The 144,179-nt window shown below is 40.0% G+C and overlaps 5 protein-coding genes across 9 annotated transcripts; 2 read left to right on the top strand and 3 right to left on the bottom strand.

Annotated features, from left to right (window-relative positions):
• Nucleotides 1-32,744: 32,744 nt before the first annotated feature.
• Nucleotides 32,745-44,267, bottom strand: etnk1 (ethanolamine kinase 1). The gene is made up of 8 exons (XM_079582789.1): nucleotides 43,964-44,267; nucleotides 42,804-43,063; nucleotides 42,558-42,698; nucleotides 41,928-42,070; nucleotides 39,199-39,282; nucleotides 38,948-39,108; nucleotides 34,242-34,315; nucleotides 32,745-33,056 (listed from the first exon to the last, which is right to left on the bottom strand). Exons 1-8 carry the CDS (start codon nucleotides 44,108-44,110, stop codon nucleotides 32,984-32,986), a joined length of 1,083 nt encoding a protein of 360 aa, XP_079438915.1. The 5' UTR covers nucleotides 44,111-44,267; the 3' UTR covers nucleotides 32,745-32,983.
• A 2,694-nt stretch (nucleotides 44,268-46,961) lies between these two features.
• Nucleotides 46,962-55,539, bottom strand: pyroxd1 (pyridine nucleotide-disulphide oxidoreductase domain 1). Its single transcript, XM_079582781.1, has 13 exons — nucleotides 55,237-55,539; nucleotides 55,088-55,168; nucleotides 54,898-55,017; nucleotides 54,605-54,733; nucleotides 54,381-54,454; nucleotides 53,588-53,784; nucleotides 53,414-53,508; nucleotides 51,968-52,067; nucleotides 51,779-51,894; nucleotides 50,052-50,174; nucleotides 48,662-48,799; nucleotides 48,495-48,584; nucleotides 46,962-47,280 (listed from the first exon to the last, which is right to left on the bottom strand). The coding sequence occupies exons 1-13, from the start codon at nucleotides 55,312-55,314 to the stop codon at nucleotides 47,122-47,124; spliced, it is 1,500 nt and encodes a 499-aa protein (XP_079438907.1). The 5' UTR covers nucleotides 55,315-55,539; the 3' UTR covers nucleotides 46,962-47,121.
• A 74-nt stretch (nucleotides 55,540-55,613) lies between these two features.
• usp15 (ubiquitin specific peptidase 15) lies at nucleotides 55,614-77,788 on the top strand. Of its 5 annotated transcripts, XM_079582753.1 has the most exons (22): nucleotides 55,614-55,737; nucleotides 56,409-56,536; nucleotides 56,849-56,979; nucleotides 58,458-58,584; nucleotides 60,213-60,358; nucleotides 62,003-62,064; nucleotides 62,438-62,527; nucleotides 67,852-67,999; nucleotides 68,103-68,276; nucleotides 68,391-68,549; nucleotides 68,628-68,852; nucleotides 68,925-69,008; nucleotides 69,130-69,224; nucleotides 69,580-69,768; nucleotides 69,879-69,997; nucleotides 71,286-71,567; nucleotides 72,903-72,973; nucleotides 73,179-73,294; nucleotides 73,373-73,522; nucleotides 73,610-73,713; nucleotides 75,543-75,631; nucleotides 76,283-77,788. In XM_079582753.1, the coding sequence occupies exons 1-22, from the start codon at nucleotides 55,649-55,651 to the stop codon at nucleotides 76,718-76,720; spliced, it is 3,216 nt and encodes a 1,071-aa protein (XP_079438879.1). In that variant the 5' UTR covers nucleotides 55,614-55,648; the 3' UTR covers nucleotides 76,721-77,788. The 5 variants fall into 5 exon arrangements, with proteins under 5 accessions (XP_079438879.1, XP_079438880.1, XP_079438883.1 ...); XM_079582754.1 differs by lacking the exon at nucleotides 62,438-62,527; XM_079582755.1 differs by lacking the exons at nucleotides 55,614-55,737; nucleotides 56,409-56,536; nucleotides 56,849-56,979; ... (2 more) ...; nucleotides 62,003-62,064; nucleotides 62,438-62,527 and adding an exon at nucleotides 66,165-67,725.
• A 9,411-nt stretch (nucleotides 77,789-87,199) lies between these two features.
• On the bottom strand, nucleotides 87,200-106,115 carry LOC306983071 (protein phosphatase 1H-like). Its single transcript, XM_079582780.1, has 10 exons — nucleotides 105,589-106,115; nucleotides 99,257-99,440; nucleotides 97,996-98,367; nucleotides 96,984-97,096; nucleotides 96,118-96,202; nucleotides 94,809-94,927; nucleotides 91,566-91,629; nucleotides 89,788-89,895; nucleotides 88,711-88,862; nucleotides 87,200-87,452 (listed from the first exon to the last, which is right to left on the bottom strand). The coding sequence occupies exons 1-10, from the start codon at nucleotides 105,819-105,821 to the stop codon at nucleotides 87,305-87,307; spliced, it is 1,578 nt and encodes a 525-aa protein (XP_079438906.1). The 5' UTR covers nucleotides 105,822-106,115; the 3' UTR covers nucleotides 87,200-87,304.
• Nucleotides 106,116-114,462: 8,347 nt separating this feature from the next.
• On the top strand, nucleotides 114,463-129,138 carry il17rel (interleukin 17 receptor E-like; the record flags this gene model as incomplete). Its single annotated transcript, XM_079552185.1, has 18 exons — nucleotides 114,463-114,552; nucleotides 117,079-117,106; nucleotides 117,626-117,775; nucleotides 119,707-119,813; nucleotides 119,898-120,012; nucleotides 120,178-120,222; nucleotides 120,309-120,451; nucleotides 122,101-122,172; nucleotides 122,248-122,302; nucleotides 122,376-122,539; nucleotides 124,345-124,389; nucleotides 126,344-126,401; nucleotides 126,633-126,778; nucleotides 127,192-127,257; nucleotides 127,338-127,392; nucleotides 128,303-128,407; nucleotides 128,678-128,737; nucleotides 128,890-129,138. The coding sequence occupies 18 exons, from the start codon at nucleotides 114,463-114,465 to the stop codon at nucleotides 129,000-129,002; spliced, it is 1,617 nt and encodes a 538-aa protein (XP_079408311.1). The 3' UTR covers nucleotides 129,003-129,138.
• Between the last annotated feature and the right edge of the window lie 15,041 nt (nucleotides 129,139-144,179).

The raw sequence follows: 144,179 nt of genomic DNA, 5'->3' as shown, positions 1-144,179 counted from the left end.
CAACAGTGAGCTGTGCCTCATCAGAAGAATATTCAACAGGTTCTGAATGCTTTCATTACAAAATGCATGCTTCTAGCCCATACATGTGAAACGCAAGGCCCGCGGGCCAAATCCTGCCTGCAAGATGAATTTTGTCAGCCCCAGTGTGATTAGTGACTATATAATCGGCCCACCGATTGATTGAAATACATTTACCATCAGCTAATGAAATACCCAGTCTGATTGCTTTTTACTGTAATTAATTAATTTTCATGTTGATGTTTTTTGGATTGATTTTATCTTGTGTATGAATTGTGCTCTACAAATAATTGCCATTATTCACTTATGAACTCCAGGGACCTTCATAGGTTAGGGATGGCTGTTTAAAAGCATATTAGGTCAAATAATAAAACAAAAAGGTCAAACAAATATTTATTCTATCACAACAGACTTTCCATTTCAGCCCCCGACCAACACTATGATTACATTGTTGGCCCCCATTACAAATAAGGCTTGACACCCCTGGTCCCTCCTTCACTCAAAAAAGATTCATAGAACTAAATGAAGGTTGGCCCATGGGGTCATCATCAGTCTTCACTCCGAGACCAACCTTCAGGAAGCAATACTGTCACGGGGTGGCAACAACAAGAAGCCATCCATCCATCCATCAATCCATCCATCTTCTTCTTCCAGCCGTCCGAGCTGCCCAAATCACACTGCGCCAGCCCCTATGGCTCCTCCTGCAGGTGGTGGGTCCGCGGGATGATGGCCTCACGATTAACCGGGCCTGTTGGTCTCTCATAAGGGGCTTCTGAACCGCTCTTTGTCTGACCCGTCACCTCGGACCTGTTTGCCCTGGGAGACCCTAACAGGAGCACGAAGCCCCTGACAATATAGCTCTCAGGATCATACCCCTCCACCATGTTAAGGTGCCGGTTCCAGGAGGGGACAACAAGAAGCCTGCGAGAGAGTTGATTTAAAAAAAGAAGAAGAAAAAAACGTCTTTAAAAGTATGCACAGCACTTACAGGTCTTTTCCCACAAATAACTGCTTGTACAATTCCCCCGAAGGACAGAACTAATTCTCTTCCACAAATGGAAAAAGCCAGGTAGAGGCCCTTCAATACACATCGTTTTCAAAAAGTTCAGGGCCCCTTCGCTCGCACTTCTTCAGGTCTGTTCAAAACCGCGTCATCTATTTCCTTTTTTCCTCCCGCTTCTCGGGCCGGCTTCACAATAGACCCCCGGCTCTGCCCTGCCCCTCTCTCTCTCTCTCTCTGTCTCCCCTTATCCGAACACCACCACAACACGATCCACCGGGGCCATCTGCACTGTCTCGCAACGCTGGTGGTGCCAACAAAGTCAACTCTTTTTTCTTTTTTTTTCCTTACACCACAACTTTTCTTGCACAACCTTTTACACATCTCTTCTTAGCAATAAGCAACAATGTGCGGAGCGGTAGCAGCCTGTAGTGGTGCTATGAGTGCGTGGGCGTCAATGTGTTTTTGTAGTTACAAGAAAGGCCAACGTGCATCCAGCTTGTCTATTGAACTGGTGTAATTGGGAGCAAGACCGTTAGCGTAGCCACCACTATATGTCAGACCAGCTGCTTTTAGCTTCTTTTAGCTTGTTTTGCGCCGTTTTCCTTTACATTGCCTCTCCTCACCTCCTACCCCGCTCGCTTCCCTGTGTTCCCGCCCGTGAATAAAATCGTTAGCTTATTCTTTCCCTCCGCCGCGTCTAGACTCCGAACTAAGGGTTTTGTAATAAATGTACCGTAAGGTGTTTTGGCGACCCCCGCGCCTCTCACCGTGACATGACCTGACCCTAAATGATGAGGTGTGGGGGGGGGGGTAAAAAAAAAAAAAAGAAGCAAGTCTTTGTAGCAGTGGCGTGTGTGTGTGTAAACAAGATCTCAAGTTTTTTTTTTCTTTCTCCGCTCCCAACAGCCTTGACTCCTGACTCGCCGCTGTGTGCGCTGGTGCCAAATGGAGGCAGCAAATGCAGAAAGGAAGATTCAGTTGAAAAGAAACGCACAGCGAAATCTGGGATGTTGATTGGAAAACAGGCCGAATTGTCCGCACCACCTCTTGTCCCCACCTTCTTTACTATATTTTTGTGTGTGTGTGTGTGTGTGTGTGTGTGTGTGTGTGTGCTTTGTATAAACACTCAAACCACACGCCTTGGATTTTGCATCCTTTTCATGTGTTTTCATTATTTAGGTGTCTTTACCTATCCCCTTCTATTTCAGATACTGGATACATGGAAATGTTACGACTAAACAGTTGATAATTGTCCACATCATCATCATATAGTTCCTGCTGTAAAGGGACATTTGGAGCTAATTCATCTGATTTCCTTCAGTCATTATTTTCTATTTTTCTGTAGATACAATCTGTCAGTGAACACATATATCATTCAAGGTCAACTTTTGTAACTTTCCCCCCCCAAGCACCATTTTGCAAACCACAATGTACAAGTTGAAGAAATACCAAATAAAATGCAGACAACAGACATTTCAGTTGCAGAACTTTTAACTGTCAACAAGGACATCTAAACTGAGCGACCACAATACAGGTGAAACTCTGAGAATATCGTTCAAAAGTTCATTTATTTCTGTAATTCAACTTCAAATGTGAGTTTAGTTCATTTGAGCAGTTGAAATTCTGCTCAAAGGGAGTGGGCCGAAGCAGAAGCTTATGAGCGCCCACCCCCGAAATCATATGTCATCATATCAATAAAAAATGATTAGGGCCCGGACTTTTATCGATTAATTACGATTAATTAATTACATATGGTTTAGTGCGATTAAAAATATGAATCGAAATTAATCGCACTTCACCGTCAACATTTCAGTTTCTTTATTTTCCTGCAGGCGTTGCTTAGGCCCAAACAACGTAAAGCTAAAAACAATTTGACTGTCAAACCTATTTAAAAAGATCATTCTCCAAAAAGTGTTTTAAAATGTCTCACATCTCCACTTCAGATGAGCTCAGATGCAGGAAACTACAAAGAAGCATCTAAAATATACCTCTAAAAAATAAATACAACCCCTAAATAAATTATGCTTAAATGCGATTAATTGCGATTAATTAAAAAGTCCATAATTAACTCGATTACATTTTTTTAATTGGGTCCCACCACTAAAAATGATATCAACATAGTACAAAAGAACATATTACAAAGTACAAGAGCGTGAGAACACAGCATGCACACGTACACACAATGTATCCGTTTGCGATTTAACTTTACACATTATCAGTCGTACATTTAGCAACATCATATTTTGATTTGGCAAAAGAGAACCTGTTACACTTCAGAGCGGCTGTTTTAACACGCACTGACAAAGCACTGTTGGAAATGATCTATAGTTAACAGAAATGAACAGAAAGCACGACTACAACAATGGTGGATGTCTGGAACAAAGCAAGTGACAAAAGGCGATTATTAAAATATCATTTCCATCCTCAATATAGTGATATAGTAGCATAGTATTCTTCTTCTTCTTTTGTTTTTAATGTCCAATGAATTATGTAATATGTAAACCCCTACATAGAATAGATGTAAGGCCAGTTAAAGAATATATGATATAGACTCATTACATGCAAAGTGACATACGCCAAAAGCCTTTGTTTTAACTTTGATGATAATGGCTTTACAGTCAGTGCTTAATTTGATCTCCCTCCAATTTCCAGTTTTTCAAGATGAAGGATCCAGGAAGTATTTAGGAGGATCGAGCAAAGATTTGATCTGATATAATGGTGTTTAATGAGAATGTTCCGGGCAAATGTTTTGGCCTGTTCCCCTCGAATCCATCACATCATTCAGTGTTTCCTGAAAATACTAATTTACAAATCAAGCACTGCTTACAGTCCATTTTCAAAATATTCAAAATTTGATGAGATATGAGGGTTCAAATAATGGCTTGACATATATCTCATTTTGCATGTAATGAGTCGATCATACAGTATATTAGTTTCGCAGTTTAAGTTGATTTACAGAAATGAATACGCTTTATAACCATATTCTGATTTTCCGAGTTTCGCCTGTAGATTTTAAATGTTTTAAATGCATTGTTACACTAGATAAGGTGACGCCATGACCCAGAAGGACAATAAAAAAGTCGGGTTACTTCGCAAACATTTGTGTATTCAGTCTATTTAATCAGACATTGAAGCTGAAAAGTACACATTCAACATCTTTAAGCCTTTAATGTGTTGAAGAGACAAAAATGGACTGATCTAACTTTCAGCACACGACTGTAAATGATGTCCCGAAAGCGCTAATTCTCCCGATTCTCCGATTATTTAGCACCTCATAAATTTACCGTTAAGTTTTTTACGCTATTTAACTTTTCACTTTTCTCATTTATTTCCAACATCTCGCGCTAAATCCATCCTTGTTTTAGCTTCTTCCCGACACCCGTCTCCCTCGCATTCTGTTTCTGCATCTCAAGATTCACGACGATGTAGACGGAGGACTGCGGGGCCACGGAGCGAAGGCTGTGAAAATCGCGCCACACTTTTAATGACTTATAATGAGATTCATAAAACATGCACAAACTTAACAGCGACAGGGGAAAAAAAAAAAAAAAAAAGAAAAAAAAAAAACACACACACACACAGACACGCACGCACGCAGCACCGCCCGCTACCAAGCTGACAGCTAGCAGGCTTGACATTTGGCCTCTCGTAATTAGGCAAGTGCCAGATCTCATCCCACTAAATCTCTACAAAAAAAATAAAAAATGAAATGAAATACCCAAAAAAAAAATCATTATTCTCTATGGTGTTGACTCCGCAATGTCCGACCCTTTTAAGTTTTCCCTCTCTGCGAAAACCGCGACCACTTCTAGAACCCTGTCGACGCCAAAATTACATTACAGTTTTGAGCGTGTCACCCCCCCCCCCCCCCTTAATTGCTTGCCCTCCAAACACAATCTGCTTTGGCAATACATAAGATGGTATGCAAGTTAACAGCAGCGACAGTGAGTTGGCAGCTGGCGTGTTGGCGTGTTGGAGAAAAAAAAAAAGGAGGCAATGAGGAGGCAAGGATGGAGGAGGTGAGGAGAGGAGATAGGAGATGATCACAAGGAGAGAGTTCCAGACAGATGCCACAGGAGCAGCGGCTGTCGGGACACACACACCATGGACGAGGTGGAGAGAGAGGGGCGGGGGGCGGGGGGGGAGGAAAGAGGATTATGTCAGACACTCCTGAACAAGAGCGGAGAACAAAGTCTTACAGGTGTGGGGTGTTTGATGTTTTCAATGCTAAGCCACTGCTTAAAAGGGCTCTGGTTTTTCTATAGCGCGGATGAATATATGCGCTCTTAGAGTTTATCAGCAAATAGGCCAATGTGTTTTCAATTGATGAAAGGTATGCATGTAACAATAGCCACATTTATTCCATTCCCTATCTTATTTCAACAAAGGATATATTGCACCGGAGGGGGCCGACGCACAGTCAAGATAATTATGTCAGTGGGAAATGCCCCAGAATGATTTCCCTCGACAATATCAATAAAAGAAAGAACAATACAGGCGGGGGGGAAAAGTCTAGATCATTGTATTTGTCTATGATGTAATGTTTGTCTAAGCTCGAAGTCACACAGGCGTTTTCCACCGTAACCAAACGTTTTTAAGCCGTCGTCTGCAGGGGAGAGCGGGGTGGGTTGGGTCATGCAGGGCTGGGTCTTGCAGCTTTTTAGAGGCCAGGCTAAACTGAGAGGTCATGGGCAAAGAGTGTGACGTCACTGTTTATTGATGTGAGACGGCAGCTGCCTGAGAGGTGAGCAAACCAGAGCAAACCAAACATACTGACTTTTGTACATTTTTGGTAGGGTCAGCTTTTACACCGAGGAACTTGACTTTCAGTTATCATAATTTTGAATATGGCTGACTGGGGAGCGTTGGGTCAAATGTTGTGGGGAGGGTTGGGTCATACAGAAGACACTGATGTCCAAAGCCTTTCATCCTTGACACCTTGTATTGCTGGGTTTCAGGTGACATCACAGCGTTCTAAAGACCTATAATATTAAATAAATTAAATTCAAATTAAATTATTAATAAATTATTTTGTTTTGAGGACATTTTTGGTCATGTACAGGGAAATCATGGACCCAGTGACTGATATTATTGATCATTTTTGTAATTCATACATTTTCTTTTTAGATACAACTTGTGAAAGTGTAATGCAGCTAATTCTAGAACCTGCAAACCAGCAATAGATACAGACGGCATCTCTGGAATCACCCATATATGGTCATTTTTTTATCATATATGGGTCAAAAGCTGAATTATGAATATAGTTTTCTACTAAATAAAGATACAAAGACATGGAGAGGAGCAAAGTGGTTCAACAGCCCATAAATACATAAATAATGGAGAATGCTAACATGTTGCTACATGCTAGCTAGCGCTCGATACGACTACAGTTTTTTCCGCTTCTACTGAAAAATCTGCTATGAGTAAACACCCATTTGGACCCGATTTAGACTTGACTTATTTATATGTGATAAGTAACTTTGTATTTCGAAAATGGCAAAAAGTGTGAAAAATTGTGCTTCCCTGAAGATTCCGTTTTCCCCCGCGGCGAGGCCACGCCCCCTTCTGACGCGATAGATACAGACGGCATCTCGTCGTGGCCTCGCCGAGGGAGAACAGCCCATAAATACATAAATAACGGATGCTAACATGTTAGCATCGCGCTAATGCTAATGCTAGCTAGCGCTAACTATGACTGACGTTCATTTGCTTTTACTGAACAATCTGCTGTGAGTAAACAAACATATGGACCCGATTTAGACTTGACTTTATTTGTATGTGATAAATAAGTTTCTATTTCAAACCCTGACAGGGAAGCGCCTTAATAGAACTCATTAATCCAGAGACTGTTGTTCTCCTGCTGTTCCCCTGTTTGTTTAAAAAAAAAAAAAAAAAAAAAAGTTTTCAGTGCGATCGATCAGCTTCAATATTCTAACTTTTACCAAATAAACAATACAAATTCTATAAGATGTCATCCTGTCTTGTAAGTGTCAGAATAACCAATCAAAATAGTGACCTAACCCTCCCCTCATGATTTAGAGGTGTCCGCTCTCCCTTACTGAGTTGTAAAGGTGTTTGGCCTCACCAGTTTTTTTTTTTTTTTTGAGCAATGGGTTTTATGTACAACTTCATTTCTTGCAACAGCTTTTATGGTGACATTTTTAATCCAAGCCATTCTTAAACACGTTTGCTTGGCAACCAGCGTCTCTCATGAGAAGGTACATAAGATCGAAGTCTCAGCACTTGTTTTTTTGGACCAGACCCTAAGTGGCTATCCAAACGCTTGGCTCTTTTGACTTGGCTTCATTCTGCAACCCCAAGTTATTGCAGCTCGAAGCGTCCCCTTCTTAGATTCACCATCAAGTGACAGCCTTATTTTTAATTATTCCTGTCAGAGAAAACTGCTGCTGGATTTGTTTACATGTATTTTTCTGTTTACTTGTTTTTATTAGGTCATGAGAGATCCCTTAGGCTGCTCTTATGTTTTGAGACTAGAGAAGCACGGATCACAGTTGAAGTCATGCAAATGATATCAATGTACTAATACTAAATTTGTGATTAATTTGACATTGACCCAGATTGAGATGACAATGACCTGCGCTGGGGAAATTGGACGGTTCTTGCTGCTTGTATGATTGGTTTTGAGCTAGTCTAGTCTATCACAGAAATCATTTACAAATCTTCTCTTTGATGCCACGCAGCAGGCACTATTATCCTGTGGCGAGAATAAAGCCTAGCCACAAGCTGATTTTCTTCCACTTTCTGAGAAGTTTAGACAAAGTTCCCCCCTCTTGTCGAGTGGAAGTCTCGCAGCGACAGCCCGTCACAAAGCTAATCTCAGAGATGCCATAGAGGGGGACATAAGTTTGACAAGGGCTCGCGTCTTACAAGCTTCCCCCTAATCCTTTCGCATGGGGAGAGAACTGTAAATATCAATAACAAATAGAAGATATAAGCATTAACCCAGCGCTGTCACCGCTGCCACCGAACCCGTGGCCCATTTTGGCCTTCTTCTTTATCTGGCAAGGATTGGGCTCAAGTTAATCTCTGCGGAAAATGATGACAGTCAATTAGCGGAGAAGAATATAACTGGGTGCTAAATGCTGGAAAGTGGGGCGTGCTCTTGTACGAGGAGTGGTGCGAAAAAGATAGTTGTGCGCAGTGTGTTTGTGTGGGCGCCCCCTGGAGAGCAGATGGGGTATGAGCGTGCCAGAGAAAAGTAGGAGAAGCTGGTGTGTGTCTCAGTCATGCATATGCACACACACATGTAAGTCGGGGCGGGGGGGGGGGCTTCACATGTCTGTTCTTTGGAAATTTGGTAAAGCCGTTATTTGGACAATCTTTATGGATATGTTGTGTTGTAAGTCTATCTCAATGCTGGTTGGTCATTGACATTACTATCAAACACTGACAAGAAAAATCTAGAGGTCGACCCATATATCAATATTTGGGGACTTAACCATATTACAACTTCCCTTTTTTTTTTTTTTTTTTTGCATTGGAAAGATGCATGAGCTTAATATAGAGACTGCAGTTACAAGTAAGACCTGAGGTGGCAGTAGTGAGCATAAAATGGCCAACTTGCATCTAGTCTCTTTAAATAGAAATTTCACTAAAACTCAACTCATGTCAATATGGACATGCTGCACTTCCTTTTGAAACACAGAACCTGGAGAATTCAAAAGCGGAGTTAGTTTGAACCTCGGAAATTGTATTTTGATCGCCGCGCAAAATGCCATGGGTAGCAATACTCTGCTATTGCTAATGGCAGCATGCTAATGTTAGCGTCAACTGACAGAAACTATGAATCACGTTTGTTAAGCAATGATATAATTGCTCTACTTCCAGGTCCAACGTAACTTTAGCCCCCATGATGGGATTTCGCTGATTTTAACCTGTTGTAGAGCCGACTACAAGCAGCCTATCTTTTTAAACATCTGATCACGAAGAAATATTACATTTACTCTGGATTTTCAATACTTATGCATTAATTATCAAATTGTTTTTTCCATAGACAATGAAGGCTTATTTCGAAAATATAAAAATATCTTAATTATACCTGCAGAAAGAATGAGCTATATTGGCCTTTTATCTGTTGTTATTTCAGCAGGAGATTCAGATGAAGTTGCGTTTTTTGCTGAGTTTATCAATGGAACTCTCTGCTGCTTATTAGGTTATTGTGTGTGACGTCACATCTAACAAAAATAAAATCGGCCACTGCTGGAGTGGTCAAGTATATATATTTTTTACAGGATTATAGACAAGACATTTGGAAAAATCAGCCAAAAATATAAAGTTATCGGAATTGGCCAATAAAAATCCCCCAAAAATCATCATTGGCCTTAGAAAAACCCATATCAGTCAACCTCTAATCAAATCATTTAACTGTTCACAATGGAAGACCCAGTGAAGAGAAGTCTTACAATCTGAGCAGTGACTAATTCAACAGAGCACATCATTCTAACAGACCAAATGACAAGCAATGGATTTAGGTCTTAGGTTTTGAGAGTTTGAGAGTTAGAGAATGAACTCAAATGGCCTGAACTGAATAAGGCCTAAACTGGGATGGTGCCCCTGGTCCTAAAACAGCTCCTCCCAGGACACAGAGGATCCTGGGAGGAGCCTGCCAAACTTCATCCAAATCCACCCAGACCCAGCCCAAGGGAGGAGTGCGATGGCCAAGTTTGTGACCACACTGTAATTCAATCAAGTCTAGTTTGAAATGAATGACGTTTATACTTTTCCAGGCTGCATTATGAGAGGAACTGGTCGAAGTTTTGCGAGTGACCAAAGAAAACATTGTCCATCTTGTAAAACGTGCTACCTAGGATTCCCTGTTTATGGCTGCTTTACATCTGTTCATTCTCCGCACACTGTGAAAGAAAATAACCATCTCCTTATCAGACTTTCGAAGGATGTAAGTGTGAATCTGAAGAAGAGAGGCGCTCTGCCCGGGTGCTCTCTTTGGGTGAAGAGGTCGGGCACCGATGGCGAGCTCAGGGTTTCTCGTGAAGAGACCAATCACCTGGCTGGAAATGTATGCCTCTCAACAAACAAAATTACAGGAGGAAATGCCCCCTCAATTTTAGTACAAAAATGTTGAAGTCAAATGAATCAATCGATCAATTATGGTCATCTGCTTGGTTAGTTCTGTTCTCTCACTGACTAAAAAGGACCGCGGGAATGCAATAAACCTGTCACCAGCATTTTGATGAAACTCTTGTATATTACATCTTAAGTTCAAGGCACACACCCTCTGCTGCCCTCAAATCCCAATGCGGAGATGGTAAACAAACTGGCTTACGCATATCTAACAGTCTGGAGCAGCTCAACAGCAGCAGCGGCATCTGCACGAGTTTCAGAGCGAGGGCACCTTTGTTAGAGCGGCTTTGAGCGGGCAAACAGCAAATGTTTTCACCCAGCGACGCAATCGCGAGTTATTATACACTGCATTTATGACTTCTGCTCCATCTCCCTTCTGTCTCTCATGTAAACCGCGCCTGCTTCTGGTTTTTCTCTTTGATCCGTCGCCCATGCCTCCTCTGTCCGTGTGTTAAATCAATTATACCTGTAGCAAAGTAAAATATATATCGCCGTTTCAATCACACCCCGGAGTCTTCTTTTTAAGCCAGGCCCGTTTGCAGAAGTCAAAGTTCAGGCTGCGGGTCACATAGCTCCCGACAATCTCGCGTCTACCGCCTCATCGCTCTCAGTAATAGCCCTTATGTTTCCTCTGAATGGTCCGTGATGGAAAGGCATGTTTTTTATGTACCTAAGAAGTGGGTTGGTATGATTGTATGATTGATTCAAAGCCCTCTGACGCCGCGGTTCTCTGACTCGCGCCGCTTGTGTGTGGGCAGTAAATGAAAAATACCAGCATGTAGTTGTCGGAACAAAATGCTCTGACCCTCAACCTCCGAGGCTTTTAAAGCGAGCCTTTTTTCAATGGGAGCGCTCATTGTGTGGACACTCAATGGTATGATTACTCAGGTGTGTGCATAGCAGAGTGTGCGGCGGCAGACATACATTTGGGTGTGGTAGCCGAGCTCGCTCAAAAGGTGTAATGTAGTGATTTTAAGCAAGCGTGAGCGGTAATTGTAAGATACATTTTAAGTGAAGTGGAAGAACAGCCCGAAACTAAATGAAAAATGTGTTTCCTAACTCAACTCTCTTATCATCACTTGTAAGAGAGTGGAAATAGTTTGATCAACACACACAGAAACAACTGGGAACAAAGGCACACATTGGAGTTTAATTTATTGCGAACACACATAGCTACAGACGGCATCTCTAGAATCGCCCATATATGGTCATGTTTGAAAACAGTTAAAGGGGGAAAACAATTTGGAGAAAAATCTAAACTTTCCGTAATTATTCAAAAACTACTTTAACAAATGCTGAATTATGAATACAATTTTCTATAAATAAAGAAAGACATGGAGAGGAGCAAAGTGGTTCAACAGCCCATAAATACGTGAATAATAGAGATGCTAACGCGATGCTTCATGTTAGCATTGTGCTAATGCTAACGTTAGCTAGTGCTAGCTACAACTGCCGTTATTTTGCTTCTACTGAACAGTCTGCTTTGAGAAAACATCCATATGGGCCCGATTTACACTTGACTTTCTTTATGTGTGATAAATAAGTTAATATTTCACCAGAAAATGGCTAAACGTGATGCTGTCTGTATCTATGAAGCTTGTGGAGAATTGAAGTTTAGTCTGGGTCAATGCTTGTCATTTTTTTTTCTTTGCAAATGACATCTTTTAACCTCTTAACCTCCTAACCCCCGCCTTTATCGAGGACATTTTTTTTCTAGATCGGCTTTACTCAAATCTCACGTTTTTGTAACTTTTTTGTCAGTATTTCGACACGCTTTTAGTCGTGTGTTTTGTTGCCAGTTTTGTTGCTTTTTCATCACAACTTTTTTGTGGCTATTTTGACACTTTTTCAGCACTTTTTTCGTCACGTTTTTGCTGCATTTTAGTTACTTTTTATGGTGCGTTTCTGTTGTTTTTAGTTGTGTTTTGCTGCTTTTCAGATTTTCTTTGTCACGTTTTTATACCTTTTTGTTGCTATATATTGCTTTTTTCAAGAAGGTTTTAGATCGGGGTAAAACCAAACTCTGTGACAAAAAAAGTGACAAAAAAGAAACGAAAACAAGACAAAAAACATGAAAAAAAAAGCTTCAAAAATGTGACAAAAACCCAGTGACAACATGAGAATATCGCTACGATCACTTTTGTAAGTCTCAGCTTTCGAGTGATGCGCTACACCTTTGTTAAGAAGCTTTTAGATTTGGGTAGAGCTGAACTGGAGAAAATGCGCTCGGTTCAGGCGGGAGGTAAGAGGTAAAAGACAATACAAATATTCTTCATGAGCAAATCTGCACAGCTTCAGTTTCACCATCACCCACAGTCGCACGCCGCTCAACTAGAGCGTTAAAGGTCTATGCAGCGACTGGGCATTGAGCAACATGAAGTCAGCAGCTCACACCAGGCAGATGGAGCAAACAGCAGCAGACTTCACCAAATGGACCTGTGTTTATGTCTTTGATTCAGTCTCATTTATGAGCGAGGGAAGGTCTCAACTGTTTTGATTAGATTATTGATTCAGATTTAAGGGGATTGCAGCAACAACTAAATTAATGGAGTCCTGGAACTAAAGCTGCTATAGATTGTTCGCTAACCGAGGTTGAAATGTCTCTTAAGGCTTCATGACATATATCAATGATAGGAGACTTCTTGATGAAAATCCAGAATATAACTCCCGCAACATAAACAGTTTTCCCCCACCGCCATCAGACTCATGAACGATAGCAAGAACTTTGTGTCAGACTCATGAACGTCAGCCATTTGCACTGCTCTATGCACTTGCACTTGTGGTATGTCCACACTCGGATCTGCTGCTAACACTTAATGCACCTGCACATCTGTGAATACACTCACACTTTTTGTTCTGTGTCAAATGGTTGTTGTCTATACCATAGTTTAAATTTTAATCTTCTTACTCATGCCCTTATAGTCTTTTATTATACGGCTCTTCACAGCGTAAGTAGAATGCTCCATTGATTTGAATAGGATTTCCCAACGTTCTACCGGTCATTATTTTCTGATAGAGGACCTCTGAAAAAAAATAATGACCGCTGCCAATGGCAAAGGAGTTCGTGCTTTCATATCACTCCGCACGTACGTAGCAGCGGGCACTATCTCTGTCCCCGTCTCTGCGAGAGAAGTTGGGGGAATTGCTCGTGAAGTTAACGGGAGTCTGACTTTCAACTTACCCAGAGATTCACCACCATTCCTCCTTTCCAACTGCACCTTCAACTAAGTAGCTAGGCTAGCTACTAGCCTTGCTGCTTCTAGCCTAGCCAAACGTTGCCAAGCAACGCGCAAACTTTTGGGAACTATTTGCCGCGGAAGTCATTAAACAAACCTTTCAGCCTTCATAAAAGTGTATGAAGTTTATGTCGGTACTTATTTTCCCGATAATGACCAGCGTTCTATACATTATCCCTTACATAATACCAGCAGAAGTTGGAAATCCGTGCAGTAATATCGTCACTTTACTGTGTGGATGCTGATGTCCTACTCCTAGTATTATGATTGTAGTGCAACACTTCATGTAACCATATTTAAATAGGGAAAACGTGGAAGAGCTTGGTAGCTTCTATCTTGACCTCGTTTGGAGCTATAGTGGAGAGCAGGAGAGGCTAAATGCTAACGCCGTCTGTGCTGTGTTTACGTGATTGAAGGCACCATGGAGACCAGACAGGTACTAAAGAACTTGTCTAAGCTAAGGTAAGAACATATATCAGTATGTAAAAACGGTGGCCTATTCCTTTAACCCGCACCTGAACCGAGCACATTTTCTCCACTTTAGCTTTACCCAAATCTAAAAGCTTCTGGAAAAAAAAGCATCAAAATAGTAACGGAAACAAGGATGAAAATGCAACAAAAAAGCGGCAAAAAAGCAACAAAATAACGTGAAGAAAACGCGATGAAAAACATGATCAGTTTTGCAGGTCTTGGCTTTGAAATGGGGCATCACACTGGCCAAACTCTCCAGTCATGAAGCGCGTTTAGATTTGGATAAAGCCGAACTGGAGAGGAGGCTTAACTCCACAGAAAGTCGATGAAGTGTCATATCCGCCTCATGGCTGTATAAGGTACGATCCCAAACCACTGTGCCACGTCTCCTCGACAGCTCTGTGATTTGAACAGATGAAGTCACAAGCTCACACTGAGCAGATGGAGCCGGAACAGCAGCCTACTTTACCAAATGGATGTCTCTGTGTTGTGTTGAATTGTACCGGGAGCGAGTGGAGCATGCAGTGACTGACTCAGGATTCGAGCAAGGGGGGGGGGGGGGGCTAACAGATCGGGAAACTTTATCAGAACTTCTCGAAAAGTGGAGGGAAAAAAGTAGATATTGTAACTGTTAGACATTACTGACTAGATAAATCAATGAATTGTTCAACATAATGGGCTAGAAAAAAAAGTGTTCAGGGTTTCTTGCTAAAAACAAAATGAAAGAACTAAACTACTTTTAGCATCATGCGAGATAAAGGCACATCAATTATCAAAAATAAATGTATTTTCTCAGAGGGCGTCCGTGTGTGCATTAATTCAAGATTCCGTGTTTTTTCCACGATCAAATATAGCTAATTTTAAAACTCTCTTTAGATGTGAACGTGCAGATATAAGGACACGCCCACTTAAAACCGCCCGCCGGAGAAACCAACACAATCTATCTATTTATTTTGTATCATTTATCCTTCGAGTCGTTTGTTTTTTTTCTCTCCACTCGGTATAATTCCTTTATTCTTCACACCCAAATCGAGAGCCTCTGTGTGCCGCAGATAAATAGAAATTCCTAACTCCAATGGATCATTTGTCATGGTGCGAATTCCAAGAGTGCGGGCTGGAAATAGCTCGACTGTTCAAGCGCTGTTGTTGCCCGGGGCTCGATGGCATGTAGGAGGCTTTGGTTATATTTTCTGTTTGCATTTTTTTTTTCCCTTTTTCTTTTTTTTTTTTAACTAGGAGGCTTATTTTGGAAGCGAGATATGCACTTTTTTTTTTTTTCCCATTGCAAACATAGCAGAAAAAAGAAAGGAATTCAGTATGTGTTCGTGGCCAGTATTTTTGTATGACATTACATTTTTAATTGAATTGAATGCAATTTATTCTTAAGAAAAAGTTTTAATTAAGTGCCATATGGACAGATTGTGGAGTGGAGTGGCCTCGGCAATATTCCCTCGGGGACATGTGCTGCATAATTACGAATATGAACTGTAATGACACACGGATTTAATGCGCTGTCTAAATAGGAGACATAGTGCGAGTGAAGCCATTATCTTGCACTCGGAAAGGACCAAGTTTATTTAGATCTCCAGGGAGGAAAGCGCCTCCGAATGAGAGGATGTGGGAATTCCAACACCCAAGACAACAATAAACAAAAAATTAGGAAAAGAGCATTTGCGGTGGTGCTACTTGTGTCTCTCCCCGTTCTTCGCTCCTGTTCACCCTTGAGTTGACCTGATGGAAAACAAAAGAATAAAAGTCTTTTAAAAAAATCTTACAAAGAACATAAATATAAAACACCATTAAACTTGCATATACACAAATACATCGGGACAACAATACCCATTGGTAAAATTGAGGCTACGTGGAGGAAATATTATACAATTTACCTGAAATCTTACAATTTAAGTCCTAAATCTGAAACATAATTGAGAAACAGCTTGACCAAAGAATTGCCTTTTCAGTAAAGTAAACCTTCGCTTTCTTCTTTTGGGCTCTCTTTCATTTTGGAATTTAGCACCACTGTAAATACTGCACTTCTGAAATGTCCCGCGTAACTATACATACACTATGAATATACATTTTCTCGTACCAAGCCCAAACACCTCTTATCGCAAGGATTGCAATATTCATACTAGGCTATATATTCATATTCATATAATAAGCCACAGTTACTGAATTTTGGAAGTATTAAAAAATATGTGTTAAAACAGCAGCTTATATATTTTATTTGAAATTCTCTCTTTGAAGCTACTTTTTTCTCTTCTGAGGAACCAGAACATCTTTGATGAAAACCTCTATAATAAACCACATTTTGCTGTAAGTTTCTGACACAATGAGAGAATAAAGAATGGGTATAGGGAGAGGTGTGATGTTTTGCAATGGGTTACGGCACCATGAAGGCGGCCACAAAGAAATAAATAACTAAATGACTCTGACAGTTGCTACATTGCAGGCCTACAGTATGCAGCAAGTGGCCCAGTCTACTGTTTACGATAGCTGAGACATTAATAAAGTCACACAAAGGTTTCTTCATGTAAATCTAATAATCAGGTATATGAGGTATTGAAATCCGAAAGCACCAAAAACAAAAAAAAACCTTTTCATCTCACATCTGCAATCAGGAGATATATTTGATGTTGAATACTCCTCCTCACAAGTTCAACTCAAAAAAGACAGAAAGCTGACGGCTGGATGTGTCACCCGCCCCTGATTATGTGTAGTAGTAAAAAGAAAATGTTATCATTTCAGAGTTCAGGCTCTTTCCAGGTGAACTACACCTGCAACCTTTTGTGGCACTATCACTTTGCCGTGCGTACTATGTGGGCCGGTCCAAAACCTCAAACTCCCGAGCTGAAAAGAGGGCCCAGCACGTCACAAGTAACCAAGCCTCTTAAAGGCTGTACTTGGATACATTATATTTATTATTATTTGATCATATGCAGCTGCAAAATGTGCAAATTTGTATTTCACTAGTATTTTCACTGTATTTTGAATGACAATATATTTTCCTCTAAACAGGAGTATCCCTTTCTAATTGGCACCTTGAGGTATATTTACTGAAGAGCACAGGCGCCGATCTGGTGGGTGCAGAGCATAGTCCACAAGGAACACAAGGGATCAAAGCTGTCAAATTAAAGTCACAACAAGCAAAAAAGCAAGGACAAAAACGACAGAAATCCAACCAAAAGTGGAATACTGATAAAACAAACACCAGAAAAGCTAGACAGCAAAAAAAACAAAAACAAAAAAAGCATTGAGAAAAAAACAGGACAAACTAATTTAGCGCACAGCAGCAAACTTGAAAACAATTATCCGGCTTTATCTCCGTTGTCTGTGTACAAGAGAGGCCCGTTTTGTGCGCTCGCTTTGTTTTTCTCAAGGACACGTTCATTATTTCAGAGCCATTTGAGGCCGCCTTTTCTCCAACGTTGCGGTCAGATCCAGCGGCGCACTCTCTGATGTGGAGTCTAAAAACACGTTTGAAAAGGAGGGAGAAACCTGATGAAAGCACTTGTATCGCGCTAATGCATCTTCATTACGTCCAAATGTGTTTTATTCCTGCCTCCTCCACGATCGGGGGCCCGGTGGATAAATATGTGTTCTGTTGTGCAAAGACACTGTTCTCTGGAGAAATGGATTAGAGATCGATGTAGCACCTGAAGTGATGACGGGGGGTGGGCGAGTGGAGGGGTTTGTTCTGATCAGACCTTTGTAAAGTAAAAGACAAGAACATGAGAGGATGTGCGGTTCAAGACAACTCTGAAGTGGAGCTGCACAAGGTGGGCTTTAATGAAAAGAGTTGATGTGTCTTTTGTGTTTGACCTAATCGTATGCGCCATTATCCAAACAGTGGCTCAGTCTTCTTGGAGAATAAGGCTTTAATAGGGAGAAGAAGAATCCCACTGAGAACGAACAAACTCGCTAAGCAGATGGTTAACTATAACATCTGTCCATGGACACTGGTCTTTTAGCAGCCGGCTACGGCATAAAAAATCTTTAAAATAAACCGAACAATCTTGTGAGGTAAGAGTTCCCGCTTTGTCACTGTGCTGCTAACTTCCATTTGTTAACCTTGTGGTACAAAGCTGTGGCTGCGGCTCGGGTGGTGGCGCGGGCCGTCCTGTAGCTGAGAGGTCGGGGGTTAGAATCCCGGCTCCCACAGGTCTTTGCGTCCTTGGGCAAGACACTTCACCCACTTTTGCCTCCTGTGTGTGAGCACATCGGTGTGTGAATGAACGGGAGAGTGGTTCCTTGATGTAAAGTGAGTGCCTAAGTAGGTGTAGGTGGAAAAGCGGTGTATAAATAGAGACCATATGTATTTTTTTAACGCAATATTGTTCCTTTTCTCCTGCCAGGAGATCTCAATTGTTCAGCGAATCTGCAAGACATGCATGGTTTACTGGGGTAAGTTTCATTTGTTTTGTGTAACCCTCTCTCACACCCATACATGTATTTTAATAATTCTGTGAAACTCCTACATATTTTATGCAAATTGATTAAATTAACTTTATGGACAGATGACATGTCACTGAGGATTTGTTTAGTACAGTTAATGCAAAAAGAAACAAACTCCAAGATGGTGTGTTTTTGAGTATAATTGTAGTATAATATATATAATAGTATAATTGTATGATTTTTTATCTCATTAAACAAACTAAACATTTATCTGATTTTCATTCAGTTATTTGTGTGTATCTTATTTTAGGATTATACTTGATCTAATTCTCTTATATTTCGAAAATTCCCATGTTCATTTATATGCTTTCTGTCCATCAACAATCATACAGTATAACGGAGTAGTAATTAGTAAGTAGAAAGTTTTGTCTTTGGGTGTAATCATTTGGCATTTTTTCCTACTTGTGTACCTGCGTTCAAGGATTCTTTTGGAACCGTTCAATGTGAACGAAGATGTAAATGTTTTCTGCAAGTCTAAGCATTCTGTAAAATTGAAAGGGCCACATTTTAGTTGTAAGCAAACATTGCTGTTTTGAACATCGCTCCATACGTACTCACTTTATTCCTGCCATTGCTGGTGGCTTTGTCTTTTTATTCCTTACATACCACTTCATTAGTTGTGTCTTTTCTATCTTTGTGTCAAGCAGATTTGATCTACAATAAAGCGACCCAGAAAGAAAGAAATGTCAACTTCATTTACACATTCATTTATTCATGCTATTCATTCCTCAAATGTTAACAATGTTTTTTTTTGATGAAATCGTGCTTAAAGATAACTCACCTCCGATGTTATGTCGAAGTTTGATTCAATCAATATCAGCAATTCATATTATTTAAGACAGAAGGAGAAAGACGATGCATAGGTGAAAAGTTCATTGGCAAATAAATAAATACATGTAATAAACAGAGAGAGACAACAGACCTGCAATTGAACAGGTTAAAAACAGTTTGTGTTTCCTTTGCATTTTATACTGTTTGTACAAACGTTTGCTTATTGGTGGTATTTTTTTTTTAAAGAAGATAATTGTTCGCATACCATCTATTTGTAGCCTGTTAGATTTAATTGACTATTTCCTCTGCATGCACTTTAAGATCGCCAATGTCATGGAAGGACTAGAGAACGGAAAAAAAAACATCACAGCGTTTCTTTACATCGGGTCCCGCTTTACCTATAGTCTGCATCTATTTCCAAAGCCTCACATTTAGTGCGAGCGGTGTGCTCCTCTGAAACAAACAAACACACACTTCAAATGGCCTTCGAGAGCACTGCATTCCACATTTAATTGGAAGCGAAAAAATCCACACGCTCCCCCGTACCCTCCAAAGAAAACTTGTGCCACGCCAGCCAATCAAACGTCGCCGAGAGGTCCCCGAGGCCCCGCCCCCCAGAAATAGGCACAGATAACCTATTGTTGCCGTTCAAACACTGGTCACACACGCATGACCCTCACAGAAATCCGACAAAACCTCAGATTGAGACGGAGAGTATTACTTGGGCTACCAGTTGTAAACATGTTTTGTCCGTGGAAAAATTGGACGGCAGGTTCTGAGGGTGTTTTCACAGCTATTTAATCCCAAAAATTGGACGTGCAATAAGGAACTAATGGATACTAATGGATGGTGGGGAAAAAAAAAAAAGACAGTGAGAAAAAACCTGGGGCCAAATGAAATAAAAAAAAATTGTATCCCAGGTAACTGCTTTAAAAAATATAGCATTATGATACTGAGCACAGCTTCCAAAAAGAGACATGAGTGAAACATGGAGTGCGGAAACAGCTATAGATAGATAGATAGATCGATAGATAGATAGATAGATAGATAGATAGATAGATAGATAGATAGATAGATAGATAGATAGATAGATAGATAGATAGATCATGTGGAAACACGTTATATTAAACATTTATTTTGTTGTTTATAGATAGATAGATAGATAGATAGATAGATAGATAGATAGATAGATAGATAGATAGATAGATAGATAGATAGATAGATAGATAGATAGATAGATAGATAGATAGATAGATAGATAGATAGATAATCAAGCAGTGTTTTTCCATAGAACTGCTGACTTCCCCTCTTCTGTTTGAAAATCAAGCAAACGCTTAGTGTCAAAGGCCTGTGTTCTGTCTCTCTTTTCTTCTGAAGGAAGTGCTCCTCCATTCACTATAGGCTTTAGACAAACTTTATCACAGCGAGAAATGAGACCGACGTCAGCAGCAACAAGTAGGCTTCATTACAAGGGTACAAAACAATTCACTCAACTCAAAGCATGCCTTAACAACTGGCTATACAGGCTAAAAAGGCAAGCATGTTTATCACTTGGAAAGGAAATGCAAGAAGGTTCCCCTAAAAAAATGTGTTCTGTTTTTTTTTATTTATTTTTTTACAGTAACTATGTGAAATATTGGGATTAAACCCCTTATAGTAATTGTGCGCATTTATCCCCCTTTCAAATCCAGATCTGATTTATTAAGAGGATGTGGTCAAAGAGAGTTTTACTTAACACCCCAGCACACTCACTCAGGGGGAGGGACATCTGTGCTGAACGCTGACCAAATCCACCGCCACTTTACTCACAATACAATTCTGTTGGAAGTGTTAGAATTTGTTTCCAGTTGATGGCACAGTCTCCATTTTGAGTTGACTTTGATATCATTGTGCGAACAGTGAAATGTCTGGATAAGTGTTGCGTTTAGGCCAGCCATCTGTACCGAATCCAACTCCAAAGCACTTTTCGAAACAGCCCTGGAAGCCGCTCTGGGGAGAGACAGAGAGAAAAGAGAAAAAAGCGGCGAGACGAAGGGATGCGAGGAAGGGATCGGAAAATGGTTCGTTGCTGGCATCTACTGGAGACGAGGGGGAGTGAGGGCAAGTCCACAGAACAGCCTCGCGCTCGTTTGTATTTGGTGCTTTCTGATTATGTGGAAACATTCCATTATTAAACATTCATTTTGTTGTATTCATTTATTTTTGACAGTTATTAGGTGACATGTTGTGCTTAACACAGAGCTTAAAGCTATGGGTTTACTGCGCTTTTAAAACTTCTGCCTCTTAGCTGCGTAAACCTTCTCCTGTGAATAAAAGTATTACCGAAACCATGAATCTAATGGAATTCCTACAATCCACTAATTTGTTTTATTGAAGTCTTAACTTATGACTTTTCTAAATCTAATACTGATGGCTTATAACACATTCTTTTAACCCTGATTTCTTTCTCAATAAACATGTACAAAGCCATTGGGGTCTGAAAGCCTTTGGTACGACAGTGTTTATCATATGAATTTTCTTTGAACTATTGCCCGCATTAACTTTGATCTGACCCAACCCAGATGGCTTTATCAGTGCTTCATCATTCGTGTTATATTTTGTCCAGTTCAATTTTGTTGTCATGTGTTTTCAAAAGGTGCAATTGAAGCTTCTGACTCCACCCAAACAAACTCTGCAACAACCCACCCCTGGGACCTGGAACAGTCTTGACCTGCTTCAATGTAAATAAATACAAATAGATGTATGCGATAATCTCAGATTACTCTGGGGAAAACAATCCAAATACATTTTTAGCATCTGAAGATTTTAGCATAGCCTACTGCATTTGTCATGGAGCAGTGTTTCCTAACCAGGAGTATGGGCAAGCTATAGCAGTAAAGGAAAAGTGTGTTCAAAATGGGCAACACCTTAGGGCTACACAAGTCCTAGTTGTTGAGGTGTTGGTGACATCACTGTGGTCTGTGAGACAAACAAAACAACAAACTTTATTCTGGATGTATCTAGTCAGTGAGCCAGTCTATCCATTTTATTTTATTTTATTGACCTTTATTTAACCAGGATAGTCCCACTGAGATTAAGAATCTCTTTTTCAGGGGAGTCCTGGCCCCAGAGGGGAATCTATTGTACATGTTTTTAGTGGTAGGGGAAACCGGAGTACCCGGAGGAAACCTACGCAGACACGGGCAGAACATGCAAACTCCACACAGAAAGGCCCTGTCCAGGTGGGAATCGAACCCGGGACCTTCTAGCTGTGAGGTGTGAGCACTAACCGCTGCGCCTCCGTGCTGCCCAAGCTTGGAAGATCATGTTATACCTTGAGATAAGCTCAAGGACGAACCTTCACAAAGTGAAGACTGAACTTGAACGAATGCTTGCGTTCTCTGTCAACAGGACAGGATCTCATTATTGTTTCTCTTGCTTCTCTGGAAGTTAGATAGAACATAATCGTTAATGTGAGTGGGAGCTGAGAACACATAGTTGAACCCACCAATATCAAACACTTGAACCTCACTTGTATCCTCTATGTTTGGCCCCACTCACTATATTGCAATCACGACTTCACCACAATCTGAAAACAAATCAGTGTTCATTGTGCGTGAACAGCGGGCTAACGGAGGATCTTCAGTGTGGAAGAAGAATTGCCATTTTACAGCGTGCTGAATTCTCATATAATTCTTGTAATTGTTGCCTCATAATACACCACATTCATTCTCATTCAGCTGTAGCTCGTTCACTTTTCAAGTTTCAGACTTCATCTTTTTACAATGACACACAAAGCGGGCCCTATCAGTATCAGACGCTTCCCCTTTTTATGTTCCTCACTCGACGGCTGTGAGGATGACAGTGAATTCCAGACGAACAATGTCTTGCTTTGAGATACGTCAAGCTGCTTCACAATGCAATCTTTTTGTGTTAAGGGCAAGACTGAGAGGCAGAGATGAAGTAGCAACAAAGGCGATTGTCTAAAAGATTTGTCCGTCAGCAATATCATATTATTATGGCTTACCGCAAAAGCGATAGAGATTATAGAACTAGAGGGGGTGAGGAGAGAAGACATGTGTAAGTGACTGAACTGTGATAAGTGGCAGCCATTTTTTTTTTTTATCCTTGGGGATGTTTGAAGCCGACAATCCCCTTTGTGATGATAACGCATGTTTTTGCAATGCTCTCGTTGATCCTTTTGCTCTAAACCATTGTATTATGTGCGACAGACAACAAGCATCTGGGAGAGGACTATTGTAGTCGTTACCGCTAATCTGGGACAATATCTGCAGGCCGGGTGCGTTTACGAGCAGCTGTCGGCGTAGTAGGGGAGCATCGCTAATCTGCCTCAGTATCTTTTAGCTCTGCGTTTAGCTCTTTGATCCGCTCACATTATGCTCTTCCTCTCTCCCTCTCCTATTCCATCAGGACGAGGGAGCAGGGAAGTTGGGCAAAGCTGTGCAGAAATGCAGAGTTGTAGAGAGAAATATGGAAGATAAGATATTTCAGAGGTTTATGAATAAAATAATGTTTTGGCTGACAGGTCTCTACAGCAAACTTCAAAGGCCTCAACAGCCTTCTATTTACCCTTCCTCTGTACATACCTAATGGTTTGTCTCCGTCAAGTAACTCGGTTGGTGATCACCCACAGACCAGAAAGTCTCAGCTTCATCTTAAGACACTATGTTGTTTTTAAAGTGCATTAGAAATAAAGTTGGATTGGACTAAGAACATGCTGTTGTCCTTGGAAAAGACATTTAAGTGGCCTTAATTGCCTCCAGTGTTTGTGTAAAATGCAGAATGAGGTGGCAATGGAGGAGTGGTTCCGAGATGAAAAAGTGCTTTAACAGGCTCAAGTTGTGATTCTATACGCACGATAATGAAAAAAGAAACTGCCAAAATGACCCAGATCAAAAGTTTGCATCCCCTGAAGATCTTGGCCTGATAATATGCACATATGTGGACACAACCTTAAGGTAAGCATCCTCACCTGTGACCTGTGTTTGTAATTATTGTGTGTGTATAAAAGATTTCTGAGTCAAGAATTGTCAGAGGAAAGGTAGTATAAACTGTATAAAATGGAAAAGGATTAGAAAAAAAAAGATATCCAAGGTGGATGGAAAATGCAGAATTCTGTTGAAACCAAACCACGGTCAGATCGACCAAAACAATTAACTAACTTCAGCTGAAATGCAGGGCTCTCAAAGTGGTGTCGCGGTTTCAAGATGCACAATAAGGAGGCACTTGATGAAAAATGGGCTGCATGGCCAAGTCACCAGAAGAAAGCCATTACTTTGCAAATGCAAGTATTCACTTACAATAAGCCAAACAGCACAGAGACAAGCCTCAACATTTCTGAAACAATGTCATTTGGAATGATGAAACTAAAATGCAACTTTTTGGCCACAACCGTAAATGTTTGGAGGAGTCAAAAAGGCCTTTGATGAACAGTGCAAAATTCCTAGTGAAACACAGAGGTGGATCACTGATGTTTTGGGGAATTATGCTGCAACACTTCAGGGAACTTGATCAAAATTGATTGTAGGATGAATGCAGCATGTTATTAAAGAATACTGGTGGAAAAGTGTCATCAGCCTGGAAGCTGCACATGGAACGCTCTTGGACGACAACATGACAACGATCCAAAGCACAAGGCCATGTCGGCCTCTCATTGGCTCCAGCAGAATAAAGTGAAAGGTCCCATTAGTGGCTATTTCAGTCTCCTGACCTCAATATCATTGAGCCATTCTGGGGAGAACTCAAACGTGCAGTTCATGCAAGGAATTGACAGGAACTGGATTATTTTTTCCAAAAAGAATGGCCCATTTACCATCCAAAGAAATAAAGAGGCCCATCCACAGCTACCACAGAATAATCCAAGCTGTCATTGATGTTAAAGGGGGCAATTCACGGTATTAAGAACTGGGGTATGTAAACATTTGATCAGGGTCATTTTGGTAGTTTCTTTTGTCATAATAAAAAAGGCAAACTCAGTTGTTTGACCATAACTGGCTTCACTAACTATGAGTGAAAAAAACTTTTTGTTTTATCATTCATCTCAAAATTGCCAACATATCAAAAATTCTGCCAGGGTATGTAAACTTTTGAGCTCACCTGTACATTTAGACCACTTAGCATTACTATATATTTACAGACAAATCATGTCAAGAATGTTTTGCAAATGTATTAAAACTCTGAAATATCACATACATAAGTATTCACACTCTTTGCTATGACACTCAGAACTGTGTTCTGGTGTATCTTGTTCCCACTGATTGTCCTTTGGTCAAATAAATGGTGATTGATTTGGAAAGGCACACACCTCTCTATAGCTGGCAGAGCAGAAACTCAGCCGAGAGGTTAAAGAAACTGTAGACCTGTAGTGAGACACAGATCTGGGAAAGGGATACTTTTAAGATCTGCTGTGCCAGCCCTACTATCCAACTTTCAATTTATTCCTTTGTGGATCTGGAAAAAGCGTCCCTCATGGTGTCCTGTGGGGGTGTTCCAGCGATATGAGCTTCTGCTATCTGCTAAGGGCTGTCCGTTCTGTATGACCACAGCAGGGGCTTGGTTCTCATTGCCGGCAGTAAGTCAGATCTGTTCCCTGTGCATGTTGGTCTCTGCCAGGGCTACCCAGCTTTGTCACCGGTTCTGTTCATTACCTTTATGGACAGGATATATAGGTGCAGCCAGGGGCCGGGGGGTGTTCGGTTTGGAAACCACACATCTCTGTAGTTTGCAGATGATGTTGTTCCGATGGCTTCATCAAATCAGGACCTTCTGTGTGCACTTGGTTGATTGCAGACGAGTGCGAAGTGACTGGGATTAAAATCAGCATCTCCAAATCTGAGGCCATGGTTCTCCATTGGAAAAAAGGTGGCTTCCCCTCTCCAGGTTGTTTGGGAGTCCTTGCCTCAAGTGACTCCCCAACATGAACAAGATCTCAGGGTCTTGTTCATGAGTGAGGGATGGATGGAGCGTGAGATCGATAGACGGATGGGTGCAGGGTCAGCAGTGATGCAGTCGCTATATCGGACTGGTGAAGAGGGAGCTGCTCTTGATTTACCGATCAATATATGTTACTGCCCTCATCTACTGTATGATCATGAGCTCAGAGTAGAGCCGCTGATCCTTTACGTCGAGAGGACCCAGCTGAGGTGGCTGGGGCATCTGTTCCGGATGCCTCCTGGTTGCCTCCCTCGGGAGGTGTTCCATGCATGCCCCATTGGGAGGAGGCCCCAGGGCAAGGCAAGGCAAGTTTATTTACAGTGCATTTCATGTCAAAGACAATGAGCAATGTGTCCCAGATCATCACCAAACACACAGAAACACAATGAAAATACAATAAAAAGCAATAAAAATAAGTAAATAGATACAATTTAAAAAAAATTCAATTGCCATGGGCAGTAGTAAATATGATGTAATGGATTTAATATGACCGTTGAAATTCAAGTCTGAGTCAATGACTACCCCTAGATTTCTAACTTGATTTTTTGGCTCTAAAGAAAGAGCCTCAAGATGACATAACAACCTCTCTTTGTTTTGTGGGCCAAAGACAATGATCTCTGTTTTATCTGTATTTAACTGGAGGAGGTTGTTTTGAATCCACAAACTGATCTGTTTGATGCAATGATACAGTGTATCTTCAGGCCCATGTTCACCCAGGACATTCTGGAGGAATGATCCCCCTCGAACCACGACCCTGCCCTGGACAAAGCGGGGAATACTAGAGGCCTACTGTAATGTAAATGACTGAATTCAAAAGAGAGGTGATGATCAATAGTGACAGGTATTGCACGTAAGGTTATAATGTTCAGAAGAGAACCCAAGAGGGCATTATTTGTATCAGGTATAAAGTAAATTACAGTCTTTAGCAGCTTTGACTGTTTGGAGGAAAACACATAGTCGTGGTGTTACAATGAGGGCGTGTGCGAGCTCCAGCCGGGAGAAAGACACAAGCTGCACACAATTAACAGAAACCGAAATATCTCCATGTGTTTAAGCAAGCCATTAATCGCATATAAATAGAGAGAAGAACCCTTTGTGAATAACGAGGTTAGACGGTGTGCTAATTACTGCTTCTCTCCGCACTGGTAATTAGGTTGGCACAATGAATGGGAGCAAGCGACACTACCCTGAACCCTTATCCCCACACCCCAAACACCCGGCTATTGTCTGCGCTTGCACCTTGACCTTCAAAACGATCGTAACAGGAGACATTGACAAATGGGCGTGTTTTACCATCTTGTCTTTTTCCTCCAAGCCAAGTGTCTAATGGAGCAGTAAAGGTTTTGTTTGTTTGTTCTTGGGAACATGTTGTTGCACTGTTTTTGAGCAAACACAGTTATGGTCTAAACACATAAAAAAGGAACACGCAATTTTTAACCAGTCTTTCTCTCTATTGTATCAATCAATTTGTGGGGAACTATGTCTCTCAGTTGGCTTGGAAAGCGTTTGGGTCCCCCAGGATCTGGAGGAAGTGTCTGGAGAAGTATGGGTCCCTGCTTAGATTGACACAGCACTGGATATAGGTAAGAAAAAAGGGAAAGCCAGTATGGTGAGATATACATGACTAATAATTGCTCAGATTAAACAAGGACTTTATTATTATTACATCATTATTATCATTATTATTAGGATTATTATTTTTATTATGATGATGATGATGATCATCATTATTATTATTATGCCTATCTAGTATATTATTATCATTGCGTAAACAGAATGCTAATTGAGATGAGGATTCCTTTGCCTGTTCTGGGAGATGTTTCTCTCACTGTCAACATCCTCTGCACAATTCTTATCCATTACTTCAGTTAAAGCAATTGTCTGCAGCGGGAAGTGGCAGCAATGACCTTTTTATAAGAAATGAAAATAAGTGTGGGCGCGGAGGACGATATTGGATTCTGTTGTTAATTAATGTGTGTATTATGCGGGCGGATGGATCCGGGGGAGTCAGTTAATTGAATTATAGCCTGGGACTTGGATAATGCACTGTTGTAATTGTTTCACTGTAAGACAGTGCTAACATTAGGGAGACTGAAGGCAAGCCTGATTCTGCTTGAAGAGGACTGGAAGAAAAAGATGAGTTGTTTGATTTGGGTTTGAGGCAAGATTGCGAGGCTAATTTAACCCAAGAGACGGCCAGAGCAAAAATACTTCTTGTAATTATTGAGCTCTCCAGCACAAATAAACTGAAATTATTAGAAACAAGTTTTAAACTGAATTAGGCCCATCTGAAACCATTTTGTATACAATCAATTGTCAGTGGATACATTTTTGTAAAATCAGCACTGTAAGAGTGCTTTGTTTCAAATGTAACCACTGGTGTTAATATAGCCTAAAATAACCATTAACTGTGCATAGCTAGCCAATGATTTTTCTTGATGAATGTTGAGGATATAGCCTACTCAAAGTGTCTGCGTTTCCATGGCTTTGCTGCCATCTAGTGCGGTAATGGGCTATGGTACGCAGGACAAAATAGATCCATCCATCCATCCATCCATTTTCTTCCGCTTTATCTGGGGCTAGGTCGAGGGGGCAGCAGTCTCAGCAGAGATGCCCAGACTTCCCGATCCACACACACCTCCTCCAGCTGTTCTGGGGGGCCCCTGAGGCGACACCAGGTCAGCTCGGAGACATAGTCCCACCAGCGTGTCCTGGGTCTTCCACGAGTCCTACTCCCAATTGGACATGCCTGGAACACCTCCCGCGGGAAGCGACCAGGAGGCATCCGAAACAGATGCCCTAGCCACCTCAGCTGGCTCCTTTCGACGTGAAGGAGCAGCGACTCTACTCCGAGCTCCTCCCGGGTAATTGAGCTCCTCACCCGATCTCGAAGGGTGCGCACACACAAAATAAATCGTCTAAAACCCTTTAACAACCCTTTAAGCTATATTGTTGGAAATAATTTCCTATTAGTTATTTCTAATTCAAACACATTGTAGCGCACATTTAGTGGAATTGTCTGTTTTAAAGTCCACTCCATCCATTATCATAAAATACAATACATTTTACCAATTTCAAACCTTTAAGCGATCACGTGATATCACGTTCTAAAGAGAGTTTATAGATTGAGGAGGGGGGCAGCTGAGAGTTCTGTGGGGGTCACAGCTCTGCCATTACTTGAACAATCCACATGAAACAACAAACGGCTGCAATGCTCATCGTCTCATATCAGAATATGTAAACAAGTGTCCAAACATTTTCATAAAATGTGCTCAAAAGTGGAGGTGGTGTCCGTATTTGAAAACACGAGTGTCAGCGAGATCAATATGGCTAGTTTGGACCCGGTCCGTATCTTTTCCATTGTATCTAGCTTTGAGTCACAGAATGGGACATGACAGCATATTGACTGTGTGGTAAATAGACTTTAATAGCAGCACAGTATTTAAAATGTCAATCATAAACTTGTTACAGAAACAAATTAACTTTTACAAAACCAAAAGAAAGTTCCCCTATATGTACAATCTTTCACATTTGACAATAGCACATAGCATTACATTAGTGTACATATCAACATATGCTACAACAGCATCGTTTAAAAGGAAATCTCACGAGTGAGAGCCGCAAGTGCTGAGATGTAAGTGCTGATACATGATATCTTTCATTTGTATAATTTGAAATATACATAAATTCAATATCTAGTAAGTGCTGTCTTTAATGCCATCTAATTATTACCCATTAATTAATGTTTGACAGTGAAAGGGAAATTATATCCAGAAAAGATGGGGGAAAAGCAGATAAAAAAAATAAAAGTGACAAAGAGGGATAGTTCCATATTCCAAGGACTGAACTTGGCCCTAATGTAAGGTTGCGTGATGACAGCAGCAAAAACCTCTTAAGTCACATCCTGTGCCCATCTTCAATAAGGTTTTATTTCATTATTTCTTTCTTTCTTCCAGCAAAATAATTGTGTTAACCATGTTCTGGTGAAATTGGTAGTCCCTAAACCATATTTATGCTCCGACATTACATCATGGACATGTTTACAGATTCTTACTGCAGCCTAACTTTTCTGTTTAAAAGCTGCTCCATTCACTGAAGACGACTCAGACTTTATCCTTAGAAAATAAATTATTAATTGACATGACATGGCAAAGTTTAATTTACAGCTTTAAGCAAGGCCAAATCCACAATGTACATAAACTGAACATTGTGGCCTTATGTAACTTTGGAGACATGCACTAACAGGAAACTAACAGGAGACATGCTCCAATAGGAAAGTCAGACCGGTTGGAAGAACATATTTGAATTTATCGTATATAAACATCTACAGTGGGAGGAAAATGTATAGGAACCATTTGGAATTTTTCACATTCATGCTGTGGTCGGACCTTTACCAAAAAAAAAAAAAAAAAAAGCACTACTGGCAAAATATTCTGTGGACTGATGAAACCAAAGTTGAATTGTTTGAGACAACGTCATGTGTTGAAGAGAAATGGAACAGCACACAAACATCAAGCTGTTTTGTTGTCTCAGGGCCTGGACAACGCGCTATCATCAATGGAAAAATGAATTCACAAGTTAAATCAAGATATTCTGCAAAAAAGCTTGTGGCCATCTGTCCAACTGTTGAAGCTCAAGAGAGGATGGAGCTGCAACAATGACCCAAAGCATAGAAGCAAATCAACTTCAGGAATGGTTGCAGAAGAATAAAATACGCGCTCTGGAATGGCCCAGTCAAATAAAGATATAACATGTAATTGTTTGGGTGGTATTAGTTAAAGGCGGCACGGTTTGCTCATTCTTATAATTTTGATAAAGATCAGACCACATTTTATGACCAATTTAGACAGAAATGTGAGAAATTCTGAACATACCATTTCCTCCCACTGTATTAATCGTTAAGCAAAGACCACCCAAATGTCAATGTGTGTGGTATGGATCATTGCAGGGAATGAACTGGCATCTCTATACTTGCATGTAATCTCGAGTCACCATAACGATTAACATCTACCTTATAAATACAGGTTGTGCAATATTATCAATTCCATCTGTGCTACATAGACATTATTGTACTTTATAAAGTCTTTGCACTTTGGTGTGAGCTCTATAGTAACCTGCTCCAAGGCACATTTCAAAGTTATTCATACGGAAAACTGTATAAACAGTGGCTTCATAAACTTCATTACCTATTTTAGGATTGTTGTATGTCCGTAAGCAACAGAAATGTCAAAGTAGCCCTTCTCTTGTACAGACTTGGTTAGGCACCAAAAATTATTTAAAAAAACCCCAAAGGTGATACTTGGCAGATAGAAAAACTATTCTTCTTGCATGACAATGAGTAAAAAAGTATTCAACAAATGAAATTGCAGTGTTTTGGAAATAATTTGAGAACCTATTCCTATAAAACCTTGCATCCTCATGGTCGGACCGTTGTCAGCGGGGTGTTGATTTGGAGCCACTCCCTTAGAAACAAATCAAAGGGGTAAACAACGAGGTCGACATGATTGACATACCCCGCACCATATCTACATTCATCAATTCAACTCGTAGTTTGTTTGCCCCTTCGTTGCTTGTTGCTGATGGTCGTGACCATAGAATTCCTAGATGTCCGACCTTGAGGATGTGTATTGTATACAGAGTCAGTATTGGTGACTAACTTGAACAATTAACATATTCCTGCGGGAATGTTGAAGCCTGACCAACTAATCTGCCACACAGTAAAATCCCTAAAAAAAAATTGTTCTGCTTTACTTTGTAAACAAATTCCATGTTCTCAAAGCTGTGGCTTCATCCACCATACACGATCAAAGTATTCAGAGCCCCATCTATTCCTATGGTGAAGTCTGATACTAAAGGCTCCATTTTATATATTTTTTAATATATAGCTACATAATTTTTTTTAAATAAAAAAAACAGAAACTTATAAAAAAGGCAATACTTTTCTGTATTGTGGGCAAAGAATGGAATATAAAAAAATACAACTATGTTTGAGGTCAATTAAATGAATCTGCAGTTATTTTAGGTTTTTTCTAATACATTACTCTCAAAACTTTCTATTTTAAATGTAACAGTGTATCCAGTGTAGATTTAACCACAGAAAAGATATATATGATTTTCGTATCAGACTGCTGCATAATCTGAACCATGTTTGCACACCAACCATCATGAGTAGAAAAAACAAAGTCACAAGATCAAGGGCGTGTCTACTTGTGCCACGAGTGACAAGTCACAAGTATGCAACTATTTCCCCATTATGTAGCGAACACAGTAAACAAAACAAAAGCGTTTAAAAAAAATAATAATCTAAAAGGCACATTCGAGGGACTGAGAGCAGTCTTTTCTCAAACACGAAACTCACATCATGAACATGATTCATGGCCTTGTTAATCTTTCTGCCTTTTGACCCATAACAAGAGCATCTTCTTTTGAATATTTGGGGTGCTCAAGAAGCATTATAAGAAATAATCTTATTGCTGGGCACACATCGACGTGTGCAGTCTAAACGGGCAAACATTAATCATGATGATCATTTCTCTTTGTGCATCCACAGCGCAGTCTGATGGTAGAGCTGTTTTTTTACTCTTGGCCACACAATGCTTTAGCAGAAAAACACGGTGGAACATGTTTACATTTCCAAACAGGATGCCTTTAGTCTAGAAGAAAAAAGTTGTTTTAACAAAGAAAAATATCGATGGAAATAGATTATTGATGATCACCAACTTATTTGTGCAAGCTTCACATTATAGCAGGATTATTTCGGGCACCTCCTTACTTCATCATGGCAACACGCGATTGCAATTAATGGACAAGATTGTTGTGATCCATTTACCCAATAGATTCATCTTGGAGAGAATTGGACCTGAACAGGCCAGACTCCCTTTCATGCTCATCCTTGCAAAGACCTCCAGAGAGCGCTGCTTTGTCTCCACGTGAGGCCAGTGCGGGGTGGGAGCAGGGGAGGAAGAGGAGAAAAGAAGGATGAAGGCAGGTGTCTTTATTCAGGCAAGGTCAACACGGCCACTTCAGGCTTCATCTTGAAGTATTGATTGAAACGCAGAACTGCATAACTAGAATGAAATGCAAAGAATGAATACATTAAGAACATTCCATATAAAAAACGTGTAGGGTACAATTCCCTATGGTGTGTTTCAACAACATGGCACTTCTCCTGAGAACAGACACCGCTCAAAGCAATCTGTGCTGTTGTGTGGGTGGGGTTGCAAGGACTGACGAGGTATGCAAAACATAGTACATAGTATGCGCAATGTACGAGTTACACTTAAATAATTCGTGTCACGACTTGTCATTTTAATACGATTATTGTGGACTGTACATTTTGAAATGCAAAAAGCCATTTTGCTAATGTTACATGTGAATAATTTATGGAATCATTAGTGAAAGTGAAATTATTTCAACTGTGTGTAAGATTTCTTGACACTGAGTGACACTATGTCACACTGCTCAAAGTAATTACATTTTATTTTAGTTTATAATTAGATAATACAATGTGCAGTAGTAAAAAATGTGAAGAAAAACTTTAAAAGCCACCGTTTTTCCATACTGAGAAATGTTCTTACGTGAGCTTAGACGAGTGGATGCATAACTGTCTGGTCTTTTTGTGTGACTGAACGCACGCGCAAAGACCAGAGATGTTGTTAGCATTTAGCCTCTCCTCCTCTCCTCTATGGGGCCAAACGGGGGTGAAGTTAGAAGCAACCAAGCTCTTCCACGTTTTCCCTATTTAGATACTTGAATCTTGAATCTTACACAAAATGAAACAGGTCGATTTTCTAAGTGGATAAAAAGGGGTACTGTATTGTAAGGCTTACGCAACCGACAGCCGTGTAAGGGATAATGTATAGAACGTCGGTCATTATCGGGAAAATAAGCACCGACAGGGCGAACCGGACCCTGACGCGAAGCGAGCCATATAATAAGCAGTAATAATGTCAGATTTCTTTAGGAGTTAAGACATTACTGCGCGGACGTCGAAGTGCTCCTAAAGTGTTATTACAAGAAAATCGACATGTTTCATTTTGTGTAACTATACTTGGATCGTGTAACTACTCACGTAACCGTATTTAAATCAGGAAATGTGGAAGAGCTTGGTCGCTTCTAACTTCACCCAAGTTTGGCCCCATAGAGGAGAGAAGAGGCTAAATGCTAACAACGTCTTTGGATCAGACAGGTACATCTAAGCTAAGGTAAGAACACATCTCAGTATTCCTTTAAAAAATAAAAATAAAACTCACCCCAAGAAATCAAAGTCAATAACGGAAAACTTTGCTTGAATCAATGCCCAAAGTCCCCAGAAGAAATGAGAAGCCTGCAAAAAAGAAAATAAAGATAGACATTCATAACAAGTAAACAAACAACGGCTTAACATTCATCTAAATGTCTCTATGATTTCACAACAAACTACTCGAGCCACCGCAGCTCTATGGCAACTGTAAATAGCTGACACACAAGACAATGACTTGCCCCTCCCTCTGCCCCTTTTCTGCTTGACAGTAAACAAAGCAGACTCCAGGGACAGGTGCCAAGCTTGAAATAGGTTATTGCTTTTCATAGAGCGAACCTCCATCCCACATGTTGCCTTGCCTAACCCACATTATACAAGAATGTGTTTACTAAAAGAACAATATAAGCTCCGGACATAAAATTCCATTTGGTAAGGATCTATAAACAAAACAAAATTTTCATTTTTTATTTGTTTATTTCGGACATCACATGTACATTGGGCAAACCAGATGCAATGATTTTAGTGCGTTAGCAAAAGTGCTAATTTACAGCACTTGTCCATTAAAGCAACAACAGTACATATTAAAACATGATATGCATGACACACAAGTCATGACAACAGAATAAATCATACATGTTAATCATTTTGTTATTTATGAGAACAATGTTGAGTGGATTTTAAGTAGTGTTTTAATTTCATCTTAAATATTGTATCGTTTGTTTTTAGTTTTATGTGTTTTGGTAAATTATTCCAGAGCCTGGCTCCGACAGCTGAGAAGGCAGACAGACCAAAGCTCGATCTGAACATTGGAACAATACAATTACCATTGGTTACACCTCTTGTTGTAGCTCTGTTAGTACAGTTTATATGCATGGCTAATTCTGAATGGGGGAGTGAGTCAGAATTCAGACACTTAAAAAATAGTTTAAGAGTGTTAAAATTAATAAAATTCTCAAAATTGAAGAATTTATACTTCTGTATAATTTCACAGTGATGCTTGTCAAAGACCTTAAGAGTTGTTTTGTATAGAGACCATAAGGGTTTCAATGTAGTTGAAGAGACTTGGACTCGCAAACACATTGAGTCCTCCCTGTGAGGTAAGATTTGAGCCACAGTATAGTTTCAGGCGAAAGATTGAATTGATGTAGTTTGTGTAGTAAGATGGTATGATTGACTGTGTCGAAGGCCTTTTTTAAGTCTAGGAAGACTGCCCCGATGACATAGCCTTTGTCTAATGTTTTTTTAATTTTATCAGATAAATAGCAATTAGCAATTTCAGTTGAGAACTTGGGTCTAAACCCAAATTGTTGTGGATATAGTAAACTGTGATTTTCGAGGTACACAGCAAGCTGATCAGCAACAACTTTTTCAATAATTTTAGAGACCATGGGTAGGATGGCAATTGGCCTGTAATTTGATGCAATATTTTTGTCTCCATGTTTGAATACAGGAATTATTACTGCTGTTTTCCAGCAATATGGAAAGATGTTAGTTCGAATCGAAAGATTTACCATATGAGTTATGGGTTCTAACAGATAGTTGAGATATTTTTTAAAAAGCTTAGTATTTAATTTGTTTATGTCTTTGGATGAAGTGGTTTTCATATTGGTTATTATTTTACATATATCATTTTTCGATACTTCTGTGATTTTGAAAGTATCAGTGGAAGTAGAGTTTTTGTTTTCATTTGATAGTTATTTTATTAAATTTACTGTCTAAGGCATGCACAGATTCAATAAAGAATCTATTCAATGAACATGCAATAAGTCTATCTTCATAAATTAAATTATCACCTTCCTTAAGGCACTTTATTTTGGTATTGTTGTCCTTGGATGGATTGGTTAATCTGTTAATTTGTTGCCACATTTTTGAGCCATTTCCTTTGGCCTCATCTATTATTTGCGTGAAATAATGAGTTTTCGCTTTACGCAGTTCATATGTAACTTTGTTCCGCAGACTAATGTAGAGTTGATGGTCAGTATTGGTTTTAGTCAACAAGGAACGTTTTAAGGTTAGGTCACGCTTTTTCATTAACTGGAGGACATCAGCACTGATCCAAGGGAGACAGTTCTTCTTCGGTTTTGGTTTCCATGTAGTTGTGTGATGATTTATTAAATTACTTAACGTGGATGTAAAACTGTTTGCACAAGATTCAGGATCCGAAAGTTCCATTACATCGTTCCAATTAAGATTTTTAAGCTCTGATTCAAAGTGAGCAATTTTAGATTTTGGAATTCCTGTGACTGCATTAAGTCGACCTACTTTTTTGTGGTGCATAAGACGTTTCTTAGAAAGTTTCCTAATAGCCAAAAGCCTATTGTGATCAGATAGACCAGTAAGTAAATTGTATGTTCTGGTTATTCTTTCAGGCTTATTTGTGAATATCAGATCAATAAGAGTTTTGCTACTCTTAGTGATTCGAGTTGGAAGTTGTACAAGCTGCTTGAAATGATATTTTTCCATTATTGTTTTCAGTTTAGATTTAGTACCATTGTCCTTCCAGTTAATGTTAAAGTCACCAAGTACAACACATTCATTATTAGGATTGAGAGCAGACAAAAGGCTCTTAAAGTCAGTGTAGAAACTGGAATCATGTGATGGGGGGTTATAAAGTACAATTAAGTTAAATTTCATATTAAATGAAAGAGTGACATTTAATCCAAGACATTCAAGATTAAATGTAAGTTTCTCACATACATAGCACTCTTTAATATAAATTAGTACACCACCTCCTCGGCCCATGGTTCTGTCTTTTCTGAAGCATGTATATCCTGGTACGTCGATTAGGTTTGTGGGTATAGTCTCAGTCAGCCAACTTTCCGAGATGCACAAATAATCCAGGTTAGAGTCAACAAGGAGAGAGCGTATTTGATCAATTTTTGGAGTCAAGCTCCTGATGTTAAGATGTCCTCCCATTATTCCTTTGGGTTTACTATCCAGGTTCCAAATGACTTTTGCATGATTTACCGTTTGAAAAAGCTGTAACTGCTTCTGTTTTATAGCTGTGATATTGGAGCGTTTTGAGGGTGTAGGCGTCACCTTATGAGAGATATTTTTATTAGACTTTTCATTATGAGGTTGTGGATAGGGTTGAATATTGTCAGAAGCATTTAGGCCACTGGGTTGGACCGTATCCACACAGTGACGTCAAACCAAATAGTGGCAGCCGTTGGCGCCATCGCCTCACACCAAGAATGCGCTAAGTTCGATCCTGTGGACTTTTCTGGTTAAATAAAGGTAAAATCAAAAGGATGGTATAGTGCAGCACAACGATATGGTAAATGCAAATCAGAACACATGGATGCAGTGATCAAATGTGTGTGGCTAAAACAAGACAATAGAAACTTATTTGGATACATTTATAACTTTAAAGATAATTCACTAAAAATCAACCTAATCTGTGTGATGTGTTTTTGTCATGTTGAGAGAGGGAATAAGTCACAGCTCATGAGATATTTAATGTTTTGCTCCAAGTGTCAAGGAACAAGATTTTCCATTAAAATGCTTAATAATTTGCAAAAGTTCCAGGTACAAGTTTGTGATAAAAATGACCCCGAGTGCCCCGTCTTCCGTCAGTAGTTTCAGTAGCTGAGAGATCCATTAAAAAAATGCCCCTACCATGTAAATAAAATAAAGTAGTAAACAGTTTCTTTCATTTTTTCTTCACTAGCGTCATCCAGCGTGATCCAGCACACTGACTTAGTTTTAGTGGATGTGCCTTTACCCACAACCACTGATCATTATGCCATTTCCATTTGCAAGGGCATGGGTGGCATAGTTCTTATTCATACAGGGACAGTGCAGAGTTTTACACTGATGACAAAGAAAGGTGCATTGTACCAGGTTATAGCAATGATGCGGATTTCACCTTGCTTGGCCTGCCAGACACTCCTCCTTTCTGTTTAAAAGAAGGACCGACAGGGCGGTTGCTTCCAGCCACGTCACCACCACGCACTCTTCCAAAACATTAAAGATGGCGGTGCGGCGACACTGTTTTCTTCTGCTCTTTCGTTGGTTTTAAATCATTTGGAAAATATAAAATCCCTAAAACTGGAGCAAGAAACAGCGTTCGAAGCGTTTCTCGTGAAAAGGGACGTTTTTGAAAAGGCTTCCTGCTGCTTATTACTTAATCAATCAATCAAACTTAATTTATAAAGCGCTTTCCATACCGAAAGGTATCACAAAGTGCTTTACAGATTACACCATTCAAAACAATGCGCCTGGGACAACCTCCCATATATATACACTTTATATATTAGGATTAAATAAATAGATTAGTCAGTTATAGGCTAAGCTAAAAAAAAAGCTCATGGTTTTCGTCAGGACACGAGCTGCTGAATTACTGCAACGTATCTAGCATTGCTCTAATTGGTTGATGCCGTCTGTCAATCGCGCCCACCAGGAAATCGCTGAGATCATGCTTGCTCCCAGACTACATGTCTTTGAAATATCTATGAAAAAGCGTGTAGTTTGGCAGGCCAGGCAAGATTTCCACTGTTGTCCCAGGAAAGGGTGTTGTTACAGTCTCTATATTGGACTGCGTATATGGGCACATGACCACGTCTTAATGTGTTATAATACATCATCATTGTATGAAGTATTTGACCAGTGAAAACACCCAGATTTTTAATAGACAAACTATTATTCCATCATCAAAGCACATAAATGCATGCTGCCAGATAGATAATGCAAGATGATAGATATTAAAAAGCATACCAAAGCAAACTTGTTGACTTGGACGTAGAGTAACTCCACCTCACGGTCTGTCACGTCAATGGCCTGACCCCTGTGTTCCTTGTAGGCCTCGAGATAGGAGCGCAGCCACAGCAGCTGAAATGCCCGCTGAGGATAGTGACTGTAGTCGACCTCATTTATACCTTAAACATGGCAACAAGGCATTTAAATCAGTTTGGGGTAAAAAAAAAAAAAAAAACATATGCTGGAAAAAGTATTTATCTCATATCTACCTGCAAACTCATTGAAGTGATTCCCAATGTCGAAGGCTTGGTAATTGTACCCAGCATATTCGTAGTCTATAAACTTTACGTTTCCTGGAAAAAGAAAGGACGTCATTAAGACAAAGACACCGAAAGCGGCATAAAATGATGATGCGTTTGCCGTTTTGTAAGAGAAGTTGTAAAGGCTGCATAATGTAATCTGTACTGTACTGTTAATAGAAGGGCGAGGTTGAAGAGTTTGCATTTTGAGAAACAAATAAATAAAAAATGACGCATGGTGAAAGGAGCAGATAATGTAAGTACTATGAGCAACAGTTTTTTCAGATGTGGAAACGTAGCTTTGTCCTAATTAGGCGAATTGTTGTGAAGTCAAATCTCGAAGATAAGGTAAAGCTGTACTAGCATTATCTGCCTTTTTCACAGAAACAGACAAAACAGACCACAGGCATTTTTTACCTGACATGCACGGCACAAAGCATGATGCAACACATAGAACAAGTAAACAAACAAAAAAATGAAATAGGATAACGTCTGGTATAGCAGCTTCTCAGAAAATTGTAAATACATACAGAAAATAAGGGCAGCCAAGACATTCTTATTTGCTAGAATGAGGCGACATGCAGAGTGCAAATGTGTAAAGGTTAACAAAGAAAAAGAGAAAACACGGGTTGTGAATTGAATGGAAATCCAGTTTTCTAATCTACTCGTATGCAACTCTCTGTCAAAGCTTAGGAGCCTATTTACCTAAAGCTTCCGTGTACTCAGCAGCTACGTGAGACATACCAGACAACTGACTTGTTTAGTCATCATGTGATGGCAAATACATGACCGCATGCATTACATAGTGAAGAGCTCCAGGCATGTAGCCGGTTCATACGCTACTGTGTTCATGTTTAGTACTACGTATTTCTATTGCCTCTATGTTATTTAATAACTTTCCCTTATTCATGTAACTGCAGTGAATTTTTAACAGGTGTTGAATGAGCAGGGAGTGGAAAAGGTGTTAAAAGGCATTGGTACAGAAAACAGACAGTGATGTTTCACAAAATCCAAACCCTTATTTTTCCAAGCCCTACATGTACTGACATCATTGCAATAAATGCACAACGACGTATTACGTTAAAGATATTTAGTGTAAATTATTTTAACATAATGTCTAAACTGTTTTCAAGGTGGTGGACTACAGAGAAAGACACTTTGAGGTGGGTTACCCGGCGGCGTGTCGGTCCTAGCGGGACACAATGAACACCTCCAAGCAGTGGCTATTGCCCCCCTGCGCAGCAGATGAAAAGATTGGGGCAAACACATCTTTCACACATGCTCACTCTCTACTGACATCAACCATGTTCTTGAGGGAAGGCGAAGCTGGGTCATTTCTCTCACACATGGAATTGGACTTTCTCTTCCCACTCCCCTACAGAGCTCTGTTCTCATTGGTTCACCCCGGCCCCAATGTCACACCACTGGTGAAATGACAAATTTTAACAGACTTCCTGTTTGCTGTGGTGCCCTTGGGCAAAGTACAGTTCTTTAAAACATCCAAGTTAAATAAAAGCACAGATAAAACAGCTTTGGGCCCTCAGGGTGCTGAGAAAATATCAAAATATAGTATCTAAAAATCTCAAAATATTGTAATCTAAAACTGCAACTAACGCAGTACTACAAATTGTGGCTTAAAGTAATGTTACCCATTAATTATAGTTAAGCTTGAAGTAAAACAAATTCAAGCTTTGAGCCATGTTTTTAAAAATGTATGCGAGATATGCCACTCAAGATTCAATATATGACTTAATCACATACATGATATTTTAAAGGGAAATACTGAAGTAAAGTAATCTGCTATTCCGTTTCATTTGTATTCCATTGTATTATTGTTATGGAATTATTGTTGATTGTTCTTGTCTGAGCTGTTGGGACTGACACACAGAGACAGGGATGTGTTTGTGAAATGTTCTAAGGCTTGGTACAAATTAATTGCCCTTTTGTAATTATTTATCATTTATTCTATCATTATTTCAACAGTAGTACGAGCCTGACATACACCGTTGTATGAACTCTGGGCAATCAAAGGCACAGTAAGTAGTAGCCTATACTGATGTTTTGAGCTCATCTTTTAGGTCTGAGAAGCAACTGCATGTGTCTCCATTATTCCAGAGCAGCCACAGCCTCGGGTTTCAGTCCAGGGGAAAAATGCCAAACTTAGGGAGCAATAAGACAGCCCCACCCGCATCACTTAAGGACAAGAGACATCCTGCTCTGGAAAACCCACTGATACATCATAGAATAGTTTGAACTCGGCTATACAGTAGCATTTTTTTTAGTGTTGTAGTCAATAAATCTCTATTCTGTGTGTGTTTTTGTTTAATCGGGACAATAATTGTGGTTTGGTTAGTGTGTTGAACTTACAATTGCAACAGGCCAGAAAAAGACCAGATTCAAATTCACCAAACTAGTAATATTCATGCAGTAATTTGAAAGAGGCAGACAGTGGACCACACGCCTTAGCCACCTATTTTTTTTAATAGTCTGTAGTAGTGATAAAGTGTGACTTTAACAAGGTTCATTCCCCCCTTGTAGCTGATGTGTATAAGGAGTGGTTCTGTTCTAGTAGTACAGCTCAATGTAAACACTGACAATGAGTGAAGCACGAGATCAAGGCTCACCAAGAGCCTGGGGACCAGCCCATTTAAAACAGTTATGCAATGACATTCATAAGACTTGACTTCCGACATACGCACCAGCTTCCTTGTTGTAAATGATGTTCTTGCAGAGCAGGTCATTGTGGCAAAGGACAACAGGGGAGTCCAGGTGAGAAAGGTGCTGCTGCAGCCACAGCAACTCTTCTCTGAGACAGTGCGGACTGGGCACTTCTGTGGTTAATCTGAAGGGAAACAGTGAGATCAAAGACTTTGAGGCGAATAAAATTGCTGGCAAGCAGGATACAAAATAGGAACAGAAAACACATGACCGTCCCTCATGTCACGCAAAGAAATACAAGTTTTCTTTTTGAATCTCATTAAAAAATACTGTCTACTAGCCATTGTTGATGCTGAACATCCCATAATGTTTGCACTGTAATTTCTTTAATGGCTTCGCAGAGAGAATTAGTATTTCTTTCCATGTTTGGATCAGTTTGATATGTTCACTTCATTTTACAGGTATTTGGGTTGTTCTTGGCATATTCTCAAATCCAATGTTATTCCTGTGTATGAGGGACTATTGATTATTGTCACTTCTACTTTGCATGACTGGTGCTTGTATGTGATACTGTAGGCTTCATCCTGTTTTTATTTCATTTATTTATATTTTTCAAAGCAATCTGAACTTTTTTAGGGAGCACTGATGTACCGTCAGTTAAATGCCCTTACCTTGTGTGACGCTCAGGATCTTTCAAATATTTGGGTATAAGAGCAAAGTATTTCCCCATTTTCATCCACAGGTCAGACTGGGGAACCCAGCCATTGTGTGCATGGATTGTGTGGTATCTGGCAAGCTGCCTGGCAATGAGTCTAGAAAAGGATTATAGATTCATTATGAACAGTCATTTGCACAATAACAAATCTTTTACACAAATACAGCATGAAAACAAAAAGGACCTTCAGGTTATAAATTACCGGCAAACAGGTTGGCTGCGAATGTGCTCAGGCTCCAAGGCAGTTCCTTGGAGAAATTCATAACACAGTCCGTTGTTGAAGGTGCAGTACAGGGCAGGGGCACAGCGGTGAGCCTGCAGCACTCTGAAACTCTTCACTTCGTTGTCCCTGTCCACCAGCAGCTCTGTTTTGTTTCCATAAATACGGACCAAAACCACATCCTGCATGACTGCGCCCACATAGCACCCCAGCAGCTTGTTGGTTATTCCATCTGTGAAGAACTGAAATAATACCAAAAACAAATAAATGTATACAAACATTAAATTAACAGTTCACGAATATCTAAGTCATTAGGACGACTTCAGTTGGACGAAACATAAAGGTGCGCAACTCAAATTGTTCATTCTATTAAGGTTTGACGATTGCTAGGAGTTTGATTTTTCACATCATGTAATGACATGATATGTGCTGAGTTCCCATTTTTGCTGCATTGATGAAAACACTGAGCAGGGGAGCAACCAAGTAGAACCACACCCCCGGTTTAGTCCTGGAAAAAAAAAATCTGCACTGATCAGGACTTTTGTGTCATATTTGGGGCTTTTAGGGCTATAGCACAACTGAGGAAGATAGATAACTTTTTGGAGACACTCTTACGTAATCGGGTACCAAAGCACTTTGTTCCAAAATAAATGCAGCGTTTCTGGTTCTGGCTACAAACGACCAAACTGAAGGATAGCCTACGTACCTCTGCCATAGCGGAATGCGTCAGCTGAACAGGCCATTTCAGCATTTATTCCCAGGCTAACACGGTGCACAACAGATATTGGGGGAATAAAGTGCATTCGATTTCTATAAGGGTGTAGAGCAGCGAGTTAAACAAGCTTTGTTCGTGTGGTGACGGGCCACAGGCTAAAAGCACTGGACCAAGTGTGACCCGTTCTGACGCAGATGCTTTAAATGGGGCCTTTTGGGGGAAAATCTATAGGGAAAAAACGCAGCAGTGATCACCAGTTAGTAGCAATTGATTACAATAACATGCATTTGGATTACTCTGGTACGATTACATAAGAGGCAACAGAAATAATACCAAGGTAACGAGGTAGTGATGCACAAAAATACGTCATGTAGATGCATAATATTTAGATCAAATAAGGAAATATACACTATAATATGAATCACACCTTAATTTTGATCTCAGAAGGCTTCCAGTTTGGTCGCAGCTCCTTGATGAGTTTCAGCGCGCCGGCTCGGTAGTCATTGTCATTTACTGTCACGTCTATTTTGGGCACAGCCGGGGCCTCTTCGGGCACGTGGATGTACATAGCCATATTTTACGCTATTTCTTAGTCGGGGAGAGTCACAGAGGTTGTTACAGTATCGTTAGCTGACGTGAAAAGCGTACAGTATCGATGCGTAACAGCAGCAGTCAGGATATAAACCAAGAGTGGTCGACGTGGGACAACGCCTCTCTAAAAGTCCCTCCCACTGTCGCGGAAGAGGAGCAGGGAGCGCTTGATAAGAGAACGGGGCGCGCCGATTTGGTGCGTAAATGTTTTGCGTAAAAGTTTGAACCTTCAGTTTTAGTTGCCCCCACAATGCATTTTAATGACGGGAATCTTACGTACACTTTGAAACGCATGCCAGCGCTTAGTAGTCCATACAGAGAGCAGTGAATGAAATGTGAAATGATAGTAATGTTATGTAATAATGATATGAATGAAACATAAACTGCCTCGCGCCGTGTCATATCGGAGTGTCCAATTGTGGTAAACGAACGCACCCTTGAGACAAACGCAACGGACGAGTGGGTAGATCCGTGGTTGGGTTCGGTCATGGATCTATTATATTAAACATACTGGGTGTCGCCTTGTTTTTAAATGTCACTACCACGGAGACGGTGATGTGACATAGACAGCGCAGTGGTCACTCTATGTGGTGGAAAGTTACACGACCTCACATTTTCCACAATCTTTCTGGTTCAAGATGCTCCAGATCACGTGGTCATGTAAATTTTGTAGCAGAAAAATTGTGTCTGTATTTTGTAGTTAAAGCTACACCGCATAAAATATTACCCAATAAATGAAGTTGAAATACAAGCCTTAATTATATGACAGATATTTTCATAATAGAAGAAAATAAAAAAAAACCCTCAAATGTACAAACAAACATGTACCTTTGCTGTGAGCGGCTCAGCTCTCCTGAGACAGGACTGTAAACTTTACCGGGAATGGGGACGTCTCCAGCTCGTTTCCATGGAGATGTCTACTAAAGGCAGCAGGATCTGAGATTTAAACAGGTTAGGTTCTCTTCCAAATCCATTCTTTGATTACCCACTGCAGTAATAGGCCTAGCATTTTCTAACTGATTCTCTCTGATGCTCTGTGGGCCTTGAGCAAGTCAAAGTTCTGTGGAATGTTTCACTTACAACCAAACATTTAAAACACAATGATATAATAGTCACCATGGCGGTATGGTGGCGCTCTGGTTACTCCGGTTTCCCCTACCACACAACACATGTACAATAGACCAGGATGAATGAGTGTGTGTTTGGAATCCGGTGTGACGTGTACATAAACATGCGATGTCCCAACCAAAATAAACAATAAAACACAGGCATTTTCCTATCTAGAAAAACTTCAACAACGTAGTACTCCTGACACGTCCTTAAAGCTGATATGGAACATCCTAAGCAATTATGTCATAGTCCTTACATAACCCCATACCCCCCCCCATTTGCATAAGCATGTATTGAGTAAGAGCAAAGCTGAACTATCAGCCCTTATCACCAAGGTGAACCAGCAAACTGACAGGTTTCAGTGAACTTTGATCCAAAAAAGCATAGCAAACTAGAAACCTTCCAGCATGGCAACCAAATTGCAACCAGAGCGAAATGAAATGTATTTTGACACGCAGTCCGGAATGTTGAGAATTAAAAGAATGCGTGTGTGTACTCTGATGGCCGGGCCACAGAGGGGACAAAACTTCGATGTTCACTTGATATGATTGAATATTGATGTTGACGTTATTCTGTCCCTTTTGGACCTAATATGTGGCGAGGGACGGGCCTGGAGAGAGCACTGGTTCCTTAGTTCTGCCGGTTTCTCCCATGTTCCTGCGTATTTATATTTTGGTATGGTTCAGCTTGTATAAAGTTGCCTTATGTCTCATTTGAGCAGGTCAGTTTCCTTTTGACATTCTCTTACATTAATGTGACCTCTTTTATCGACCTATATGTGTGTGTGGCCAATAATATATATATGTATACTCACTGCTTGGTTTCTGATACCCATATCTATCATGGGTGTCAACTATGGGGGAAAAAAGCTTTCATTAGAAGCAACAAAAATACAGCTCACAAAAATAGTCAAGAGCTGTTCAATACAGGACTAAGGCAAAACATAAAACTGTAATGTGATGGAGAATTTTACACTGAAGATAACACTGGTTTACAGCTAATTTGGTGTCTAAGTTTTGTGAGCTGATTTAGGGTAATTGTTATGTACTGAATCCAAAAATCACACGTGTTTCAACCCGGTAACTGTATTACATCTCGGCCAAATTTGGCTGTCCACAAATAGGGGAACACTGGAGTTGGTTGTAACATCATTTTATTGGTTTCACACAAACTACTCTTACTCCTCTGAAGTGATGGAGAATAGGCACTTGAAAGAATTTAGGAGACGTTTTTGATTAGAGAAAAAAGTTTTGCCTTTCACATACTTACAAAAAACTTAAAACAACATGTGGCGATAGTTTGTTGTACTCTTTCACAGACTGTGATTCTCCTGGTGTGAAGATAAATCTCTCTGACTTCTTCTCTTTCCTGTTCTTTCAAAAAGGCTTTTGCAAACAGACACATCCCACGAGCAACATATCCTCCACACAATGAAAGACGCTATAATATCTATTGTTGTAGCGTCCGCAGAGACACCGCTGTTGCTGTTAAACTAGAAATATGAACCTCTATCACTTACACAGAAACAAAAGTGTATTATTTTACCACAAGTATTACTGTACATGTCCCTTTCTCTAAAAATGAAGGAGAAACCTGACCAAGCTTTTAACGTGTGGGCAATATTTACAATTTTTACCTTGTTTGGCCTTTGACTAATTAATATCATTCAACATACACTATCCTTTACAGTCTACAGATGTTTAAAAAAAAATAAAAAATATACATGCTGTAGTAAATCATTTATTAAACCTCAAATATATATTTGTATATATTTAGTGCAATTTGAAGACAGTCAGTGTTGAAAAGTCTTTAAATATTGAATTGTCCATAATAATGTATACCTTGTATTGTGTAATACAATCTCCATAATCTGAGCCACAGACTTCAGTCAAAGTAGTCTTCAATGTCAATGTCGGGATTGAGCAGGTCCTCTCCGTATGGTGTCAGGTCCATCTGGTTCAGGATGAGGTTCTCAAAAGTCTCTTCTAGGTCAGTTTCTCCAATCAGCACAGCTCCCACCATCCTCCCTCCGCTTAAAACCACCTTAACCAAACATCACAATGCAAATGATCTTAGAGCTGTGCCACTCCACAGAACTAGTTTGTCGCACCGAAAGGCTAGAAGCTGTATAGATAGAAAAGACAGTCCCACCCGCCTAAAGGTTCCCCAAGTAAAAATCCCATTTAAATTTGACTAAGACATCTTTGGAAAAACAAAAAGAAACGTTTAAAAAAACTTTGCAGCTAGTCAGCCAGGTGTATAAATTATAAAAATTATAAAAGCATTTCACCGTATATTCTTATACATTTTTGGGATTCTCTTTCATGTAACATATATAAAATATATGGTCTGTAGTAAGCACATAGCTGATTAGCCTGTGACATGCCTTTATCTAGCACTGTCAGGCCATAATTTTACTGAAATATACTGCACAGGCCTATTTTGCAACTATTATGAATAATGCTGACTTTTCTGAACAGCGTCAAAGTCAATGCAAAGACAAAATGAGTTTTTTTTTTTTTACACGAGTTCTTGAGAGTTTGGGAAATTCCAGTTCCCATGGAGATCCGCCATCTTCGCAGCTGTTGGCATACATTAGCTAAAAACAGTATAAAAAAGTGGAACAACTCTGCTAGCTGCTGAGTTACTGCTGGTAAATACATATAACTCACTGTGGTGTCCAAGTGTTTTAATTTGAACAATAATTCCAGTATTCTAACTTTTAAAATGTCCATTAGTTTAACAATTGTTGCTATTCCCATAGTGCTTAGCCATATGACATCACATTCCTGAACTCTATAGAATGGACAATAACAATAAAGAACTGGAGTTTAGTTCCAATTAATTACTATGACAATGTCCTATAGGGGTAATGCGTGTGAGAAAATTGAGTGGCTGCAATGTTATTCTTGTGTTACTCTTTGATTTGTCCCTCAATTTGAGATTTCATCTTATGTTATGTTTGATTTGTCCATTCTTTTGAGGTTCCATTTCTATTGCAATTGTGTGAAATAGAACGCCCTCTATCGAGATCTTTGACGCCGCCTATTTTAGCTCCAGCTAGACCTGTTCTGCTTCTGCTGTTTCAGCTCCATAGCAACCGGTCAACTGTGAAAGAGTGTTTGACTTGTTTTAGCCTTAATCAAGTGTCCATAAGCTCCAACAAGAGCATGCCAAAAACAATTCACAGAAGTTGGTCTGACTGGACAGTGCAATAAAGAGTAAATGCTATTTTTTCTTTCTCTTATGTATTTTACCTTGACGTACTCTTGTCCTTTGGTGCAGCGCACAAGCAGTTCATGATCAAGCCCTAAACCTTGGGCATTAAATTTTCCCAGCAACACCACCTAAAGTGAAACATGGTTGAGGTTTCATAATTTCCAGTATGTAAATGCAATAAACTTGACAGTTAATTGTAGCGTACCTTGTAGTTGAAGAATTTTGTAATATGTGAGAAAAGTTCAAAGCAGAAATCCAACTCTATGGTCTCTGAGAGAACATGTGAGGCCATACAGCGACCAGCGTACCAACCCATCTGACGAGCCTGACTCCACAACCGCATCTGTGGCAAATGACAAAAACTGATGAAACTTAAATGCATTACTAAAACATGAATGACACTGAGTGACTACGAGCCTAATGGCAAGCTGAAAATTAGGTTACAATCACATTTATTTATGCCCTTAGCGATTATGTGAGGAACACTTCACGTGGCACATTTTCTAGTGAGAGATACTGCTGTTATGTTACTCTTATCTGTGAATGTAACAAACTAGTACAACATTTCTTTGTCAACCACTGATCTGTTATTAAAGGGATATTTCAGGATTTTTGACATAGAGCCTCATTTCCTAGTTATCCAGAGTGTTGCTGATTTATGGAGTTTTTTTTTTTGTAATTCATGCAGTGTTTGAAGAGTTTCGTGGTGCTTGGCTACTGCAAGGCTCGCGCATTTCTATGGTATCAGCTACCCTGCATTAAAGGGGCTAGACACAAGTTAGCCATTTTATACTCACTACTGCCACCTCAGGCCATATGTGTAACTGCACCTTCTATATTAAGCTCGTGCATGACGGCACTTCGGACCGAAGTAACACCGTTTTAAGTGACAGTGCAGGATTTTAGAGGCAGTTGTGGTGAACAGGTCTGAGCTCATTCTACACATTAAGACATGGCTGGAACATGTACGGGGAGGAATATACTTAATTTTAACATTTTTAAACTTGTATAGTCCCTTTAAAGACAGTCTTACCCACAGTGCACCTGAGGCAAATCACTTATAACGCCAGACTAACGATACATGTTTGTGTCGATAGAATAATTTTTGGAATACAACTGACCTTGCATCACATGAATGATCGCATTTTGAGACACTATTTTCTAGCAGATCACTCCGCCGCTGCATAGCTTATACAACCACGAAGCTGATGCTGCCCAAATATAAGTTATTTTAAATGCAAAATGGTTAAAATTATTCTATCGACAGACATTTATATCATTAGTCTGGCGTTATAAGTGATTTGTCTCAGGTGCAGACTGTTTTTAATGCAGGTTCGCTGATATCGTAGAAATGCGCTAGCCTTGCACTAGCCTAGCACCACAAAACTCTTCAAATATAAGAACTGCATGAATTACAAAAAAAAATATCCAGAAATTAGCAACACTCTGGATAAGTAGGAAATCAGGTCCTACGTCAAAAATCCTGAAATATCCCTTTAAGGACAAACTGTATTTTACGGATTTTTGTAATGAGTTGATCGGTAGCACAAGATTGATGTTAAACGTATAAGGAGAAGTAAAAAAACAATAATTACCTGATGCCATAGTGGACTGGGTTTCCAGCAAGCAGTACACACGTCCCCTGCAGCGTAGACATCCGCCTCTGAAGTCCGCATCTGATCGTCAACCTTGATCCCGCCGTCATCAGCCAGAGCAAACTAAAAGACACAAATCCCTGTGGTCATTCATTGTTGATTGAAAAACAAAAAGTATAAACAAAATTACACTAATAACACAGGTATCCATCCATCCATCCATGCATCCATTTGTAAAAATGGCTGCTATGCGCAACCCCCATGAGCTGCCACCTTAACGTGGTGGGGTTGTTTGAGTACCCGAATGATCCGAGGAGCTATGTTGTCCGGGGCTGTATGCCCATGGTAGGGTCTCCCATGGCAAACAGGTCCGAGGTGACGGGTCAGACGAAGAGCAGCTCAGAAGATCTCTATGGACTATGAACCAACAAGGGCCGTGACGTCGCCCGGCATGGCGCAGCCGGGGCCCCACCCTGGAGCCAGGCCTGGGGTTGGGGCTCGAACTCGAGCGCCTGGTGGCCGGGCCTTTGCCCACGGGGCCCGGCCGGGCACAGCCCGAACTGGACTCTCCATTTTTCTGGAGTTGCGGGGGAGAGGCGGCGGGCTGGGGTGGGTTTGCTCATATCCCCCCCAGCTCAGCCGTCACGTGTTGGAGTTCACCCTGGTGAACGAGAGGGTCGCGTCCCTACGCCTCCGGGTCAGGGACAGGTCTCTCACCGTTGTCTCGGCCTACAGGCCCAACATCGGTGCAGAGTACCCGGCCTTCTTGGGGTCCCTGGGAGGGGTACTTGATGGTGCTCCGACTGGGGACTCCATTGTTCTACTGGGGGACTTCAACGCCCACGTGGATAACGACAGTGAGACCTGGGAGGGAGTGATTGGGAGGAACGGCCTCCCCGATCTGAACCCGAGTGGTGTTCTGTTATTGGACTTCTGTGCAAGCCACGGCTTGTCCATAACGAACACCATGTTCGAGCACAAGGGTGTCCACAAGTGCACGTGGCACCAGGACACCCTAGGCAGGAGGTCGATGATCGACTTTGTAGTTGTGTCGTCTGACCTCCGGCCGCGTGTCTCGGACACTCGGGTAAAGAGAGGGGCTGAGCTGTCAACTGATCACCACCTGATGGTGAGCTGGCCAAGCGTGTTGTGAGGGTCTGCTGGGAACGTCTGGCGGATCCCTCTGTCAGCGGTGTCTTCAACTCCCACCTCCGGAAGAGCTTCACCCAGATTCCGAGGGAGGTTGGGGACATGGAGTCCGAGTGGACCCTGTTCTCCTCCTCCATTGTCGATGCGGCTGCTCGCAGTTGTGGCCGTAAGGTCTCTGGTGCCTGTCGCGGTGGCAATCCCCGAACCTGGTGGTGGCGCCCGGAAGTAAGGGATGACGTCAAGCTGAAGAAGGAGTCCTACCTGGCCTTGTTGGCTTGTGGGACTCTGGAGGCAGCTGAGAGGTACCGGCAGGCTAAGCGTGCTGCAGCTCGTGCGGTCACAGAGGCAAAAACTCGGGTCTGGGAGGAGTTCGGAGAAGCCATGGAGGAGGACTATCGGTCGGCCTCGAAGAGATTCTGGCAAACCATCCGGCGGGGTATAAGTCTGGGCATCTCTGCTGAGACTGCTGCCCCCGTAACCCGGCCCCGGATAAAGTGGAAGAAAATGGATGGATGGATGGGCTGCTATGCGAATAACTAATAACTAATCCATCAGTAGAATTACAGCTCTATACTTACATTATTACCATTAAGAAACGGATCTGTGTTTGGAACAACACCGGTGGCACTCACAATAAAGTCGCAGCCATATGTCTTGCCATTATTCAGTGCAACATATAACGGCCAAGACTCATCTGAAGAGATTTGCAGAGATGACAATAGAGTAGTAAGTGCATAGTACAATTTGATTTAAGTACAACTTCTCACCAATTTCAAGATTGAGTGTTTTCGGAGAACTGAGCAGGTCGGAAGAGGTGAGGATATTCTCTACCTCACACTGATATTCAACCATTACTCTGTGGCGCCCCTAAGTCCAGAGCAGTGAAAAAAAGAAATAATTTATCAGCTTAGTTTAACACTATAAAGTTCATCCAGATAACTAAATATAATTACACATTAGGGACAGACATTCTAGGTTGCACCTTAGGGCTGTATTATTTTCTGAAAAGTCCTTCATTCGCAATTTATTTTTTACAATAATGATTTAGCTCACATGTTTTTAAAAACAGCAGAAGGTATTCAAGGCAAGTTTGTTTGTAGAGCGCAATTCAGACTAGGGCAGGGGGATATGGTCTAAAAGCTATATCACGATATAAAAAACACATCACGATAACGATATATTTGACAATATAAGTGACAACAGACAAATTACTTCAAAATCCCAGCCTTATGCCTATTGGGAAGATTAATTCATATTGCATTCTTTTTTTAGTGCCATGCTAATTTCCTTGCAAATATGTTCTACTCAAGAAATGTACATCCTTCATTTCATTTTACACAGTCAGTGTTTGCTGCTCAGATGCAGCTGAACGTAACAGCAGCTGCAAACTCCATCTGCGCCTGGTCATGACTTCAGTCCAAATCAGCTAAAGTGCGCATGCAAATTATAAATGATATAAAAAATAACAATGATATAAAAAATATGGCCTACCCCTACCTGCCACCAGATAGACACCAAAAGATGACACATTTCCCACCTGTTACTGACAAAACAATCGAGAGAGGTTCCCTCAGACCGGAGAACTCAGATCTCTGGTCTGAGTTCATGTACATGCTGCCCTGATGAACTACCTATTAGATTTCTAAAGTCTGTGCTGAGCAGCATAAAACCACGACTTGCTCATTTAGTTAACATTTCACTTGAGACTGGAGCATTTCTAAAGGCCTTGTAAACTTCGGTCATTAAGCCTCTTCTAAAGAAAAGCAGCCTTGATGCCACAGTATCAGAAAGTTGTATATAAACAGTTTTTTTACTTTCTCCTGTCAAACAATGTGTTTGATACTTTCCAGTCAGGCTTTAGGGCCCACCACATCACTGAGACATCTCTGATCAAGGTGAAAAGGTGATGTTTCTTTTTTATATTGTGTTAGAGATTTTAGGCCTTATGCCCTAGTGGCAGGGCTGCCATTTGGGTTGTGGAAATTGTTGCATTAGTGCAATAATGTATTATTTAAAAACATTACAAACTCAATGCACTTAGATGTAGAAATTAGTTCTAAACTCTACTAACACACAATTGTGTGGCCCTCCACACAATATACACTTCAATATGTGGCCCTCAATAAAAAATGTCTGGACAACTCCTGTTCTAAAGTGAACCTGTTTAATACGTCATTACAGTATGTTGTTTATGTTGTGATTTATTGTCTAACCTCTTCTGCTCCTTGTAGAACTATTCCGTCATGCCAATCTGGGCCAAGGGCACTACCATGCTCAGTTGGAGTGGTTGTTTGCCTATGGTTTCTCTCTGTAAAAAAAAACACCTCAAAATAAATATTATGTAGTTCAAGGATATCTTCTTATATGTTGTAATTTCTCTACCGAACCTGCAGTGAAAGTATGAGATGTCCCTCCTGCTTTCTCCTCTGTAGTAAAGCGAGGCCTCTTGCAGGGGACAGATTTCAGAGGTTTGTCTGCCTCTAGTGACGGGATAAGGAACTGTGCTGCTCCAGGATCAAAGAAGGTGTTTCCTATGGCTTTGTCTTTTATAACCCAGACAACTTCACATCCTTCCACTTCATGTCTGTTTAAGGTAATGACAAAATTAGATTGATTATTTTTGAACTTTTAACAGATAAATGCTTTTTAACTCTCTAAAGCCACTCTGAAGAAACAATTCTCAAGCTTGAATTCATCTCATAACCTTACCCTCACCTGAACCGAGCACATTTCCTCCAGTTTTTAATTACAGAGGTTTCTAAAGGCTTATTGAAAAAAAGTGGAAAAAAAAATAGCAGCAAAAACATTACTGAAACGAGGATGAAACGCAATTTTTTATTTTTTAAATGCAAAAAGGCCACAATAGAGCAACAAAAATGTGACAAAAAAGCGATGAAAAATCTATGTAAAAGTGGCAAAAAATGTGACGCAAATGCAACAAAAAGCCACAAAAGAGCAACAAAAAAGTGACAAAACTGCGATTAAAATAAGTGACGACAACAAAGCAAAGAAAAAAATCTATTTGGATTTTGTAGGTCTTAGCTTTCAAATGAGGCATAACACTGGCCTACTGTAAGCTCCAGTCGAGAAGCTTTTAGATTTGGGTAATGCTGAACTGGAGAAAATGCACTCGGTAAGAGGTTGATAAAGAAATGGCTGTACACAATCACATGGGCTTACACTAATTCCAAAGCGATGCCTCCATTTCCAATGACAACTATTTTCTTTGCTTTAGACAGGCGCCTCTGAAACTCCTAGATACAAATAATGTTGATGAGTTGTTCTTGCAGAATTAGGAGCACAAATATAATAGTTGTTTACTACTGCACATTAAACAAAGGGCAATGACATTTGAACTACATTATATTTGTAAATATTGAAAGATACAAATGATCATGCTTTACCTGTGCACTATCTGTGTCTCTTATCCCAAGCACATATGGATTGTCTTCAGTGAGAAGTTTCGGTCTGGCTCCACTACAAATACAAAGCTTTTCATACCCATAGACTTTGCCATCAATTGTCTCCACACACTGTAATTGCAACAGAACAATACATCATGTTGCCGGTCTGGATACATTTTTATTACTCATAATACATTGGTAATAATACCCATTACTATCACCAAGTGCCTTGAAGGTGGCAGTAGTCAGCAAACATCTACATTTTTTACAACTTGCAGTCTCTGGTTACCTACATGCAATTTTACATGAAGAGCTTTGACAGCTGACTGTATGAATGTAAGATTGGGATATTTTTCCTCCAGTACAGTGAATGGTTGTTCTTCCACACCAAATTCCTCTAGTGTCCTGGACACCTGTTCCAAGATCACACAAGACTTTACAAGCAGTTTACTCACACTAGTTACTAGTTGCGTTTCAACAAACCTGTTTGTAGTTTGTTACTGCTTTGATGTGAGGCCCTGCAGTGATCAGAGCCAGTTCAGCAGAGGGAAACTGTGACGCCAGCTGAAATATTGGAAATTAAGAGAGGTCTAAATGTATTTGAACTGAGACAATATTTGAGGTTAGTTTACCTGTTCAACACACGTTACACCGGCGATACCACCACCGACCACCACAAATTTAAACAACTTCCTCTGTTTATCTTCCATTGATGTATCTGGCTAAGCTACCTTAGCTAACGATGCCTTTAGCTGTTCACTAAAAGAGCATTTAATGAAACATGGCTGGGCGTTTTTCCGCGTACGAGTTTGTTTAAGTTTGATAATAATACACTAGCTAATACCAACACATCTTTCACACAAAATCGTTGTGTGTGACAAATGGATCACATTTATTTCACCAGCCTTCAGCATTGCCTTCTGTTGTCCATAAAATACAACACCACTGATTGTGATTGGATGAAACTCCCCTGTCACGCTCTGAACGTCATGACGCAGACGCCTCAGACTTTCCCAGCATGCACTATGAGATACCTCAGCAAAGATGGCGGAAGGAGGAGCGGCAGATCTGGATACTCAAAGAGGGGAGATCACGGCACTCTTGAAAACACAGCTAAGAAAAGGGGACACATGGTAAGACTACAGCTAACACATCCTCAAAGAAGCCATCTGTCCATTGATTATCTAGTTTGAAGTTGTCATTGCTTTGAAATAAAAGAAAGTAGCGGCTACGGCCGTGTTGACAGCTAGCTTCATAAATGTTGCTAACGCACCCAGTCAGCTTCACGAGTTTAGAAGCTGACTATACGTTAAGATTAGATCACCAGATTATTTACATTCACTGATCAACAACACATGCTCCTGTTGTTTAACGTTTCCAGCATGTTGTGCGATGTCAGCTTTAAGCCGTGGCGGAGCTCACAGGCTGGTTGGTTTCGTTTCTAGATGGCTAAGTGGCTAATTGGCTAGCATGTCAAATGAAAGTGGGCTGCCCGTGGGTTCCGGGCGGCGACGTCTGCAAGCAGGCACCTGTCAAAATCATAGCCAGCTGGCTCGACATACTGCAGCTTGACGATCACAGTATTTCTGTTCTAACCATAAACGTCTTTCCATTATTCATAATAAGGGGTGAACGTGTTTTAATGATGCGCTATAGTTTTATATAAGTACCTTAATAGTCAAATTGATTTATCAGAATTAACTTGAGCTCCATCAAAGATAATACCAAATCTATAACAGAATTGTCATCCATCACTGTGCTTCGCCTTTGCCAACTTTGTTTCATTTTTATTTTTTTTCTATAGGTATTTGGTCGATAGTCACTGGTTCAAACAGTGGAAGAAATATGTGGGATTTGACAGTTGGGATAAGTACCAGATGGGTGACCAGAACGTCTACCCGGGGCCAGTTGATAATTCTGGCCTTCTCAGAGGTATGCCATACAGCTCTTAATTACTAATTATGAGCTATCATTTAACCATATGCATAATATCAGAGCACTGAGAAGTGATTTTACCGTTACATAAGAGTTTTGTTTATTGTTTTTCTAGAAGTGTTATGGAAGTTTAAAGGAAAGTAAACAATGACAACATTGTCAACTGATTCAATAGGCCAGCCTTTTGCAGCTCATAGAAGTCTCTCCAGCATACCATTTGGCCGTTGTTGTTCTGTGAAACTGAAGGTCACTGGTCTGAACACCTAAATTATGGTTTAGTGTTGACCCTCCACTCTGTCCCACCTATAGATGGGGATGTGCTGGCTATCAAAGAGCACCTCATCGATGAACTTGACTACATCCTGGTCCCGACTGAGGGCTGGAATAAACTTGTCAGCTGGTATGGGCTGACAGAAGGACAGAAGCCAATAGAACGGAAGGTATGTAATAACATTATGTTCACACAATTTTAATTGCACATTTGGTACAATTTGTCTAAATGAATGTAGAGTTTTTGTTCCGCGTCTTCCCTTTTAGTTGCTTTTCAATGTAGGTAGATGAGGTTAACAATTGAGCTTGTCAGTGCAATTTTCGCCTTTGTGATTGTGGGTAAAGTAGCATAATTTACACAGATTTAGCTGTTGTGTTCAACATTTTATCTCACAGAAATTTAAAAGGGCAACATTTGTGCATTCATATATGAATACAGTAGTTAACATTTACATTTAAAAATCTTTTAAAGTTCTAATGGTCATGGCATCATGTCAGTGTGGTAGGAGCTCTCTGCCCCTTTTACATATGCCAGTCTCTATCTTGTTCCTGTGCCCATGTTTGGTTGATCCCTCCCTTTTTGCCATGTATGTTGTGGCATGTATCGGGTGGCAGCCGGGTTTCTATTTTCAGGCAACGTTCTAGATGACTGAAAAGCTACATGGAGCGATCTGCAAGACACAACATGCAGGAGGTTCAATACTGGCTTTCTTTTTTTTCTTGGCTTGCCATCTTGAGAAGTAATTGGGCACAACTTAAGAACAGTATTGTAGAAGGATTGTAGCAGCTGGCTTGTGAACATTTGCCGCTGTCTTCGTCTATCATTCCTGGTAGAGTGTTCAGCGTGTCCTTGTTTTTTTTAAATGGAGGAGTACTGGCTGTGGTCCTTTATGAGAGTAGAGGCAGTGTGTTTGTATCGCAGTGTGCTAACATGTGTTAGTTAATTAAATCTTGGTTACACAAATTGTACTCATGTTAGTCGCTTACAGGCGCGCAAGTGCTGAGCACAAGGGCAGGGTGGGCCATAGGAGAAGTTTGTGTTGGTTGAGGAGGGGAACGAGAGCTATGTGTGTTCAGTTCTCAGCGTCACTTGTAAAGCTGGTATATTGTGTAGTTGTATGTGTGCTAAAGGGTCTTGGTGGTGTAATAAATAGGCTGGGACCCCTCAGCTGTCTGTGCAAAGTGCTGCTAATTTAGGCGCCTCACTCTGACCAGGCTCCTATCTGGACGTCAAATGGCAGCCACTGCAACATGACAACACACTTTACTTTGTTATCTGTCTGAAACTGAAACTGTCACAGTAGATTGACTAGTCATCATATCTCAATACTCACTATTGAAGGCTTTTGTTGTTCATTGTTTTGGCACACTACTGTGATGTTATGATGGAAAGCTAAAGTGTGTTACCTATGATGCAGCACTAATGCCGGCTGAACTAAAAAATGTGTCGCATTTGGTTATGCTTGACTGATAGTTATAATAATGACAATTCTAATATCATTGTTATTGTTGTTATTATTATTATTATTATTATTATTATTAATATTATTATTATTGTTGTTGTTATTATTATTATTTTGCCATGTTTACCAATACCCGAGTTGTATATTGTATGATGATACAGAAAATCATTGTGGTTCTTTCAAAGGTGGTGGAACAAGGTATGTTTGTGAAGCATTGTAAGGTGGAGGTGTACCTTACAGAGCTGAAACTGTGTGAAGACAGTAACATGGACAATGTGATCACCAGACGCTTCAGTAAAGCTGACACAATAGGTAAGGTTTTATTGTTAAGGAAAAAAAAATATTATACCCATCAGGCCATTTGCCACAGCTTATTTCCATTGTTTTATGTATTTTGTCTACATACAAATGGTATGAATGGCATGAATCACACATTACTCGTCTGTCTGTCCGTCCATCCATCTATTTTTTTCCCGCTTTATCTGGGGCCGGTCCATCCGTCCCTCACTCGAGAACAATTTCCCTAGATACTTGAACTCCTCCACTTGAGGCAAGGACTCTCCTCCACCTTGGGTTAATCATAAGAATTTTAGAAGCAATTAATTGATCAATCAATTTGCTAATGTTTAGACCTACTCGATTGTAGAATAAGCAATAATGATAATTATTTTGATAATAATTGAAATCACGATTATTATTAACGTATTAATTACGTATTAATTACGTATGAATACGTATTAATTATACGTATTCATTTCCATTCCTTTTATTTTTAAGTACAAAGTATAACAAGTATGTTACAAACAAAACCCCCTGTGCCCTCACACCTGCCCCCTGCTGGTCTTCACCCATGGCCTGCATTAACATAGAAATCACCTGCAAGTCGCTGGATGATTGCTGGGGCAGAGAAAAAATATCATCTCACATTGCAATACTTTTTACAAAGTATCAATACTTGATAAAGTATGGCAATACTTTCAATACTTGTGTTTGGAGGCTTTTTTTTTTTTTAATCGTGCACTACTTTGTTTTCCAACAATGACATTTTGTATCGAAGTACCTTTCAATCTTAACACTTCAATAAATGTCAATGGCTTTTGATTTATAAACTTTGGGCGCATGACTGTTTTCTTTTACACATTTAAAGGTAAAAATATTATGTAATTACATCATAATTACTTACTGTATCGCGAATTCGCGATATGTATCGAAGCGGCCCCTGAGTATCTTCATACATATTGGATCCTGACCAAAGTTTGTCGTCCCAGCCCTAATGATTACGTCATCAAGGGGTGCTGTTTGTTGGCTCATGTCGGGCTGAAAGTTAAATCTGTGGCACGGTAAATGTGATACGTGTCTGATTTAGTTCCGAAGTTATTGTCGATTGAAATAAACATAGTTCATTCGGTCAAACATGACCGTAGAATCGATTTTAAGGGTTCTTTAAATCGATATGGGGCTATTCAAAGGAAAATTAAACCCAGCCCTACCCGATGGAGGGTATAGAGCTGGTCCAGTATGTCGCGACCTAAACAAAACCGCGCTGCTCCTCCTGAATCCGAGGTTCGACTATCTGTCAGATTCTCTTCCTCGGTGGAATGTGATCCCCCTGTAGTTGCGACATATCCTCCGGTCCCTGTTGTTAAATAGAGGGACTGCTACCTCTGTCTGCCAATCCAGTGGCACTGTCCCCGAAATATTGCAGAGACGTGTTAGCCAACACTCAGTCTCTGCATCCTCATCAAAAGACGTGATGGTGGGATTTAGGAGATCCTCAAAGTATTCCTTCCACCATCCGACAACATCCCCAGTGGAGGATGTATCCATTAAAGGGGGGAGGGTGTAACCTATCTATCTTTAAAATCAGCTATTAGTTCACAGTACTTGTGTAAAGATTAAATTTGTTTTATAATACTATTCTTTATTTTTGCTCCCTTTAGATGTGATCGAGAAAGAAATGAGAAACCTGTTCAGTATACCAGATGAGAGGGAGACAAGACTCTGGAACAGGTACATGAGCAACACCTTTGAGCCTCTCAACAAACCGGACAGCACCATCCAGGACGCGGGGCTTTACCAAGGACAGGTCAGAAATGTCACCTTTATTATTGAGCAACAGAAAGTTTTTCATCGGGTAATTGAAGAGCAGGATTCCCTTTGAGAACAAGTGTATTATACTTTACCTTGTTCAGTTTTTTGAAATTGTTTTAATTGTCTGTCCACACATACCCATATATTTTTTTAAACGCAGATATCTCTATAAACAATGTCATTATACTAAGCTTGTCACAATAATTACTATATCGACTACGGTAAGTAAAATGAAGCACAATGAAGGCAGCGTTGAAGACATCGGCCGTATCCCTGCACGTATACAGATCATTTATAGATCAGCGCTGTTTGGGAGAGAGGCGGGTTGTAAACAAAACAGCGTGCTACAGAGCTTTACCGATGCTGACACTTAGGGTTTCAGCCAAACGAATGGAGAGAATAATAAGATTCATGCGCTGGTATGTCCAACGTGAGTGAGAACTGTCAGAATGAAACAAAACCACCACCCAGTCAATGTATCAGAGCTAATCAGTGCCAACTATCCAGATACAAGCGCGATTGTCCTGAAAACATTATTCAGTAGGCGACGTAGGCCTTCATGTTTCCGTTTCACACTGTTCAAAAGCCAGAGAAATGCTAAAGAGGTTTGACAGACAAGGCAACAAGTTTACCATAAAAAAGCTGCTTCACACCATCAGCCGCAAGTGCAGGAGGTTGTTCTGAAAAGGAAAGGGAATAAACATGGATCTATTTTTGCATTAATATACAGTATTATCTGAATCCATACATTTCATTCGTTAGGAAAGATTTAACCAGAATAATGTAGATGAAATATCGATAATATCGTTTATTGAGACTTTTTTAGAGATGATACATCATCTGTGATATGGCTGTGCAATATTGCGATAACTATTATTGCGATATTTCACTAAACCTTTTCAGCATAATATATTCTATTCTAATTAAACACAAATTAACTCATTAGTTTCCACACCCATAATTCTCGCTAGGGCTAAAGGGGGTAGGAATAACGTAAATGCGCTAATCCACAGCTTAGGTTCTGCTAGACTTTTTTGTGCCGGACACCTTAGTCGGCTGGGTCGTAAAATGTCGGCCATTCACAAGAAGAAGTAGAGAAAAAAAAGGAATGTGGCTTATTATAAATAACAAGAGTAAATTAGAGACACTGTGGCCTCGGTTCATTCAGAAACAGCAGCACCTCAGACACGCCCACGACTCAATTGAACACACACAAAGTTGATTTTAAACATTGAATTCACGCACAAGTGGTTTACCTATTTCAGATGTCACACAACAAGAAAAATAAATCATCCTTCGTGCTGATCTCCTCTTCTCATTTCCCTGCTCATCAGACCATGCTTTCACCACCACGTGACGCATGCATTGTCTATGTGCACGGCATAAAGTCGGCCTGCTCTGACACTCGTGATATAAATTGACATACGCCCATAACATGGGCAACTGCTGTGTACGCGCAGTACTGCTGTTGGTGTAAATTCTCTGTTAGGTGGCAGAAAACATAAAGCCCAACATTTACATTCACATGAATAGTGATCCATTCACAATTGTCGCCAGGGCCTAGGAACATTGCATTATCAATTTTGTGATCCATGAATTTTGAACTACAATCTTATCTCCACTTTTTTTCTTCTCTCAGGTTCTTGTCATAGAGCAGAAGAATGATGATGGCACGTGGCCTCGAGGCTCAACTGCACCTAAGTGAGTCAATACTGCATCTGTTATAAATTCATAATAATCAGTGGGGGCTTTGGAATATTTTTCCGCTTATTTCCCCTCATTATATTACAGTCATCAAACACATAAAGCCTCTAAACTATTTATTTTGATAGGAATTTACAGCTTTTTGTTATAGTATTTTCTCAAACCTGTATCACTCCCCTGCTGTGTCTCCAATGCTCACATGCTCTTCTCTAAGACTTGAGTCCAGTTTCCTACATTTTGCTCAACCTTTTGTTGCTTTCACTTATTTCATCTTTTTTTTAAATTTTTTATTTAAATGGCTCACGTTCTCTCCTTAAAGAGCCCCTTAGCTTCAACTCTAACTCATAATCTATTCTTTATCTTTTTGAAGGTCATCTGGTGCTTCCAATCTCTCTGCTTTGCCAAAGATCTCGCCTTCATCTCTCACAAACAATCATAACAGCAGCTTCAACAGCAGGAAGTAAGGCTTAGTTGAAGTTTACCAGAAAGAAAGGGGTGGGGTTTTGTAGCAACAGCCAGAGGTTAAACGCCTGCAGTAATCAGATTCTCAGGTTTTCCCATTGAATCACTGGGCGCCATTTTTTTTTTTTCTCAAAATGCTTCCTGTCTCTTTTATACCGCCCTGCTTGCCCCTCCTTTAAGAAACCGTGAACTCTGAAAATTAGGGGTTTAATACATAAGCTAAAATATGCGTCTTTATGAAAGTGACGATTCAAATTTTAGTCTACATTTTCTATTTTATAAGCTCCACAGTGTGTGTGGTGTCTGCACGTGCCCAGAGTGTATGTGTGTCATCACTTACCGCTAAACTGAAGGCTGCAGACGGCACAAGAGCTGCTAAGTTACATCCTCCAAAAAAAATACATGAAGTCACATCAAGGGTTTGTTTTGGGTTTTGGGTTAACCTGAAGACGACCAGGCTGTGTTGAAGAATAGAGTCAGTGTACACAAAGGCATAAGATCCAATCGGGATCATGATCCGTCTTCTTCTCCACCTGTCCAAGTCAGGGTAAAAGCATTTCTAAAACGCTGCACACCTTTTTGGACCTTTTTTATTTCCAATTTGCGCATACATTTAATATATGGGAGGTAAAATACAAATATAGACCAAAATGTTTTTATTTTTTTTTATCTAGTAAAGAAAGACTGTTGGTTAGATTTGGCTGTAGCTGTGGGGAGTGAGCCCAGATGAAAACTCAGTGCTGTAAAATAATGAACTGGAGCCACTGCCTGTTTTCTGCCACACTCGGCTTGTGTCCAGTGGGTCGTGCTGAAGTGCATGTGGGAGCGCATGCGTGAGCGCCGTTAGTGGAAAATAGACTCCCCGAAACTTAGTTGAGTATTTGTGAATGAAGAAAAGTGCGCGTGGCTCCTCTGTCTGTTCAATACAAAGTATTTACAGCGCGTTAGTGGCAGAATCTCGGGTTTTGAATGTTTAACAACACTGCATGTCTTTCCTTCGCGCACGTGTCTCGCCGCACACACGGCTGCAGAGGCCCTGCGCTCCTGGGCAGGTCGCGGGGATACATCCATGAGAGCGGAGAGAGCCTTTTTAGTGTGACTATTTGGCGAGCATGATTAGCTCGGTTTCGGTACCCATCCCTGCCTAAGATAGTGACAGGTTTTCGCACATGTTGGAATGCTATGGGCCGACCAGAGATCGCTCTAGTTTCAATTGTATTAACTTCATACGCAGTCACATTTCAGCTGAGGTCAACAGACGATTTCTTTGACTCCATGGCTTAGTTTGTCCTCTGACGTGCACTGTCAGCTCTGGGACCTTTTAGGGTGTTTGCCATTTTCAGTATGAAAACCACAAGGAGGATGGAACCAGACTATTGCCTATTCAAGTTGTTAACAGTATTACTCAACTAGCAGGTCTTTGTTCTGCTGCTGTGAAATGAAACTCAATCCAGTCAATGATTAAAAGCTGCAGGATTTTAGGGCATATCAATAGGATTGAAGTTACAGTTTAAATTATAACAATTACAATGACACAAAGCCTGCAAATCGTATTATCTTACACAATTGTTTGTTGACATGGAAAATCTCCTCATTTCTTTCTTTCTTTCCTTTTTTTTTTTGTTTATACACCTGTACGAACATCGTCTGAAGTTGTGACAAATAAATGCACTCTGTTACTGTCCTACTGTCCTGCACTAGCTTGGCAGGTAGAGAACCATCATCCAACGTTAGCCTGTTTACTTATTCAGTTATGTGGTAAAATGCAGTTTTTATACATATTGTTGACATGTCAGCTCATATACATTGTGTCTCTTGTTCACAGTTTTACCCATTCATTCATCTGACATCAATCGCCATGCGTCCAGCCAATAAATAACCCAGCAAACAGGAACGATGATGTGGTTATCTACCTGCCTAGCTAGTGTGAGGGCAGGATAGTAACAATGTGCATTTATTTCTCACAACTTCAGACAATGTTCGTACAGGTGTATAAACAAAAAAGAAGAAGAAAGAAATGAGATTTTCAATGTCAACAAACAATTGTGTAAGAAAATATTATTTGCATTGTGACATTGTAATTATCATTTAAACTGTAACTTCAATTCTGTTGAGATAATTGTTGCTGCCCTAAAATCCTGAAGCTTTTAATCATTGACTGGACTGAGTTTCGTTTCTATTCGCAGAAGCTTCTTAGCTCCTGCGGTCAGAAAATGTAACAAGTAAAGCCAAACTAAACATGGCTCCAGTAACACTCATGCCCCTCCTAAAATAGAAGCAAAACATCCTCAAATCAACCAACTCAGGCCAGCCATCGATTTAGAGCTTCACTATATGAATACTTCCTGGGCGACTGAGAGCCTCGACAAACATACTGCCATAATACTTACTAAAGTTTTGTACTGTGTAATCATGCAACCATAATCTTATAAACAGTTCTTTTTTTATATTTGTCATTACTAAGAAATAAAGTAGAAACGCCATGAAGTTTATTTTGCAGCCCTGATTCTAGTCAATTACACAGAAATACCACATGTTATACAAGTGCATTTCCATGGAAATACCTTCAAATACTAGTTTACATTGTAAGGTGGTTGTTACCCTGTCACAATATGTCACGGAAATTACAAAGAAATTACACAGCCACTTGTAATATTACCACTTTGTACTAATACTCTAATTAAATAGAAATGAAACCGTAACTACATATAAAATAGTAGTCCCTTTTGGCTACCAAAATGTCAACACTTCAATTACCAAGTACAGAAGATGACTCAAGAACCTTCATTGAATACAGATATTTTTGATAATAAAGCACTATTTCGTAATTTGTAATTACATGTTGTTTTGAAGTTATAACCTTTCATGCTATGCTATTACCGTGCAGTAATATAAAGTGCTTCTGTTTTATTTTTTTTATGACGTATGAAGACAATATCTGGCAGACTTCATGCTTTTATTATTATTACCAAAATTAAGCATTTTTCATTTTCCTTTTTACTGATACAGTTATTCGAACATCCTACAGGAGAGATTATAATATATTATCACTCGTACGGCTGCACAATTTTGGAAAAATATTTAGTCGCATTTTTTTGTAATAATTCATTTACGTCAATGTCCAGTTTTTGGTACATAGTTTAAAATGCATGCATTGCATTTGTACGAACTCTGCAATGTTAACTGCGAAACTAGGACAAGAATCCCATGCACTTCTGAACATAAAGTCTAAACTACAAAGAAGTCGAGGTTTTTATACAACAACAACCCTGTGGAATCAAGAAATGTGTGGATTGCATTATAAAGTTTTCCCAATTAAAACTGCAGTTTGAATGCGATTAATTGTACATCCCTAATAAGCAGACAAGAAACATCCATTGATTGTTGTGGCTTTTTATCTCTGGCTGTTGTACGGTGTAAAGTGATGTCCTAATGGTGCCGTTTCAGCTGTAAAAGCTGGCTGCACAAATGGGCGGGGTTTATTTGGGATTGATCTGGACTTTCTTTAGCGACAGCAGTGCTCTCCACAAATGGGCCGTTTACCTCCTTGTGTCTAATTGTCCATGAGTGTGTGACATGGTGCTTTTGAAAGAAGAAAAAGCAACAGTAAAAAGGTATTTATTCGCAAATTACAGGATTATTACATTTGAATATAAGTGCTCAAGTATATAAAAGTCACGTGTGTTCCACAAACAATTGATCTGAATCATTATTGAGGCCCTGTGCAGGATAGTACTGCTGACGTAGGGTGGAGCTTTGCTGTGGTAGCCTTTACTGACCCTGCTTCTACATAATTGTTGTGATTAACTGCATCTCTGTGAGTGTGTGTGTGTTAGATGTAGCATTAGACAATACCACCAAAGCGCAGAAATAATGGCCAGAAGAAAAATCAATATTGATAATTCTGTTTCATGAGTTTCCTCTTGAGCTCAGTCCGGTTGTTCTTTCACTCATACGTGTCCAGTTTTTGGATAGTGCACCGACACTGATGGGATAAATGGAGATCCACATTTTCAGTCTCTTGTCCTTGATTCTGTTGTGTCACCGCCACCATTCCCTCTGAATTATGCATGGCCCGCCTTTCAAACAAAGTGTTTCTGCATTACATAACGCGTGCCTTTTTGATTTTGCGGTACTGGCCGAGCACACGGAGCCTTGTGAGTTCGTAACTGTTTTTTTAGGAAGAGTCCTCTTTCACTCAGGTAGATGAGCCCTTCCCCCTTCTGTCCCTCATCCTCCTCTTTATACCTCGTCTCCTACAAAGCTCATTGCAATGCACACGTTCACCACTGACCTTCAGGATATTTGATCTGCTTCTGCCCATATGTATGAAGAAATGCGTTGACGTTTTGTAGTGGCAGCTGAATAATAATAATGCACATGTGAGTGCAAGTAAACATGAGTAAGGCCTGTACTGCAGCCTCAGCTGAATGCAGTGAATCAGCTGCTCCCTCCATCCCCACCGCATTTCTCTTCTGTCAGACCCCCTCTACTGTCCGCCCCTCCCCCTGACTCTCTCCTCCCTCTTGCTTTCGGTGCACCTCTAGCTTTGGTAGCGTAATCTTGAGCATCCTTACTGCTGCTGATGCTGCTATAAATATCCCCTTGTAGCCGTAGAGCGGCAGAGAGCAGCAGGCAGGCCATAAGGAAGAAGACCAGAGGACAGGACGGTGCGGGACACAGGGATGTAGCACAGGACAAACACGGGAATGGCAAAGAGGGGGAGAAGGAGGTGAACGGGAAAGTTGTCTGTAGGTGCTGAGGATGTGGTAGTTTGGCTAGATTGACTTTTCAGCACAGAACTGTCACCAATCTGAGGCCTGAACATGCCTTCACCTACTGCTGGACCTACTCTGTGTAGACCTGTATCCGCTTGATGCAACAGCAGAGATCCACCCGGACTAACATTGGCTGCCAACAGTTCAGCTACAAACTGCATGTTTTGGATCCCACGTTGTTTCGGTGCTGTAGAAGGTGTTTGATGAGGACATGATTCCAGCGTGGGCCGGGGCGGGGCTGAGATGTCATGCTCCTGTGCTGTTGGTGGTGCCTGAGGTCGGAGGCGGTGGAGCTGGATAACAGGAGGGTGGACCGTGTGCTCAGCTGTGAGTCCACTGCCTCCACTGCAATCACAGCGGTTTCTATTAACCAATGGGAACCAGCATCACGGAACAATACCTTACCACACTCCCAAAGGTCTGCTGCCCAGTACTTCTAGGATGTCATCCTTTGACTAAGAAACACTAATGCTTACTTTGATCATTGACTTTAAAGTGTCAAACTGCTGTTGTCACTTCCTCATTTTGAATATCTTCTTTCCAGTGTGAAGAACTCAAGCTATAGCCTGCCGTCATATCATCCATACAGCAACAATTATGACTACTCGGAGCAGACCAGACAAAGTGAGCGCTCGGGCCTCTGTGGACTGTCCAACCTGGGGAACACCTGCTTCATGAACTCTGCTGTGCAGGTAACTGCTGACATTCCTTTATATGATGGCATATACAGATGCAAAGTCTTTACTGTTTGTATAATGCCAACTGTAATTTTCTTTTTTCTTCATTGAACTTCAGTGTTTAAGCAATATCCAGCCTCTGACAGAATACTTCCTCAGAGATAAGTATGTGGATGAATTAAACGAAGACAATCCACTCGGCATGAAGGGAGAGATCGCCCGCTCTTATGCAGAGCTGACCAAACAGCTGTGGTCAGGCAAATACAGCTATCTCACTCCAAGGCCTTTCAAGGTACCAGCATCAACAAACCTTTTCTTTATTCTTTCTTGAAATTCCCCATTAAAATTATGTAACAACGTATTATAGTTCAGAAACTGAAACAGCGGTGTTCTAATCCTTTTCCAGACACAAGTGGGACGCTTTGCCCCACAGTTTTCCGGCTACCAACAGCAGGACTCTCATGAGCTTCTAGCTTTTCTTCTTGATGGCCTTCACGAAGACTTAAACCGCATCAGGAAAAAACCCTATATCCAACTCAAAGATGCCAATGGTCGACCTGATAAGGTAAAACCTATTTTGATTTCCAGTAAAAACAAACAAAGAAGCATGTTTTGATGATGATGATTGTTATTATTGTTGCAGGTTGTTGCAGAGGAGGCTTGGGAAAACCACATCAAGAGAAATGACTCGATTATAGTCGACATTTTTCATGGACTTTTCAAGTCCACTTTGGTGTGTCCTATTTGTTCAAAGGTCTCTGTCACCTTTGACCCTTTCTGCTACTTGACTTTGCCATTGCCAATGAAAAAGGAGCGTACAGTAGAGGTATACCTGGTTAGACTGGACGCTCTAGCCAAACCAACACAGGTAATGTGGTTGTCCAAAGTTGAAAACAGATTTATGCGCTGGATGTTCTAACAACATAAAAGTATTTTTCAGTATAAACTGACTGTGCCAAAAGTGGGATACATCTCTGACCTGTGTACCTCTCTTTCAACCTTGTCCGGAGTGCCTGCTGAAAAGGTTTATTTATTTATTTTACTATCATAGTTGTTTTATTGTATTACAAAATAAGATAACTGGCAACATAATTGAGAATTGTGTTCAAGCTGTCATTTGTAATCTTTTTAAAATTGTGCCTCAGATGATTGTTACGGATATCTACAATCACCGGTTTCACCGCATCTTTGCCACAAATGAAAACCTCAGTAGTATCATGGAGAGAGACGACATCTATGTGTAAGTGATAGATCAATCTGTAATACCCTTTCATTGTGTCATCTGTACGGTTTCCTAACATCAGGTCTATCAGGTCAGTGCACTGTTATGTGGTTGAATATTTAATGTCGATCCTGAAATAACCCAGTGAAGAGCCATCACACGTGGTAAACGGCGAAGACGAGCTCTTAAGCTTACACTGATTCACGTGATAGTGGCACATAGAGTGTTATTATAATCTGAGCTTTCAGTAGTTTTTTAAAGAACTATACTCACTCACTTTACTAACAATAAAGATTTGATTTTCATTCCTCAATCGCAAATTTTCTGAGCAATGGGGAAAATCTCATGAACTACTTTTTGTCATGTTCTTTAGGTTTGAGATCGCTGTCAATAGAGTAGAAGACACGGATCATGTGGTGATCCCAGTGCACTTAAGAGAGAAGTACAAGCAGTCCGGCTACAACCACACCAGCACGCCGCTGTTCGGACAGCCGTTCCTCATCGCTGTCCCGAGAACACTCTGCGAGGACAAGCTCTACAACATGCTGCTCTTACGCCTCTGGTACGTTTTTCATTCAGACAATTTCTTTCTATTTTCAGTGTTATTTTTTGGCACGTTTTTAGGCAGCTATATTAAATATTGTGGCCCGTGAAAAATGATTTTGTTTGCAGCCGGTTTGTGCGACCCTCGGTGGAGGAGGATGAGGAAGACTGTGAGGAGACGCAACCGCCAAAACAACACACGCTCAATGGCAACGCAACCAATGGAGTGTTGGAAGAGGGATCTCCAAGTATGTGCGAGACCGTCAAGTATTTTTGTTTACGGGTCTGTTCTTCAATTTCTGAAAAATGCTTAGTTGCAAATTAAAACCTAAAAAAGACTAAAAGCAGCTTTAAATGTGCAATTCAAATTTTAAAATCAAGATTCAAGGATCAAGAGCTTCTCAGTGAACATTATGAACAAGCGCAGAAGCATTAACATGGAGGACGAGACTGAATAACTTTGTTTCCAGACCATGTTTGTGGAGATTAATAAAATGGTTTGCAGGTTTTATATGTAGCATCAAACCATGGAGACAGGATATTTCGTTGTTTTCAGAGCACATTGTAGTGTATTAACTTATCAATTGCAGTCATTGGGATAACAAATCGTGAAGCCTAAAATTGCAATTATTTTTACAGCCCTATTTAGCATTAAGATTGGGAACAGTTACATCACATTGCCACTTTCTCTTTCTCTTTTTAGCTAAGAAGGGAATGAAAATATCCAATAGAAAAATAGTAGAGTGAACATGAAGGGTTACGATGTCGATTAGTTAACCCATTGATTTGAATAAATTGTAATGACAGTTCAGTTTTATTCAGGTTTTGATAATACCTTTTTAAGAAACTGCTCTTTTTCAGCTCTGAATGTTTAATCAGTGCCAACGACAATAATTTTAACACAATAACTGTCAATACATTGACTTAATTGTTTTAACCATTTAACCTCTTAACCGAGCACAGTTTCTCCAGTTCGACTTTACCCAAATCTAAAAGCTTCTTGGAAAATAACGCGTCAAAATAGCGACAAAGATGAGACATAAATACTAACAACTAAAACCAACAACGCAAGTAAAAACCCCAGTTTTGTTGGTCTTAGCTTTCAAATGAGGCATTACACTGGCCTATAGGCTCTAAGCTCCAGTCGAGAAGCTTTTAGATTTGGGTAAAACTGAAGCGGAGAAAGTGTGCTCGGTTAAGAGGTTAAAAGTGCACAAGTTAGTTATTTTTGGACATTTTGACTTGGAAATAAAAGTGGATAAAAGGTAGAAGTGTTATCTGGCGGCAGGTTTAACCCTTCCCCTCCCTCATAGCACTGGAGGAGCCATTCACTTTTATATTGACTAGTGTTGCAACCCAATAACTATGGCTTGTGCTGTACAAATCTGATTAAATAACATCCATTTTACACAAAGTGGTTTGCGTAGAAACCAGAAGGAATGAATCCAAAATTGGTTCCTTCTGTAAGTTTGAATGCCTCAAAGGTTTGCCGTTTGTTGGTGTTATTTACTATTGCAAAATGATTATTCCTCCTAGGTGAGATGGAGACTGATGAGCAGGACGACGAGTCTAGCCAGGATCAGGAGCTGCCGTCTGAAAATGACAACAGCCAATCGGAAGACTCGGTGGTCGGCGATAATGAATTGGAGAATGGCGTGGTCGGTCAACAAAGCTCCACTAAAGCTCAACAGACCACCGCACAAGACCAGAAGAGACTTTTCACATTCCAGTTCAATAACATGGGCAAAACAGACTTCACTCTTATCAAAGACGACACCAGGCAGATCCGCTTTGACGAGGGCCACCTTCGACTCAGCGGTAAGTGACAAAGTACAGGTAAAAGTAAAGTAAGCACTGGCAAAAGATGTACGGCACTGTGATATCTGTTGTAAAAGATTGAAGATCCCAGATTCATTTTTTTGTGCAGCGGTTAAAGGGACTAGATGCAAGTTGGTAATTTTATACTCACTACTGCCTCAGGTCTTATGTGTAACTGCTGCTTCTATATTAAGCCCGTGCATGACGGCACTTCGGACCCGAATCAACACCTTTTTTGAGTGACAGTGCAGGATTTTAGAGGCAGTTGAATAGGGTGAATAGGTCTGGGCTCATTCTACACTTTAGGACATAGCTGGAACATGTGGTATCTTAATCTCTGTATAGTCCCTTTAAGGTCGGCACACACTATATGATTCTTTTCAGTCTAAAGATTTTATAAAGAATGGGGGGTCCACATTACACGACTGGATTTAGCGCGATTATAGAACGGCTGGGTGTTCACACATAGCTAATGTGTGTGTATATATATATATATATATATATAACACAGCGGTGCGTCTGTCACTTCTAGCTTCAAAAACGGACCCAAAATCAGCAAAGATAGGCCTCTGTTTGTGAGCGTGGTAAAACGTGTGTGTCCCGATTGGTCAACAGTGTTGGCGTATGTGATCACTGTCACAACAACGCAGGTCATGCTGCTGCTATGAGCCTTCAACTAAAAGTTGGCTAAACGAAGGGTTCAGTGGATTTAATAAGAAAAGGAAACGGATCTCACCCCCAGAGACGCAGGAGAATGCGGAGAAATAACGGACAAAAAGTAGCTAAACAGTTTGTGTCCAAACTCAGTAAGTGCCGCTGTTAAACTCTGTTCGCGGTTGAAGTATCGCTGGAAAAGGTGGTTCTCGTGAACTTTTGTTGATATAAAGTTGTGCTGTTTCGTGTGGGGCTGTGGCCATGAAAATGAGTTGTTTGTGCCGCTGTTTTGACAGAGAAATGGGAATGGAGGAGCTGCGGTGTTTTTTGCGGCTGTCTTTATTTCACTCTGTCACACATGTGTGTTCCCTTAAAGGAAGGTAAAATCACCCTCTCTCTGAAAATGAGAGCATAATCGGGCATAAAAGTCTTGTAGTCTGTGCTGACCTTGGCTTAACATGAATTCACGGGGCCTGTCTTCTCAAGCAAAAACTCTGAAATTCAAACCTTTGAAAGCAAATTATCATTGAAAAAATATTGAAATGGCGTTCAGTTTCACCTTGTTTTTATATCTGAAACATTCCAAGTACCCCCTGCTAAGTGTGTCTGTGTCTTTCTTATTGAGGCATTTTTCTATGTTGAGACTTCATCGCTCATTCTGTATTCTGACCTTTTACACAGATCGGTCTTTCCTCTCTTTGGATTGGGAGCCTGAGGTTAAAAAGAAGTACTTTGATGAAACTGCTGTTGAGGTAAAAGAGATGCTGTACAGTATTTATTCATGTTGTACGTTGGAGTGCTTAGATCATATGCGGGCGGGGGGGTATTTAGTTTTTCAGACAAAAACCCTTTAAGATCCAGTAGTTCTCCGCCCAAGTACTTTGGACGTTTGCATTCTGACATGTCATTGTGAAACACCACTTGATACAGCTGCAGCAACAGTGACTTTGTTTGCAGGACTTTGACAAGCACGAAAGCATGGAATACAAGCCACAGAAAAAGGCCTTCTTCAAACTAAAGGACTGCATTGAACTGTTTACCACAAAGGAGAAACTGGGAGCAGACGACCCATGGTGACGATCATTAACGTGTGTGAACGCGGCGTCGTTGAGAACACGTTTCCAATCGATATGTCTTTTCTCTGTTTGTAGGTACTGTCCAGATTGTAAACAGCACCAGCAGGCCACAAAGAAGCTCGATCTTTGGTCTTTGCCTCCCGTGCTGGTGGTTCATCTAAAGCGGTTTTCCTACAGCCGTTACATGAGAGACAAACTGGACTCGCTGGTCGACTTCCCACTAAAGTCAGCACACGTTTCCTGTTGCTTCTGACTGTATTTTGATTTATTGATTGTATTGCTTCGTCTTATTGACCTGTGTGTCACTGGCAGAGATCTGGACATGTCGGAATTCCTCATCAACCCCAACGCTGGCTCCTGTGTCTACGACCTTATCGCGGTGTCCAACCACTACGGAGGGATGGGGGGAGGCCACTGTAAGTATTCAAGTATATTGCATATATTTTGTGCTACCAGGAAGGTCTAGTATTTTTTGACGTGGAATTTGGTGTGAAAGGTTTTTGAGAACTTTGAACTCACTGATGCGACTGTGGACTCACTGGCATGCTATTTTAGACCTGGTTTAGTCCTGGTTTTGATCTTGGCCTGGTGGATGATTAATTTAAGATATTTTTATATGAGGTTGTACTTGGAAGGTCAAGTATATACGAGGATGTGCTGCTTTAGAAAACTGGAGTTGTTGATGTTGGATGTTTTTATCCTCCATATATTTGTACTTTTTAATTAAACATTTAACTGCATACAAAAAACATTCATCGCTAATCTTGAAAATACTGCACATAACAGGTTACTTTTCTCAGCAATGCAGACGTGTAAATATGTCTAATTCTGCCAGGGCCAGCCTTGAATGGCAGAAGCCAGATTTGCAGAACAGTGCAAATTTAATTAGCAAAATTGGGAAGGCTCTGATTTAAGTCATTCGTGACGAGGACAGATTTTTGATTGATTTGATCAAGTGAGCATTGTTTTAGCCAATCACAGCTATTTTCAAATTGTAGCTAAACAACAAAGCACTAAAGTCCTGAAATATTTCCTAAAACTGTTATTTGGTTTTGTGAGTGTGTAGCAGCATGCGTCGTGTGTTTCTGTCATCATGTTAATTAGTATGGATGCTTGATGTAAAATCCACCTATTCACAACAATCCCGCAACATGATTGGCCTGAAACAACATGGCATTCGAGACGAATGTTGGAGATTGGTCTCTTTCAACAAAAATACACTTTTCCAACTTCAAAACGTGTCCAAATGGTGGGACGAAGAATGATAGCCATTAAACGGTAAAAATGGAATTCCAAAGTGACTAAACTCCTCACCGCAGCTCGGAGGGTGCGTCGAGAGCCTGCTTAAGAAAATCATATCGGCCGCTTGTATCCACAACCGCGGTCTCTTGTTTGTGACGCACATGATTACAGGTGAGAGTAGGAACTTATATTGACCCAGTAAATCAAGAGATTTGCCTCATTGTTAAAGAAAATATTAAATGGATCTATTGCACTTTATTTTAACCACTCCTTCCACTCCTCCTCCACATCATTCATGTATTTTGCAACTTGAAATAGTGTCTAAAGAGCAACTAAAATACATGAAACCTGATTTAAATGTTTTGATCCTTTTCAAATAAGTGCAAGCTCTATTTTACTGTGGGGATCCCCAGTTGTTCCTCACTTGTTCACACTGATAGTTTGGAGTTTGGGAGTCACAGCCTGAAGGGTTTCAATTCAATTCAACAATATTCAGGCCTGTAACAGCAGAAGTCACCTAAATAAGAGGCCATAGGCCGGGCTTTTTATCTTTCTGGATTAATCTGTAGTTAATCGCATTATTATGGTGGGTCACAGATTGTTGTTGGTAAATGGTGAGTCCAGAGGCCCAACTACTGGCACAGAAGCTTTTTATTTTGGTGGCACTGAATACTGATGCTCTATAGCAGTGGTTCTCAAATGGTATGGTGTCGGGACCCACAATCACCCTGTGTCTTAGACTTGTAAAATATTAAGTAGAATATTGTCTTTTCCTCAAAACGTTTTTTTTAATAAGCGTAAAATAAGCTGAAAAGCTGAATTTGTGATAAAAGTATGAAGTATTGATTCTATACGTTTTTTTTCTGTGCATAATAAAATAAATGTTCTCTTTCTGGCACTGAAAACGATTCTGTGACCTAATATTGAGTCCCGACCCAGCAGTTGAGAACCACTGCTCTATAGTTTGATTTCTCAAATCTGCATTAAATGATTCCCTGTTTAGATACTGCGTACGCGAAGAACAAAGACGATGGAAAGTGGTACAACTTTGATGACAGCAGTGTTTCCTCCGCCAATGAAGATCAAATAGTGGTGAGACCTTATTTAAATAACCCAATCCATCCCTATGTCTATACACTGTTAGAAATTCACTTGAGAACAATCATGAGCTTATGAGTACTGTGCTGCTACTTTCTCATTCGTGTTGTTTCCATGTGTGCGGTGCAGCTTTTCACAGTGGAGGTTCCGTTATTGACATAAATTATTTCAAATATTTGGGTGCTGGTATTCGGGAGACGTCGTGGTTTAAGTGAACAGGGCGTATGATCAAATATGGTGCCTGCCTTTTTCTGGCTGTAATTTCACTTATTTCTCTACATCCTCCAAAACCAACACATATGTCATCACTTAGCACAATTATTCACCAATAAAATGTGTGAGCCAGACTTTTTCAGACTTCAGAGAAAACAGGACCGGTCTCTGCTAATTGGTCACATGCCACAGTAGTGGGATCTGTGATGTAGAGTGATCTCGTCTGATTGGCTGAGTGAGGACTACATGCTTCTTTACTTTACATATGGCGTCCCTGCTGCACATCAGTAAAGTAAAATTCATCAGTAAAGTGTGCTGAAATGACCAAAAATGGTCATTTGCCCTATAAAGGGTTAATACATACTATGTATCCAAATAAACACGTTCATTCCCATGCGTTTTGCTGATGAACATTCCTTTCTATCTTCGCAGTCCAAGGCAGGCTACGTATTGTTTTACCAGCGCCAGGACACGGTGAAAGGCACCGGATACTTTGCTCTGGACCGGGAACAGGAGGAGGAGGAGGAGGGGGAAGAAGAGGAGGAAGAGGAAGAAGCTAACGATGAAGATCAACCGGAGCATAAGAACGTCTCCTCCACGGCTCCTCAAGGGGCGCTATCCTCCGCTGCTACAGGCCAAAGTGATGAAGAAGACTTGAATGAGAACCGCAATAGCAACAATGACAATGAAAATGACAATGAAAATGACAATGAAAATGACAATGAAAATGACAATGAAAACGACAATGAAAACGAAAATGAAAATGAAAATGACAATGAGCAGGCGGACGACGAGGAAGAGGAGGAGGAGGAGGAGGAGGACGATGACGAGGTGACGCCAAATCGAGACGTCAACATGAAGGTTAACTGAAAGACGTGTTTGGGAAGAGAGACTGGGCTCTTTCCATCCAAAGCCATATGGGGCACAGCATGGCAGCAGCAGGCCTCACGGGGTCCCACGCCGCGGCCCGCGATTGGTCGCTGACGGGGTGCTGCCTCTGTGGGACGCATGCTGATTGGTCAGGGTACATAACACAAACAAATCAGGGCCCTCCTCTGTGGTAGATCACTGTGTGTTTGAAATGTACGTGTGTGCGTGTGTGTGAATGGCCACATCCGTTTGTTTAGCAGGTTTTGTTTGGCCTGAACAGTCACTGAACAACACCAGGGATGATTTTTTTATTTTTTATTTATCAGATTTGGTGTGGCGCTAAGATGCAGAGTGTGTTTAAAGTTTTATATATTGTTTTGAGAAGCAATTTAGCATTTTAGTATCATTTAAAACGTGTACATATTTTTAAACACTGAATCTTATAGGGTTCTCATGGTGGGCTCAGATGTTTTGAACTTGCACAATCAGCAGCCATCCACCATTTGCCCCTTTTGCCAGTGAAACTGCAGTTACTTTTTGACCTTGTCTTGGGCTTCTTCATTCGCACAGCAGAATGTTATGCCTTTTAATAAGCCAGGGATAACATGTTCCTTCAGCAATTGTTTGAAAACGGGCGCTAATACTACATGACAAAGAGCCAAACTGTCTTAGCTTTGTGCTGCTGCTAATCATTTGTAGATGCATTGTAATTGTATCAAGTTTTTAAGACCTCAATTGTGGCCATCCGTTTCCTTTGCACACATTATCATTCTATCTAAACAGGTTATGATACTTTAATAGTGTTCATAGTCTTAAATAACTTGGGTGTTTGGTTCATGTGCTGTGTCTCTCTGTGTATGCTAACCAGCAAGTAAGCACTCCCTCCTTTAAGTCATTTCTAAGTGCGTTTTAAAAGCTTTACTTTGGCTTAACTTTTTTTTTTCCTTCAGAGGCATTATTGAGACGAGGAAAGACTGGTGACAAATAGGCTTAGATTGTTATTTGTATCACCTCAGCCTTAAATCTTTATCTTGGAGCCAACTTGTATTGGAAAGAAAAAAAAGAAAAGGAAAAAAAAAAAATACACGGATTATAAGGAAAACATTTTTGCACATCATAATCAGGTCGTCTGTCCTGCATGGCCTCATCAATTTACACATTTACACAAACACTGGTATAGGAATGTCCAAATATGGTTGTATGGCTTGCTTGTGGCATTGCATACATGTCGTCGTTGATCCACAAGAGGGCCAGAATGTATCCACAATGAAATGAACACTGACCAGTATACCAGGTATGTGGTTCATGCCTTTCAAGTTCTTGGATGGCTCCTGCTGTTTTAGTGTTTGAATGTAATGGGAACTCGGTCTTGCCTTCATTAGCTGTATGAATTATTTGGTACTGCTGAAGGGGAGTGTTCATATAAATAATGGGCCTGATTTTTGAGGAGACTGGGGCTTTCCAGTGAAGTGGGGTGGGCGCGTGTGTTTAATCTGGGGTGAGTCTACTCAAAAGGCCCAGAGATCATGATACAATGACAATATTTTGTGGCAGACTGCAGCTGGGTACTCCTTCATTGGTTTGAAACAAATATCTCATCTGTGGCGGAGCGTGGCTTCATGCATTTTCTGTTTATTGTGGCCATTGCTTGCCTGGTGTTGCCTCAGGATATTCCAGTGTACCATGCCTTACTGAGCATCTCTGTGCTAATTCAGCACCGCCTTGCCCTTTGGTCGATTCACCCCATGCTACGGGACATGTGATTGCTACTATAGACTTATACTGTACATAAGAGTTCACTCTGTGAGTGCACATTTGATAAAGTTTATTTATTTATATGTAAGCATTTAATAATACATCATTATATTTAAATCCTTGAAAAATTGGGGAAAGTGTGGCTCAAGTCCGCACACACACATTGCCTGTGCTCTTGTCAGGGAGGGAATATTTTTAACAAAGGATTTTGTTTGGGAAATTTTTGTTTAGAAAAAAAAAATACATAAAAAATATCAGATATCATTCGAACATCCTTGTGTGCATGACATGACAGTGGGGTTTCCAAGTTCAGCTGCACTTGAGTTCACTTGGGTTTACATTTGAGATGTGCATGTGTATTTACACACAATCTTCAATAAAATTGTGTAAAGCTTTGTGGGTACCTTGTTTCACTGCTATTTTTGCTGGAAGTAGCTGGGTATAAGGCAAAGGCTCATCTGCTATTATCAGTTGACCAACAAACATGTTTGATGTGCACAGTTCACATGTTTATCAATATAGTAAGGTTTTGTCATGATCAATAATGATAATTCTATGCAAGTCAAGAACAATTATCAATTCCATTTGTCCCATCGCAGAAAGGCAACTCAAAACCTATACAATATTCCATCAAAGATTGATCTCAATCATCCAGGTGCAACACAAAGACAAAGTGACCATATCGTATGCTGTAAGACGATATGCAGAGATGACTTTGATGCAAACCTCCGCTCTGCATGAGGCTGTTGGCAGGTGCCTTTGCTCTGCTCATAATAAAGTGGCTGTCGCTGGAACACGGTGTTCTCTCGGCGGGTTTTGAGGGTTCGGTCTGCGCTTCCATCCATGGTCTGCGCACAGCTGGGAGGTTCCCCTGAGCGGCCCCCTGCTGTTGGCCAATGGGAAGAGGTGCACATAGAGTAAACGTGCACGAGACAGCGGTTCACTCTCGCCTTGAAAAATCAGTACAGCGTTAAACACGTATTATATTTCCAAATGATATGTTGTCCTCTCTTTATACCCGAGTTAATTTAAACACGGATGTATGAAGAGCTTTAAAGGCATCACTATAAAGGATCTGTGTGGCTAATAAAACAATAATGTTGGGAAAATAAATAGAAATCTGTCTTTCATACGCGACCAGTTGATGGCGCCCTTCTACTGCACATCCTTGTAGATCTTTTCCAGCCTCCGAGTGAGGCATCTCCATTTTCCCAATCTCTGGTGCCACCACCCACCCCTGTCCTGACGTTCCCCGCGAATTTTATCCACGCTGCTCCTCCACATCTGACTCATTTCTCACTCCTCCCTGGCAGTCTTTCCTCGCACAGACAACACCATCGGAAATACTTTTGCATATCTGATTACGCACTGGATATCTTCGGTTAATTTTTTGATTATCTGCGTGGTACCGATTTGGGAACGGCAGAAGTTTCGAGCCAGTCTGTGAAGCGCGGGACAGCGACAACAATAGAAAAAAAAAACAGTCTGCTGCTGTTGAGGTGAAGGTTTGCACGAGGAGCACGTAGATTTCAGCTCGACTCGCGGGGAGTTTAGGGGTAAATCTTTGAACGAACGGCCTCTTTCGTGTGCTTGTCTTTTCGTTTCGTGCATGGAAACTATTTTTGTTTTATGTATTTGTAAACATCTGTATGTCAGTTGCATTTATGTTGGGCTAATAAAAATGCTGATAACACTGTACTATGAACCACTTCTACATATTGTGTTGTTTTTATGTTTGAGCTATTGTTTTGTTGTTTGGCCCGTAAAGAATCCCGCGCACGTACGTCAGACCATTGTGTCTGGGGTTATCTGAGGAAACCGACTTCAGCAGAGAACGTGCCATAGACTGACTCCACGAGGTGTTTTTCTTCCTCATTCACAGGCTTTGGGTGGGGTGTATATGGGTGTATCTACTAAATTTGCCGCGGCCAGGTTTTACGCGCACGCCATTTCCGTGCGCTTTTACGCACGAGCATATCGGCGTCCAGAAGAACCCGTGGGCAATGGGCCGGGGGCCACAAGGACTGTGCATACACGGAGCTGGACGCGGGCTGAGGTAGTAGTTTGTGCTGTTGGTCGGGTTGTCATACTACCCCTAGTGGAGATGACTGCGCAAACTACTGCCTTGCCTGCGCTGCTCACTCACGACGTACAAGAGAATAAGACACGGCGGATTGTGGCAGATCAGTAAGACCTACCATCAATGTACATTGAATTTGCACTTGAAAGTGTCACAATGCATGTTATATTGTTTTTCCAACTCATATTGTGTAGTCTCAATCTTTGCATAGCGTAATTAATTAAAATGTAATAAGCAAGCTTGGCAAATACTTAATCAAAAGCTGTGCTACTGTATTTCCATAACAATTGAAAAAAGTTCCTATGTTGAGATAAAACTGTTCAATAAAACAATTGTTGCTATGAAGTTGTTGACTTCTTACTACAGAACAACGTAACCAGACTTGTAAAGGATTGTAAGTAACAAAGGGGCAGCTACTGATCTTCTCATCTGCTCCATTTCATTCAAACTATCAACAATAATGAACAGTAATACTAACATGGTGATATATTGGGTGTAGGGATGAATCATTATTAACACTTGTTATAAGTGTAGCATTTTGTGAATGTAGACTTAATGGAATGCATTGTTGCATCTCATGTACACACGTAACTAACTAAATTGTTTTATTACTACAAGCTATCTAGGACTAAACTAAGTGCAGCAACCACATCAAGTTATTTAGAATATATGAATGGGGGTGGGAGTAAATAAGTTTGTCTTCTTCCCACTTTGAGCTAAAATGTTATAAGTTTATTTTGATGGCCAATTATAGAGGCAAAGGAAGTGTATGTATGTATGTATGAAAGATCTTGGACAGATGCCACATGTACCCGTGTCTCATATTATTACGTATTTGTTCTTGAACACTATATAGTTTTGTTTATATGGCTCGAAATAAAATGTTCAATTCAAAAAGTATTGGCTTGACGGTTTTGTTGTGATCACTTTAAATGTCACTTTTGAATTTAAAAAAGTGCACTTTTCACTTATGCATTTATAATTTCTATTTTTAATACTCAAAATCATATCTGATATCAAGCTACAATCTTGAAGTCCATGTTCCGAGTTCCTTAAATGAATCCCTTTGCAGTCAGAGTCGCTCGGGGTTTAGCTGGGGACAAACACAAAAGGTCTATCGATCACACATATTTTGTTTCTCGGGCCTTCGCATTGATCTGGTCTTTTACACAGTGAGGAAACAATAGGGAATCAACTCTCTTTTTCCATTCAGATTTCCCACACTGCTTTGTCTGTTTTGAAAATACTCTATATATAACACAACACACCTGACTTGATCATCTCAACCAATTTTTTTATTTCTTTATTTTTGGAAAAGAATGCACATTGAAACATTAAAAATATCAGGGCCTCTTGCTTTACAAAAAAAAAAACAGTCCACATTCACAAACAAATGAGAGGTTGAGGATAGCACAAGGCTTCTTTTGGGCTCGGGGAAGACGAGCTACTCCACCCCACATGAGTTATAAAAGAAAACAATACATTACAGCCAGTTTCAAAATGGATAAGTCGGGAGGACTGAGTAAAGTAGTTAATTGTATTTACATCGTTTCGACCCCAGTGCCTTCTTCTTGTCCTTCTGCGGGATATATACGAAATGAGAGCTGAACCTGAGTCTATGAGCAGCAGTCATGTGGCACAAGAGAATGAGGAAAAAATAGTGTCACTGCAACATTCATGTACAGGAGAAGCCCAACAATGAGTAACATTCAAAAGAATATAGGGCCAGTTACACAAAAGTGCTTCATATTGTTTGGACCACTATCATTTTCTCAACTTAATCTATTGAATACATATTATTTCGATTACTCATGTCTTATTGTGTTGGCCAGTTAACGGATAGTTAATGGCATAGCTAATACCAATATGTGGCAGACAACTCATTCACGAAAGAATTTACCCGCAATTCAGCAAGCCAAATCTCTTCTGTGCGTGCAGACAGGTGAAGCTGACCTCCTGGAGTCAGAATTGATCTCATGACCTTCTGGTTTGAGGTAGAAGAGCTCACCTCTCAGCAACTCTGCCCAATTTCTGTCTTTTATTACTCCCCATGATCTAAAGGTTAATTCAAAACTGGCCTCACTACAGGTGTCAATATTTTCATCATTTTAATTAAAAAGCCAAACCAAACCTTAAAATAATTTCCTTTTTTTTAATGAAATGTGGCTGAGGATTCAAATTCTTCAGGGTTGATGACTGTAGTGTAACCTGGTGTTCACAATCTTTGAACACCTAGATTCTAAGATCACTCATTCATCCTTTCTCCATGTCGTCATCTGCTGCAACTCCACTGACTGCAGCCCGATCCCCGAATCAAAGCCAGACAGATCAACACTAATGGTCCATACTGCAATTTGGTCCAAGACACCTTTGTGAAAATGGCCCCTGAAGAAGATCCGCGTTTTTTTCCTTAAATACCGCAGTTTCCATATCGTACCTTTTTAAACTGCGGCAAAAAGAAGAATGAGCAACATTTGATATGTAACATTTAACATATAAAATAAATACATAAATAAAAAAATGTTTAGATAAATATTAGATGACGTACTTTCATTAACAGCACACAGAGAAATGAATAACAAACTGAACATTCGTAATTAAAGCCACGCTGTGGAACATTTCATGTAGCTACGTCTCAAGAGCAATAAAACCAATATAACATGCATAGCATGCCGTCATCTCCATGGAGACGAGCTGTTGATGTCCTACCCAGTAAAATTATGGGTCAGGTCTGAGGAGATCGAGCCCAGTCCCGGTAAAGATGCATGTCATAGGTCACGTTCACATTTTAGAATGTGATGATGTCATAATGTCCACTTCAGAGAAAATAAGTGGACATCAGTTTATATGCACCGACAGAGAAGACAATCAACTTTGTGACAGTTTTTGTTTCATGGATTCTCCCAGTAATGACTAAGATATAAACCATAGTTATGCCATGGAATTTTCAGTTGCTCCACCTCAATTGTAAACTATACAGACGGCATCTCATAAGAGAGAAGGGCGTGGCTTCGCCAATGGGAAAAACAGAATCTTTTGGGAAACACAATTTTTCACCCTTTTTAGCCATTTTCTGGTGGAATATGAACTTACTTATCACACACAAATAAAGTCAAGTCTAAATCGGGTCCATATGGATATTTTTTCACAGCAGATTGTTCAGTTGAAGCGAAAAAAAAAACAGCAGTCGTAGCTAGTGCTAGCTAGCGTTAGCATGTAGCGCGATGCCAACATGAAGCATCATGTTAGCGGGTGTGTCCATGTTCTCCGGACCTGATTTTTTTTCTGTAGGTGAGTTGGTACATCAACCAATCACAGGTCATGAGAGTGAAACGTCCAACACATATCAATCAGTTTAACCCTGACCTGCCCGAGCCACTAGCCTTAAGAATAGTGGGCTGATTCCTAATCTTAATCAATAGAAGTGGGGGAACATAGGTACCAGGGAACCCATGTTAGCATTCTCCGTTATTTACGTATTTATGGGCTGTCGAACCACTTTGCTCCTTTCCATCTCTTTGTATCTTTATTGAGTAGAAAACTATATCAATAATTCTGCATTTTGTTAAAGTAGTTTTTGAATAATTGGAGAAAGTCTTTGTTTTCCCCCTTAACGGTTTCAAACATGACCATATATGGGCGATTCCAGAGATGCCGTCTGCATAGACTCTTAAGAATATTATGATGTCACATGAACGCAACCTATTAGAGGTATTTTCCCACCAACAACCGTAATTAAACAAAACGGAAAAAAAACATCACTTTTTCTTTTCATCTTTTACCTGGTGAAATATTATAGAGCATGGCTTTAATCATGACAGGTATAAACCAAAATCTTAAATCTTAATGGAATGTACATGAGGAAAATGCACCATATGAATATAACAATGTCAAGTACTGCTGCTTTAAGGAATGTCCAGTGATTTGAACTTTGTCATAGCCCATGTGACCCAATGGCACACTTGTGATTGACTTTTCAATGGCTTTCTCATTCTGGCACAGAAAACAACATTGTCTGTATCCACTGTCTTTGAATTTAGGCATTTCTATTGACTCTCACAACAAGTGCTCCTCCAAAGATCCACCTACAGACATTAGCTATGCATTGTGCACATTTCCGCACAGCTTAAGATCCGTTCAAAAGCGTAGCAGCCAACTCTTCAACCGAACTCTTCAAACGCTACATTACTGAAACGTCTATATACTATAACAATATAGTAATAAGTAAAACACTAGCCTGGCCAGTCGTACCTGTCCACATCACCGAAAAATGTCTTCCTTCAGTTCATAATAACATACCAATAGACTGTATAACCCTTGATGCAGATCAGTCAAATTATCTTCCAATTGATTATAGACCCACTGGTGCCCCATCAGTTAATCAGTTGGGTTACCTTCCGTCTGTCAACACGTAGGAATATTGTTTGTAAAATGAAACAAAAAACATGCACACTACAGTGACAAAATGTTGCTGCCAATAGCGTGTAAAAACATCCAAAAACCCAAATAAAAAAATAAATAAGTTGAGACAATTTTGGATCAGCATGGCTGGCCAGGCTAACAAATAAATATATGCACTGCCCCTACACATTCACAAAGAAATAGCATCAATACTACAGCAAGAACAATTTGGTCTGTATAAAACCAGACAACGATGCAAACCTTGTTTCTGCAAGGTTTGCACGAACAGATGCATGCACCCACTTCATCAGTACGGTACATCAAATGCACATGTTCCTCTTCACCCCACAAGTTACTTAGTTTAGGCTCAGGATACATGCATAACAGCAAAGCAAATAACAGCATGAACTCTTTATCTGATTGCTCCTTCACAAATCAAAAGATATATGAACATCAGATCAGTAATGCTACAGCTTGGATCTATACAACTTCCTGTTGAGGGTCAGAGAAGGGTCAACGAAACATATGTGCTGTCAGTGTAGAGCATAAAGGAAGAAAATATTTGACCTCTTTTGTTGAACTTCGTCATGGAAACTAAATTGCTTCCTATTCTTGTAGTATAATAAATAAATAAATAAATAAATAAATAAATAAATAAATAAATATACAAATAAATAAAGACTAAAGTAATATGTAACTCTGGGCAATGTTCTGGTGCACATACAGCACCGGTCAAAAGTTTGGAAACAGTTGTAATGTAACGTAATGGCTTTTCTTTTTCTTTTCAGCACTATTTGCACGGTACGATTCTCAGTGAAGACATTAAACTATGAACGATCTTGGCATTTTCTCAGAGCTTCATGAGGTGATCCCCTGAAATGGTTGAACAGTCTGAGGAGTGAAAACCATGTCTGGTGGTCACTACATCGTGAAGCCAATTGAGAAAATGTCAAAAGTGTGAAAAGCAGTTATCAAAACATCATCTATTATGAAGAATGAAAAAACATATCCATATGTGTTCATTCATAAATGGATGACCGGTACTGTACCTGTAAACCCACAAGTCTGAGCCATGTACTACAAAGCCTGTTAAAATCCACATAGATATGCTTTTAGACGAACATTGGTGATCTGACAGGTGCCGTCAAACATGTGAGCTGCTGGTCAAACTGACTAAATCAGCACCAAAGGACCAATTATACTGACAGGTTGAATAAGTCAGACACAGAGGTACAAGAACAGCTTGAAAGACTGAATAATAAGCATTCATACAAGGTAAATGAATAACCACCTATAGCTCTTATTCTATGAAAGTACATTCCTTTCGCAGCTCTTAAACCAGCCAGTATCTACTGTGACCGATAAAACCCCTTTGAGTAGAATTTCAGCATTGCAACACAAAAACCAAAACCAAAACTTACTCAACTGTAGTACATGGCTAATGTATGCCTTTTTTAAAAGTGCAAAACAGCTTTGTAATTGCTTCTAAATCATTAGCTTTCTCTACATACTGTAAGGCTAAAAAAAACACTGTCTGTGTTGTAAACTTTGGGTGTGTTTGTCTACTTTGGCTTGAAGGGCCTACTCCACCAAACTCATTGTCCATTGGCCATCTGAAATGTAAACAGCCTTGTATGAAATGTAACGGGAAAATTACATTTGAAGTCAGCGTTGGTCTCAATGTCATCATTACCATATACAAACCAGTATAAACCAAACAATATTTTGAGCTCGTTCTTGACCCATGCCCTTTCAAATATCATGCAAATAAGTGCATTTTTTTTGCCTTTAGAAGACCAGATATAGTACAATAATTGACACTCACTGTCAAACTCATCCATCTTTGTAACATTGAGAGGTATAACCGTATAGAAACAGGACTGCTGTACATTAAGGACATTTAGGGCAAAAGAGGCTCTGAATTTTACACTGCTTCCTCTTCATTCTTATTTATGTCTCTGCAATTTTTTATCCAGTCAGATAATGGTACAGCCACCATTATAGTATGTTTGTATATTTCAGATTTTTGTTTTAAATTGAAGTGGAATAAATGTTGCTTTCCTTGTATTTATAGGTTTGGACGTTGTATTGAATAATAATAATAATAATAATAATAATAATAATAATAAAAAAATAAAAAAACAGGTATAGGGTCTTGAATGAAGCCATGATGACGTCAAAGTGGTGTGATATTTGAGATATCGGATAATGCAAATTGGTAAAACCGTGGGATTTGTCAAATGTGTGTTTCTGACCTCCTAAACCTTTGCAGAGAAATAAAATAATCACAAGACAAACTTTATAGGAAGAAGTCACAAGATGTGACCTGCCAGTGTGTCCAGTCCTGTTCAGTGCTGCCGGCTGCCATACATGAGGGGGATGATGAAGACCGAAATGTCGTCCCCTGAGCCCAGCCTTTCGTTGGTGATCCTCCAGCCTCTGTCCCGCAGCACGCCCCGGGCTCGCATCACCAGGTCCTGGGCTGCCATGGTGTATCTGACAGTGGAGGATAAAGCAAAGATACAGTGCAAATGGCTTAAAGCAGTACTCAGTAACTCATGCCCCTAGAGGCCATAAGCGCCACTGCAGGTGTCGTAGCATGTTGTGTTTTTTTACTCATTATTGTCTGTGAGAGTAAATACTACGCTGACAGAAAAGACAAACGGAGGGAGGGAAATTGTACATCCAATTATACAATGGAGATCATTTTTTCACTCAAACTTGGCTGTAAATACTGTTAAAGTGGCGCTAGCCCGCAGTTAGCTTTGCCCATTAGCCTGTTAGCTTCTTCTTTGTGATTCCATTAGTGAGCATTGGCGACTTCAACCCGGTACAGGGAAAGTTGCAAGTGTGGTTTTCTGGCCAGGGGAGATGAAAGACCCTCCAATCATCCCATTAACAATTGTATTACCCCCAGAGGGGCTATGAAAAGTATTTATTAAGGAAAACAAGTCACTTAGTACTTTAAAGCAGTTATGTCAATGAAGTATGGAATACACTAGGTCAGTATGAGTAGGATTTCAGTGTAAACAGTAGAAAATACAATGGGCTGGGTAATGGGGTGTGTGGTAAACAATCCTTCAACATACTGTGCACATAGTACATACTTTGTTTGGATACAGTATAAAGGTAAGCAGGGCTTGACATTATTATTATCATCATTGTTATTTGTGTTGTTCTTTTTCACTTTTCCTGAGATTCTTAACAGTTTAGTGAATGGTTAGTTGTGCTTTCACGCTCTTTGAGAGCAGGGTAGGACAGATGAAACCTTTGTCCACAGAACAGGGTCACATCATCACATCAGTGTGAGCAGGTCCGTCATGTGTGTTACGCTTCTGTGCAGTGAGAGCTCCTCCATAATTAGCTTGGGCTCTCCTCTAATCCGATTCAGTCGCACAATGTGAGTTGATTAATTTGTCACGATCAAAATTTGTTTCCAAATTGTCACAGTGCAAGCCCAGTTTTAGAGATTCCGAATGTTGAAGCGGCACGGTGGCGCAGCGGTTAACGCTCTCGCCTCAAATTGGGAAGGTCCCGGGTTTGATCCTGGGCAGGTTAAATACAATAGGTTTCTCTCAAAGGCCAGGATTCCCCTGAAAGGCTTTCAAGGTTAAATCGAAGTCAAGTTAAAAATATATAATGGCTCTTTCTTTCACTCTTTCTTGAGTTATCTGAAAAGTACATAACATCATTCCAGGCGAAGGTGGGCTATGCAACCTAACCAGCTTGATAAAAGGCATTGTGTTGGCCTTACCTGTGCAGATCATCCGGATCACAGTTGGACAGAAATGTGGTGACAGATTCAGCCACTTCCTGGTTCGTCAAGACATCCCAGAGTCCATCAGTCCCCATCACCAGGACGTCATCTGCTCCGTGCTCATACTGCATCAAATTGTATACTCTCACCTGAAATAAAACAGACTTATATAAAACAAATGTCTCGCTCACTGGTGATGTGTTTGTGAATCTTTTTGCATTATGTGTGCTTTGGTAAATGTGTTCAAATGAGAAAGAATGTCTCTTGTATTTTATCAAAGAGAAAGTAAACAAACTGTGAATTTTAGACCAAATAGTAGTGCTTTTGAGAAATTAAAGCGGTTGCTGGCTTGGTTTATGAACTGCATTTGCGTTTGCAATCAAAAAAGACATGTTGCCAAAAAGATAGTAAATATATTGAACAATTATTTAAAAAAATACACTATCCAACTAATAAGTACACAAGAATGATTCTTACTATTTTACCGTCTTTAAAACCATATAGTGTGTGCTGCATGTTCAGTACTTTATTATTGAACCAGAAGCACATTTTTAAATGAACATGAATCACAGTGTTTTCGCAGAGTACACGTATATCACTTCACCTGTAAAATAGTATTATTCTATGTAGGTGGAAGAAGAAAGTTTGGTACAGTCATTTCTTCTCTCATGAGAAACAATGTCTCAATGTACAGTATTTTAAACAACTAAATATTCTGCAGCTGCATTGAAATCCCAAGGTAGATCCTCAAGTCTCTCTTCAGTTCTCTATAGATATATGAGTCACGCTTCAGCATGAACCTACTCTGAACCTGGGCAAGAATGAATTAAAGATCAAGACCTTGAGAGGAAAATGCAAAGCTATAAGATGAAACTACATGAGGAGATGAAAGTGTGGTAGACAGACAGACAGACGGGTGAGAGCAGGGTCGGCGCTAAGCACCAGAGACCCCTTTCAGACAAAATACTCCTTCAGCAATGCTTCAAAATGGGTGAGTGAATGAGGCGTATAGAATTAGGTTAGAAAAAGCTAAGGACATACTTGAACTAACAACACACTAGAAAGGATACATACCTCAGGAATACATGAAAGAAAGGGTTTGATGAAAATATTGGAGTCGTGAACTTTAAGATCATGGTCCCCGAGTCCTCTTGTGACTCCGATTGTTGCCAATACACGTGCCTGCAAAAGATTCAAGAGTGGTCAGCTTCAACTAAACAACACCATTCTACTTTTGAAGCTATAGTATCAACCAGTCAGAAGCAACATTAACACACCTCTCATCAACTGCAGCCTGACAAAGAAAATGTAAAACCATTATCTTAAAAGTGGCTACAGTAGTGCAGCAACTGGAGATTTCAAAATGAACCTTAGTCAAGCACATGCTGTAGTTGTGCTCTTGGGCAAAACTATTCAACCACTATTCCCCAAGTATACATAAGTGAGCACCACAAGTGACAGAGGAATGCACTAATTCTATGTCAGGAAAGGCACAAATGAATGCATCACATTATTATTAGCAATATGAGTTAGACTCTCTTTGATCATAGCTCACTAATTCATCAATAGATTCACTTGCGTTGAATAGTTACAGTACTCAGTACAAGGACCTTCACAGCCCCATTTCAAACACCTCCCATACAACCTGCTGCTCCAATGCTTGTCAGAAAAGTTTAACTTGAGAAAACTAGCATTTAAAGAGCGTATGGACACCATCCCACAGAACTGCACAGTGTCTGCTATTCACCCTGATAGCTCTTATATAAGCTTACTGCTCTTTGAGCTGAAAGCTCGTACTAGACTGGACACTTTTCACAGCTGTCAATATGAATATGTCCATATTCAACACTGAACAGAATAAAAAAGGTGAAGCCTAGATGTTTTGTTCAGATATTTGTCATAGATGACTTTTGTAAGGCAAAGCAAGGCATGTTTATTTATACTGTGCATTTCATACTTACAAAAGAAAATAATGCGAAAGCAAAGCACATATATAGAAACATCAAGACGTGGGAAATACACAGTACACCAGGGTAGGTGCTGGAAGGACAACCAGCCATTGACCGGGGGGCGGGGCTGAGGAAACGTGTTGAGGCAGATGGAGAACGACAGGGGCGTGGTTAGGGAGGGGTATGTGTGTGCCGTTGTTTACAATCTGAAAGTCAGTGTTATGAAAAATATGAACCAAGGAGCTCAGTCCTTATCTGGTTTAGCTCCGTGGCTTGGCCTTGAAGGGAAGTGATGACGGCGTAAGAAAGATAAGCGGTCCAGCCGTTTCAAACCTCCTCTCTCAGGAGGACGAGAATTGTAACAGCTGGTAGTGAATAAGGCTCATTTAACAGTAGATGTGTGTGTGTAATTTGGCTTTTACGGTTTTAGAATTAATTGGCCCAGGGGCTTGTATTAACACTGCACAGTTCAGCTTTAAAGAGCAGAGACAAATTCTTTGAAGAGATCAACAACACAATCATGACTTTAGATAGTAAAATAATACTATTGCATTTACAGTTGAATGGGCAAATTGACCAATTTATCTTATTGTTAATAGCAAAAGAAGAAAAGGCAGTTGTTAGTAACTGACACTGAGCAAAGTAACCTTGATTTCACAGTGTTGCAGTCTGTTGTGTGTACTCTGTACTTGTGGAGGAAAGCAGATGGGATTTTCTTTCAGATTTTGATACAGAACACATAAAGACAGCACGTATTGGAGACTGAGCCTTCGCCCACTCTCGCTGGAGCTTAGCATATACCATACAGTATATTACGTACGTCAATCCGAGATACACAAAGGCAGTGATTTTCAGTAAGATTTTTAGGTAGAAAAATCTCTGGATCAGCTAGCTCAAACCTACCTTTTTTCCTTCACCAAATATTAGTGGGAACTTGAGATCTTCATCCTCTATGGTTTTGTATGCCCTGCGTTTCAGAAAGAGAGACAGGGAATAGTACATCTTTGACATTCCCAGCTGTCACAGGCAAATCGTAACAACAAAAATGTGAAACTATTTCTAAAAGGAAACGGTCATGTTCCTTTAATTCATAGTTCGAAGAGTTTTCATTTTGACCCCAGTAGCAAAATATCTTTTAACCAACAACTCTTTGTCAGATTTTTAGGAAGAGAAAGAAAGTAAAAAAGAAGAGGTAACCCAGACCAGCGGCAAATCTACACAGTCTGTCCCTACTGAAGAGGCCATTGCACACTATTTGTATCAAGCTCTTCTCTGTGAACTGTTAGACCATTGTTAGACCAGAGCTTTCATGTTGCAGAGTGAACAGTTTATCTTAGGAAGATACCACGCACCCACCACATGCCCATCTCACACGCACCCATCTGTCCTGCCTTAAGGAGAAACTGCTCCGTAAAAGAATACAATACTCAAATTTGAAAGAGATCACTTTTGCTGTAGATGCCTGTTTTTTCAGAGCTTATTCAATATGAAATACTGTGAGAAATGGGAAGTTGCATGATGGCAACAAAAACTAAATTAAGTTCAAAATAGGGAGATATGTAAAAACTCACTGCATTCAAGTGACAGAGAGACTCCTCGTCTGCTGCAGATGTATGTCGGCTGGCTAAATTAAGCTTAGCATTACCAGTCAGATCAGCCTACATCTACGAACAGTTCAAACACTTTTGTCTGACTCTCTTCTTGCCTGTCTGCCTGAGAGCTACAAACTGTCTTTGACCTAATGCTCCATACATTAAAGTCAGTTTGGCTTTTTTGATTTGTTTTATGACGGTACACTAGTGAAAGATTGTTAGCCTTGTCTCTCAAACACTTTGTAAAACAACAATGACTCACAGTGTGTGCTAATACTGTGACCAAGACACCTGTAGGCTGTTTTTCATTCTAGAACTAGATGTAAAGCATCCAAAATGACTTTATTTGAATTAAAAGATGAGAAAAAAGATGATATTGGTTTGTGTTTTACTTTATTGCTTTTTTAATGACAGTACCTTGGTTCAAAGCTCATTAGTTTTATCAAAATGAGAGTTTGAACATGTGAAAATAGATCGATTGGGAGCAAAAACACAATAAGGCACAATGTTGTGTTGTGGTTCTATAGTGAGGCTTTCTGCAGCAGCGTGCATACAGCACGGCCCTCTCCTCACAGGATACTGGTCTTATGCTAAAATATATATAACAAAGCACAAAGAGAAGCCAGTGCACTGTGTGCAGTGTGGCAGTGAGTCTCATTACTGGCTCCCACTGAAGCCTGAGACAAACAGCAGGGTGCCAGGCTAACTCACATCACATCCCTGCCTGCACCACCAGGCAGTGACTATCGTCATATAACATCAACTTTTGGCTGCTCCCCAATTATTTTGCCGCTGGTCTTTTTGGCTACATACAGCTGAATATTTCTTATGTGTGGATTGGATTATGATGTTGCAGTGCAGTTTGACAGGTGTCTTTTATAGCATGCAGGGTAATAAAGGGTAAAAAGGTTACATACAGTGCCTCTCGAAAGTATTCATACACCTTGAACTTTTGCACATTTTGTCATGTTTACAACCCTAAACACAAAGATTTTATTTAGATTTTTTTACTGAACGTTCACACACAGAGTACAAAGTAACAGACAACTGTGAAGTGAAAGCAAAATGATACATGATTCTGTTATTTTTCAAAAAATAGAAAAGTGAAAAGTGGGGCTTGCATAAGTATTCATACAGCATGCATGAATACTTTGTGGAACCCCCTTTTGCTGTAATAACAGCACAAGTCTTTTGAGGTCTGACTCTACAAGGTTTGCACATGTAGAGACGGACATTTTAGCCCATTCCTCTTTACAAAACAACTCAAGCTCTGTCACATTAGAAGGAGAGCGTTTGTGAACAGCAGTTTTCAGATTATTCCACAGATTTTAAATAGGATTTAGGTCAGGACTTTGACTGGGCCATTCTAACACATTAATATGTTTTTATTGAACCATTCCATTGTAGATTTAGCTTTGTGTTTAGGGTCATTGTCCTGCTGGAAGGTGAATCTTCGCCCCAGCCTCAGTTCTCTTACTGACTCCAGCAGGTTTTCCTCCAAAATGTCTCTGTATTTGGCTCCATCCATCTTCCCAACTATTCTTCCAATCTCCCCGCTGAGGAAAAGCAGCCCCACAGCATGATGCCCCCCCGTATATTTGACACTGGGGATGGTGCACTCAGGACCATGAGCAGTGTTAGGTTTGCTCCATACATAACGTTTTGCATTTGGGCCAAAAAGTTCAATTTTTGTCTCATCTGACCAAAGCTCCTTCTTCCACATGGAGCTGTGTCCTCCATATGACTTCTAGCAAACTTCAAACGGGATTTCTTATGGCCTCCTTTCAATAATGGCTTTCTTCTTCCACTCGTACATGAAGGCCAGATTTGTGTAGAGTAAGACTTATAGTTGTCCCATATACAGATTCCCCCAGCTCAGCGGCAGGACTTCACAGTTCCTCCAGAGTTATCTTGGGGCACTTGGTTGCATTTCTCACCAGTGCTCTCCTTGTTCAGTTTGTTAGTTTACATGAACAGCCGTGTCTTGGTAAGTTGGCAGTGGTGCTATACTCTTTCCATTTCCGAATGATGGATTGAACAGTGCTCCATGTTTAAATCTTGGGAAATCTTTGTATAACTTAATGCTGCTTTAAACTTCTCCACAGCTTTATCCCTGACCTCTCTGGTGTGCTCCTTGACCTTCATGATGTTGTTTAGTGACCAATACACTCCGACCATAGCTCTGAGGCCCTCACAGAACAGCTGTAATTAAACTGAGAGTAGATTACACACAGGTGGCCTCTATTTAATGGTTAGGCCAAGGTGTGAACATTCTGCCGTCATTAGGAATGTTATAAAGGCAATTTAATGCACTCAGAAAATGCTGTATGAATACTTATGCACGCCCCACTTTTCACTTTTCTATTTTTGGAAAAATAACGGAATCATGTATCATTTTGCTTTCACTTCACAGTTGTCTGTTACTTGTGTGTGAACGTTCAGTAAAAAAATCTAAATAAAATCTTTATGTTTAGGGTTGTCAACATGACAAAATGTGCAAACGTTCAAGGTGTATGAATACTTACGAGAGGCACTGTATAGGACCGACTCTTACCATCCGTTCATGGTGAAGTCACGGTACAGCATTCTCTTGCCCACTTCTTTCCTCTGGACTCTCCGGGGAAATTCCAGATGTGTGAACTCGTTTCCTAACAGGTGATGCTGCATGAAGCCCTGCACAAGCATTAAACAAGCGTCTAAGAAGACACATTGGGTCTGGCAGCTCTGTTTAGTACATTTCTTTTCTTTTAATATTTTAATTGTATGAGCACTTTTAGTTAGAACTTATTTCACACTTTTTTTGCACTTTGAATCTGTGTATGGATTTTGCTTGACGGCTAAACCTGCACTACAGAAAGGAACATTTTGATATTCTGAAACATTAAAAAATTGATTCATGTTGAAATGTTACAATAAAACTGTCTCTTAGTATCCAATGATTCATGCTTCAGAAATGCAATATTTCAACTGGACTTTTTGTTTTGATTTGTTGTTGTATCAACTAAGACGTTTCTACAGTCATCCAACTATCATCATCAATTAGGTCTTTGAGACTGAGCACTGGTCTTATATACACAGCTGTAGGTGGTGACCCAATAGGCCACACCTGTGTCCGTCTGTGTTGCCAGATTAGATGGTATGCCTCCCTTTGAGACAACGATTCAGTTTCATTATTGTAATATAATCAACAAGCTGAGATTTCTGTCAAATGTAAAAGTGAAGTTGATTGATTGCAACATTATGAAGTAATTGTTCAGTTGTTTAAGTGTTACACTTGAACATGTCACCTTTTGAAACTTACTTTACTTTAGTCTTTATTTATGGGACAATGTACAGACACATTAGGCTCATTGGGACAGATGCACTGAACCAGATTAAATAGTTTACATTCATAGTCCCCAACAACCTGGGTCTGCGACTGCAAGTGCAATTTGAATGATCGTAATTCTTAAATAGAAAGTTGAAATGAAAATAGATAGCCCAATATTCTCTGGGAAAAAGTCTCCAGTCCATGGGGAAATATTGTGTGTAAAACCCAAAAAAGTCTTGCGACATGCATGTGTTTCTTGTATTAGTTCAACAGTTCATATTACAGCATTCACTCAAAGACGATTCAACATAAATGTTTATAATGTGCACAGTAAATATAATATAATATAATATTTAAAAAAAAGCAAAACTAGGCCAAGTCAATGTTAAACCTGTCACCTCTTTCCCATGAACTGATTTTGTAGCTCTGCTCCTTCTCCTTAGATAAAACAGCTGCATATTAAGTGCCTGATTAAAAAAAACCTTAACACAGACACACAAAAGGCGCACGATTGCTTTGTACACAATAAAAACACACAAAGCTTTGTTCTCACCAGGAACTGCAGCCGCTGTCGTTCTGTCTCAGGGGTGAACTCTGCCGACATGGGGATGATCTCATTGTTTCTAATGATGATTGCCCTGGAAGTAAAGGAGGAAATAAAACGTCCTTTTAATTTTTAAGGTCCTCACAAAGTCCATAGGTTGTCCCTATTTGTAATTTTGCTTCATTTATTAGAGATGGTTCTGGTAATAGCGTATTAAAATTCTGGCTTTATTGTCAAGTTTTTCTGGTTAAGGGATACCTCAGTAATCTCGGCATTCTCCAGATTATTAGTAAAAGCTGGCCCTTATCTGTCAAGGTCTTATGGCTTTAAGTCCATAAGATTAAAATACTCATTCACTAACAAGAAATAGTACCCAGAGCAGTGTAAGTGATAACTCTTTAAGCTGTTTTTTGTTGTGGCATTACCCTGCATTACTTTGCCTTTTTAATCATGTTTGTTAAGTTACAAATGACTTTGGCAGGAGTAATACAAGAAATGTAGTGCCAAATGATATACTGTGTTTTGGGTGCTGGATGTTGATGTGTTTTAAAGGGGATGCCAAAGGCAAATTCCACTTTGGTGGACAAGAAGGTTTTCATATTCGTATTAATAATAATGTTCAATAGGTGTGGATTTTCTGCTTTCTTCCAAAAACAGTAAATTGCAAATATATTTATAGTGACCCCAGCCCTCCATCTAATCACATTTAATGAACCGTAACCAATTGAAATCTGTGACTGCTCATTAAGCAGAGAAATTACTTATTTGAACCTAAGACACTGTCAACAAGCTGCTGTTTGAATAGACCAATGTACATGCACTTCTGAGTCCCCCTACCTTCTCTTCTCACAAATCAAACATAAGAACACGCTCACCTGCTGTCTCCTGCATTTCCCACATAGAGCTTTCCGAGCAGGTAAACCACTGTGAGTGCAGTGCAGCCTCCTGTGATGTTGTACACATGTCTCTCTCGTTCAATCTGAGCGTCCTGTCACCGTACATGCAAAACACACAAAAGAGCAGCTCATATCATCCAATAGGCTTAACTTTTCTAACAGACTTTTTATTCAGAGATGCAATCAATGTATTGTAGTTGTGTCATTGTGGTTTGTGCAGGAAATAAAGGTAAACTAGTTAATCTAATTGTGTAAATGAAAACGTAAGCTCAGCCATCTCTAAACTTGACATTTGACCCATAATGCAGGATCCATCCTCTGCCCTTCCTCAAGCCATCTCAATCTCTGACACATCTAACGTCTGTGACCTGTCCTGTCCTGTCCTGAAGAATCTCCACATCTAAACTATTAACACAATTGCAGTACCATTGTCTGCTGAAGTTCGCTAATATGAACTGTGCTGCAGCGCTGGCTATATTTTTGATGAGATTCTATTCAAGTGAACTGAGGGCAAAGGAAAATCTCCTGTCTCCCATTGCCATCTAGTGGTAATCCTACAACTTGACAGTCAAGCCCCGTTATGCGTATCATTCTTGACAGTCATAGGCTTCCTGGACATATCCCTGCTATAGACTGTCTGCCAGCACACTTAAAATAATTGGATAATAAAATAAAAATTGCAAAGGTGGAGATTTGTCTTTTTTTACTTTGACATTAAAACTAAGATGTTAAGGAAGAAACCTAGCCAAAAGTTGATCACTGCTTGAAAAATGTATGTTTTCACCTGCCTCGTATAGTCTTAAAAGATTGCCACGTCTCAGTTTTTTTTTTTTAGACCGGTTCAAAAAGTATACCTTATAGCTTTATTATCAATAATTAATATCTATCCATATCATATGTAGGCTGTAATTTTCAACCATGCTAAATGATTCATGTATTAAGCAAAACATTCTACTTTTGTGCCGTTTTTTGTTTTGTCTGTTACCCTCACCATCTCTTTGAAGGCATTCTCAATAGCTCCTATGACCAGACTCTCATGCAGCACCTTCTTCTCAGAGAAGAACCTTGGTGGAGGCGGGGTGCTGGAGGGTGACCCCGGTGCTCCCGCTGCCCCTCGGAGAGACGCGGCCCGCGTCAGCGTAGGCCGGGGTCCCGGCGTGTTTCCCTGGAGGTAAGGGTTGTTCTCGGGCTCCTCGCCCAGGATGGTGGGAGGTGGGGAGGCTACATTTCTGAGGATCTCGATCACAGCCTGGAGCTGGCAGGCGATGTGGTGCTGTAGCAGTCGAGATGCAACCACTGCAGCTCCAGACCCAGCGTGGCCATCGAACAAGGCCCAGTAGTGGTACACCAGGCCCTCGTTGTCCTACACACAAATGTTTCAATAAAGCTGAGGCACAGTATCCTGTTTAACTACAATAATACATCTTTGAGCTTGGATTTTATTCTTAAAATGACTCCAAGGATGCTTACTTCTCAGAACTTGCATCACAGTGTACTTTTACAAATTTTATTATGTTTAGCTTGCAATATTTGATGATCTATTCAGCCCTGGGTTGTAATGATCATTATATTCTGCCAGTGCAGATACAGCACTGTCATACTGATGGAGATCAATTAAATACATTAAAAATGCCATCTCAGATCAAAGAGCAGCTTTTTCTAAAAAATTACAACTGAAACTGTGGCAGGGACAAAACGATGTCTGAAAAAGTAAATGATGGATACTCATCTCACTGTCGCTATTGTGCTGTACTGCACCAACCTCAAGAAAAAAAGCCACAGGGCCACTCTCGTCCTAATTACCCATATAACCTTTGAAACCCAGACGAGAGTAAAGCAATTTGCTGAAAATACTTGGATGTGTGAAACAAAACGGATTAAAGGGATTGATGAATGCTCCTAACATAACACGGGGTGACTCGTCATTGAGCGGGAAAACCTTGGAGCAGCTCTGATTCATATCCAGTTATTGCATTTTTGCGCTTCTTTTCAATAACAGCGTTGAGAGACCATTTACCAAAGACATGATATTTGACACTTTACAAGAGAATTCCACCAATTCAAGATCCTTTAAAATGTTAGAACATTAATGAGTCTGGGGTTATTGCAGTCGGCTAATAGAAATTGACAATTTGTAGTGAAAGGAATAGGTGAACCAGTGCACTGCGCCACTGTAATCCATCTTTGGTCTTTGCTTTTATCCATTGACAGTATATTTTTGTATCCCAACATCACTGTGCCGATTTGCATACCTCTCTGCCATAGTCCATACGCAGTGCAAGGCTCTCTCCGTTGGGCAGGGAGTTGCGTCTTTTGGCTGTGGGGGTTCGACTGGGAGTGGATGGGGGACAGTAGCTCATGGGACGGCTACGAGCCACCACCACTTCACAGCAGGCCTGGTCCTCGTTCAGGGCACTCTTACCAGCATTTATCACCCTGCAAAAATATAAGTAAAGAGGTAAGCAAATGCGCAAGAAAGAGTTGAGCGAATAGGCCTGTCATGATGATTACTATATTGACTAATCGTTCAATAAATAACAGATAGAGGTGGGCGATTTTTTTTCCAAAAGAAATCTGTGATTTTTTTAATAAAAAAACTCCATTTACAATTCGATTCGATTTCCCCCATCTAAAACAAAATAACTGTGAACTGTAAATACATTTTGAATATATATTATATTGGGTGTATTTAATTAATGTGCACCAACATAAACAAAATTGCAAAGGCAAACCCTTTGTCTAACTGAAAAGTCACTGTGCACTGTGCAACAAAGATTGTTAAAAAGAAATAGACACGCACATCCAAAGGCAGTGAAACCTGCGTGCTGGATCCAAAACAAGAATACAGTGATTTAAAGCAAGGGTCCGCACAGCAGTAAGAGCTCCCAATTTTTTATTTGTTTCTTACACCATTGAGTGTGACGTTTCGGGCCTCATGAGGCCCCCCTTTTTGTATGAACAGTTACAAAAGCAGGCGTGGAGCTGATCAGGCGAGATAAGCGTAAGGAGTGTCATCTACAGAAAATAGTGCCAAAATTAGCTCAGACTGACTGAAGTAAAAAGATCGTGCATTGATGTCCTGCCTTTGAGCAGCAGAGCCGCAGGTGCCTGCGGCCCCGCCCACTGGAGCTCCGCGAAGCACAGACCCACATTACAAAGAAAATTACTCTTATTTATCGGCTTATGATTGATTTGATCATCCAAACATCAATATCAGGCTGCAAATAATACATTTGCCACACGTCTGTAAGAAACTTAATGATTGTGTTGGTGCTTTAGTCGTGTTTATGAGAAGTCACAATAATGAAGATAAATCTTATTTTATCGTCTCAAATGTCATTCCTCTTGTTCTGGCACCTTAAGCCACAACAGGACATTTTTTTAGTTGTAGTTTTACACTTATAATTGCTAGTTTTAGTTTATTCTTATTTCTCTTGACTTCCTGCCTGATGTCACTGATGATGTAAGCAGTGAAAGGGTGGTCTATGACCTTATTCCGCGCCGCCCACTGTTGCCTCTTTTTGCCTTGTCTCGGCACTTCCGTCGTCCTAACACTTCAGGTCCAGGCCGAAGCCCGTTCATTAAGCGGAGAATGAAGGAAAAGTCGCTAAAATCAGTCGATTTGTGTAAAATGTCCAATGTCGTTTGCACCAACAAGCCAACACTGCACCGTTTCTCTGCGCGGCCTGAAACGGCTTTGTTTTCGTGTAGTAACGGATTTTATCTGGACTTCCTGTCCAATGTTAACAAATAGGAGAAAAGGGGCACAATTCATTGAGGCGCCCACGCGAACTTCCGGAATAAGGTGAAAAATAAGCTGCACACCAAAAAATATTCCAAGACATTTTCAATCAGTCTTTTACACTAGAATGCTAAAAGGTTTGAACAAATCATTTAAAAACAAACATGTTTTTCCTAATTGCTTTTAAGGCTTCATTACAATATACTGTAAGTAGAATGCTGTTCCATCTTTAAAGGTAAAGAAGATCATATCATCACAAATCACAACATTAACTCGCTTAACCTTTAGCTATATTCCTTACATGTAACATTTCATAACAGCTTCAAAACACTCTCTGCAACACCTTTAATATCTATTGTCATTGTCTCATTCTAAACTACAGCGATTAAATGCCACCAAGGTGCAGTAACAGAGATGTGGTTCTGTAGTCCTCTCTTAAGGCTGTAGTAAATGTGAGAGAGACTGGCAGGTTTATTTATAGACTAGAGACTGTGGGTTGTGTTCTGGGCACCATCGCTGTCTGGTTCAGTAGCTCATTAGGCATAATTACATAAGAAATGAGGCACTGAGACATGCAGAAATAAATAGTGCACATTATACGAAAGTGTGCACTATTCAGCAGATATTGTTCAGTTTAAATATTAACAACGATTTAACAAAAACACACACACATCATGAACGTCACTGATATTGCTTTAGCACCCTGAGGGAACTACTAACATCAAGGTGAGTGTAGTTTCAAGCCTTTTTGGTGGGGTTATGAACATGCTAAACTCAATGTTACCACTTAGCACTGTGTATTGGATTCTCCTGGTCTCTTTTCTGAGCTCCTTTCCATTTTGATGCTCTGCCAATGCTCCATTACTGCAGCAGATAATGCCCAATGATTACGGGCAGCGCACAATGGTCTAAGAGCTGCGTATGCTCTCTCAACATCCGGTTAAACTATGTTGTGAAATATCATTTTGCCCATTTAAATTCTCAGTATAGTACGATTATATGGGGTGTAAAAGGTCCAGCTCCTGTGTGTTTCCTCATTTCCCCATTTACACAAAAGCTGGCTTCAAATTCGTACTTCATTTAGTGCAAAAGACAAAATGAACAAAAGCCAATTTTCCCCCCTAATACCCTTTGTCTGTCTGTCCTTCACAGCAGACTCTGGCCCGGAGGATGTGCTAATTATTTACGAGAGCACAATGGTTCAAAGCCTTTGAAACTGGGAGCAATGAAGAGAATAAGTACTGCAGATGAACAAAACACAAACACGCATTACAAGGGCATAATAAGGACTAAAAATGTAATGTCGTAATAGAAAGGAGACCTCACAATGGTGTTGGATTAGGAACAATTACATTTCAGTGGTGACCAAAAGCTGTTCTATTCGTTTTGACAAGCTTAAGGAGCTGTATAATAAACTTTCATTAGGGGAACCCATAATACTGTGAGTTGTTTGTGTATTTTTCACTATATAATATCTCCGTTTGTTGCCCCACATAGGTAGTTTATAAGTAAGTAGTAACACCTAAGATGTATCAGGAGACCTCTGGAGTCTTTAATTAAAGAATTAAAAAATGATATGAACTCATTATTCGCATTAGCCCCCAAGAATTGTATAATTATGTAAAGTATAGCCACTACTAGCAGACCCCTTAACTGCTGACATCATCAGTGACATCAGCTGGAGGCAGGAAGTGATCAAGAGAAATAAGAATAAACTAAAACTAGCGATTATAAGTGTAAAACTACAACAAAAAAATGTGATCCTGTTGTGGCGAAAGTTGAAAAAACAAGAGGAATGACATTTGAGACGATAAAATAAGCTTTATCTGATATTTCCAACAACAGTTAGGCATTTGTTTATCGTTACTATGACAACAGCTACATTGGAAATAGATAGGAATCGAGCTTCCCGCCTCCAGCTAAGCCCGCAATGCTTACAAACAATGAAAGGGTCTATAAACTGTGAAGGGATGACGATTTTACTTCAAGTGATATTTTAAATCCACTCAATGTATAGAAATATGTAGCAAAGTAAACATTTTGACACTTATATATATTTGCAACATTCATGTAAGTCCAACGTCCGCGCAGTAACTCCTAAAGACTTCCCCCCGCTCACTTCCGTCAATAACCTTTAGGAGTTACTGCGCGGACGTTGTGCTCCTCGTATCATTACGCCTCACAATATAGTACCCCTTTTTATCTGCTTATAAAATCGACATGTTACATTTCTGTGTAAATATACTTCGCTTGAAAACACTTCACGTAACTTTATTTAAATAGGGAACACGTGGAAGAGCTTGGTAGCTTCTATCGTGAGCTTTTTAGGAGCTATATGACATGTGGGAGAGGCTGCGTATGTGCTCCGTTTGCGTGACAGAGCGCACGGACAAAGACCAGACGGGTAAATATTAACTCGACTAAGGTTAGGTAAGAACATATCTCAGTATGTAAAAACGGTGGCCTATTCCTTTAACAAGGTGTAAATTGTTGCTAGAACTACAAAAGAATCACTTAATCACATTGTCGACTAAAAGATCTCATTATTCTACTGTTTTTACGTTACCTTTACTGTTTTACCTTTAAGTTTTTGTCATTCCTTTTACCGAACTGCAAAAACTCTCCACATATTAATGGTACACTCAAAGGACTTCATCATCAAGAGACTTACCCTCAATTTAAAGAAATCAGTGACTCCCTCCCTCTTCTATATCTAACACTCATGTCTCGTCAATCATGTCACGTCATTCCTGATACAAATTTTGAATGTGTAAAAATTCTGTTCACACTTATTTAATCAATATCTACAAGAAATGGAGTGTCAATGGGTACAGCATGTGCTTGCAAGTGGCAAATTGGTCTAACTTTGTCATTCCAGTTACCATTCTGAGGAAGAAAAAAAGGCAAAATAAAAAAAATAAAAAAAAGAGAGACTGATTTAGCCCCTATGTTTCATACACTTTACGGTAATAATAATAAGAAATTACATATGTTGTTTCCGGACTATGCGTCGCTCCGGAGTATGAGACGCACCAGCCAAAATATGCCTAAAGAAGAAAAAACAACAGGCTGAATAGGTGTACGGTATGCTAATGTAAAACAGGGATATTTAGCTACATGAAGCATAAACAACGAAATAGGTGTCTGGTATGTTAACGTCACATAAACTGTTCAGATAACTATAGCAGTGAGAACATACCAAACTCTCCATCTCACTCCAAATCACTAAATCCACTGAAATCTTCCTCTGTGTCACTTCTGAACAATCGCCTTGGCAACGACCACCATTTACAAGCCTCTCCCGGCAGCACGTTTTTCAAGCTCTCATTTGCAAACTCGTTCCTCCATCTGTGGCCATCGAGCTTTTAGCCCATGATTGGCTTTGTTTTGTTTTCTTGTTTCTTCAACCTCCACTTCTCGCTCACTCCAAACTTTCTTGCTGCTCGATTAGTCTGCAGTTCCCTCTAGCGGCATGTCAAACTATATATTTCAATTTTTTTTTAAAAAGGGAGGGGGGAAATCACATATTAGTCGCTGCGGAGTATAAAACGCAACCCCTGCATCAGAACAAGTCGTCAGATATTTATCAGTTCACTATCTGTTGTAAACTTCTGCATTATGAAAGTAGCTACCGTAGATGTTGCTGCTTCTGCTGCTTCAAACATTTGCGATCCCTATACAAGTGTTTGTGTTGACATGGTGCTTGGGCAGGTGAGGGGTGTGTTGGGGGTGTGCTATAAGGCGGGGAAGGTGTAGTCAACACCCTGTGTCAAAGGTGGCGCATTCTTACTTCCAGCCCTGGGGGGCGGAGGCAGAATAACATCATGGATTGGGTCAATGCTCATGCCATTGGCACAGAGAGCAACATGATTCACCATCAGGGAGCCATAGTCGAGATCTGGTAATGCAGTGCAGGCTGTAAACTGGGACAAAAGGGTGAACCAACTGTCTCACACCTGGGAGACTGAAGAAGAGCAGATAGTGTCGTCCGACTGTCTCAAGCAGGAAAACAGTGCCAAAATGTGTTTTTTATATCAGCTGACCAGGCCACAGCAACATCACGAGACAGCAGAGAGCGGCGAAAACATTTAAAGGTATGGAATAAAACACACAGGTCAGGCTAAAACATGAACAGACAAGACTAAAATGAATGAGTAAAAAAGACAAGCAAAAGCCCATTTTGTTTGGGTGGCTAATAGTAACGATGCCCTCACGCCCCGATTGAATTAGATTTTCAATTTTAACTTTAAGTTTTACCTTTTTTTTTTAAATAAAATGAATATGACTTGTGTTTCATTTATTTTAACATCTGCAACTGTTGTCTCAGTAAGAGAACTTTACATAACAAAAAATATTAGAAGACTTGAAAATGAACTAATGATTTTGATAGTTTTTTTTGTATCGATAATTTTTTGACCCGGTAGGGGTTGTAGTGCAAATATCATAAAACAATGAGCTTAAGATATTCTTTGGACACAAAATAGTAGGGTCCGTCTCTGTGGGAAGAACTCCCCAGAAAAAGAGATGCATTAGCACTTAGCACAATGATAAACATAAAGCTAACCTGTTAGTTATACTCTGTATTAGAGGGACAATCACAAAGAGAGAATACATTGCTCCGATGTCTGACATCATTCATAGGAGCTCAAGCAGCACACTGATGGGCATAGGTAGGGGTCCTACAGGGTGGAGGCGCTGATGGCAGGGGAATGGTGCATTTGAAGGAGCAAATGACCACAACAGGTGCTCCCAGGGAGTAAACTCTTGACAGACTGCAAGATGATGTCAGTTGATTATATGCATTACTCTGTCATTACACCTGTCCCACTGCGGGATACTTACTCAGCATATCCCGTTGCCCACGGTAATCTCCGGGTCTCCTTCAGGATCAGGATGGGGCGAGCTACATGATCCGCCGAACACTCAATCTCGTCAGAAGAAAGCCCTAAGAAATCGGGTCTCATGTATGGGAATTTGAGGGGCAGCTCGGAGCCGCCGTTACCTCCACCGGACCCTCCACTGGACATGATTCCACCCATGAAGCCGGCCACAGCAGACTTGACCCGGGTGAGCATGTTGTTTGCACGGCGCGGAGGCTCAGTGGGCCGAGGCGCGGCGCCGCGGCTGCCCTTCCCAGGATTGCCCCCCAGCTCGGCCGCGCGGGACGACAGGCTCGACAGAGAAGCAAAGACGGCGGAGGACACCACAGCGGGTTAGGGCTTCATTCATTCAGCGCCAGAGACGATACATCCCGGGATGGAGCTGGACAGGTACAACGGCGAGAATGCGTTACCCAGGACGCAGCACATCTCCATTGACGGTCATTGATAGTAGCTCTAGCTTTGTCAACGCGGAAATACACGCGATTAACTGGTCACGTGACGCACTGATGGATGAACGCTGCAATTTTGTTGTTGTTGTCTTTTTTCATAACAATACATCATTGAAGTAAATATAAGCAATACATCCATGGTTTGTGTGTGCATTTGTTTTTCTGTTTCTCCTTTTTTTTTCCTTTTTCTTTTTTTTCCTTTTCTTTTTTTGGTTGTTTGTTAATGGGAAACAATGTAAATAAATAAACAAATAAATACATATATTATTATTTTATTTTATTTTTTAAGTGACTTGTGTGCTAGGATATAATGCTAGGATGTGGTTGTTGCGTTGGGTTGCTGTGGCAGGTAGATCGGGGACAGGAAGAGAATTAGAGACAGGAAAAGAACCGGGGCTGGATTTTTACTTCTATGGGGCGTTATTATATTAGATCCATGGGCTGGAGAATAGGAACTACCAGCGACGACTACTACGACGAGGACATGGACAGGAAGACAATTGGCTACATCCACTCTCATGTTGCACAAAGGGAAACCAATGTAAGCTATATCGCAGGTAATATACGCCAAAATATACAATTAGTTACAATTGCACTGAAAGTTTTTAAAACTATTTTTGCCTCTAGTTTCAAAGCGAGCTAGCCAATCAGGTAAATGTGCTGGGCTTATCCGTGCCCTTATAGCCTTTTAGTTTAAAAAAAAAATGTATATCTTATTTTTATCTAAATTCTGTGTTATGTTTTATGTTGCACAAAAGTTAAAATCTATGTATTTAAAAAAAAACTTGTATTAAAATTCATGGTGAAACTACAATGTAACTAAACAGAACTTTTGATAAAAAACGTGGGTAAAACTTAAACAATGGTAAATGCTATTTTGCTCTGTTTTCATGTACATATGTATGTAAAACTTGTGTATACTGTAATTCCGAATTGACCTAAATACTTGCATACTTGTGATATTTACTTTATTTACACTGAGTTTTTTTCTGTTTTAAAGGTTTTTCACCTGATCTGATATAATCCACCAATAAATTATCCCAGTGGAATCCACTTTCAAGTCCATTTGTGAAACCGTTCCCTTCAAGTCTGGGAAATTTGAAAAGCTGAAAGACTTGACTGTAAGAGTTCATCTAACTTTACTATGATTACTTTGTTGCATTTGTGGATCCCTGGACAGTTCCGTAATTCTTTCTCCTCTTTCCACAGCTTGACCTTATGAGCGAGTACATCACAGAACTTGCCGTGTCCCTGAACATGGCTGAAGAACAGCTCAGAAAAGATGAGGGCTTTGAGCAAGTACCAGTCAACGTCAACACAGGGGCTGGAGGAAACACCATTTACCTCTGGTACAAAAAGGGTGGCGATTCTCATATAACCAGAATCCAAGTCAGTTTCAATGAAGCCATGGAAGTGGGATTGTCCCAAGCAGGCTACATCAAGCTTCCCCAAAATCTGAATTCTGGAACGTCAGGAAGTCCCCTTTACATGTGGTACTCAAAAGCCACCAGTGAAAAGTATGATATGCCCATAAAAAAGTTGGATATCACCTTAGACGGCAAAAAAGAAGCCGAAATGTTCAGAGTTGGAGGTCACTGGGAGAAAGTGCACTGCAACCTGAACATAGGCAACAAAGGCAACATGGTGTATGCCTTTGTGAAGAGACCCATGATGCCGATTGTCAGTGACGTAACCGTGACTGACTCCTATGATTCAGACGCCAGGCTCTTCTCGGACAGTTTCACCCGCATTGATGTCAACACGAACCAGGGAGCTGTGGGAGCGGCGGTGTTCATCTGGTACCGCAAGACCAGCGGCACATATGAGGGAGAGGTGAGAAGTCCCAAATGGTACTACATAAAAGCCCCATGTCGACAGCAGACCAGTTCGGTTCACTTCAGACCGGTTCATTTAGGCCAGACCACTTTAGGGTAAAGTGGTCTGGGTCATTATGGGAGTGGCCAAGGACATTCATATTCATGTGACAGGCAACAACCACAGCCTGATATCACTGTGCTTTAGTCCTGCATCAAAACATCTTTGTATATGCAAACTTTGGATTAGGATGGGACAGAGTACTCTAGTGTTTGAACAGTTTTCAAGCGCCACAGGAACAGTTATTGAGAAAAAAGAAAATCACAAAAATGTCCAAAACGAGTTCTTTTTAGTAGTTTTAGTGAATAAAAGAGGGAGATATGAGGCCTTGCTCCTCTCATTTGGGCAATAATAATAAGAAATGTGTGGGGAAACAGTGCAAGTCAAAGTTCAGCAGTAGATTACTGACATAAATATGAGGGAAAATATATAATTTAATTGAATAATTTAACATCAAAATCAGGCACAGGCTATGAGTAGAGGTGGCAAAAAATGCCTATATTTTCTGTGAACCAGTCATGATAGAGCCTTGGGAAGAGAAAGAAACTTTGAATATGCAAGCTGACTATTGGCCTGACCAATCAGAGTGGTGACAAGCCCCCCTTCCACTTTCCCCCCAAACCGGTCTAGTTTGCAAACCACTCCAGACCCCACGGTTGAAGTGGTCCGGGACTGGAGCGGTTTGGACCCCCCTTTGGGAGCGGAGGAGTTCACTTTTGGCTGTGGAAACACCTTCAAACCTCTCCGGTCCGTTCCGGTCTGGTCCTGTCAAAATGGGCATATAGAGTCATGTCACTTCAAAATAGAAAATTAAGTCAATGAATAAAGTATTACTAATAGTGAAATACTGTTCAAGTCTCATAACACAAAAAAGCTGATAAACGTGAAAGAAAATGCTAAAAATAAGGGGTTACTTCACACATCTCTTGTTTGAAACAGGTGCATAAGAGAAGGCACACTGGTCAAACGCAGAACAGGTAAAGCTCTCGCACACTTACCAAGCCAGTCTTTGTAAGTAAGTCAGTGACGTTTATTTATATAACACCTTTCACAGACAAAGAAGTCACAAAGCGCTTCACAAAATACAATTCGTCAGGCGATGACGAAGGCGTGCCCTGGTAAGACACTGTCTGAAACTTTGCACAGAACAAAGGAACACTGGTGTTACAAGTAAGACATTGTGAAGGAGAGTTTTTACTGATAAGTGTGGAAGAATAATCTGAATGTGCAAATTCTACATGTCATTTAATAATGATAATCATCATCATCATAAGATCAGGTTACACAGGGACATGAAACAATTATTTACACTAGTTTTTCATTTAAAGCAGCATAACTTTGTGAATCTAAGTCAGTTAACACAAAGTAATATATGCAACATCAATTTAAATGTTTTGCAGATTGCAAGTTATTACTTATTGCGGGAGATCCCAGAATGTTCACAGAGTTGTTTGGGGTCGAGGTGTAAAATGTTTGGGAGCTTCCTATAAGAAAGAGAAATGTTTCAAACTGACAAATCCATTGATGGCCATCATGTGCACAATTGATACAATCAGTACGAAAGAGACAAGAGACTGTCCCACCTGGAGCTTTCAGAGTGAAGGGCAAACGCTTGGAATTACAAAACTAGAATATATTGTTAAAATTCTGTTTGTATTAAGCAGACAATGAGCAGTTGATGGTTAATGACTAACTGAGATTTGCTCTGGACATTGTTTTGAATCAGTAAAAAGATTGTGTCCTTCATAATAATAGCAAATAAACTAAAACACATTTTTTGAGTTTTTTTTGTTAGAGTAGTTACTTTAAAAAAGGTCATATAAACTGACAAAGCCTCGAGTAAATGTCGAAAGATTAAAATTTAAACACCTTAATTAAGTCAAATTATACTCTTTATATTAAGACATGCTCAACCTCAAAACATCCTCAACCTCAAAACAACCATGTCCAGATAACTACTTCATGAAAACCTTTACTGTTTGAATTATAAAGTGATCCACCCCTTTGGTATAATTGTAACTGATTAGCACTTGTGTTTCCAGTGCACAGCCAATGTGCTGCAGATCTCCACCACTCGCTCGGATGAGAAGCTGCTTCTTGGGGATTCGTACAAGTCTGTAGATGTAGATCTGAACCAGGCAACGGGAGGGAACACAGTCAAGCTCTGGTACAAGAAGGACTATCACGGGCCGATCCGCGTCATGACAGTGGTGCCAGCTGGAGCAGCAGAAGCTTATGAGAAGAGCGGATTGGTGGTCATCAATAAGAACCTCAACAGTGGCAACACTGGCCAGACCATGTTCCTGGCTATGGAACGCTTCTGGTATGAGTAGACAGGCACTATCCGTTTTTGATTTGGTTTTATCAGTGCCAATAATACTTGCACCAGTTTTTTTTTTTTTTTTTACATGATTAGATCGTTTTCATTTTAACAGTTATTCAAAAATAATCATAATGTTGAGTTAATGTACATCTTAAAAATAATTCCTCATGCCGTCAAAAAATAATTAATCTCGTGCATGCGCAGCACCATACAGACGGCATCTCTGGAATCGCCCATATATGGTCATGTTTGGAAACAGTTAAGGGGGAAAACAATCTGGGGAAAATCTTTCTCATTATTCAAAAACTACTTTCTGAATTATGAATATAGTTCGCTTCTACTGAACAATCTGCTGTGAATAAGCATCCATATGGACCCGATTTAGACTTGACTTGATTTGTATGTGATAAATAAGTTCATAATTCGCCTGAAAATTGCTAAAAAGAGTGAAAAATTCTGTTTTCCCTCTTGGAGAGGCCCCCTTCTATGACGCAATGCCGTCTGTAGCTATTCACCTTATTCCGCCCTGCCCACTTTTTGCCTCTTTCCGCTTTGTCTCAGCACAGATCTACAGAACTGATCTAAATGGATCTTTTTCCTTGCGTTGTTGCCGCTTTGTCATCACCTTTTTTTTGGCTTGGTTTTCGTCACATTTTTGTCACATTTTCATCACTTCTGTTGTTGCGTTTTTGCATTTTTTTATCGTCGTTTCCGTCTCATTTTTGTTGCTGCTTTCACTTTTTTTTCAAGACGCTTTTAGATTTGGGTAAAGCCAAACTGGGGAAAGAGTGCTCTGTTCAGGTGGAGGTTAAGAGGTTAAAGGGGCCTAGGAAATCATTTTACTCTGGAAGAAGTAAAAAGTTGTGACCAACATTATAATTACTCAAGTAAGAGTAAAAATATGTCATATTAGATTATGTAATTATGTAAATAATCCTAGTATTTCTAAAGGAAATGCCATAAAAATGTACCGCAGTGTGGCTTTAATTTCTTATCCGCAGTGTGGCTTTAAATATGTATTTATTATTATTTTTCTTACACTGAATTTTTGACACTGATTTTTTTTTTACACTGATTTTATTTCAACCTGGATAGACTCAAACAGACAAAAGCAGCGTTTAGGAAGATTTATTGACATGTATATTATTATATTTTGGCGATCAGACCCCGGCGGTAGACATCGATGTATGAAAGTCAGTATGGATGAACAGCTTGTAGTTAGGGATGTCTTCCCCCTGGACACTGGTGATGGTATGGAAGACCCGTGAAGATGCAGCAGGGAGAAGCCGTGGATGGGGTGGAGGGGTGTGGCCCTCTCGGAAGCGATCATTGGCTGGAGGTATGTGATGCTGAAAGTCTCCGAGGTTGAATTAACGCCTATAGGCTTCATTTTTAGGTTTTAACATAGACCTTTTTACATGGCATTTTAAAACATCTGACATTTCAATTTTTTATTTTTTGTAAATTAGACATTTAATATTTATAAGTAAATTAAGTCAGGTGCAAAAACAAAAAAAACAGTAACTGAAATTCAGTGTATGAAAAATGTAAACTGAAACAGGAAAAACACTCTACATCTCATTACAAAGCATTTGTATAGTAATATTTTAATTTAGTGGCTTCCTCATTCATAGGGCCTTTAAGGTAAATAAATAAAGGATATGCTCCCCCCAGTCTTAGGACCACTTATGTAAGAAGTCTGAAGTATACTGGGTAACAAGTCATTTCATCCTAACAAAGTGTCTTTACACTACACCTGCTGCAATGCAAATCAGCCCCAGTAGATAGAGCCATTTTATAAATGTTCCTCTTACAGGTAACGGTCTATCGTTGAATTAAGACACGTAAATGATGTCATTTATTTATTCTCATAGCATGAACCTTTTGTTAGGCTTATTTATTCATGTGTCTGCTTTGGAAGCAGATACAGAACATGTTGTCATTGCTGTCATCCTCAGACTGTGCTTTGATGTGGGCTGTTGCACAATGTTGTTATTTTAAAAGGAAATGCCATTCGTAATTTCTTACCATAAGTGGAGCAGACACATCCTAAAGGGAATTTACTGCTGGGAGTAGAAAAACAAAAGTAGCAAATGGTTTACAGTAATAGAGAGGTATGGTGTAACCTTTTGCATTATGACAGCTGATTGGTGCAACAGCGTTTTGTTTTTTGTTGCGATGTTGTTTTGTTTAGGCCTCTCTGTTAACAGTTAAGTTTTAATAACATTTTCAAAAAAGGAAATGCTTCACCTTCTGTCGACATTCCCTTATAACATTTTAGGAATTGATTCTGGCGCATCTGCAATTTTGACAAGCATAGATCACATGAGGTTGATTTTGATCTTGATCTTTGAGCTTGGGAGTTACCAGTAGCTCTCCTGTCCTTGCCAAGTCGCTCCCAAAGCCTTTCTACAGTGTTACGCACACCTGATGCGTCACATGTAACATTGTCTTTTGGTTCAGAACATGTTGCACACAATCTGAAAGCATTTAGGTGGATATAGTAAAGTATTAAGTTGAAGCTGAAGTCATTTTGGATAATTGTGATCAATTGTCAATTGTGATTAATTGTATAACTATCTTCTTGTTGTTTTGAGTAGAGTATCAAGCAGGCCAGTAGTTTTAATAGAAGAGAGAAAAGGCCATTGTATTTATCTCAAATGGATACTTTCAGTAAAGCGAGTTCTCGGAATGTGCTTGGTCTAAAACGAATTACTGTCAGGCTTATTCTCAGTGGTGCAGGTTTCTGTTAGTTTTAAGTCAGTCACAGACCAGAGGTGAGAGAATGTGACCTTTACCATTTACCATTTTAAAAAGTGGGGGAAAATAGACTAGTGTCGTCCTAAACCCCAGTCTGAAAGTGGCTTAGTGGTTAGTGGTTCTCACAGAGGAACAGGGCCCAAATTGAGGTTATTTTCCACCTCTGCCCTGCAGTACTGCACAGTGTAACTGTTTTTGACCATAAACGGGTTCGCTCTTCGTCAAATCGCCTTGTGATGCGTACTGTAGGGCCCCCAAGTGGATGTTTGCTTAGGGCCCCAGAAGGGCCAGCACCGGCTCTAATTAGGAGTAGACTGACTTGCCATCATAGATTCTTGTGGTAATAATGTAAATGGGAAGCGGTGAGGTTTGACAGTCTATGGTTGATTGTGAGAGTAAATAGAGTCTACACACAATACTCAGAATATGTCAGAAATGACTATTGCTGGAAAGGATCAAAGCCAACATGTGTGTTGCAAAAGTCTTAGTCTTAGTCTTAGTTACACCAAAGGTGAATTTGTGTCTTTAATTTCAACGAAAACAGACAAAGAACAGAGTTAGTGTTCAGAGACAGGGCTGTGTTTCAACCAATACAGTTTTGGCTTCATTTTTCCTAAATTGGTAAAATAAGTGATTTATTACATTTAGTTGATAATGCTTTGTTAAAAATATTCATTTTATAAACTATGGTATTACAGAAAATATGGCTCATATCAAGTGGGGTAATAAGCTAATACACTGCATTGCACAATAGGAAATGTGAAGGAACAATAACAGGGTCCCAGTATAGTTTTAGGTCTATAAACTACACCCCTGGTTTTTCATAGACTGTGCAGTAAAAGTGAGTCATTGGAAAGTGTGTTGGCATAGTAGTGAGTTTTTCTTCCTTTAAGAATTCCGAAGAATGTTTTTTAAAGGTGCAATGGCTTTTAGTAAATGCTTTTAGGTGTGGTTAAATGATGCATAACAACAACAACACGGAAAGAAATAACTACTCAGCCCATTTACTTTCATTCAGAATAAGAGTCGCAGTTTGAGAAATATGGGAAATGCTTTTAATAATCACACTTGGAAAATGTTCAGTACAAGTTAGTCTTTTTTGTTCACTAATCCTTACATTTTTGTCAGAAATGGACCCTCCAGAATTCCACAAAAGATGACATGTAACAGGTTCATAGAAAGCTCACTGATTTACAAAAGCCACTTAGCTCCGCCTCTTTCAACAAAACCGTATATAGGCTACTGCTAGGACTGTTCTTTAGTCAGCTTTAAACCAGATGCAACACAAGAGGATTCAGGGGAGGAAGATACAGACAAGGCGGCTGGAAACACTGCAGTTTTGGTGAAAGTTGTCACCTTCTTTCTTTCTTTCTTTGTCTTTCTTTTTTTTTTTGTTAAAATGAAATTGTTAACCCCGGTTTCCTTGATGGTGACTTTCTGCATCATTTTGATGGAAGCTGCAGACAACGAAAGCAGATTGGAGAGGATAGAGACGTGTGACATCAAATGTTCTAAGGTAAATGTAACTCCCTCATTAAGTCAAAGTTATGTGTACCTGCCTTATTTTGCATAAGCTATTAAGGAAATATCAATGAAAAACTCTTCCTATAAAATTCTATTCACCACGACTCCAGGAACAACATATAAATAAACAAGTCACATGATTTAATTGAAATGTAAACTGCCCAATTCTTGTTCAAAGCCAACAAGGAAATATTACTAGTGAGAGCTGGTAAACCAAAAGCAAACAAACATTACCAGCCAACTTACAAAAATACTTTATTAAACTAGAAGGGGGCTACTTTGAGAGGAAGCGGTAAACTTGTTCCCGCTACATTCATCAATTCAAAAAAGCATTCAAGGAAGCTGTTTTATCACAGTACAGAGTCTAAGAAGGTCTTTAATTGTTGAAAGTTAAATTGTTAAAAAGCTTTTATTTGGGAATCACCAGTTGTTAAATTGAAGTAAAGTAACAGAATTAACTGGCCATTGTTGCCGCTTGTTATGAGTTGTCATTACTACTGCTACTCAAGCAAAACATAAGTAAACTAGGGAAAGCGACTCAGGGGTCTGTTGGCTAGAGGGGTCCCCATAAAGCCTCGTCTTTTTTAACAGGGCAGCTGGGTGAGGGCTTGTTGACTAAGGGAGACCGTCCTCTCATCTGGCCCATTCTACACCTTTTTAACACACCACATTATATAGGGCTTTAAAACAAAAAGTAAAAGTGGAGATGGTAATGACAACAAGGAAGTAGCAAGATTATAATATAGTAATTAGAATGTGATATGTAGGTCCCATAAACTGATGATGATGATTATGGCAATAATGATATCTGCTATGATTGATAATAGTAATAATAATTATTCATAGTAATTAAGGTCAATTCTGCTAATTGTACGGTTGATAATTGAATTGTAAGTGTTGATAAGCTTATGGAAGGAATGTTTACATCTAAGGTTAAAATAATGTACTGGTATACCAGATGAATATTGGGTCGGCACATAAGCTTTCTTGCTTCACCCTATTCTCTTTGAGCTTTCATAACTGTACAGTCGTGAATTTTTAAATGAAAAAGAATGTATGAATGTAAACTGCTCAAATATACTGAACTAAACTAAACTGAAATGTGCAAGCACAGTTAAAGGTGCACGTTGCAACTTCTTAGGCGTAAAAAAAAGTTTCTTCTTGCGCGTATTTGACCTTTCAGTGACCCAGCGCTTTTTTCTTTCCATCACGGTGGTCTCTACAATGCTCCCGGATCAATTGTTGTGTAGGTTTTCTGGAGAGAGGTTTTTTCGCAAAAAGTTGCATAATGCACCTTATCATCGTTTTCTCAAATCTTGGATTTTTTCAAACCAAAAATGTTAAAAGCAACATAAATTAGTACATCCTAATAATGTGTGCATAGCCTAATATTAGCACTGAAAACATGACATGTGCAATTTCATACCTAATAATGCAGCCCACAATGATATAGTCACTGTATTTCCAACATTAGATGTGTGTAATGTGTAAGCACTGTGTCAGTGATGAAACGTGCTCTGGTTCCTCAATGTTATTGCAGAAGCTCATTTGAACTTAAACAACAGACAATACTTGTCTGGTACAATGCATTGTATGAACTTCACTGTCACACTCTATGCAGTCTTTCTTGTGCTCAAAGCATGTATCAACTTGAAAAGGATATCAAGTTTCTGTCCAGTAATCTGCTGTTTTGGAACTTTGATCATTCATCATTTATATTCCCCCAAGTCCATTTTTTTTTACCTAATAAACTCTAACCCTCTATGGAATAGCGTTGCCCTCAGGCAACAGAATACCCTTTTGGCTCTAACACTGGCGGTTTGAAGTTTATTTTTTTATATTGTTACCAGACATGTTTCTGTCCAATGAAATAAGTAGGTAAGAGCATTTGTGTTGGGGCTGGGAAGAAAATTCACAGCTGACAGATAACGGTAACATAATTATCACTTTACCACAGGTTTGAATTGGAATAACCTGATAAAATAAATATGTGCATATGCATGAATATGTCAAGAAGCATATTAGATTGTTTACATATGTTTTTTGTTTGTATTTATTTTCTAAAACTGTGCTTTTTCAGTTTGTTTCCTCAAGGCAACCTTGCGTTGAGGCACTTTTGTTGGAAAAACAAAAACAAAAATAATGTTAGAGATAGGGATGAGCTACAATGGAAAAATTTCACCAAAAAATTGGCATTTCTACCTTCTATTTCTATTTTCTGTCAACCCAAAAAGTGTGTTGTTTCCCCCTAAAATAAAAGTTGTGCAGCTAAAGTCGAGGGCTAAATTAACAATAAAGACCTCTGCAATACAGTATTTTGTTTCAGTAGACATAAACACTATTTCATGGGTCTTCAACAAGACCCATGTGAAACGGTATAAAGTTTAGAATGTATTCTTTTAATTAGAGATAACTTCATTTAAGCTTTAGTGTTGGATTTAAGTTAGTTCTTGATCTTGTCCTATAGGTACTGGTTGTAAGTTTTATAAATGTCTGATTTACTCTTCTCTCTGCACAGGGTCTCGACTGCAGATGGAAGTCCCGCTGTGAGTACATGCATTAGTGTAATATCAATGATCCTCTTTGGTTGTGCAATTTTAAAATCACATCCTTTCTGAAACAGTACCATTTCCAAACAAATATGACAGCAGGAACTCCTGGCATCCAAAACATTATGACTAATCTTGGGTAAAAAGTGAAGAAAGGTTTTTGCTGAGATATACAGTACAGCTCTGACTAACATTGACTGATTGGCTCCTGTTTGCCACTGACTTTGTGGTTAGGGATAAAAAAATAAAAAAATAAAAATTAAATAAGGCTGTTACAGAATACAGAATGTTAGATGCATTTGTGCTTCATGATAAGAAACACATTAGTTATTTTTATTAAGAGTTTCATCTGGTTGTCATAACAAAATACAATAACACAAAAAGATGAAATGGCCACTTTGTAGAAGCCACAATATTGACTTTGGGTGTGTGAACAAAATGCGTGGAAGAAACTCTCTTGTCATTTTACTTTTCCTCATGGACCTTTTCCTAACACTTTATTGCTTTCTTGTTTAGTCTTGTTTCCTCCTCCCTGTCAAATCCCTCCTGAAGGATTGACCACATCAGGGGTTTTTCAGAACATCAGTCTGTCAACAGTCCTGAGCTGCGAAGAGAGACGGAAGTGCTCGCTCCATCTCAAAATTCAGACCAGGCTGCTGCTCAGAGGTGGGGAACTTCTCATGAGATTCTACCTTAGCCCGGGACTGGCAGTACCTTTTTTTTTGTGAGGCTGATAACGTGTTTGGTTGTTAGAATATAACTGCGATTAATGGACACACAGTGAATGAAAGGCAAAACATAGAATGACAAAGAAAAGCGAATCTGCAAATCTTGTGATGGTATTTAGGTGACTTTAATGCATTTTCTGAACTAAGCTGTTGATGCCCACTTGTCTATACACCTCACTCATCATACATTTAAAGGAATAGGCCACCGTTTTTGCACACTGAGATATGTTCTTACCTGAGCTTAAACGAGTTGACGCGTACCTTTCTGGTCTTTATGCGTACGCTCAGTCACGCAAAAACACATGTTCTCCTCCTCTCCTCTATGGGGCCAGACAGGGGTGAAGTTAGAAGCGGCCAACGTTTTCCGATCAAAGTATGCTCACACAAAATTAAAGCAGTACTAAGTAACTTGTTTACCTTAATAAATCCTTTTCGTAGTCCCTCTGGGGGTAATAGGCTACCAGTGTTGATGGGATGATTGAGGGCTTTCATCTCCCCCTGGTGTCTCTGGCCAGAAAACCACAATTGCAACTTTGCTGCCACCAGGTCAGAGTCACCAAAACACGGAATCACGAAGAAGCTAACAAGCTAACGGGCAGAGCTAACTGCGGGCTAGCGCCACTTAAACAGTATTAACAGCCAAGTTTGAGTGAAAAAAAATATCTCCATTGTGTAATTGGATTTACAATATCCCTTTCTCCCTTTGTCTTTTCTGTCAGGGTAGTATTTACTCTCACGGACAATTAATGAGTAAAAAAACGCAACATGCTACGACACCTGCAGTGGTGCTTATGGCCTCTAGGGGCATGAGTTACTTAGTACTGCTTTAAACATGTCGATTTTGAAAGAGGTACTATATTGCAAGGTGTAATATAGAATACCTTAGGAGCACTTCAACTTTACTTCCTAAAGTGTTGGTTGCTTCTAACCTTTTGGCCCTATAGAGAAGAGGAGGAGAGGCTAAATGCTAACAATATGGACCAGACAGGTACGCATCAACTCGTCTGTGCTGAGGTAAGAACATATCTCAGTATGGAAAAATGGTGGCCTGTTCCTTTAAAGAGGGGGTATTATGCTTTTTTCAATCACATAGCACCAGTCTATAGCACACTACAATGATGACGAAACCTTCTGTTGGTCTGTAAATGCAGTAAATAAAAAAAAACTGCCTTGTATAAAATTGCTCTCTCAAAATGGCTGTAGCGAATGTCTTGAAATAGGCCTCTGTCTCTTTAAGAACCTATGACTCTTTCCGACACGCCCCCTCCACATGCTGTCTGTGGCATCAGTGGGGAGGGGGTTCTGCTGAGGAGCAATGGTTGGTTACTCGGCTGGTGACGAAAGCTCGGAGGCGTCTCCAGGAGGTGGGGGCGTTCCTAGGAGGACTCAGTTTTTACAGATTACTCAAAAATACGTGAATGTGCCAAGGCAACACTTCAGGCATGTTTTTAATGAGGGAATGACATAATAACAGTTGATTTTGCATAATACCGACCCTTTAAGATGATGCAACGAAGTGGTTTTATTTCTCTGTAGCCTTTTTACTAATTGCCTTCCATGAAATCACTCTCTCGTGTAGCCAGAATACACCAGGAACATCAACACCTCCTGACCTATTGTCAGTCGGTCAATAAGGAAGTTGATTATTTTTCTCCTGGTTCCTGCTCGTATCTCACAATGTTAAACCAGTTGTGCTGCTGTAAATGCTCTCAGATGTTTCTTTTGACTATACATGTGGCAAAATGTAAGAAACAATTAGTAATTTTAGGAGTTGTACCTTTATTAAAGTCAAATAATGCAAATAATGACTTTGAGTTAGAGAAAAGATTTACTATGGCAACAATCTCACAGTAGTTTTTTTTATTACAGACTCCATTCACGGTGTGTCCATCTGTACCTCAAGCCCAGGACTGATCCCGAACTGCAGAGTCATCAGCTTCAGCAGGGACTCAAGGGAAAGACTGTCAGGAACGCTGGTACATAGTGGAGTATAAAAGTAACCCCTTGTTACTTGTATACTTTTATTTTATACTTTTATTTTGTTTTGTTTTTCCTTTTAGGTGGATACAGAAAATAACTGCACTCAGATATCACCCAGTCAGAACGTGCAAATAGTCCTGGAGACCGTTCCTCCTTACTGTGGCACCGAATGGACAGGAATCTACAGCGCTCCAGGTACTGTAAGCTTGTGTGTAATGGTTATGATTTCTCACGTAATTTAAGGAAATCCGAGGTGAACTGATCAAGCACAACTCAATGAGCACTGACAGGAAATGCTGAACTTATTCATCACTTTCTCACAAAATCCGAAGATATAACTTTGCAACTGCCTTTTTACAGGGTGCACCAACAGAGATCTTCAAAATCATGTTCCTGACTGCATCAGTAAGTGAACTGTTCTTTATAATCTTAGCCACTGTCTTTAACACCGGTCTTAGTCCAACCTCGATCTCTCGGTGTGTGGATTTCAGCTGGTAAACTTTTGTACAAAGTCAATCCAGAGAAGAAGTCTCTCACTGTCAACGTGACTGAGATGCGCGAAGGTCACGACTACAAGCTCCGCCTGTGCTATGCCAAGGGCCCCATCTGTTTGGGCACCGGACCTCTTCTAGTGGTGAGTGCAACACATGCTGGTACATTCATATAGGGGCTGAGCAATGCAACGATAAAAATAGAATCATGATCTGATCCCTGTGACAGTTTGGAGAGATTGGTTGTCACGTTGTTATTTAGTGCATCTTAAGACAGCTCTTGGTAGAGGTCATAGGCGAGGTCATGGTTGCTGTGGGCATCAAGCACCCATCCACCCAGATGAATTTGAACTGATTCCAAAATTATAAAACAGACAATATCACGTATATCATCAAGAGGTCATTATTGATCCCAGAGCTCCACAAAAACATGACCCAGTGGTGATTGGAAGCAAACAAATTGAGCAGGTCAAATCCTTCAAGTATCTAGGTGGACATATTGATGATCCGCTCAAATGTGACATGCACATTGAGTATATGTGTTCTAAACTTTCCCAAAGACTGCACTTCTTAAGGAGACTGCGTCTGTTTGGTGCACAAAATTGTTGACCCACTTCTACAATGCCATTCTAGACAGTCTTATCCGGTACGGGGTTGTAGCCTGGTACAGTCCTCTAACTGTGCAGAGCAAATCAAGAGACTAGTCCTGAGAGCCAGGTGGCTGACAAACACAAAAGAGTTTCCGTCCATGAAAGATATTTTTGAAAGCTCTGTCCTCACCCAAGCTCAGAAAATCATTGCGAACCCATTACATTTTCTGAATGGTGAATATGAAATTGTACCATCAGGAAGACGGTATAGAGCACACCGTTTCAAGAACAACAGATACAAGCTCTCATTCCTCCCGAACCTTCATAACTGAGATGAACTGTATTGGATTATTGTGATGTACTGGTTGTAACTGACTAATTGTTGTTAATTGTTTTATATGAATGAATGGTTGTACTGTATGTGTGGCAGCTGCGGGCAATAAGCCCAAGACAAATTTCCTCATTGGGGACAATAAAAGTTATCAATCAATCAATCAAACAAACAAACCTGTAAATCAGGAGAGCAGTCTTGCTTTTCTACTCTTCTCACATTGGAGTTTGTCCGACCAAAACAATACAAGTGCAGTGGCAGCGAGGAAGTACCGGTTATTTAGCTCATAAGGAGAGCACCCGACTTACAAGCAGTAGGTTTTGGTTTTCAGTGGGTCGGTCATTTGACAGGGCAACTGAGTCCAGTGTACTTTACCGAACAACTGTCTACATGAACCTACTCAAAAACAGACACCTTTCCCAATCCCCCCCCCCAGTTTCTGTCATGCTCTGAGGGAGTGACATGGGGATTTAACCAATCAAAGATTTCAGAAGCAGCAGATGGTTTTAGTTGCCTCTTAAAGACTATGTGCCCACACAAAGTGCACATACATTATTATAAACTTTTAATTACTATCTAGACTCTGAGAAAATCGTAACAGGAACTATTTGAATATCAAGACCTTACACTGCCCATATTAGCCATAACAGGACCCTGGCTCCAGAACACAGGTCAAACTGGTTAAACAAAAGTTGGAGCGGCCAAACTTAAGTGTTACATCCTAAAGAAGCTTTGTAAAAGCTCTTCAAAATACCAGAAGTGGACACTAATCTAAGTGCAAGTCTTCTAGTATTGTTGCAAGCACTTTGGAGGTTAGCTCAAATAGTCATTCATTATTGCATTAACAATATAACAATTTCTCGCCTTGCAGATAAAGAAGGAGGATCCAATAAAGAGAGTTACGCTTTCATATTCCAGACCTGTGCCTTGTCTTTGCATTGAGGTGAATATTTTTGCAGACAGAGTTCATTTCAATGTAATTCAACATAAAATATGAATCTATGTTTCAACTCGACAGGGCTGGTCTGCTGTCCTTGATGCACGGAGAGTCCAGGTGTGCCCTTTCAGACAGCGTAAGCCCGACTATTGGTCAGTAATTAAACAAGTGATAGCAGATGTATTATACACTATCATTGCCCTGCTCAGATGTGGAGGATCTGTGGACTGGGATTAACTTTGACCCCATGGAAGCATCACTGTCATGGCAGCCCTTGTGTCCAGTTACTGCTCGGGTCATGCTATGCCAAAAACAGGAAGATGGCGACTGCATCGTTCTGCCGCACACCTCCCATAATGTCACAAGGCAAAAGGTAACAGTCCAAGTAGAGACAGTGTTTAATTGTTTGCAAGACTAAAACTAGATCCAGATCATGGATAAATCTGTTGTAGTCCAGGTCTAGACCAAGTCTAAACTGAATCGGTATGCCATTTATTCACGTCTAAAACATACAGTATTAACCAAAGTCAGGACTTGACCATAACAAGTTGTGATCTAAACCAAACCTAACATTTAAACGTAACTAAAACAAGTTGTAAACCACTGAAACAAGAGCTACGTATGTAACTACGGTTCTATGAATCCCGGATGATGCTTTAAGCACCAAATGTTCCCTTTGCACATGCGCAGTTTGAGTAGTTAACACCAAATGAGTCATGCCTGTGACCCTGGATGACTAATTACTGGACCTGCGCATGCAGGGAACTGAATGTTCCTTTGTCATCTAGGGAACATTCAGTGCTTAAAGCAGTAGGGATGAAATAGAACTTCCATGGAACCTCAAACACTGCCCTCCAAAGACCATTCCTTACAACTGCTGACAACATCCAGGCACTCTTAAATAGTGTGCCACCACGTGGGAGAGCCTGACTCTCTTACCTTCAATAATATTTTTTTAATTAATTAATCTCCCCATTCCCATTGGCGTGATATTTAGAGGTGTTTGCTGATAAACACCAGAATCAGAAGAGTTTATTAAATAGAATTGTCATCAGAGTATATGACTAATCTAATAATCCATTATCTATGAGGGAAATGTTGGCCCTTGTGTGTCATAGAGTTTGCAATATTGGGAATTATTGTATTATGTAACTAGTGGCCCAATGTAAAATCCAGTACGGCTTCAGTGACGATGCACATTTATTTCCTTTAATAACAAAATCAGCAACAGTTTTTGTGAGAAATCTAACAAGGATTTACCGATAAGCACATGCCTTGGGCTACAGAACACCAATATTATCACTATAATTTATCAACATTTTAATTTTATTTTTAAAGAAAGTCTATCCTCTTGTTCATAGGATTACGTTTTTACGATTGGCCTCCCCATGTTCCTCACAGACTGCCCGCCACCCACAAAAATTAAGTATTGTGATTAAGTGGACGGTGTAGAGTTAAAGGGGCTAGATACAAGTTAGTCATTTTATACTCACTACTGCCGCCTCTGGTCGTATGCATAACTGCACCTTCTATATTAAGCTCGTACATGACGGCACTTCGGACCGAATTAACACCTTTTTGAGTAACAGTGCAGGATTATAGAGGCAGTTGTGGTGAACAGGTCTGGGCTCATTCTACACATTAGGACACGGCTGGAACATGTATGGGGAGGAAAATACTTAGTTTTAGCATTTTTAAACTTCGTATAGTCCCTTTAAATCAAGAAGCAGAATAATGGATGAACACATATACAGAGCTACAATAACTTTCATAATAAAACTGAATGAAACAATATAATGCCCAGGATGTTAGTACTGTTGCTATAAATAATAAGGAATCACTTTACAACTTCAAGGAAGCCAATATACAGCACCTATTCAACTTTTATTACAGTTAGAAAAGATAAAACCTAAAAAGGAACAGCCATCAGAGCTGGAATGAACCCGGACACGCCACAGAGTTTACACCCTGTCACTCGAGAAGGGAATTCTTTACGGTTTTATAAATAGCCTTTGGTGCACTATAAATAAAACAATTTGGCCTTAACACCCAACACAATCATGGCAATGTCGTCACCGGATGATTCCTGTGACGACATTGCCATGAGTGTGTTGGTTAGTTCGCCCATTGTAACAATGAAGACTGTAAATAAAAAGTTGTCATATGTTTGACTTTCAGGTCAGGTTTACTGGTGTTGAGTCACACCCTCAGCTGTGCATGAAGGTAATATGTTTTTACTTTTTGTACTCTACTAAACAATATAACAGGAAGTTGCTCTTTAAAAATGTGGATATTTACTGAAATGTCAGTGCAGTAAGTTCATTTAACTGTTCCCAGGCATTAAACAAAACAAAACAAAACATTATTCAGTCAAAATAGTTGCACTACTCAAAAAGGAACATGTGTAAAAGGAAAGAACAGAAACACAAGAATCCGAAGCAGCTATACTGTAGTGGCCTGTTTACAGATAAAAAGTCAATTAGTTATTAAAGCTGTCGTAATGATTTTCTTATTGTAGAGTATCATTTCACACAATAGATCTACATTGCGACATTTGTGAAAGAAAGACATACCATATGCACTGTTGTGTGTCTAAATCATAGATATAATAATTAGAGATAGATTAACACCTAATATAATATAATTAAACACAAATATAAAACCAGACATGCAACGGCCAGAAAATTTCTCTTGCCAACAGTAAGATCGAATAGCATTACGAGGACCTTTACATACAGAGCTATGCAGGCATGGAATGGACTTCCAGACAGTTTAACGCTAGTGGAGGACAAGAAGAGATTTAAATTTTCACTGAGAAAACTCTTACAAACAAATATGTATTGAATTTGGCGAATGAACGTGTCACCTGATATTCCTTTCTGAATGCAAATATGTACTACTTTTATGTACAGCTTTTATAGGATTTTAGTAGGATTTACAGATGTATTGAAACGCATTTTGTATGGATTTAAATACTGTTTATACTTTTTGTGAATGGATTTAGTGGGACCCCAGGAAGAATAGCGACAGCATGACTGCGCTAATGGGGATCCTTTCAATAAACAATAAACAATACCTATTCAGCCCCATTCATAGAAAAGGTTCCGAGTCCTATGTGAACCTTAATGGCCGCTCTGTCTCCTCCTACCTACCTAGCCTGTTCCTTAAAAGGGCAAAAAGGCGGGAAGCCCTGCGCTCGTGGGGCGGGCGGTGCCTCCACAGAGTTCCAGAGCTTGATTGACAGGCTCTGGAGCCAGGCTTTTAAGCTGTTCTTGGGAGGTCGGAAGTCTCATTAGAATCAATGCTTCCAAGTCGGCCCTGGCCATAAGGGGGTGATATTACAGCAATGTCAGCTCCCGGCATAAGAACCATAGAGAAGCACGTATTCCCTCCGGCGCGAATCAGGAAGTCGGAGGCTATAAAGGCACAGTGTTAGCATTTGGAGTCCGCTTGTTCACGTCCCAACTCTGTCGCGGCTCAGATGAGCTCCTGATTAACTAAAGTGAACAATCGAGATGTGTGGGAGGGTCTGTCAAAGCTTGAAACACATTTAGGCGACACCTGAGGGATTTTACTCAACTACCAATGACTCTCACGGTTTCATCTAGGTAGTGCATTTTTAAGGGAGTAATACACTAGTGTTTCAATAAAAGTCATTTAGAGCAGTACTAAGTAACTTGTTTACCTTAATAAATGCTTTTCGTAGTCCCTCTGGGGGTAATACAAGTGTTAATGGGATGATTGGGGGGTCTTTCATCTCCCCCTGGTGTCTCTGGCCAGAAAACCACAATTGCAGGCCAAAGGGCAAAGCTAACTGCGGGCTAACGCCACTTAAACTTGGCTGTAAATACTGTTTAAGTGGCGCTAGCCCGCAGTTAGCTTTGCTCAATGGCCTGTTAGCTTCTTCTTCGTGATTCTATTAGTGTGTATTGGTGGCTCCTACCCGGAGGCAGCGAGTTGTAATTGTGGTTTTCTGGCCAGAGACACCAGGGGGAGATGAAAGACCCCCCCCCAATTATCCCATTAACACATCAAAATGATTATCAATTATGAGATTAATATTTTTCACCCTTCAATTTCTGTTTCCTGTGGAACAATTATTAAATACTGGATTCTTTATTGTTAATTATATTTACTATTCCTGTCTGATTTTTTTTTCTTTTTCCGTGTTTTATAGTTTTTAGTAGGCTTTGAAAGTTGGATCAGATGTCCTTTTGCAGAAGGAAGATTCACAGGTAACAACTGAAAAATTACCCAGTAATCAATATAAAATTTACATTTCACAGTAGGATTTAGTAAAGGTGTGAGTGCGAAACCACATCTTCACACAACACTGTATTTACATGATTGTGTTGTGTCTATAAAGAACATTTTTTGCTGAGCCACTAATGGATATTTATTACTGGGACAATGGCCTTCACCGTTTAAATAGTCTTGACCTAATGTTTCCGTGTTAATTTTTGCAGCCTGGGTGGCGAGTGTGTCCAGTCATCCCGAAGGAGTCATGTTGTCCTCTTCTATACCTGGGAACTTCTCTATAGAGCTGTGTGAAGTGAAGTCTGCAGTGCCACCAAGAACCTGCCAGTCCAAAGGAAACCTCACTGTGACCGCGGTGGGTGTGCCAATATGTGCCAGAGGAAACAGACTACATGAAAGAAAAGCTGTTCGGCCACATTCATTTAACAGTCTAAAGATCACACAAGGAACTGCTGCTATGTAGAATAAATTTGATATGTGCACTTTCTTTCGCTGTTCAAAATGTAAGTTATGGGTCCAGTAGAGAAACAGGATATCTATAATTTGATGTGTAGACCGTCATTTGTTTGACCCTAAGCTGGAGGGTCGCTGTATTTTTCTCAAGCGTTACCACACATTTGTTGTGGTTAAATGTTCAGCGTATCACTTACAATCAATTTACACAGGCAATATGTCAAATGACCTGGTGAGTTAGTGCAGGACCTGATCTTGTACCAATATATTTCATACATTTCCATAATAAAGTATTTTCCTCTTTTTTTCCCCCAGGAAACACATGCACCAGTTAAAATACAAATACCAACTGAGGTTCTCCAGAGCGCATTTTGTCTTCAGGTATTTTGATAACGGGGTATTTTTGAATAATTACTATTATTAAACATTCACAGGAAACTATTCTTTTGGCCCTGAAACAGATTCAAAGACTGGACGTGACCTATGCAGCCGCAGTTGTTCACTGTTTTGATCCAAGTAAGTGTCTTTGAGGATTTATTTATTCTTTCTAGTTTTCCATTACCTGCATCAGAAGTTTACAGCTGCACACCACATGTTGCTCTCGAGTAGTTTTCTGTCGTTGCTTATGGAACAAAGAAGAACCTCCGGGAATTGTCCACTTAGCTTTGGAATCATAATTGTTAAAAGATGTCTGTCTTCAAAGTTTATGCTCCTGCACAAAGCCCTGGTTATTGTCTCCTCACCTGTAAGCACTTGGAAAGTTCTTCCTTGTCGTTAAAGCCAACGGGCTTTGTTCGTAAGATTAGATGTAAATCAGCGATGGAATTCACGTCAGTCTTTGTTTTTATCTCAACATTCACATCACTCAAATCTTATAAAACCCTGTCATTGCAACCTCAATTACACTGAGAAAGTACAAACAAGGAGAAAAGGAAGCACAACATAAAGATCTTCTAAGGCAACACAATAGATTAGATTTGTTTACAACACATGCAGGAGCATTTAAAAGTAGTCAGATGGGAACCGTGACATGATTTGTCTCTGTCTCTTTCCAACCATTATCAGAGGTTTGTGGCATTGATAAATGGTAAATCATTTATACGGCGCCTTTCTATTTTACATCAAGGAACCACTCACTCAGTAACATGATCACTCAAACACCAATGTACACAGACACTGGAGGCAACGTGGGTGAAGTTTCTTGCCCAAGGACACAACGAAAGTGTTCACCTGCAGGATTCGAACCACCAGCCCTCCATCCACAAGTCGACCCGCTCTAATTTCTGCCCCACTGTTGCCGCCAATGAAAATAATCTGTTATTATACCTGCCTACATTAACAGCATATGTTCTATAGCATATTTCTATTTCATATATTTCTATAGAAATATCAGGGTGTCTATTCACATAATTTATTTGGTTTACAGTTTCACAAGCAGATTCTTCAAATCCAACATGGATCTTTGTGCTAGTCGGTGTGCTGCTCACTTTCATCATTCTTACCATTCTGTGGCTGCACATTCGGATAACTGGTGAGTGTAAAGTACTTATTTGTTTATTGGGTGGGGACAGTGCATATTGATAAACAGTGGTGAGACTCAGGCCTGTCAGACGCCCAACTGTAACCATAGGCTAATTGTTTTTAGTGCAAGCCCCAAAAAGAAATGCCCACCCGGTCCCACCACTACACTCCCATGTTGCATATTTTTGTTTTACATCGTTACGGTGATGCCAAAGCAGAAAACAAGGATTGCGTTTAAAAATGTGTTTTTACATCTTTTGAATAAATGTGTATATTTTAGTTCCCCAGAGGACCCTCCCGAAGAAGAAGACAGGCCTTTGTCCCTATGAAAAGCAAAAAGGTTATTTTCCCCTCTAATGATCATTCCGACATAAATACGACATTCAAATCACCTTTATGCAGAATAAGCTCACACAATGGTAAAGAATGAGCTCTATTCTGTATCATGCTTAAACATTCCCCTAAACTCAGTGTTATGTTTTGCCTTTGTAGACTGTGCTGCAGGCCCTACAGAGTCATTGCAGGGTGAATCTACTCCACTTGGTGAGGTTCTCGTCCCTGACTCTCCTCAGAGTGGCAACAATGTAAAGGCCAACCTCGTGTGAAAGACAACAGGAGGTTAGAAAGACTGTGAGGCACAATAAAGGTTTACGCAGAAGTTGCAACCGGGAAACATGAATGTATAGAGTATATTTGTACCAAACTTAAGCCTTGTTTTTGTTAAGTCTGTATTTTCTTGTAATCATGATGTAAATAACGCTGTAAGCCCAGTTCTAGCATGTTCTTGTGTAGCAGCCCTGCACTGCACTGAAAGCATTAGTAACATTCAGAGGTGAGTAGTACTCAGTTTACTCAAGTATGTATTTGAGTATCTTTTTGAAGTAACTGTACTTCTCAGAGTAGTTTTACTTCTACTTGACTAATATTATAATCAAGCATCTGTACTCTTATTTGAGTAAAATAAATTGTTACTTGTTCCACAGTGTAGTCCAGCCACTCTGGGACTACAGATTAAAAATAGCTTCTGGCATATTTACAGAAATTTGCATTAATATATGTGCTGTTCTGAAATAGATAAATCTTTAAGTGGCAAAAGTTTTCAAAGTAAAGTTACTCTTACTTGAGTAAATGTTTTAGCTACTCTACCCACCTCTACACACAATACAGCCACAATGTTACAAGTGTGATATGTTCTCACGTCCTAAATGTGTTTTTGCATTAATCATGACCAGTGTTGGGGTAACGTAAAATGTATTTTTTTTTAGTAACTAAGGAATACAACATATTACTTACACAAAATACAATTCAAGTAACTCGAGTTAAAAGTGCATTTAATGTATGAATGAAACAAAGCCAAACTCCCTCCAAATAACGGACACTGGTGTATAAGATCTGCAGTTGCGTCGTGTAACGTCATCAAAACAAAACAGAGAGAATGGGGGAAAGAGAAGGAAAAGTAAATCTCTGACTGCACTTTTGCTCGCTGACATTATTACTGTTTTCGGTTTATATTTTGCCAAAAGTAACTCAGAAGTAACTCAAAAGTAACTCAGCTACATTTTTGAAACAGTAATATGTAATACAAAAATATTACATTGTTAAAACTACTAACATAGAATATGTTACAGTTTTACAGTAACTTGCCCAACACTGATTTTGTTTTTTATTTATTATCATTTTAAGTATAAAGTAACAGTAGCAATTGTGTTTTGTGTATAGTGATCAATATCGATATTAATCAATCTGATCAATATTCAACAAATGGTGCCGATGTCAAGTGCTGGATTTCCTTTACGTGATAAGAACCTGTCTGTGCCCCCACTAAGCTACATTTTGGTCTTGGCCCAGGTCCTTTTTTCCCGTCTTTGTCCAGCGTATAAAGACAAAAATGGGGGATAAACAGTGACTTAATTGACTATTGATTAGTGAGATGATGAATCTGTCATTTTATACAGTGAAGGTACTGTTTCTTCATTAGAGTCTGTCAAAGAAATGATGAAATCCAATGTTTATCCTTTGACATAATAAAACAGGGACAAGTTTCATTGAACTGATCTGAATCTGATAATAAAAATAAATAGGTGTGTTGCACTCTGTTATAGAAAAATTAAAAGTCCTTTAATACAACATGGATATACCAGGGCATAAGGCAGCATCCTCCCTGCTGCTATCCTTCTCGCCACACACCTATTTATTTTTTCTTACGCAAGATCCTACTATTTCATAAAGCTTTGTTCTATTTGAATATTACAGTGTGTTGTTCAGAGTTTAGAAATGCACAATACTTGTCCACTATGTCCATCCATCCATGTTACTTTGCTCATCGTTTCCACTCCGGCTTGAGGGGCGCTTATCTTAAATAACAAAATCCATATGAATGTTGTCAGTGTAAACTCAAAGCTACGCAAAAATTATGAGTCTCATTTGACTGTTGCTTTCCCTCTATCCTGTCATGCACATTTAATGGTTAATACTAGGCTGGGAACCGCTGAAATTGAGGAAACTTCAGATGAACAAATTGGCTTTCTTCCCGCTCCAGTTTTGCAAACGCGACAATCACCCATCACTTTTTACATATTCAAATTTCAATGTAAAAGTTACTGGGGAAAGGAACAGTAGCCTGTGGTGTATCTCTGACATAAAAACGCCACCATTCAGGCGTCACTACAAGGAAGTTGGGTTATGTTTAAACTCATGCAGCTTCCTTGTGACGAAAAAGTCGAGTGTTATTTGAACATGAACCTGCTCTCAGTGGAACGGGAACTTATGACTCCAGTATGACCCATGTACCTAAAAGATATGTCTGGTAACAGCATACAGGTCTGTATTTTTCACTGTGACTAAGCACACACACAAAAAAAGCCTTGTCATCCTAGCACCTAGCACTGACTGGAACATTTATTGGGCTACTCACTGACTCATTTCCCGACTGTGATACTCAAGGTTCTCTGGTGTGTTTGTAAAAGCGCATTAACAGTTACATGCATTATTCATGTTATTTATTATTATTGTTAAAGTGTAAAAATAAAGATCTCACATTGTCTCTGTCCACTGTCCACTTCCTAATTTTTGGTGCATTGCCCGGTACATTTCATATGATCTTATGATTTATAGTTTTGCAAGTATTCATCCAACAGAACAAAAACAACAACTAGCCAATGGGGACAGTAATAGAAAGCTTCAGAGGCGGACCCGCCGTGATAATGCGCCCTCTGCTGGTAGGAGCAGATCCAAGACGGTATTATTTGGTAATATATTATGTTTTACAATTATTGTTAGGGTTAGTTTAAAATCAATAGGATAGGGGTAGGTTGAGATTAGGGTTAGGATTAGGTTAAGGTTGTTAGGTTTAGGACTAGGCTAGGTTAGGGTTTTAGGGTTAGGTTAAGATGAGGATTAAGGTTAGGTTAGGGTTGTTAGGTTTAGGATTAGGTTAGGGTTGTTAGAGTTAGGGTTGAGGTTAGGTAGGGTTGTTAGGGTTAGGTTAAGATTAGGGTTAAGGCTAGATTAGGGTTGTTAGGGTTAGGGTTTAGGGTTGTTAGGGTTAGGTTAAGAATAGGGTTGAGGTTAGGTTAAGGTTTGTAAGGGTTAGGGTTAGGTAAAGATTAGGATTGTTTAGGAACAAAAATCAACAGAAGCTTCTAGTTTCCAAATTTGTTCATAAGAATTTTGTTGTCTGTTGTAATTTTAAAAACTCAGTCTACTAACTCTCGCATGTGAGATCAACATATCAGTCAACATCAACCTTCCTAAAAGCTGATCGGTCTATCTGCCTTATCCAGCAGAGGGCGCAGTATCACGGTGGATTCGTCAACTGTTAGATCTCTATGCAGTTAGTGAACTAGAGCTTCAGCAGCATTTGTCCAATTCGACCGTCCTACAAAAGGGAAGGGGAAGTGACATCACCAACAGCTGCTTTTCTTCTTCTTTAAAGTTAGGTGGACTGCAGGCCAAACAAAATTGCCTGTCACCACCTACTGTACAGTATCCAACAACAACATAGTGTCCAAACAAAGACATTTAAGGAGAAAAAACAGTACAGTATGTAAATTAGCCATGTGGCTTAACTTTCTGCTAAATCAAAGCAAAAGCACAAACTGCCTTCCTTTATGCCGTTTACTGAGGCAGCTCTTTAACACACTGACATGTGACTGAGCTGTGGTAATGACAACATGTATTTTGTCTCTTTTGTAAAGTTTGGCTTGCGTAAAATCTTTTTTAAATTATTCTTATTTTTATCATTAAATGTGCAGCTGTCAGTGGTTGGTATGAATCACTCCAGGGTGGGGGCGAAGGGGGTGGGGGGATTGGCGCTGTGGTGCCAGTGCATTATGATAGATCCATGTGCCAGTGGTCCCTATGCTAAAGTGGCTATGATAGTTAGCATACAGTTTCCTAACTCCTTCCTAACTGACGGACCAATTCGAGAGCTTCTTGTCATGGCGGACGCTGACGCACATCCGGTTTGGCGTAAGACCTTTTACTGGTTTCGGAAGGGGCCCGGGTCTGCAGCTTTCCCCTGCTCAATTGGTAAGCAACCCACTTTGAGATACATAACATTAAAGAAAACCATTGTTGATATATTTGGCATTAATAGGCTATCATAATTATTAAGAATGCAATATCCAGTTATTCAGTGAATATATTTTGAGACGGAATTAATGGCGAATTGCATATACAGTTTGCAGTCCTTTATTAAATTCTGCCTCGTCTTTGTGTGATTGTAGAGACATCTAGTGGCTCTATTTTGTAATGCAGTGACAAAATGTGAAACGTTTGATTTGAAACCCCACTGAAGTCTGCTCAACCATCTGAAGCACTCTGCTCACACTTAAAAGTCCTTCATTGAGGGAAAAGGGGCAAAATGTTTTCAACCTAATATATTATTTTGCATGCTGTGAAAATATGGGGGAATACCTATAAAACTCATATATTACAACCTATTTTTTACTACAAAAGAGAGCAATTAAAGTGATCAGCCATGCAGAACACCTTGCTCCAACAAATCCACTTTTTATTAGATTGAATGATCTTGTACTGTCAATGATCTTAACACAGCAGTTATGATGTAGGTTAGAAGGCGCACGACCTAATGCTTCCTCACTGTTTACAAGAGATGTTTCAAACATGAGAATTAGATACCACCTCAGAGGAACTGATCTGCTACAAAAACCTATGGCAAAGAAGAGGAAGTGTTTATCAGTCAAAGGAGTTGATCTATGGAACAGTCGATAATAAGGGCTTCAAAACTACTAATGCATTTTTTAAAATCTACAAGTTGAATATTATGGAAAAGTATAGAACACTTGAATGAAGATTGTTAGATAAGAAGTTAATCATGGACGCATAACATAATTTAGATTTTTGGAGTCTAAGTTTTGTGTTACCATAGTTGGTAGAGTGTCATCTGGTAGTGTCACAGTTGTAAGTGGTTAGTCATTAAAAGTCTCGACTTCAGCCTAAACCCTTTCAGTCAGGCATCATTTAGTTTAAAGTACACGTTTTCAATTGTATTATGTACAAGATCTTTCAAACACGTGTGACATGTGTTCTAAATGTTGATAATGACCCAAGAAAATAAACTACTACAACTACTATTGTTTGCAGAGTGCCTCAGATCAACTTCTTTCTTGTTGAATTCTCACCTCAAAGAGCACCTGTTATGTCTGATTTACCCATTGAAATACAAAGTCACTTGTTGTTAATTAAATTCACACAACTTCAGTTTCATACGTGGCATCTTTTGAGTACAGTAACAAACATCCAAAACAATTCTGAAAAAAATTCAAAATGGGGATATCTGCTTTTGCAAATGAACTCTTCGTACTCTTACTTACTAAAAATTGTTGCCTTTCCCACTGTGAGTAAATATTTAAGCGGCAAATGCTTGGTTTTGATCAATAAAGTGTAGTTCATCTTGTGCACCTTATTCTCCAAGTACTTTTTTTTTAACTTTTACTTGAGTAATTATTTTTGGTCGTTACTTTTTACTTGTACTTGAGTGAGATTAACTCAAAGTAACGTTGCTCTTACTTGAGTAAATACATTGCCTACTCTACCCACCTCTGTTCACAGTTCAAAGTACAGTAGGCTATTCAAAATATAACCGTGTTGCATATCCTAAACAGTTACCAATGGTCACCACAAGATGTCGCTGTTGACTACGACTTGAGGGGCTACAGCGCCTCCTTCTACCCACTTAGTGTCCTATGAATGTATTGGTTTATTTGTTCGGGACAGTGCATGTTAAAGGGCACACCACACCGGACTGTACCCTCGGGCTAATTTGCATCCATTGTCCCACACATGCACTCTCAAACATTCTCATTCACCCAGGCTGCTGGGCTTCAGGTGACATCACAGCGTTGTAATGGCCTATAATATCATATAGAGGTCAAATTATTTTGTTTTTAGGAGATGTTTGGTCAGGAAGATCATGGACCAAGTGACTGATATTAATGATCATTTCTGTAATTCATACATTTTCGTTTTAGATAAGTGTGATGCAGTTAATAGGAAAAATTGGCTCCTGCGCCCACTGGGTCACATTTTAGAGCCTGCAACCCAGCAAGTGTACATGTTTTTAGTGGTAGGGGAAACCAGAGTACCCAGAGGAGACCTACACAGACAGGGAGAACACGCAAACTCCACACAGAAAGGCCCCGTCAAGGTGGGAATCGATCCTGGGACCTTATTGTGGTTAAGCATAGGCACTAACCACTGTGCCACCGCCCTGAATAAAAGCAGTAATGAGTTGTAGTTGTATTTTCTATGAAGCCTGGAGCATGAGTTTCAACCAGATAGCGGAACTGTACTGATTTAATACAGAATTGCCATTAACAAAGCATTAAACCCTGGGAAACTGGCTTACTGTAGCTACTGTACATCCATGTCATGCCACTAAATGTTTTGTATTAGCTTTACCTTAATCATGTGAAAAAAGTTACATCCATATGGTGATTTAGTTCAGTAGACCAGGCCATACCACTCATGTGACTGCACTCTGCGTGTGTAGATGTATTCTATATGTGGCGCCACCTGTCATTATGCAAAGTAAGTTACACTAAGATTAGAAAATGAAATTCAAACATGAATAGGATAATCCTTTACGGTAGCAATGAAGTCATAATATCTGTTGTTACATTAACTGGTGTACAATTAAATTCAACTTTTTTATTTATTCATGTTATGTTAATGAATGCTACAAAGCTTAAAGGGGCTAGATGCAAGTTTGCCATTTTATACTCACTACTGCCATCTCAGGTCATACGTGTAACTGCACCTTCAATATTAAGCTCGTGCATGACGGCACTTCGGGCCCAAATTAACACCTTTTTGAGTGACAGTTCATGATTTTAGAGGCAGTTGTGGTGAACAGGTCTGGGCTCATTCTACACATTGGGACATAGCTGGAACATGTAGGGGGAGGAAAATACAATATTTTAACATTTTTAAACTCTGTATAGTCCCTTTAAGTCTAATGTTGCAGATTTAGGGCTAAAATCATTGGTACCAAAAAACAGATTCACCCTTTCATTTTCTCCATATTGGTTCTTGCACTGGGTACATTAGTCACCATCTGTAATTGTAGACTTTATTCATTGTAATGCAAGATTATTCCCTTTAAGCAAGACAATTTTTCTATCCCAATTTAGACATATTTTAGTCCCATCTATGTCTCTTTTAAACCCTTTGTTGACCCGCTTTTTTGCAAGGTGGAGTAATTTTGAAGGTGGTACTTTTAAGGTGAAATATGTTAAACTTGGTGCGAACATTTTGTGCTGGTCACAAGCCAGGACAAACAAAGCTCTCAGCAACTGAATCACTCTCAAAACTGGAAATATAATTGGGAGGAAAAAAAATGCAAGTCTACAAATGTTCAAACTGTTACAAAGTGGATATGAATGGTGCTGTCATCACACTAAAACATGCATAGTAGGCTCATTCTTCTCCTACTGTTGAACATAAACCTGTAGCTCAAAAGAAGGGTATTGGGGGGCCGCACCACGGACGGTCACCCACTGCTCTTTTATTTACCCACAAAATCAACCAAGTACCTTGCCCATAACTTCAATTAATAGTAACTCAATTCTGGAATTCACTGCCACTGTACTTTTTGTGCCGCTTTAACTGGCTGTTGTTATTCACCTCTGCCATGTGTTTTGGTCATGCTGGAAATATCCCACAATGATGTCATGTCGTCTGGGCTTTACTGGTTATCCCTGGATGTTCACAACAACAGACGTGGTGCCAACAGCTGCTTAGTCCACTTTCCAAAGCACAAAGTTTAACGTTCAATACATCATCAACAACAACAACACGGCATCACAAGACATTCTGAACTCGTGCACTTTGACTACTTTGTTTGTCTGCTTTCATCACTATTTACAGTCCATGTCTACCTACGAGACAAAAAGTCTATGTGGTGAAAGAATGGCAAACACTGAGGCCAGAGACAACAGACAGGGATGAGCTAATCCTTGTTTTGGAGAATTCCAGACATTCCGATGGGGTGTTGTACCCGCTTGGATAATCAAGGAGCGCCGGGTCCAAACTTGCGCCATGGATTTGCTCTGAGTGCACAATGGAAATTTCATGGCGAATAGGTTACTTTTTATCTACAAAACAAAACACTGAGGTATTGGAGTCCCAGGTATAAGCAGTTCTGGCATACACCGAGTGGAGCCTGGAAAGTAGGGCAAGGGTGAAAGGTTCATCGGTAGAAAAAAGGGAAGTGGGGGGGAGGGGATTTCCAATACGCTTTTAACAGGAGTAATGAAGGAAATTCCTCTCTTCTTCAGACTTAAAACCCTCAGAAAGGTCATATGACTATGGCTACTTAACATTTTCAATGACCTTTGTACACTTTCATTATAATAAGATAAATAACTCCTGCATAGATACAGACAGCATCTCTGGAATCGCCCATATATGGTCATGTTTGAAAACAGTTAAGGGGGAAATCAATTTGGAGAAAAATCTAAACTTTCTCTATTATTCAAAAAACTACTTTAACAAATGCTAAATTATAAATATAGTTTTCTACTAAAGAAAGAAACAAAGACATGGAGAGGAGCAAAGTGGTTCAACAGCCCATAAATACATAAAAAACAGAGAATGCTAACTTGATGCTACATTTTAGCATCGGGCTAATGCTAACGGTTAGCTAGCGTGAGCTACAACTGCCGTTTTTTCACTTCTACTGAACAATCTGCTGTGAGAAAATATCCATAAGGGCCCGATTTACACCTGACTTTATTTATGGGATAAATAAGTTCATATTCCACCAGAAAATGGCTTATAAGAGTGAAAAATTGTGTTTCTCTAAAAATTCTATTTTCCCCCTCAGCGAAGCCACGCCCCCTTCTATGACGAGATGCCGTCTGTATCTATATGAATATAGTTTTCTACTAAATATAGATACAAAGACATGGAGAGGAGCAAAGTGGTTCAATAAATATACAAATAACAGAGAATGCTAACCTGATGCTTCATGTTAGCATTGGGTCAATGCTAACGGTTAGCTAGTGCTAGCTACAACTGCGTTTTTTTTTTCACTTTCACTGAACAATCTGCTGTGAGAAAATATCCATATGGGCCCGATTTACACTTGATTCTATTTATGTGTGATAAATAAGTTATATTCCACCAGAAAATGGCTGAAAAGAGTGGAAAATTGTGTTTCTCTAAAGATTCTATTTTACCTCTCGGTGAAGCCACGCCCCCTTCTATGACGAGATTCCATCTGTATCTATACTCGCGAAAGAAAAAAAAAACAGAGTGCCGTTATTTATGAAGTAAATACAATTTAAAGATACAAGTTGACAGTTAAAATATGAGTTTGACAAACATGAACAGACAACGATTGAAAAGCAATTCTATAAACATATCTTCTTAGTAAAGACTTTCTAGCTAGACCGTGATCTGCGGAGATCGCACATGGAAGTCACGTGCCACTCGCATGCATACAGCCTATAGCCTACATGAGAAAAAAGGGAAGGTACGTAGCCCCTGACCACGGTGGTAGAGTTGGTAGATTAAGGGACACTCCTGTGGGCCCTATTTACAAGAACAGGGAAAACTCTTCAGCACACAGAGCTCTCTTTGTTTCACCGTGAGTCATTCTAGAAAAGGCCACAAACAGTGGAAATCAGACCATCACGCCTGGAGGTGCGCTCTGTTCACGTGAGTCTGGAAAGAAACGGCAAGCCTGAGTCATCAATAAACACAGCAGTCGGATTTGTGTGTGTGGATGTGATGATAAAAGACAGCGAGGGGGAGGGAGAAGGAACAGCAAAGGAGAAGTACAGAGGGATATGACTCCTTAGTCCGCATACTAGCAATGGAAAATTAAAGCCCCGTGCACCAATGAAGGTCACGGCCAATTAAGCGATAATGCTTTTGACGTACTGATTGACAGTGACAACAAATGGACACGATATCAGAAAAGTGATGACATCATGAACATAAATTAAAATGAAATGAAAGTAAGAACATAATAATACTTTGCTTTCAAAACGTACCAGTGCACTTTGAAATTTCCATTTGACATTAAAATATAATTCTGTAAAACATTAAACGATAAGTTCAATTTACTTAATTTAATTGTGTGTAATCAATTGAAGTATTTTTTTTCTAAGTAAGCTCAACTAAAACTTGTTTCAGTGTAGAATCAAATAGACCGTCTCTAAAGGGCAGTTTTACCATTATTACCTGATTTAATGGCTCCCTTGATTCATTCTGGCATCACATTAGACGGGTGGTTTGGTATTGGGATTAAAGAATAATTGTATATATATATATCCTAGCTTCTCTTCTCCCTGATTTCTTCTAAGCCACACCTCCTTTCCACATTATAATCTGAGCAAACCTTTAGGATTGACTCAGCACTTCAATAAGCAGATCCCTTTCTCCATTGAGTCCAACACGGGTCAGATCTTTGGGGATTGCACCATAAATGCTAAGTGAGCGCTAGGATAGCAATAACAAAGCATGAATAGAGGCGGTGACCCCAGTAGTGGCAGTAGCATTTATCATGTCCGCTGACCTCTGACTTTTCAAAACCTCGGCACACGCCACACTCTGGACACCCACTCATCTTTCTGGTGATGCTTGCTGTCAGCGGTTAAAGCCCTGTAAGCAACAATCACCATGGCAACTCAGTCAATCCATCTGACACAGGTAACCTGTGTGACCTTTGATTTATGGGAGACAGAGACAAGGCATGTGCTGATGGGCCAGCTGTACTGGCCCCACTCTCGCTGGGTGGGCATCTGATACAGGTGGGATGGACAGCATGTAGTGTCTCTATGAGCTTAATGTCACTCACTTACATCGCCCACTAAAAAATAAGATTTACGTAAGTAAATGTAATTTAAATAAATAAATAAAGTCGATTTTTGCTGAGCTGGTATAAATGAGACAAACCACTATGGAAGCCCGTTTCCGCCATGTTAAAAAATAAAAGCCCAAGATTTAAAATTATGAGATTCAAAGTCATAATTCTGTGTTTAAAACACACAATTTCAAGTTTAAATCTCGAAATTACGACTTTAAAACTCATACTACGAGTTTTTCAAATCCGTGATCATAGACGTCGGTACGGCGGGGACAGCGGAACCACTGGGCAGATGTGGAGGATTTGCTTCATCGTGTTGTGAATTGGAGCTACAGTAACTCTGGGACTTTTACAAAGACACAGAGGTGTTTATTTTACCTCAACACCCAGGATTAAAAGCGGCAACAAGAAAATGTATCCAATGGCTGTATCCACGATAGGAATGTGTTTAGGCCTTGATGATGCATGAGCATTCCCAAAACTAATGCTGCTAAGATCATAGCATTATGAACTTCGATGAACTTCGGATGATCATGACCATGTGAAAATGGGAAATATGCATGAGTAACGTCTACATAAAACATCCCTTTAACAAGGGATTGTAATTTTAATGCATCTGGTAGAAGTATGTTGCTATGTATTAAGTGGTTTGATAAAGCCAACAGATCTAATACAGAACTTAGTATTTGCAAAGAACCTCCAGAATTATGTGAGCTTTAACTCCAGGAGACCTGCACTGCCGACTTTTACAGCCTCAAATAAGGACAGGCGCAGTGATTGTGGAAGTAAACTGGTTCTAGCCATAGGATCTTGCAACCCTGAGTATTGGGTTTATTCCTCTTTCTGAATGTAAATACCAACCACTTTTCAACCAAGTACATTTTTTTTTTTTTGTAAATGTGGATAAATCCACATTACAATTATTAGTTGTAAAACTAAATAGGTCATGCTTATGAAAGATCAAGTTGACATTGTGAAAGTGACATTGAGATTTTCCATGTGTTCTGTACCCAGGAGAAGGTTTTATACTAATTATTGTCAAAAATACATCCCCTTTTTCCGATTTGGGGGGATTTTAGAGAATGAATGATAAAAATGGAAGCAATTTCTTCTGATTGAGACATTCTGGCTGCTGTTTTTCTATCAAACCCCCACACGTTCATTCTAACCATTGGCCAACAAGGAAACACAATGGTAGATGCGTTGCATTTTTTTCTGCAGGGTTGAATTTTCCGGCCCCCCTGCTGTGTACTAAGCAGCAATGATGGGGGTGGGGGGAGCCTGAGGAGAGCCAGGTTCTTCCTTCAATAATCTCACTACTTAATCACGTGTGTGTGTGTGCGCGTGTGTGTAGGAGTGTGCATGTGTGTGATTGGTATCAGAGCTGGCAGGACTTCAGAGGGATCGGCCGTCCCCCTCCTACAGACTGGCATTTGGTTTAGTGTTTTCTTTTCACCTCTATGTGCTCACAGTAAATGCATTATATGCAAGAAAACAAAGCCCTTCAAAGAGAGATTCTCAGAAACTCACGTTGCTGGCTGATGAACTAAAACCAACGGGGGAAGAGAAAGGAAAAAAAGTCACTGTACTTATAGCCAAGCCAATATATTTATATAGCACATTTAAAAACAGTTTCACCAAAGTACCACTATATTTATTGACTTATTTATTAATTAAAATGTATGGGGGGAAAAAACCCTCACTGATGATATGCTAACAGGATGTAGGCAGCAGTTTTTCTGTAGAGAAATTTGAGCAGAAAGATGTCACCTGGTCTCAAGTATAGATACATTCATAGAAGGGGACGTGGCCTCGCCAAGGGGGAAAACAGAATCTTTTGGGAAACACAATTCTCCACTCTTTTTAGCCATTTTCTGGTGGAATATGAACTTATTTATCACTCTTAAATAAAGTCAAGTGTAAATCCGGCCCATATGGATATTTTCTCACAGCAGATTGTTCATTAGAACTGAAAAAACGGCAGTCATAACTAGCGCTAGCTAGCCGTTAGCGTCTGTTATTTATGTATTTATGGGCTATTGAACCACTTTGCTCCCTCCCATGCCTTTGTATCTTTTTTAGTAGAAAACCATATAAATAATTCAGCATTTGTTTAAGTAGTTTTTGAATAATTAGAGAAAGTAGAGATTTTTTTCCAAATTGTTTTTGTCCTTAACTGTTTTCAAACATAACCAAATATGGGTGATTCCAGAGATGCCGTCTGTATCTATCCCTGTCAAATTAAATTTCAGTAAATTTCAATTTTTATCAGTGATCATTGGGAATCAGCTGTTTACACGATGAAGTTACAGTAGGTTATCTAGAGACCAGTTAACTCGCCCTCCACTTATCGACGTGTCACTGTAACCCGCAACAAAGTGAATGTCTACAAAATCATCAGAGTAAGACCAATTCTTTATTCATTTTATATATGCTAAGTATGGGTTTTCAGTTTCATTTCCCTTTTGTAAATAAGATTAAAAAAAAGATAATGAGCTATGGAGCAGCGATCATGAGTCAGAAAATGTGCTTGCCCTTTCATTTGGCAAAGTTCTCTGCATCAAGCAGTCATCATGGGCTCTTGTCCCATGAGAAACGTAACAAGCCAGAGCATTACATTTAGCAGTTTCAACCTAAAATTTCGAAAATGCGGCTGCCTCACCAAGTCATTTTGTTGTGCACAAACCTTTTACCTCTACCTCTTACATTTGTGCAAAATTGCACAAATGTATCTGTCACGTTTGAAAAATGAGGTCGAGCTTGAATCGTTCATAACAAAAGAGCGGATTCAGGCGCACTTTAGGCAAGGCAAGGCAAGTTTATTTGTAGAGCACAATTCATACACAAGGCAATTCAAAGTGCTTCACAGTTGAAAACAAATAGAATCAATAAAAACATCAACATAAAATTAATCAATTACAGTAAAAGGCGAGAGTGCAGATAAATACTTTCAGTCATATGCATTGGTAAAAAGAACTGTTTTCAGCCTGGATTTGAACATTGTCAGAGTTGAGGCCTGTCTCACATCCTCGTGAAGACTGTTCCAGATTTTAGCTGCATGAAACTGAAACGCAGCCTCACCGTGTTTATTATTGACTCTGGGAACCACCAGGAGGCCCCTCCCTGAAGTTCTCAGGGCCCGAGATGGTTCATACGGCTCTAACATGTCAGAGATGTACTTTGGAGCTAAACCATGAAAAGACTTGTACACGAGCAGAGCTGTTTTAAAGTCTATTCTCTGAGTGACAGGAAGCCAGTGCAGAGACCGGAGCACTGGACTAATATGGTCATATTTCCTGGTTCTTGTCAGGACTCGAGCAGCAGCGTTCTGGATGTACTGTAGCTGTCTGATAGCTCGTTTAGAGAGGCCAGTGAGTAGGCCGTTACAGTAGTCTAACCTGCTGGAGACAAATGCATGGATAAGTCTCTCTAAGTCTGGTTTTGACACTATTCCTCTGATCTTAGCAATGTTTTTCAGATGGTAAAAAGCTGCTGATGTTATTGCTTTGATGTGGCTGTTTAAGTTCAGGTCTGAGTCCATGATCACTCCTAGATTTCTAACCTGATTTTTTGGTTTTAGAGAGAGAGACTCAAGGTGACTGACAACACTTTGTCTTTGTGCCTGTGGGCCAAAAACAATGATCTCAGTTTTGTCTGAGTTTAGTTGGAGAAAGTTGTTTTGCATCCACAAACTGATCTGTTGGATGCAGTGACAGAGTGTATCTACAGGCCCATGTTCACCAGCCGTCAGTGACACGTAGATTTGAGTGTCATCTGCATAGTTGTGGTACGACACATTGTTGCTGTTTATTAGCTGACCCAATGGAAGCATGTACACGGTGACAAAACGGCTGTGCTTTGGTATTGGACGGACGCACGTTTCTTTTACACAACAACAACACACATCATATTATCTGACCCGGCCTCACTCAAAACTTTGGAGGAGGTAGTTTCGTGTCTCAGCGAGAGGCCGTTCTCTGCGGCTCTCCCTCATGTGAACAGCAGAATATGAATACGAACCAAACATCTAAATAATAGAGATCAGCAGTTCCCATTCGCCCCCATTCATCGTTATGATCCCTAGTGGTCTGTGCAATTAACATGGCTGCTTGATCTCCCCCTACGAAGCCTGTTCCTTCAAAAGGACAAAAAGACAGGAAGCTGTTGCTATTTGCAATATACAAAAAACAGCTTGGTTAAAAATATGACACCGACCCCAGCATTGTCACATGGGCCATAGCAATTTTTAAAAAAAGAAACACTTTGTGGAACCAGGCTTTTAAGCAGTTTAAACAAGCTTTTCCATAACAAAGGCCAGTGCCAAACCAGTCTGACCAGACCTGTTTGGCACATTTTGGGACCGACCTCTGGCTGTGGCCAAAGTGCTGATGTGACGTGAACAGACTCTGGCAACGAGAGAGTGAACAGCCCTCACTATTGATAC

This window comes from Gobius niger (assembly GCF_951799975.1).
Source record: "Gobius niger genome assembly, chromosome: 2".
NCBI classification, from domain to species: Eukaryota; Metazoa; Chordata; class Actinopteri; order Gobiiformes; family Gobiidae; genus Gobius; species Gobius niger.
Note: the sequence above shows the minus strand (reverse complement) of the source record. Positions and strands in the feature narration are given on the sequence as shown.

Bases quoted from the DNA above. Each gene is read 5' to 3' on its own strand.
- etnk1 (XM_079582789.1), bottom strand. From the start codon at position 44,110: ATGGCTATGTACATCCACGTGCCCGAAGAGGCCCCGGCTGTGCCCAAA. The intron at 43,064-43,963 runs GTGTGATTCATA...GTATTATTTCAG, and splicing joins CTTCTGAGATCAAAATTAAG to TTCTTCACAGATGGAATAAC. The intron at 42,699-42,803 runs GTAATTTATAAC...ATCCTTTTCTAG, and splicing joins CGCAGCCAACCTGTTTGCCG to ACTCATTGCCAGGCAGCTTG.
- pyroxd1 (XM_079582781.1), bottom strand. From the start codon at position 55,314: ATGGAAGATAAACAGAGGAAGTTGTTTAAATTTGTGGTGGTCGGTGGT. The intron at 54,455-54,604 runs GTAAAGCATGAT...ATTTGTATCTAG, and splicing joins GAGACACAGATAGTGCACAG to GAGTTTCAGAGGCGCCTGTC. The intron at 51,895-51,967 runs GTGAGAAGTTGT...AAATCTCTTCAG, and splicing joins AACACTCAATCTTGAAATTG to ATGAGTCTTGGCCGTTATAT.
- usp15 (XM_079582753.1), top strand. From the start codon at position 55,649: ATGGCGGAAGGAGGAGCGGCAGATCTGGATACTCAAAGAGGGGAGATC. The intron at 56,980-58,457 runs GTATGTAATAAC...GTTCTTTCAAAG, and splicing joins AGAAGCCAATAGAACGGAAG to GTGGTGGAACAAGGTATGTT. The intron at 62,528-67,851 runs GTAAGGCTTAGT...TCTTCTTTCCAG, and splicing joins AGCAGCTTCAACAGCAGGAA to TGTGAAGAACTCAAGCTATA.
- LOC306983071 (XM_079582780.1), bottom strand. From the start codon at position 105,821: ATGCTCACCCGGGTCAAGTCTGCTGTGGCCGGCTTCATGGGTGGAATC. The intron at 98,368-99,256 runs GTATGCAAATCG...ATTTGTGTGTAG, and splicing joins GTATGGACTATGGCAGAGAG to GACAACGAGGGCCTGGTGTA. The intron at 94,928-96,117 runs GTGAGAACAAAG...ATGCTTGTGCAG, and splicing joins GACAGCGGCTGCAGTTCCTG to GGCTTCATGCAGCATCACCT.